Source organism: Sorex araneus, chromosome X, assembly GCF_027595985.1.
Source record: "Sorex araneus isolate mSorAra2 chromosome X, mSorAra2.pri, whole genome shotgun sequence".
NCBI classification, from domain to species: domain Eukaryota; kingdom Metazoa; phylum Chordata; class Mammalia; order Eulipotyphla; family Soricidae; genus Sorex; species Sorex araneus.
The window spans coordinates 79,524,519-79,629,116 of NC_073313.1; the positions used below are offsets into that span (position 1 = coordinate 79,524,519).

The window sequence follows — 104,598 nt, forward strand, 5'->3', positions numbered from 1 at the left end:
CATTTTTTAGGTCTAGTTTTGGTTTGGGGACCCCACTCAGCTGCGCTCAGGGGTTGCTTGTAGCTCTTCACTCAGTTATCACTCCTGGCAGTACTTGTGGGACCGTATGTGATGCTGGGATTGACCACGTACAAGGCAAGGTGCCCCCACCCACCACACACCGACACACTGTACTATTGCTCTGGTCCAAGATTTCATCTTAAAATAACTTATCAGCATTTTATTACTTCACAATGCATGCATTACTTAATAATTTCTGGTTAATGAATGACATATGCACATATGCACCAGTGGCCCCAAAAGGCTGTACTGTATAGCATAGGTGTGTAGTAGGCTACACCCTCTAGGTTTGTGTAATTACACTCTATGACATTCATGCAATTACAATTGCTTAATTATATATTTCTCAGAAATCCCTGACATTATACAGATTGTTGCCATATCATTATTATAAACAGTATTGCAAGGAACATAAAGGTGACTATGTCATTTCAAATTGGTTTCATTTTTACCAGTAAATAAAATATGTACCAGTAAATAAAATATGGGGGCCCTTTGAGCTAGGCCCCCAGCCCTAAAACATAAACTGTACAGACTGAAAGATGCACAATACCAGTGATTCTTCCAGTGTTCAATAGCACTAGAGTGCTTTCTTAATTTCAGTATTTTGATCCTTGAAGGGAGGGGGCCTGGAAATCTCTTGTTTGTAACCCCATCCACTACTCCCATGGTTCATAAATAATTAAAATAGAAAATCCATGTAGTATACTATAATCAAGTAATCCATAATTTTAAAATTATATAAGGAAAGTGCCTTAATTCTGAACTACAAAGAATATCAAGGTGTGATGGCCTGAGAGCTAGTATAGAGCTTTAAGGTGCTTGCACTCCCAACACCACATAACAATCCCCTGAACTTTATCGGGAATGAATGGCCCCTGAGCACAGAACAGGTGTAAGATATGAGCACCTCTGGTTGGGGTTCACCCCCTCTCCCCAAAATAGAAGAGTTGAATTCACAGTGCATTTGTTCAACATTTCTTTCCTTCTACCTATTGAATCAACATTTACTTTAAGGAAACGGTGATTGGAGCTGCAATCCAAATCCCCCTAAAACTCTGAGGAAAGAATGTTCACTCTGAGGGGAAAAATACCCCATGAAATTAGAATATTGTGCCCAGATCCAGAGATAGTATAGGGGTTTAAGGCCCTTACTTGCCTTGCATAACACAAATCAGGCTTGAATCACCAGCACCGTATATAGCTTCTCTTAACCCCCAGCATCACCAGGAGTGCTGGAGTAAACCTTAAGCCCTAGAACCCACATCCTGAACACCAAACACTGATCCCCACGCGTCCAAAAAGTATATTGCGTCCATTGTACTTAAAGTTGATGCCCAGGGGCTAGAGGGGTCTCTTAAGGGTGTGAGCTTAAGTTGGGTGGCCGGTTCTATTCTGAGCATAGGCTGAAAGCCTAGAACAACTTCCAGCTCAAGTATGGAGCCCCCAACCCCCCAAAACAAATTGTTTTCACTCTTGGGATAAATATTCAAAAGAAATAACTGGTGAATCATTTGATACTTCTATTTTTAATTTTTTTGAGGATTGCACACTACCAGAAAAACACAGAATTTGAAAAAGGGCCAGAGAGTTAGTACAGGTGGTAAGGCATTTGCCTTTCATGCAGCTACCCTAGTTCTAGCCCTAGCATCAAATATGATCACTCTGAGCACCACTAGATATCAGTCCTGAACAGAGAGCCTAAAATAACCCCTGAGCACTGCCAGGTGTATCCCTCAAATCTAAAAAATAATAATTTGAAAGATGCAGGACACTGAGTTTTAGAGTTACTTATTTGTCCTATGAAGCAACAAATCTTAAATAATTATGTTTGATTATAATAGTCCTAACCATATGATTACTAGAATTAAAGTTGATGTTCTACCTCTTGTTTCATTGTTTTAGCAATCAACGCATTCCGATATATATGTCACTGTCACTGTCATCCAGTTGCTTATCTATTTGCTTGACCGGGCACCAGTAACGTCTCCATTGTGAGACTTGTTGTTACTGTTTTTGGCATATTGAATACGCAATGGGTAGCTTGCCAGGCTCTGTCATGCGGGCCTCTCGTTCAACCCAGTAGCTTGCTGGGCTCTCCGAGAGGGACGGAGGAATGGAACCCGGGCCGGCTGCTTGCAAGGCAAATGCCCTACCCACAAATATTAGAAACATTTATGTCACACTTGAAATACAGAAGATGGAAAATAATTCATCATCATCATCATCATCATCATCATCCCGTTGATCGTCGAATTTCTCGAGTGGTCTCAGTAATGTCTCCATTTGTCCCAGCCCTGAGATTTTAGAAGCTTCTCTTTACTTGTCCTTTGCATAGGTGCTGCATTGGAGGCTTTTTCAGGGTCAGGAGAATGAGACCCATCATTGTTACTGGTTTTGGAATATGAATACGCCATGGGGAGTATGCGAGGCTCTCCCATGTGGGCAGGAAACTCTTGGTAGCTTGCCACATTCTCCCAGAGGGAGAACTAGGCTATAAGATGTCACAGGGCCGCTTTGCAGCCACACACTTCTGGGAGCTTGGTTTTATAGTCTCTTGATGTTGGCCATTGGTGGGATTACACGGTGCCAGTGGCAGTCTCTAGGTGAGACCGCCTAGCTACTGGAAAATGGGAAATCTGGGCAGAAGAGGCCCAGTTCCGATCCAAGCAGGCTTGGAGGTCTCAACTCCGGGTCCCACACACCTCGGTTCCTCTGCTGGTTCCTTCATGTGTGAGGCTCGTCTGAACGTGTGGAGAGGGGCCTTGAGCATGGCTGTGGCTAGGCTTCGTAGGTCTTTGGCCTCAGGAGCTCTGTTTGGGGCAGGGAGGGAAACTGAAGCCCACTCCATCAGAGGGGCCCCGGGGAAGACAGTCAGGCGCGGGGACAAGAGCCTCTAATTTCCAAGACAATATCGTTAAATATAGCACATATATAAACACTCTTGCCAAATTCTCAGACTTTTGTACATCAAGTGTAAATTTATATTATTCACAAAATTTTGGAAAATAGTTACCACATAGAATCGGAAGCTTTACACATTAGTAAAATTTTTAGTGATTTGATTGTTTGGGAAATGCCAACATCATGCTCATAAGGGGGGCGGGCAAGTTTATCTTGTCTTTCTTATTGTAGCCAACTGGGAGCTTAAATGAGTCCTTGACTTAACACCTTCTGATTAAGAGACAAGATATTCAACAATCTTTGTCCCTTATCTTGTGATCACTATCTTAAAAGGAAAAAAATCAAAACTTTCACCCTCTTAGCAGTGTATCACTAAGGGATATGGAAGGAGGATACTACTGGAGAAGGGAGCTCACAGAAAAAAACTAAGCCAGGAGGTTGGAGAGACAGTACAGCAGGTAAGGTCCTTGCCTTGAATGCAGCCAGCCTGGGTTTGATCTCTATTATCCCATATGGTCCTCCAAGCACCACCAGGAATGATTCCTGAGTGCAGATCCAGGAGTAACCCCATGATCACCAACAGGTGTGGTTCCAAAACAAAACAATAACAAAAAAAGAAAAACTAAGACAGACTATAACAAGACAGATCCTCATGCTAATTTCTCACTGATATATCCACTCATTTTGCTTTATTTTTGGTTTTTGGCTATCCCTGGCTATGGTCAGGGCTTACCTGTGTCTCTGCAATTGCTAGTGGGGCCTGAAGGACCTTATACAGTGCCAAGGATCAACGCACCCCCCTTTGAACACTTGCAAGGCAGTACCTTACCCATGGAACTATTTATCCCACATATTTTCCCCACATATTTATCTTCATCCACGGTTTCTGGCTCACAACTTCAGCAATAGTCCTGGGATTCCATTTTGAGAGTGTTAAAGGGATTTTTTGTTATTGTTAATGAAGTAACTTTTGAAAAACATTCAAGAATGAGAGCTGTTAGCCAGGAAAGCCAATATATGAATAGAGGATAGAACTCTTTTATCACACATCCAGGAGGCGGAGAGGGGGGAGATATGTTCAATTTCCATTGGCCAGTAAATTAATCAGTCACATCTATGTTATGAAACCACCATGAAAACTCAAGATGAGGCTTCAGAGAGCTTTGGAGTTAATGCACGGATGGGGGTTTGGGGGAAATATCATACCTAGAGAACATGGGAGCTCAACATCTCTTTTCCACACTTTGCCCTATGCATCCCTTCTATCTGGGTGCTTTTTTTTGCTTTTTGGGTCACACCCAGCGATGCTCAGGGGTTACTCCTGGTTTTGCACTCAGGAATTACTCCTGGCGGTGCTTGGGGGACCATATGGGATGCCGGGGATCGAACCCGGGTTGGTCGAGTGCAAGGCAAACACTCTACCCGCTGTGCTATCACTCCAGCCCCTCTGGGTGCTTTTTATTATCAATAATTGAGTGAGTGAAAGCTTTTCCTGTGTTACGTGTCTTTATAGCAAATTACTCAAACCTAAGTAGAGTGTTCTGGGAACCTCTGATTTATAGTCTCTGGATCAGGAACACAGACAATAATCTGAGCTTGCAAAGGACATCTGAAATCTGAGAGGGAAGTCATGTTAATCTCATATATAGCTCAGAATCATGGGCTTACCAGGTGCTTGTGATTGACATCAGAATTATGGTATACTGAGCCCTTAACCCTGTATAACCTGAACCTATTTCTGGATAGAGAGTATCAAGATTGAGTTGAAGTTTCAGATACTCGCTGCTGAGAATAGCTTATTGGTATCTGGAAGCCTCCTGTTGAAGGAAAATAACAAAATAATAGCTCAAAAGTCAGTCTTATTTGACAAGATTCTATACTTGGGATATTACACATTTGAAGTCAAGGTGTTGACTGACCTAGGTGATTTACTGGAGACTCGAAGAGAGAAACTGCTTCCAAGTTCATTCGGGTTATTGTCAGATTTAGTTTCTTTTAAATATTTGTTTCAATTTAAGCACCCTGATTTAGAGTACTGTTAATAGTTCCATTTCAGGCAGCCCCTATGAATCTTATCCTACAACCTACACACACCAATTATGACCCACCAAGAGGCTCAACAACCTGCAAACACCAATCTGGGCCCACTAGGACTCCTGATTCACCCAACATATCACCCAAACACTATCCTGGTCACCCATCTTCAGGCTATAATTAAAAAGACCCTGAAATAAATCTGTTGGATAACAGTGGGTTGTCCTTGCAGGGAGTTTAAGGTTTATTGAGCCATTCCCACAACAGTGCAACTGAGGCACACCCAATTCCATCAGGCACTAATAATTCTATATTGCTTTTCTCTTTCCTTTATGCATTTGTATGGTTTATTTAACAATGTCCTTTTTGTATAGACATAGGAATACAGTTGATGCTATGTTATGTAACATGGGAGTTGACTCTACAATAATATTTACTCCTGGACGTCCACATTTACTTGGCTTAAGCCTCAGTTGCCCTTAGTTCCTAGCACTCCAAGAGCAGGGTCCCGACAAGGGACTGATGGGCCCATGGCAAGCTGTGAGCTACCCTGACATTGAAATGGGTGAGGCCAAGAGCTATAATACTTAACTATAAGTTAAGAGCATGGTCATGGACAAACTCTATCAAGACCCAAAAAGTAGTAACTTAATAAGGACCCTGCTGGGGTTAGGAAAGGCTAACTTGGCCTGAGGACTGTGGTCTGGAATATATAGCGAGATATCCCCAGGAAGAGGTAACCTTTAAGCTTAATGTATCTCTTACTGTGTTCATACAAAATGACATTGCTAGAAATATAAGAAGCAAATTTACTATGACTGTTTAAATGGATTAATAGCTGAGGAAAGGAGAAAGCAATACACCCTGAATGGAATGCAGTCCTTGAGCGGATCTCCTAGTAATCTGGAGTGCTGAACCCTCAGATGAGATTTTTCCTTGAGTTAACCTTGTGAAGGAGAGGCCTTACATCTCTTTGTTGTTATGATAATGTTCAACCCCACCTTTGTTTCTCCACCTTTCATGATTTCTATATAACTATGCTGTAAGGGGTAAGAGGGAACAGAACTACTCTGGGACAAAACTCTGAAACTAGACTCTGGGAAGGAGATGCTGAGAGGGAGATGAAGACGAGACACTAGGATTAGATGTTGGGAACGAGAAAGTCAGGACTAGATGCTGAGGACAAGATGTTGACGACAAGGAGACTAGGATGATGATGGAACTCTGATGACCGGGATTACGACCAAAATGATGATTGAGCCATAAAGTGGGAGATGGAACCACACTGGGGAGGAGAGAGAAATAAACCAACAACTGACCAGCCTGGGGCCCAGTTCCTGTTTCTCCATTCCCCTCGCCGTCTGCTGCCACCGTGGTCTGGCCTGGGGAGACAGCTCTTGGCCACTGAACATTCTCATCCCTGTGTGGACCCATCACAACCCGCACTCTTTTCATTTTATTTGAAACTTACATACATCCCTGAGGTCTCAAGCCACTCTATACTTGGTTCGCTCTGTTTTGGAGTATACTTTTCATTTTCAAGTAAACTCTTGTTTTACTCTAAAAAATATTTTAATTGAATCACGAGATACACAGTTACCAGGTTGTTCATGATTGAGTTTCAGTAATATAAAGTTCCAACACCTTCACCAGTGTACATTTCCCATCACCAATGTCCCCAATTTCCCTCCCACCCCAGCCCTGTCAACCCCCCTTGCCTGTCTCTGTGGCAGGCACTCCTACTCCTTTTCCTCCTCCTTTCTTCTGTCTCTTTCTTTTTGGGCATTATAGTAATAGTTAGAAATGATCATTGTGGACAAGAACTGAGAGTTGATATAGGCAAATGGATTTGCTTTACCTTTTACTTCATGTGTCTCCCTTAATTATAATACTAAGAATCTGGGCAGACACTCCTCACCAGCAACACCACCATAGCCACCACCAGAATGTCTGGATCCCACACCACTGTCTCTAGGCTCTTACTTTCCACCCTACTTAGCAAACTAGGCTCATTTTTCCTTCTTAGTCTTCATAATTTTTATAATTTTGTATTTAAAGTTCTTATTATAGTTTATAAAAGATGGTTATAATATTGATAATGCTTATAGTTCTGATACACAAAAATCACACCACCTTCATCACTAGCAAGGTGCCCAAGACCACCACTATCCTTTTGTAAATTGTGATCTATCTCTTTCACCCCACCAATCCCTCACCCACTACTTGGTAATCTCAGTTTGAAAGACAAAGGTCAAGGATTTGTCATCATTTAATATTCTCTATTCATCTGTTTATTTCTCTATGTGTCACAGATGAGGAAGATAATCTGGTATTTGTCCTCCCTAGCTTATTTACCTTAACATGATATCTTCCAGTTCCATCTAAGTTGCTGCAAGACAGATCAGAAATTAGGTCTGCTGGATCAGTTACAAGAGTGGGAAGATAAATAATAACAACACAGAATCAGAGAACAATAAAACGAGTTTATTCAATAAAATATGGGGGGCATAAGAACAAAGATACTGGCACCTAAAAATGGGGGTTGAGGTTTATACATGCAGCAGGGGGTTCCACACAAAAGCATTAAAAAGCATTTTAAAAACTTAGTCACTACTAACAAAACTTTCTCCAGATAGTAAGATGCCACCATCTGAACAAACTGCAAATTTACATGGTAGTTTTCCAAAACTTCTCTGAGAAACCTGTTGATCTGGTCTACAATCTAAGAAAACCTTAAGATTTTATACTGGACAAATCTTTTTTCTCTGTGTTATTTAAAATTAGCTTGTGAATTGGAGCGGTGGTCTAACTTCTATATCTGTTTGCTGCTGACCTCAGGGAGTAGAGAAGATTCTAAGCGAAAGGCATGGGGAGGGGAATATCTAGAACGGAACACCAGCATCATCAGTTGTCTTCACATAATGTATCTGTTGGATGAAAGAAACAAGAGATTTTAGGAGCCAGGGACCAGGCATTAGCAATAGGAGGATGGTAGTTCAAGGTATAAGGAAAAGTACCAGCCATTTGAACCAAGAACAGATGTTTAATTTCCAACTGAACAATTTGGAACTCAAGTGTTGGTATTAGTTAATTAAGTGGTAGGTTCTATTCCTAATTTGTCCCAGGTAACTAATGACTGTTTCCAAATTATCAGCACAAAACACCACTATTCACCCAAGTGAATATGCACAAGTTTTCCCTTGATTGGCTGAGAGGAAGTTTAAAGTCCTGACTGATAAAACTATGGCTGCTAATTTTAACAGTCAACTAAGTTTAGCTTTCACTCTATGGCTTCCATGGGAATTTAAAAAAATTATTAGTGAGTCACCGTGAGGTACAGTTACAGACTTACAAACTTCCGTGTTGCGTTTCAGTCATACAATGGTCGAGTGCCCATCCCTCCACCAGTGCCCATTTTCCAACACCAATAGTCCCAGAATCCCTCCCACCACCCACACCCCATCTTTCCCTCATCCCACCCCGCCTCTGTGGCAGGGCATTCCCTTTTACTCTCTCTCTCCTTTTGGGTGTTGTGGTTTGCAGTAGAGGTTTGAAGTGGCCATCATGTTCGGTCAATAGTGTGTTTTGTGGCTTTAATTTCTTCCACTAGTGTTATGGCTAAATTCTAACCCTGCATGTTCTTGGTGCACCCAGTTATTCCTGCTCTGATTCCTGTCAGAATTCTGAATGAAAGAAACAAGACTGGTTCATCTCTTCCTGTACTAGTATGAGCAGGAAACAGAAACAGGATTTTCTTTATACAAAATTAATTTCAGAATGGGAAATGAAGAATTTAAAAGACCAGTTTGAGAATCATGTAAATAAGAGTGCAGGTTCCATGCCAACTAGGCTGGAGGCAAAGGAAAGCCTGGGTACCACACAGATAACAGAGTCCCATGCTTTAGGGATTGCCCATTTGCCTCTCTCATTTTATGTATAGCAAATGAATCTCCAATAGCAATTTCCACAGCAGGGATCAAAAATGTTGGCTTCGGCCAGAGCGATAGTACAGGGGGTAGGGCATTTGCCTTGTACATGTGCGACCTGGGTTTGATCCCTGGCATCCCATATGGTCCCCCGAGCACCTCCAGGAGTAATTCCTGTGTGCAGAGCCAGGAGTAACCCCTGAGTATTGCTGGGTGTGACCCAAAAAGCAAAAAAAGATGTTGGCTTAGAATTATGGGTAGCATTTGAGGGGTCATGTAGAGATTACTGGAATTGTGGTAGTGTCAACAAACCTGAATGCTATTGTGCTGAAAGAAAAATTATGGTTGATATATATGTAGTCAGCAAGGATTTTAGTCAGAAGGGTCATCAGAATGAATGGCAGAACTAGCTTATGTTGTCCTACTCTGTGTGAGTGACATTTTCAGGTTCATGTAATTGAAGTTGAGAAGGAATTTTAGGTATGTCATCCTTTCATGGAATAGCGAAAGTGGTTTGCTGTGTGTAGTTAAAAGTTTGGCTAAAAAATTTAAAGGAGTATGCAGAAAACAATGTGGACTTGTCAGTACTTCTGAGTTTCCATAGAAGCAGAGGGAGGTAGTTTAAATTTCATATAGTTGTAAACCATGGAACTCCAGCTATTAGTTTAGGCCCAAACTGCAGATGGTGTCAGTCTTGATGCAAAATTTAGTTTATTAGAAGAAAATATTAAAAGAAAATAATCTGAAAATGTAAGGTGGTCAGAGTTGCATACTAGTTGGTGAAATTAGCTAGTTGGTGAAATTTGCTAGTATAGGAATAAGACGGAGCAAGGGGTACAAAACTATCAATCAGAAGAGGCATAGGTGAGGTTAGGGTTTCAACTGACTCTTTAACAATGAAGAGAAATGGGTGTGAGCACTGAACTTGGAATGTGAATTAAAGTAGTAGTGCTATAAATGAAGATATAAAGAGATTTTCAATGGTCATAAATCTGACAGCTCCACCGAGAATTTCTTCATGGAGCTATCAGATTTATTTATTTTCATATTCACTTGCATTGGTGAAATTTACTTCAAGTAACAAATTCCAGGACAGAATCACTGATGCTTTGGAGAATAAGATAACAGACATGAAGGATCTCTGAAAAAAAACAAAAGTGGAATTGAGTTGTGGGGAAGGGGAAGAGAAAGCAAACATGGAAGATAAAGCATTTAAAATAAGCAATATTTGGACACAATACAGAGAAAATTTCCTGGAATTGGAGCAGGTTCATAGCAACATGCTAGTATAGAAGTAATACAATGACAAAAGAGCAAAGAGTCCTCCTACCTTTATAGAGATGTTCACCATTACTAATTAGTTTTCACCCGTGTGAACAGCAGTTTCAGGTCGCTGAGTGCCTTAGTGGTGTAAAATGCCTGCTCTACCGGAATATTCTTGGCAGTTGGAGCACTTGCAGATGCTGGCGGCACTTCTGGAGCTTGCTCGATGGGGTTCATCGGTTCCCCGGATCCTATTTGGAAAATATTTGAGGCAGTTGTCATTGTGAAAATAACACAAGTCGTGGTTCTTTCCACTTGGGATATAGAGGTTTAGTATTTCCCAAAGGTTTTTTCCCCCAGAAGTACCTAGCTCCCAGGTTATAAGACAGTTTTGTGAGAGGTGAAGGTTTGTTTTTGGCAGATGAGAATGAGCATACTCTAGGAGAATTTTTGGAGTGACTTCAAGGTAGGACAAATATAAGCCCAAAGGCACAGTTGGAGTCTGTGGAAAGAAAGGGGGATCCTCCTTATACACGGCTTCAAAGGGAGACAGGAATGGAGGAGCCCATGGTGAGATGCAGAGGCAAGGTAAAGATGCTGGACGATGATCAGACTATCCTTTTTGGTATCTCTTTTTGTGCTCAATGTAGGAAGCTGCTGTTTTTAGGTAGGGTGTCTTAGTTTAAGATTTCCTGAGGACAGTGGTGGTGTGCAGAGTGTTACTTTATTATTTAGTGATTGAGAAACTTGTTCGTGATTTGAGATAGAACAGTAAGCTCTGGTAAACCTGTTTTTTGCTCTTACAGACACTTTTGCTCTTGTAAAACTGATGTCTTTCAGATTGCTCCTCCTTGTTGTTAAAGACTCTGATGGTTCTATCCAATAATTTATTTTCAAGGGAGTTGTGGCCCTTTTAGAATTTCTTAAACTTCTTTTCTATTTTTTGCTTTTTGGGTCACACCTGGTGATGCACAGGGGTCACTCCTGACTCTACACTGAGGAATTACCCCTGGCGGTGCTCAGGGGATCATATGGGATGCTGGGGCTCGAACCTGGGTCGGCCGTGTACAAGGCAAATGCCCTACCCACTGTGCTATCACTCCAGCTCCTTCTTTTCTATTCTTGTGGGTTTTTTTTGTTGTTTTGTTATGTTTTTGCTTTTTGGGTCATACCTGGCGATGCACGGGGTCACTCCTGGCTCTGAACTCAGGAATTACTCCTGGCGGTGCTCAGGGGACCATATGGGATGCTGGGAATCGAACCTGGGTCGGCCTCGTGCAAGGCAAATGCCCTACCCGCTGTGCTATCACTCCAGCCCCTTCCTTGTTTTCTATTCTTGAGGGAAGTTTGGGCTCACCTAGTGGTGCTCTGGGGCTACTACAGCTCTGTGCTTAGGGGTCACTTCCAGTGGTACTCAGTGAACTATGAAGTGTTGGGAATCAAACCTGTGCCCTCCTGTATGCAAAACATGTGCTTAGCTCATTGTTTTCTCTTTCCTGTTCCTGGAATTTCTTTTTAATATGTTGGGTTGATTGGGAAATAAGATGCATGGCTAAAATGGGCCTCCCTTATTCTGAGCTTGAGTCTGTCACTGTCATCCCATTGCTCATCAATTTGCTCGAGCGGGCACCAGTAACGTCTCTGTCATGAGACTTGTTACTGTTTTTGGCATATCGAATATGCCACGGGGAGCTTGCCAGGCTCTGCCATGCGGGTGAGCTACTCTCAGTAGCTTGCTGGGCTCTCTGAGAAGGGTGGAAGAATTGAACCCGGGTCGGCCGCGTGCAAGGCAAACGCCCTACCACTGTGCTATTGCTCTAGCCCTTTCTCGATTCCGTGGGTGGTGATGCATGGCCATTCTTAGTTGGTGGAGTGATTTGTCTGGTTAATTCTGATAACGAACGAGACTCTGGCATGCTAACTAGTTACGTGACCCCTGAGCTTGAATTTAAATTGGTATATTTAGAAAGATTCTCAGAAAGACAGCTAAGATTTTTCACAGGGGGGAGGTTATTGGGGTGACCTTCCTTAACTCGTCATAATTGATGGATTTGGAGATTGTCAATTTTGTGCCCTAAAGAAAAGGACATTTAAGCATATAATAACAATGAGTATGATGGGATCATAGAGGAGGTAAGTTGAGTTGAAATCCCCCCAGGATCAATTTCAGGAACTGTGGGCTCATTTCTATATTATTTTTATCATAAACTTTATCCTTGTTGCAGGAGAGATAATGGGGTAAAGTGCTTACCTTGCAAATGGCTGACCCAGGTTTCACCCTTAGACCTTATATGGTCCCCCAAGCCCACGAGGACTAATCCATGACCACAGAGATGGGAGTAAGCCCTGAGCACAGCTGGCTGTGGCCCCCAAACAAAAACCACTTCATCCTCACATATCATGTATGCATACTTTAGAATATATGCAATGTCTTCCCACAGAGATATTATTGGAAACAAGGATTCTGTGGCTAGCTTTCCAAGGAAAGTCAGAGAGACCAGGTCTTTGAACCTTTGAGCAACATGAATGGGATTAGAGGAGAAAGAATCAAGTTTGGTTTCTATATGGGAGAGATCTGTAAGAGAGAAAAGAAACAGAAAAGGGAACGTGAGTGCACAGTAGATCGTCTACCCCAGCTACCACACAAAACAGACATAAGGTTTTAGCCAGGGTTGATAAGGTCTCTGAGGAAAGGGCTGCAGGCATGATGAAGGGAGATGAGGGAGCAGAGCCTCGTGGAGCAGAAGAGAGATTTAGGGGGTGCTGGGGAGAAGACTGTGAAGGGGGAAATGGACCAAGGGGGTCATTGGTGGGATCAAAGGAAGAAAAGGGGGGCTGGAATGCGGTTCAGAGGACGGCAAAGAATTAGAAAGCATCTGAGTTAAGAGAGATAAAATCATAACACAGCCTGCAAAGGTCAACATAACCGTGGAGATGGAAACAAATGCCCAAATAGAAGGGGCATTTTGAGAATTTTCTTTTCTTTAAAAGAAGATGAGTTGAATTAGGTTATTATAGTTGAAATGTTCAGATGACTCTTACTGGAGAGGTTGAAGAGGCTCAGACCCAGGATGACCCAAGAGAGAAATGAAACAGGGTTTTTGAGCAATAGCTAGTCCCGTGAATATGCAGAGGAGTCATCCAGGCTATAGTATTGACAAGGACAGGGGGCATAGAATGGGATGTGCAAGAACCATAGGGAAGAGAACAGAAGTAGACAGCAAGGAGGAGCCTGACAGGAGAGCTCTGAGGGTAGAATGGTCACTCTTGATGTATAGAACTTGGAGATTATAGTTGGATCTTCAGGTCCTTTGTGAATACATGGGAAGGATGATGATGCGATTTGAAGAAGGACATGGCATAATCTGATTTCCACCTGATTGCTGGAAATCAAGGTAGAAAATAGACATAAGGACAAAATGGGATGTAGGAAAATTAGGTGAGAGACATTTTTAATGGCGTGTAAGTGATTTGGCAGAGGAATATAGGAATCCAAGAGTGTTTACATTTAGGTGGAAATGAACAACTGAGTTAAATAAATTTAAGAAAATAATGAGCAACACTGCCCGAAACTCACAACTCTGATGAAAAATTCTAGTGAAATGGAAGAGGACAGAAGCCAGTGCTGTGTTAGATCCTCAAGAAGTGGGACTATGGGAACACTAGTGGAGGGGAAGTTGACACTGGTGCTGGTATTGGTGCTGAAATAGTATATGTCTAAAATGCATCTATCAATAACTTTGGAAATCACAGTTCTTTAATAAAAATGAAAAAATAAAAGCAAATTTCAAAGAAATGAAGTAAAGACAAGCATCCTTACCTCCAGGAACAATCTTGGCTGAGTTCTCAGCACTGTATTCCTCCTCAACTTCCTCCTTAATTGCCATCAGGGTCTTGTTTTGCTTTCTCTTAGCTGGATTCTTAGGAGGTCCCACATGTTTCCTCTTGTTTGGGTTCACAGTTAACTCTTCTTCATCAGTCCTCATTTTCTGAGAAAATAATCAATACGATCCCCATTTACAAAAAAACTCCACCAACCACAAGGTTTGAATAATCAATTTGCGTTTTAAACACAGATAAAGAGTTTCCATATGCCAGTTTGTTTTTGGAAGCACTGCACTGTAGCACTATCCTCCCGTTGCTGATCAATTTGCTGAGTGGGCACCAGTAACGTCTCCATTGTGAGACTTGTTGTTACTGTTCTTGGCATTTCAAATACACAACGTGGAGCTTGCCCGTCTCTTTCGTGTGGGCGGGATACTCTCGTTAGCTTGCCAGGCTCGGCGAGAGGGACAGAGGACTCGAACCCGGGTCGGCCACGGGCAAGGCAAATGCCCTACCTGCTGTGCTGTCGCTCAGTCCTGTTTTAGGAAAAGTAACCTAATTTTAGTCCAATTAAAAAAAATTCAGTGAAGATAGTTTTTATTGCTCAAAACTTGCTTAGAAAGATGGCAGGGTAGAGAAGGAAAGGAATACATACTCGAAAAAGAACACAAGTTTGAAAAGAGCAAGCAAGCAAACAGACATAGAGATAAGCAAGTGAGATATGTGTTTAAGGGGGAACACAGGCTTGAAGGAGCAAGTCTAACTTATATTTTTTAATAAAAGAGGAAACTATCAATCATACATGTTGTCACCCGGTGCTAACCACGAGTATAAAATTATCACCTGGGTGAATGGTCAGGCTTTTATCACCAAAGAGTGGATAAAAAATGTAATTATTTCCTTAGGTTTTTTTCAATTTCTGCTTTTGGCGACATGGGCTTGGTACTGCTCCTAGCAGTGCTGAGGGAAGCATGTGCTACCAGCAAGAAACCTAGGGTACCAGCACACAAAACATGTTATATTCCTTTGAGACATGCATACCCCAAGATAATTATATCTTGAAAGATGTATAAACTAATCTAATCAATCTGTGACATTTCCCCAATTCCATTAGGGAAACATTCTTCCCTTTATCTTTTTCCTAATAATAAATATTTTAACAATTAACTATGAGTCAAATAAGTTAAATTTTATGCAGTCGGTACATTTTTCTCTGTAGGATAATTTGCATTTATTTATTTAACCATTTTTATTGAGGTGCCTGGATTTACAATACTTATTATACTTTTCTTGCATACATCATTCCAACCTCACACTCGTTACAAGAGAGCCTATTTCCCTCTACTAGTGTTCCAAAGATCCCTCCCTACACTTTCCCAGGTAAGCTCAGTTCTACGACAAAACCTCTCCTTCATCCTTTGGTAAGGAGGCCAATCTAAAACTAATATTACAACTCCTGACAAGTACAATAAAGTAAAAGAAAATACACACCAAGATCTCTCCTGAATCTAGCTGCAAAATTCCTACACAAAATATTAGGGAAAAAAAGGGGCTGGAGAGATATTATAGGGGTTAAGGCCCAGCCCTTCTATATGACTGACCCAGATTTGATTCCAGGCACTGGATATGGTTGCCCAAGCACCCTTAGGAGTGACCTCTGAGAATAAAGCCATCAGTGACTTAGAACTAGATTCTAGAACTAGGAGTGGGATCTAAACACTGCCGGGTGTGACACCCCTCCCCCCCCCAAGAAACCACAAGTTTACACACTAAGATCTTATATTCTGGGGTATATTTAAGAAAGACAAGATTTGCTTAAAAGATGAGAAACAATGCAATGTACTGTATAAGCCAAAACAACACAAAAGGAGAAACTTTATGATCATCTTCATAGATGGAATAAAGTACACTTCTGATGAAAACCACCAGCAATTTAGAATAGAAGGCATCTTATTTGGGGGCAATGTTTGGGCCACACTGAGCAGTAGTCAGGAGCTTCTCCAAATCCTATTCAGAGTTCACTTCCGGTAGTGCTCAGGGGACCATGGGACCATATGTGGTGGCAGGGACTAAACTGGGGTTCCCACATGCAAGGCAAGTAAGTACCTTAACCCCTGTACTATCTCTCTCGTTTGAGGGCAACTTCATTAACCTGGTAAAACATATCTATAAAAATTATAGTAAGCATCACACATAATGACAAGGTATTAAATATCTTCTATACAAGTTTAGATAAAAATACAAGAATGTACAAGATTCATGAACCATTTACTGAAAACCTAAAGGTACTAAAAATATAGTAGCACCAGAAAAACATAATAGCTCGGAAATTTGACAAGGTTAAAGCAAAACTATCATTATTCACAGATAACATTGTTCTGTATAAAGAATATACAAAAATATAAACTCATGTGACAGCTAATTTTGTTAATCTGTTATATAGAAACCACTTTTCTATTTCTGTAGAGTAGCAACACAGAAAAAATCTAAAAAAAATTACAATAGTATGAAACACTTCAAATATCTAAAAGTAATAAAAATATTCTGGAACACAGCACAAAACTCTGAAAATATCACTAAGAAAAATGCAAAACCTTAGTAAATGGGTGATATTCTTTTTTTCAAAGACCGGAAAATATGTTATTAAAAACCATTGTTGGCTTGCTCTTCAAGTCCTTGTTCTCCCTTGAACAATTATCTCCCTTGTTTGCCTCTATGTTTCTTTACTTGCTTATTCCACTCTAGAGAAGCCTGTGTTCTCTCTTGAGCACGTACTTCTCTTTGTCTCTTCACATCTTTCTAAAATAAGTTTCAATAAAAACTATCTGACTTCACACAAAATAAAATCCATTGCCAGGGTTGTGACTCAGTGTTTAATCCCTGGGTTGGGTTCACAGCATCACAAAATAAAATTAAGTTTAAAAGCCCCCCTACCCCCACTGGATGGGTCTGTGGAAGAGCACTTGTCTGTCAGGTTGAGTCTATAAGTTTGGTCCCTACATGGTGAGTGCTCTCCCTACAACAGCACCACCCTTTGGGATGCCTAGTTCCACAACCAAGAGTGCAATCTCTATTCCACTGCCACCAATTTTGTGTTGTGGAACAGCAACCAAGTGTGCAGCACCAGAAGCACTGCAAGCAAAGCATATGAGCACCACAATCAAGTGTGGCAGAGCCCTCACACCCATCTGCACAACAAAGACCAAGAGGAAGAGGGAAGAAACAGTCATTACTGACAATTCTCCTAAAATTATGTCTAACAAATCTATTTATAATTTTTGGGTTTGCTGTACTATCTCTCCAGCATTACTCTCCGGCATATTAGAGTGTCAAAACTGGCAAACTAATAGTTAAAATACATTGAAATTCAAGGGTTTATAATAGCCAAGACAGTCTTTCGAAAAGACTATCTTGCTCCTAGTCAAAATATTGACGACTATGTACCACTGATGATCGGTATTTTGATATCACATCAGAAAGATTGAACCACCAAGTGCATCCAACAGTTTGTAAAATTGCTTTGTTAAATAGAAAATTCTGCCATATGGTTGAAAATTAATTTATTGGTGATTAAAAATCTTTATTTTTATTAAAAGAAAGTATTAAAATAAAGTAGGGTTTATTTAATGAAGATGCCAGATGGAGATAAATACAAATTGCATTGCCAGCATCAATGTTTAAGTTGCTTGCTTGTATGTGGCCAAGCCCGATTCGATCCCCAGCACTATATGGGCACTTCATGGAGTGGCCCTGAGCACTGAACTGGCACAGACCACCACTGAGTACGCCCCAACTTGTCCCCCATGCCCCCAAAATGGAATCAGAAAAATGTGTTTGACTTACATGCAGCAGCCCCCACCCACTTTGAGACCTTGTTCTCTGGTCCCCTGGGCCTCCAATAGACTCAAACCACACTAAATATTAATATTAATAATGATAATAATAATAACATTATTATTATCATTATTAATATCCCAATAAAACGTGGACCAAAGTCCTAAAAAAGCAATCCAGAGATGATTCAGCAAAACAACCAATCCTTATTTTAAAAGGTGCCCACTGCATTAGCTATCAGAGAAATGTAAGTTTAAGTTTTAGAAGAAATTACTGAACATCCACCAAGTGGCTGAAATGAAAATATGACCACATAGTGAGTGCCTGTGATTATGTGGTGCAACTGGAACTCTCCTATATTGCTGGATTTGGATTCCTACACAGAGGCCCAAGGACATAACTGAAAGTTTGGACAAAATTCCCTCAAGGCTGAGATAAGAAAATCACTGGAAATACAATTGAACAAGTAGGTTTCAGTTGAAAGAGAGTAATTCTGGTGATAGAGAAAATATGAACTAAGAGTTTCTTTTAGATACTGTTTGAACAACTTAGTCTAGTTTTTTCTAAGCAGTTTTGAGTGCCCTCCTTCTATATCAGGAGCAACACAGTTCTCCTGGTAAGATCCTTGGGGGACAGGTAGGTAAGTTACCCCTAAATTAAATAACAGGCCAAAGCAACAGGCCATCAACCTAGCTAGTGAAGAACATGGCATCTCCACATATAAGTTGCCTACTGGCACTACTTTGGTGATCACTTTGCTTTAAATACCTGTGCCTCTCCCATTAAGTTTGTCCTTTCTGCATTGATGTGTCTTTTATATGACAGGCACATAAAGCTCATAATATTACACTCAGTAAATTATTTTCCTTCTCACTGCTGCAAGGTACAAAATTTGGCTTTCATTTATTTTTATTTGGGGAGAAAACCCTAATTAGTGCTCAGGGACTACTCCTGTCTATTTGCTCAGGCGTCACTCCTGGAGTACTCAGGAGATATAAGGAAGTGCCTGGGATCAGACTGGGGCTGACAGCATGGATGGAAAGGGATTTTACCCCTATATTATCACATGCACCCCAGATATTAGTTTTTTTAGGTCTTTTTAGCTGAAGTTGCAAGATCCTGATTAACAATTTAGAATTTAAATAAAACTATAGAAAAGTAAGAAATGCTACAGCAAGCAAGCACCTTTTTTCCTTAGAAATATTAAATAATAACCAGGAGTTTTGGTTCTCAAACAAATATGCCTTCTCACAAACATCTAAAGTTGCTGTACTTTTTTTTTTTGCTTTTTGGGCCACACCCTGCAATGCTAAGGGGTTACTGCTGGCTCTGCATTCAGAAATCACTCTTTGCAGTGCTTGGGGGGAACATATGGGGTTGCTGGGGCTTGAAACCCGAGCAAGGCAAATGCAAGGCAAATGCCTACCTGCTGCATCATTTCTTCTTTGGCCCCCCAAATGTAATAAAATAATTAAATGAGATGGCAAATAAGCAACACTTTTCTTAGAAATATTAAATTAAGAATAACCAGTAGTTCTGGTTCTCCAGGTGCCAAAAAATGTGCCTTTTCACAAACCTCTAAAACTGCTGTGCTTTTAAAGTTAGGGCTGGCAGCAAATTATTTCTAATGGAGATGCAGAAATAATGGTTTGGGTTTCAAAAAAACAGTTCATTAAACTGTTTACTTTTGTGCATAGTTCATAAAACTATAGACTCTCACTATAAATCTTTGCTTTGTAAACAATTCTGAAGCTTGGAATGGTCTCCATCTTGGAGATTTTGGAGGCTCATGGGCATCTCAGCCAGAGATATTACTCTCATCGTCTTCCCCCATATTTTCCTTGAACATTATCTCTCCACCCCCTCGTATTTCTCTAAGAAAATTCCTCTAACGAAATCTCTTTTAATTCATAAAATACTTAAACTTAATAAACATAACCTAAACATAAGCTAATTCACCCCCCAGTTTTCTAGAAGGTTCTCTAAGTTTTCATGGTTCACAATATCATCTACTTAGTTACAAACAATTATATATACTCTATTCCATAGCTATTTATAAAATGGAAAAATTGACACCTAAATGGAAGGGTTAACAGAGCAGAATATTTAAAATTGTTATGGGGGGGGGAAAGACAGTACAGGAGGTTGCACCCTTCAGTTCAATCCACAGCGGATTCCCAGCAGATTTCGTAGCACGGAACCAGAAGCAGCCCCTGGGAAACACCAGATGTACTCCCCCACCAAAAAAAAAAAATTAAAAAAAATTAAATAAATAATAAATACAATGCGGCTGGAGAGACCCTGTAGGAGTTAAGGCGCTTGCCTTGCAAGCTGAAAACCCACCACTCAATTATCTGCTGTTTATATCCTCCACCCCCCGCACCGCCAACGCCACGAATAAGTCCCGAGCACTAGCATATGCGGTCCCGAAAGCCCAACGCCCAAACCAAACCGAATCAAAACGAGGCCGGGCTCTGGCTAGCGCAACGCGAAAGGACGCATCCAAGTTTCCTTCCTTACGTCCGTAAAAAATGTCCCCGCCGAAGCCATTTGTTTTTAAAACAAATGCAAAAAAATAAAATGACGCAACTAAATAAAAAGAAACCGACGCGGGGCCGACGGCTGCGGCGCGCGTCGCGAACTCCGTTTCGATCCGCTACACCACGCGCTCTCCGACACTTGGAGAAGCACCGGGAGGGTATCGGGGCTTCCCGCACACCACTTGCGAACCCCGGGCCCTTAAAAAAAAAAAGGAATCGAGGCTAGAAATCACTGCACCCCCGAATGGACGCCGAGCTTCCAAAGAACTGCCCCTCACCCCGGGCTCGGTCGAGCAGCCCCTTAAACACCTCGCCCAAAGGCCGAGCGATCAGAACCCCCGGGGAAAAAAAATGTTTACCAGACGGAGAAGGAGACGCGGCCCCGGAGAAAATCCTCGACCGTTCTCGACAGCGGCCCTGGGCGTCTGCGCTCCCAGATCCCCCAGGAAACGTGCCCCCTCGGGTGACTCCCCCTTCCGTGCAGACAAACCTCCCAGACACTCGTGCCGGCCCCACCCCCAAGCCCTCGGTGCTGCGCCACTCGCACCCCCCCCCCGCAAAACCCCCGGGGCGAAGGACAGCCCCCCTCCCCGCAAAGAAGGATCCGCGCCAAACCCTGCGCAAACGGCCCGGGGATCCGAACCCCGCTCGGCGCTGAGCGCGCTTCCCCGAGGCCGGGAACCCCCCACCCCGGGGCGGGGGTGCAGAGGAGCCGGGAAACGCCGGCCTCGGTCGGGCACCGAGCTGCGGCAACCGAACGCGTCTCCCCGCGCCCGGGGGTCCCCCCGAACTTTGCGCTCGCCGCTCCCGCCGCGAGAGGGAAACGCGCCCTCGAACTCGGAGCCCCCGCCCGGCTCGGGCCCCCCCACCCCGCCGCCAGGTCTCGGGGCGCAAGGGGGGAACCCCCGGAAGCGCAAAGGGTCCCCCCAGAGGGTCTCCGGGTTTCGGGGCGCGGAGCGAGAAGGCTCACCTGGCCGGGAGAGCGTGCGCAGCGCGGGGAGCCGAGCGGCGAGTTGTGGCGCCAAGCGGAGCAACTCGCAAAGTGCTCGCGGCCAGCGGCGTGCGCCACGCCCCCTGCGCCGAGAGTCGGGGGTGGCGCCCCCCGCGGGGCTCCCGCGCCCCCTCCGAGGGCTGCCCGCCAGCCTGCCCGCGGGCGTGCGGGAAAAGCTGCGCGCGCACGGCCCCGGAGCCGCCGCCGCGCCCGCTGCGAGCCCGCGAGCCCGCACTGCCCGGCGCTGCCCTGCGCTGCCCCGCCGGCCTCGGCCCCCTCGGCCACCCCGGTCATCCTGGCCACCCCGGCGGCTCTCACGGGCGCGCTCTGCCGGCCGATGCCTCCCCGCGGCCACGCTGGAGGCGTGGTCGTGTCGGTGATGGCGAGCCTGAAACTCCCGGCCCCGCGTCACAAATCACGGCGCGGACGCCAAGAATTTGAAACGGGGAGGGGGGAGGGCGGAGAGCATGTTTCACGTGGTCGGGGGGAGGAGGAGGCCTTGGGACGCGAGCGCCGCCCGAGTCGACCGGGCTCGGCACGTGATGGGCAGAAGAGGAAGCTCCGGATGGAAACGCGACGCTGCCTGGAAATGTTTCGGAGGAGGCCACGGCCGGCCGTGTTCAGAGATGACTCTTAGCTCAGTGCTCGGGGCTCACGCCCTCCAGCGGGCGCAGGGGAGCACGAGGGAGGCCGGGAATCGAACTTGGGTCCTCTTCGTGCAGGACAAGCCCCCTGCGCGCTGTACTATCTCTCCGGGCCCCCTGGCTTAGGCGCCACGCCCCCAAAATGTGAGAGCACAACGGAGGGGCCCAGCACCTGAACGCCCCGTGCCTGATCTCTCCCGCCAACTAGCATGCTTTTGAAATTCTGATGAGGAGCCCGGGAGCTCATGCACGGGGTGTTGAGGAGCTTGTCTTGAATGCTGCCATCGTCGGTCCCCCCAGATATCTCTGGGTACAGAGTTGTACGCTTCTCCAGCATCGCTGGGGTGGCCCGCAAAAATCCCCAGCACCGCGTCCCCGTGCCCTCGCATAGAGCCGCCGGCCGGGTTGGTAGAGAATCGGTGGGAGGGGCCCTGGTTCTCCTAAGCAAGGCTTGGGAATGACCCCACCCCCAATAAAATAAGTAAAAGTAAAACACTTCGAGTTGCCACCCCCAACCTCGTACCGCTCATACTAACTTGAGGCAAGCCCAGAGAAGGGTGCTTTCGGAGGAGCCTGCAAGCGGGGCAAAGAGTGACAATCGCTCGGAAAGTGCTGGCTGCGAAGGGCCAGTCTGCTCTGCTCCCTCCACTAGCTGGCAGGTCGCTGGTGCTTAGAGTTCCTGGTACTCTAACCTCATTAGCTGGTAGTTACTAACACTAAGGAAGTGCGGCAAGAACGGTGAGAAGGAGGAAGTTTAGTTAGTTTCTTTTATAGGCGACCCCCACCGGGGTTCTGATTACTCCCTTGGCTGCAAAGGAGAAGCCTGACGAGTCAGGGATGCGGCGATTTGAAACATCCTCAAGGCTCATTGTTCCTACTGCAAGTCCTCAAATCGCCTTACTCTAAGCTGTTCTCTCCTAAAATTGGTGAGATAAACAAGTTTGTTTGGGAGCCAGTGGTGCTCAGGCTCTGCGCTCGGGCATTATGACTGGTGGGCTCAGGGTGGGCTTTTATGTGGTGTTGTGGGATTGAATCCAGGTTGACTTGGTGCAAGGCAAGTGCCCTAATCACTCAATTGTACTTACGATTGCTTCTGCCCCCAGCTGAATAAATCCACCGCAGGAGTTCCTGGCTGTATGGAGTGAGAATATTCACTCCTTATTTGACCGTCCCTTATCCGCACCCCACCCCCCATCCACACACACAATCAAATGTCTACATCCTAAAGAGTGCTCTGAGGTCCTTTGGCATTTCTCAGAGGTGCCACAATGGGATCGAGTATAGAGTTGGTCGCGCAATTAGAATTTGGGGGGTGTTGTGATAAAAAGATGTGCAGTGGGAACTCAATTCTTGCCTTTGGTTCAACAGGTTTTATAATAAGTTGTTTCAAGTCACTGCTTCCAACTGAAACTCACTGTACTGTGATCTGGGACCATTATGTTTGATGGAATAAACACTTTTCAAGTTATAACAATTTTTTTGTTAATTTCAGTATTCTTAAAACGGTGATTTTTGACAGCATTTGCAGTGATCTCATTACTTTTATGTAGGAGTGAGTTTTCATAGGCCCTTTATCCACCAATCCACACCTGCACATTCATAGGTCCATTGAATTCCGCTGTGCACCCCATGGAACAGATGGTGCATTATACTGTTTCCCTTTTTTTCCTGGAAGAAAATAAATGCATGTGGCTGTTTGTGTGTTATGAAGAATGACCTGTGATGCAGACTTCAGGCACTGCTTCTGCATCCAACTGTTTTAGTGAAATTTAATAAGAACGAGGGGGTATATTCAGAGAATAATTCATTTTCATTTTGTGTGACAATGTGCACAAAATAGGTAGCTTAAAATAAATTACTCAAACCCAGTGGTTTCAAGAACACCTATCTGCTCTATTTGCTACTTACTATCTCATAATCCTGCTGCTCAGAACTCTGGAAGGTTTTGACTTGACCCTTAGCATCAAGAATTAGAAGTCTGAATACAGGATTTTAGCCACTCTGTGTTCTCCCCTGGAAGCTCCAGGGTGAAAAAGTGCTTCCGACTCTCTGTGAAGGCTGGGTGATTCCAATCAACTGCCAAGTGGGGTGGGACTGAGCTCCTTGATTTCTTCTGCCCATTATCTAGGACTTACCCTCCCGTCCAGAGGCCCCTGCAACCTCCTTCCCTTCTATGTTCAGCCAGCCAGGACCAAGCACGTTCTGCTTCACAACCAGTGCATCCTATCAGGCCTCCATCCAGAAAAAAGAGCTTAGAGAGGAAGCTGGGGGGGGGTGTTCCAGGAATCCGGCTATCAGGTAAAGGGATGGGCCGACGAAATACTACTGTAAGTTGCTTGCTTTGCATGTGGCAGACCCCGGTTCAATCTCTGAGTACTACTGGGGTGATCCTGAGGAGAGAGCCAAGAGTAAGTAAGCCCTGTGCACCTCTTTCTGTGGCCCCCAAACCATGAAATATAATTGTCAGCTGATTCTTCATCTTAGTGACACTTGCGAAAACACTTCTGTCCTGAGTATCATGGTGGGAATAGCACAGAGAGCAAAGGTGTGGGGATCACTCAGGATTCTTCCAAAGAATAGAGAGAAGATTGTAGCAGGAGTCACAACCAAGGGTTTGGGTCACTTTGTGCAAAGTATGGTGACCTCTGGTTGTGCTCCAGTAGAGTCTTGTATGATCATTTCCATTTGAATAATGAGGTGAAAGTCTCATGACTGAGAATCATAGACTCACAAAACCACTTATCAGTGTAGATGAGTCCTTCCTGAAGACGTGACTTTTCACTTTATATTGTTGTGGGTCCACTCCAATCAGTTCTGGGGGGTGCACAGTGCTGGGAATTGAAGCCAGTCCCCATGCAAGGCAAGTTATCTTCCTCTTGAGTACTTCTTATCCCTACGGTTGGATCTCTAATGAGTCAAGTCTGGGATTGGAGTCCAGCACCATTAGCCATAAAGGGAGTAAGGAAGAGCTTGTGTGGGGGAACAGGAGAGCCTGGAGGGTACCTCTCAAACCTTCCACATTCTCTGATTAAAGTCAGTGGAAACTACAGCAACCAAATACATTCAAGACACCCGTAACTTTTAACTTCATGAACATGGTTTGGGTCACCCAACGCGGATAGGAACAAGGAATGGGAAAATATGTGCGGAGGGAAAGAGAATTTGCAATGGGTAGTGGAAGAAGAGAACATGGAACCGTATGCAGAATCAAAGGGTAATCATTCTGAGTGTAGTGGATTTATTTCAATATAAATATATTTTCATACGTAGCAACTGAGTAGTTTGATCCTCTCATATGCTTAGCTGCTAGTGAATGAGGTTTGACTAAGTACACTTCAATTTTCAGTATTTGAGATCCAGGATATTAGAGTAGGGTGTGAATCAGCTAGCAGGTTGAGAAAGACCTATGGGAAATGTTGGACTTTGTGCTCTGTTTCGAATAAGGTAGGGTGTTTCTTGGTGGTAGGTTAGAGGGATGCATCATGTTCCAGCAGACTTATGACTTTGTCACTGTCTCTGTACAGAGAATAAGTATGAATGTGGGGATGAGAATGGGTACTACGTGGCAAGATACTACTTGCCCATGTGTCAACTTGGTTGGCCCCATGTACAGTAATCAACATTAGCTTTCTGGTAGGTGTCTGGTTATCATTGCCACAAGGAGATCTTTAAATATAGGATTGCAATTGAAGGCAAGAAGCATGTGGTCCACGTTAGTGGACATTAAATGTGCTTGTAAATGGTATTTATTTCCCTTCATTGTTTTGAGGGCAAAACCCCATAATTATAGTAAGTGGGATGTTTGCTCTGATCAACTATTGCTCCTAAGCTGTGCTTTTCCATGGCTGCCCCAGGCCAGTTACTGAGAGGACAGTAGAGGGGGCCACGATTAGGGTATGGTCAACTCTGTGACTGTGTCAAGACCTCCTTCAGCTGTCTGGGGTTCTTTTCATCCACACACATCTGCGTGTTTTCTCCTGTTGCCGTATGAAGGTTCTCACTGCCTGCTACTCGTCTCTTTCATTTTTAGGAATTCCATGATCAAGCATCATGGCAAGTCACTGGGAGTCAAGTTGGTCTGATCATCTTACCAGCTCCGCTGCTCAGTAGAACCATGTCTGCTTTTTGCTTTGGAAGAAAAGTTTTGTCAACTGTTCCTCACTCCATAGTATTTGTGTCTGGAATATTAGGCAGTCATAAGAAAAGCTTAAAATGGCAGAGAAATACCGCAAGAGCAAAGGCACTTGTTTTGCGCACAGCAGACTCTGTATCCCTAGAACAGAACCACATATGCTTTCCCATGCACCTCTAGGAGTGATCTCTGAGCAGGGGTCAAGGAGTAAGCCCTGAGCACTGCTATCAGGCATGGCCCCAAAACAACAAAACCAAAACAAATTTTATATTTTCTAAACTGTTTCACAGAATCCTTAGTTATGATTCTGGGACCAAATATTGCATCAACTACATACATAACTTTAGAAAAAAATCAGCTTTAAGTAAATAAAAGATCCAAAAGGAACCTGTGCAAATCTGTGGGCAAACTCGTTGAGACTGATTTTTTAATTGTGGGAGGGGAATTTTGGGCCACATCTGGCTGTGCTCAGGACTTATTCCTCATTCTGTGTTCAGATATCACTCCTGGTGTTGTTCAGGGGACCATATTCTCAGGGTGTCTAACCCAGCATGCCCGCTTGTAAGGCAAACACCTTCACCACTGTACTATTTCTTCTTTCCCCGGGGACTCTGCCTTTTGATCTCTGGAGCAGAGATACCTCTGTCGAAGTTGTTTTGATCCCATGGAAGAAGTTTGCAAGTGACCAAGGGTGAGTATATTCGCATTCATGTTGATTCCGCACCTTCACCTGGACTCTAAGAGGAGTAACAGATTCCAAGACAGTGTCCTGTTGGCTGACTGTCCTCGAGCACTGAGAGCTTTATCCCCCAACATGCCAGATTACTTGTGCCCCTGTACTTTCACCTGAGTTTCCTCACAAGTAGAGAGGTGCATCATTTCTGCTCCATGCACCTAGGGAAACTGGTGGGATCCAGCATTCTGGTTATGTGCATTGGATGGACCCAGTGGGCATCCAGAAATGTATGGATGAGCAATATGGGAAGGGAAGAAGTGTGGTTTTGCCCCTCAGTGTTTTATGATCACTTTATTCACAGGATTTCCTGTGAATCATACATTTGAGGAGAAAAGTAAAATTGAGTTTATGAGGGGCCTGGGGGCCATTCATACATTGGTGGAGGAAAGTGGGCACTTTGCTGGAGGTTGCAGTGTTGGGATAATATAGGTGTCAACAATATTGCAAAACACAGAACACCAGTGAAAAAGGGAAAATTACAATATAACTGAAATACGAAAATAAAGTCCAGATAGCTACCCCATAATTAAACCTCACCTTGGAGATGGGTTGAAATGGAAAAAACCTCCAAGGTGTAGGTTGATCCTCATTTGGAGGAATTTCCTCCCTTGAGATGTGTACGCTTAGCTTCAAGCAGACGGTCCACTGCCTGATGCAACTAGGTTTCAGAATTGCCCCCAGCCCCAGAGGAAGCATAGTAGTTGTGGGTTCAGATTTCCAGGAGTGGCCATCCATCCTCCTGTTAGTTTCCATGTACAGAAATTCTAAGTATCTTCCAAGGCGCAGAGCCTTAGCCTGTGGTCTCTTGATGTAGCAGGGATTCACGTACTGATCAAGGGGCTTTCCTCTTAGGAAGGAATGTAATTCCCTGCTGGGAGCTGTACCTGCTTCCTGGCTTTCCAAGAGTGGGCAGGCAATGAAGGATACCAAGTGAGGGTGGGCCCAGCTGCTCACTAGTAGACGACCTTGGGGCTAGAAGAATCTAATTGCTGCATGTCCTTAGCTGTTTTTCATGGAAACTACAACCTCAGAGGAAATACTGTGCTGGGGTAGCAGAAAGCAAGCAAGGCAGAGCAAACCTGGCATATTATCCTTGCTTACTGCGTTCGCCTGGGGGAGGGGGTGCAAGCAAGGCCAATACCTAGAAATACTGCAAACTTGCAGGCAGAAAGAAGTTGAATTGGTGGTCATTGGTCTCCTGTGCAAAACACACAAGGAGCAGAACTGCCCTATGGGTCAGGGGTTAGTTGAGGCTAGGAAATAAGGAAATTTAGTCCTCTCTAGCAGGAGCTCATGACAGGCAGAGAGAGTGGGTAGAAAAAATATTCTGGCTCTGGGTTTATGTGACAAACAAGAACCTAAGGGGGAGCAGTGAACCAGGTGAATAAAAATTTATGGAGTGTGGAGGTAGCTCTGAGTGTAAAGAATTTGGGGTTTAAGACAGACATGGATCTGAGATTGTTGCCCACCTTAGCTCATGACCTGGAATTATCCATTTAAGCTCTTTGGGTCTCTTGCTTCCTCTCAACGGAGATAGATAGAGCATCTGCTTCCTGGATTGTGAGGATTAAAATATATTTGTGGTTTAAAAAATATATTTGTGGTTTAATGACAGAACATCTGCCTTTCAAGTCTCAGGCCACTAGTTTGATCCCAGGGACAAGTTCGAGACCACTAGTTTGGTCCTAGGAACAAGTTTGAGGCTACTAGTTTGATCCCAGGGACTATCTCATGCCATGATAATTCCATGGCACTTCAACGATGAATATGTGAGCACCTCCAAGTATGTGTGAGTACATAGCAATAACATTAACAAATGGAAGGGAAGGGAAAGGAAATGAAGGGAAGGGCATGCAAATTCACTTAATATATACTAGAAATTTAAGTATAAGCACTCATTTCAGCATCAAAGACAAATACTGTTCTCATGAGGCTGCATATTTTTTGCTGGGAGATATGAACACTATTCTCATGATAGGTAGTGGAGGTAAGTTGGAATTTGTTAGGAAAGTGATTTGGTAGTGAGTGTTTGCTGATGAGTTACTTTCAAAGACGTGTGAAAAGACACTCCTGAAAATCATCTTCAAAGATCCAAACCAATATTACCTAAATTCAAAAGTGATCCCATTCAAATTTCAAAAGTACATAAAATTAATAAAATGAGAGTGAGCCGGTTTGTTCTAGCACCTCTGATGGGCATCTTAGGAATTAACAGCAAAAAATCCCTTAAAATTTGATATAGCCTGTTTAATCTTACTTGCTTAACTTGTCTAAGGACAAGTTACATCTTTTTTGAGGGGTTTTGGGTCACACCTGGCGATGCACAGGGGTTACTCCTGGCTCATGCACTCAGTAATTACTCCTGACGGTGCTCTGGGGACCATATGGGACGCTGGGAATTGAACCCGGGTCTGCCGCATGCAAGACAAACGCCCTACCCGCTGTGCTATTGCTCCAGCCCCCAAATTACATCTCTTATTTGAGATCTAAAAGTCTATCACCTATCACCTATCCTAAGTGTATTGTTCTTGATTATTTTGTATGCCTGCTTTTGTTTCAATACGTTTTAATTGTTGTGACTTTGTATTATCATTTGAAGTCAGGATATGTGAACCTCCATTTTTTTCTCTCTCATGGTAATTTTTATTACCTTGAGATAATTTATCTCAATAGGTCTCATTCCCCTGACCCTGAAAGAGCCTCCAATCATTGAGAAAGACAAATCCTTAAATATGCTAAAATCTCAGGGCTGAGTGTAATAGAGACGTTACTGGTGCCCGCTCGAGTAAATGGATGAACAACGGGATGACAGTGATACAGTGATACTTGGTAATAATTTATGGTGTTTTGGTTTCTCCACATTTTATGTTGTTTTAACCTAAGGTATTTTGAGAAAGACTGTATTAAATAATTTTATAAATTTCTTTAGGTAATGTGGAAAATTTAACAATATTAATTCTTGAAGGCAGTGAATAGAGAGTACTGTTCATTTCTCTTTGTCTACTATTTAATAGTCTTCGCAATGTGGGTAGGGGGCATAACTCCTTTGTTAAGTGTGCTCTTCGATATCCTTTTAGATGACATTGTAAATGGTATCATTTTATTAATTTGTCTTTCCTCGAAGTCATTTTTTACATGGAAATGCAATAGTATTTATATATTAATCTTGGATTCTACCATTTCATTGTGTTCATTTATAATCTCTAGTCATCTTTTTGGAATTTTTAGGGTTTTTCTATGTATCTGTTCATGTCATATTGAGAATATGGAGATTTCTTATTTTCAAATTTATATCTCATATGTACTTCTCTGCAGTATCTTGCCCACGCGCCTACCTGTCTTTCCCGGGGCCCCTCAGAGGGGATGGGCTCCAGCTTCCCTCCCCGCCCCGAGCAGAGCTCCCGGCGGCCGAAGACCTCCGGAATCTAGCCACAGCCATGCTCAAGGCCCCTCTCCACACATTCGGACTAGCCTCACGCATGAAGGTGCGGGCAGAGGAACCCAGGTGTGTGTAATCCCATCAATAGCCAACATCCAGAGACTTAAAAGCAAGCTCCCAGAAGCGACCGCGCGATATCTTATAACCTACTTCGCCCTCTGGGAGAAACTGGCAAGCTACTGAGAGTTTCCTGCCCACATGGGAGAGCCTCACAAGCTTCCCATGGTGTATTCATATGCCAAAGCCAGTAACAAGCTGGGTCTCATTCCCCTGACCCTGAAAGAGCCTCCAATGCGGCATCATTGGGAAGGCCGAGTAGAGAGAGGCTTCCAAAATCTCAGGGATAGAACGAATGGAGAGGTTACTGAGACCGCTCGAGCAACTCGACGATCAATGGGATAATGATGATGATGATGTACTTCTCATATATATTGCATGTACTTCTCATTTTCAAGTTTGTATCCCATATGTTCTTCCCTAACTGATATGCACAGAGCTTCCAAACTAAATTGAACAGTAGTGATAAGAGTGGGTATCAATCGCTATGTTCTTATTTGTGGAAAAGCTTTCAGTTTTCACCAGTTTGGAGGATATGATATGTGGGTTTCTATAATACGCACATATATATGCCCTTTATTTTTTTTGAAGTAAACATTTTATTTAGAGGTTTCTGAGGGAAGGAGGAAGGGATAAATGGGAGAGAGAATAGTAAGAATAACGCATTCAAGAGAGAATGCGGGCTTCTCCAAGGGTGGAGGAATCTCTACACACATCTTAGCACTGGACACGAAAGCATGAAAGTACACATCTCAAGAGGGGAGATGCGGGCGACACACGTGCTCAGGCACCGCATGTGCTTGGCCACGTGGGCACAAGCAGCACATGGGTTCGGACAGCATATTCTCTATATGCCCTTTATTATGCTAAGGTACATTCGTTAGTTTTCCATGTTATTCTTTTGAAAGGGAATGGATAATACCACCTGCTGCTTTGGTTTCTTCACCAATCCCAATCAAGAGTCAAATAAGGGTGTTCTACACTGCAGGCAATTATGTGAAAATCAACAAAAATTTAAGTTTATACTACCCAAGAAACTAAAACAGTGTGCCTACTACATCTAGGAAGATTCTTAATTTTTGTTAAAATTTCAGAAGCTTCCAGCATTCCAATTTAGGCAGGAGATTTAGTGTCCCAAAACTTTTGAGTCATCATGCCATGCCAGGAAAGATGAGCAGCTGAGGTTTACTTTTTCTGGAATAAAGGATTAAAAATGACTAGTCATATAAAATAAAAGGAAATACCAGCCACAACCATGATACTTTATGTTGAATCTGTCTCTAACATTAATTATTTTGATGAGTTAAATAACGTACCTCTAACATTAATTACCTCGATGAGTTAAGTAACATATCCACCTCCAGTATGGAAACAACAGTTTCACAGGTAGTTTTAAAGCATTAACCAAATTTTATTAATGAACCACACTTTAATAATTGAGCCAAACTTCCATTAGTTGAGAACTGTAACATAAAGGAGCTCTACTGATTTTTTAAGCTATAGGAAGGCAACTTGTTTAAACAAAGCATACAAGAAAGCTTCAGGAAAATATCACTACATATTAAAGCTGAGAGATGTGCCAGTTTACTACTACTTTATGCTATGGCACAATTACTTGTTTCTTCGTATTTCATTTCTTGCGGTGGTAGGCAATCATATCTTCAAGGTATATCTCAAGTTGTTTAACCAAGAAGATCTTCTTTAATCTGAAAAAAAAGACGCCTTTAATTAGTCTGAAGATTAAAGACTGAGGACTAACTAATGTATCCATGATATGTACTGCACACAGTTGATAAAAAATTAAGCCTTATCATCCAATGTGAATAGCAAAAGCACTCATGCGCTAAGTACTCAGAATGCGAACTGAGGGCTCAAAATCACCCCCAAAGTCTGGTGAGAATGGAAGGCTCATTGGATCTTCAAAAGGGATTTAGATTTGGGGGTCAGAGTGAAAGTACAGTAGATAGGGTATTTGTCTTTCACACAGTTGACCCGGTTTGATCCCTGGCACCCCATATGGTCCCCCAAGCCCACTATGAATGATCCCTGAGTATAGAGACAGGAATAAGCCCTGAGCATTGCCGGGTGTGACCAAAAAAGGACTTAGACTTGCATATATGGCTACACATAAGTCGCTGGAGTCGATATATGATGGTAAACCATGGTTTGAGGCTTCAGAAAAGCAACACACACACTGTAACTTCCATAAACAGACTCCCTCCTGTATTGGGCCATTATGCTTTAAAATAAAACAAAGACTTTTCCTTTGTACTTACTTTCTGGCCTCTCTGATGGTAAGAAGGACAAACTTCTTTTTGACTGAGAGAGGTCCACGCACATCTTCAAGCAGACTAAAGATTCGATCGTAGACTGAAGATACAAAGAAAAAGTATTTATTAAATATAAATATGGGAAGGAACGCCATCTCAGTTCATCTACCACCACAGCTAACATGCTTCATGGATAGGATGTTACAAGTGATTGAGTGCTAAAATCACAGAATTTTCACGTATCTAAATGAGAAATATTTTGCATACACAAACCAAGACAAAGAAAACATTTGAACAGGTCTATTAGGAACTTCAGACAAATGAAAGAGAAAACATCCTACATGACACTGAGCCTGAATTCAACTAAAAATGAGATCAAGGACAGGCTTGAAGTTCTAAAGGGAGCAGGAGAGAGACATTGTTTCACTACTTACTTTTCCCAAATCGCCGAACTTCTCGGATTAACTGGAATCTGATGCAGCAGTTAATTTTATGCGACATGTTAGCAAATGTTGCTGGGTCATTTTTCGCTGCATGAGAAGCCTGAGCTCTATCCTCTGATTCACTGTAAGTGCTGCTTGAACTCGCCTCCACTTCAGCTGCACTGCAGTTTGGGCTTTCATTATCATCATCCTTGATTACAATGGGCTCATCATCCTGTATGACTATTGGTTCATCATCTTGGATTTCAATTGGCTCATCATCTTGGATTTCAATCAACTCGTGCTCCTCCTTGGGTTCCTCTTCAACGGTAGTATCATCTTCGTTGGATTCCTCCTCAGCAGGAGTATCATCATCATCGGATCCCTCTTCATCATCATCATCATCATCATCATCATCATCATCATCATCATCATTATCATCATCATCATCTTTTTCAGTTTCCTCTTCAGAAGAAGTATCATCTTCTTCAGATTCCTCTTCAATAGTAGTATTGTCTTCATTGGATTCCTCTTCAGTAGGACCATCATCTTCTTCGAGTTCCGCTTCAGTAGGAGTATCATCCTCTTCGGTTTCCTCTTCAGTACGAACACCATCTTCTTCGGATTCCTTTTCAGTAGAAGCATCATTTCCTTCTGATTCCTCTTCAACAGGAGTATCGTCTTCTCCAGATTCCACTTCAATAGGAGAATCATCTTCGTCGGATTCCAGTTCAATAAGAGCTTCTTCGGGCTCATTTTCAATAGGAGCATTGGCTTCTTCGGGCTCATTTTCAATAGGAGCATTGGCTTCTTCGGGCTCATTTTCAATAGGAGCATTGGCTTCTTCGGCCTCATTTTCAATAGGAGCATTGGCTTCTTCGGGCTCATTTTCAATAGGAGCATTGGCTTCTTTGGGCTCATTTTCAATAGGAGCATCGGCTTCTTTGGGCTCATTTTCAATAGGAGCATTGGCTTCTTCAGGCTTATCTTCAACAGGAGCATTGGCTTCTTCAGGCACATCTTCCATAGGAGCACTTACTTCTTCGGGTTTTTCGTCAATGGGAGCACTGACTTCTTCGGGTTTTTCTTCAATGGGAGCACTGACTTCTTCGGGCTCATTTTGAATAGGAACTATGACTTCTTTGGGTTTCTCGTCAACAGGAACATACACTTCTTTGGGTGAACCATCATCTCCCTTCATATACTTATGTTTAGGTTCACCATATTCAAGTGAATCACTCTCAGGTGGATCTGTGCCACTATCCATTTTCCCTCCTATGAAGTTTCACGGTCGAATCAACTGCAAATCAAATGACAAGATTGATCGGTTAACTAAGTTAATTGTACCAAGTCCACAGGTAGGTGGCAGTGCTCTTCAGTGCTGAAGAAATTATTTCTACCAAAAAGCAGGAGTTATGTGCAAATATCACTTCCCACCACTAGGTGAACACAGTATCACACAATGAGCCACTCCTTTTCTCTTGAATTCAAGCAAATGTGGCTGGACAAAACAAGCAACAAGAAAACATTCACAAAGCTCTGTCACTATGATTTAATGTTGTCTTCATGCCCTATACAAGTAGAGAAGCGGAGGAAAGTCTCACTGGATGTCACACTGTCAGATTCACAGTGAATCACCAAAAGTCCCTGTCAGTGTATGATGATCCTCATCCTGTTTTCAGTCATAGAGAAGCAGATTTTATTTCCCTGCAAGTCTGGTACCTCTACTTCATTTATTCAAGCTCCTCTGTGCCGGGGACCTTGCCAGGCCTGGCAGAATAATCCCCACATCATTGGAGTTTATATTCCCTTGGGGAGACAGCAAGTGATCAGTCAGCATATGAAATCACAGATTTAATTTCAGTCAGGGAAGAAGTGAGCAAAGATGAGACAGGGACCAGGAGGGATCCCTGTGGGCCTTGTGGTTGGGCAGGATCTTCTGAGGTACATTTGAGCATAGCCGAGAGGTGCAAAAAGAGCACGTCCTGTGCAATTGCAGAAGATATGCAGGCTGTGGTTTGACAGGGGAATGGACTCTAGGTAAGAAGGAGCAAGGAAGAGAGACAAAGAGGACACCTGCGAGGCCAGTATAGCAGGATCTGATGGTTCAGAGTTTAGGGACTATACTGGGAGTACAGATTTTGTTGTGAGTGACTAGGAGAGATGATGAGAGATCTGCAGGATGGATAAAACATAGTATGACTGATTACCTATCTACATGATTGCTCACAGTAGGGTAGACAGTAGATTAGAAAATAAGAAGATGAAGAGCCAGGAAATTAAGACTGGAGAATAATTTTCATACTAGAAGCTATTGTAAATAGCTTGCTGAGAGATGATGGTAGCATATCTTTGAGGACAGGGAATAATCACAGGAGGCAGATTTGATATAGTTTATCAAAGTCCTGGCCTAACTATGGGATTAGAAGATAGCATTAAATACCGGTAGAGGAAATTCTGAGTGACAGGAAGTGTTTGGTATGAATTATTGAGCATCTTATGGTACCAGGGCTGTGCAGGTGTGAGGCAAGTGCTCATAAGAGTTCTGTGCAGTGAAATTTCCTGTTTCTGTTTCAGAAATCTTACAAGGGTAGCTGGAATCAGGTCATAGTGGCTGTGTTTACACTATGGTTGTTTGCAGACTCCTACTACTGGGCTATCTCCACCCCCATGCTCTCACATGTTTGGATAGTGGGTTGTTTCAGCTCTATGTATTTCACACCTCAGGGATGAGTGATGAAGTGAGATGTGGAGAACTAGGAGGAGAGTACTTTTGCAGGGGTAAGTCAGAAGTTTAAACAGGCAGTCAGCTGAACTGAAATATCTGCCATTTGAGTGTCTGGTAGAGTGTGTTGGATTTAGGTGTCTGGAATTGAAACACTCACTGAAGACAGCATGTCAGAATTTCTGTTTGAAAGTGAACCTCAGGAGCAAGTTGTGGTGTTGAGGCAGGAAGGCGAGAGCTACTGCAGTGAGCGTCAGTATTACTGCTTGAACACTGCATGGGATTATGTGGGGATGAGAGTATGTTGAGGAGAAAACATCTCCATCTCCAGATAGAGGTGCCTGCTATTTTTTTTTGCTTTTTGGGTCACACCCAGCGATGTTCAGGGGTTACTTCTGGCTTTGCACTCAGGAATTACTCCTGGCGGTGCTTGGGGGACCATATGGGATGCCGGGGATCGAACCCGGGTCGGCTGCGTGCAAGGCAAACGCCCTACCCGCTGTGCTATCGCTCTGGCCCCAGTGCCTGCTATTTTTAAAACTGAGAGAAAAGAGGAAAAATTTCATAAAATGGATAAAAATTCTAACAGATATCTGCACTCCTGTTAATAGTAGTACAAGTCACTATTGGCAAGGTGGCAAAACACCTCAAGTGTTCCCAGATAGATAAGTGAACACAGAAATTGTGTATAGACACAGTGAAGTACTGCTCAGCTATAATAAGAGATGAAAATCTTGTAGTTCACTGCAACGTGGATAGGACTGGATGGTATTATGTTGAGCAAAGGGAGTCAGAGGGAGGAGGAAAAGCATAGAATAGTTCACTCGTTTAGAACAGCATTCCTCAATCAGGGGCAAGAACCTCAGGAGCATCCAGGACATTCCAAGGAGACCACAGAAGAAAACTGCAGAAATGGGGTGTCACACCATGAGACTAAAGGGGAAAACCAATAGGACAGGGGGACAGAGAAATGAAACAGGGTCAAAGAAGGCTATGGTTGTAAAAGGATTGAGGAAGAGGGGTGTTAAGTATAAAGTTATGGACTGGAGTGCTAGCACAGCGGGTAGGGGGTTTGCCTTGCACAAGGCTGATCGGGTTCAATACCTTCGTCCCTCTTGGAGAAGCCGGCAGGCTACCGAGAGTATCCCGCCCGCACGGCAGAGCCTGACAAGCTCTCCGTGGCGTATTCGATATGCCAAAATACCACACTCCTGAACTACTATTATCACTATTATAAATATAGATTCTTAATGCTTTAAAATACCAGAGGCCTCTTTCAGCTTCTGGTGGCCGCTACCATTTGTGGCTTCTGGTGGCTACTTCTCTAGTCTTGGCTTAAGTCATCTCATTGACTTCCCTGTAGTCAAATCCTCTTTTGTCTATCAATAGGGCTTCTTGATTAGGTTCTATCTGAATAATCCAGATTAAACTCCCATATCAAGAACTTTAACACTTCTGAAACTGTCCCTCCTGCCATGTAATGGTCCCATTCCCTTGTTATGGAGATGTGGTGTAATAGATCCAAACTAAACCCTTTCATTTTATAAGCAGAGCAAGCAGCACTGAACAAGTGCAAGGATTCTGCAACCTGAAACTGATTTCTGTCTTCTGATGGAACCGGCTGAGCATTGAAGGTTATAAATCTTCTCCTGTTTCTGCCAGATTTATTCTCCCAGGGGAGCGGTAGAGCTCCCCACAAAGCTGATACTCCTGTGTTAAATTAATGGAAGGTGAGAAGCCTGTGGCAAAGTCACCAGGAAAGGGCCCCGATGGCTGGATTCCTGAGGCCAAGCCCCCTGCCCCCCCCACACACACAAAGAAAGCCTCCTTCCTAACTAGGTGCAGGGACATGGAATCAATCTGAGGGGAGTCACTGACCCCAAAGCACCACAGCCCAGTGACAGACCTGAGGAAGTCCCCTCCCCCCAACCTGACCCCTGCTTCCAGCAGCAAAAGTGTGGAGTCCAAGAAGAGCCTTTCCCCTTCCCCTCAACAGTGCCCCCATGCCGAATCCTTGAGCCCCGGAGCTCTACAGCCCTCTGCAGGTTTAGAGCCAGCATTCCTGGGCACCCCATCGTCTTTCCAGCGCCGAAGCCATCAACCTACCCTCAAGGATTACACTTGTGACTCACTTCTTGCAGCGCAAATCTGAGGCACAGCAGTGGTGGAAGGGGCTATCCACCCACTGTGGGGATATGACTCAGTGTTCCAGAAGGCAGCATACTGAGCCGCCTCCGCCTCGAGAAAGCCCCATCAGGGCCCAGGTGTCCACGAGACCACGCCCCCACACGCTGTCTGAAGAACCGGCTCCGTGCCCTGCCCAGCCCCCACATTCCCCGCAAGTCCCTGCGAGCTTGATGGCGCACCGCAGGCAGCGGGACTCGGTTGAACTCCGAGGTGTAGCTACCGAGCCTAGGTAGCTGAGGTGACTGATTCAACCTCAGCCAGTCACAGGACAAATTTCCTTTTCTCAGGGGGGAGTATGGACGTTCGGCAATAATGCAGCCAAGCACGGGTGAGACGCCTAGAGGAAGTGAAGTAGGTCCCACGAGGGGAGAGTGTGGCTGCGTGACTACAGGGTATGCACAGAACACCCACAAACGTGAAGCTGCAATGCGCACAAACAGCATTCTTTCTAGAAGCGCGCTCTAGGTGGAGGCTTTGGGAATGGCAGACAGCCAGAGGGGGGCGCCGCAAAACCTTGGAGGTTTCTAGGGACCCTACCCGCAACCCAGAGATTGCGAATACAGAGCAGGTGCTTGTGAGCTGGGGCTACGAGCCTCTGGTCTCATCCTTGTGCATCTCGGAATCCGAGCCTGCAAGCGGACGCACCACCTGCCATTCATGATCACAGAAGCCGATACCAGGCGGACTCCGTATCCACCGGCACCACACCTCCAGGAGGAGTGGTTTTCATGCTGGTCACCAAGCAGTACCGGGTGATCAAGGAAGGCAGAAGAGGACCCCTCCCACACCTCAATGAGTGAGTTCAAGGAGATTCTTTGACGTGTGACTCAGCTGCGTCAGTGTGGCAGTGATGGTGGCTGTATGCCATGCGTCCTGCCTTCGAAGACTCTTGTGTGCACTTTCTTTCTGCTCTCTAAGCCACCGAGACCCTGAGTAGGTGAGTGAACAAAAAGAGCATAGAAATGATGGCTAAACAGGTCGAAGTTCATTATAAACTTAGTGATGGCTGAGGGGTGGAATTATGTGCATAAGAAAACATTAACAGCTCTGTAAATCACCAAATCTCAAAAAAAGGTTTTAAAATTAAAGGAAAAAATTAAACTTTAAAAAAAGACAGTTAAAAATTTGGGGGGTAACACCCCTCTCCAAAACATACTGGGACCAGAGAGATAGCAGAGTAAGGCCCTTGTCTCCACTTAGCTGAACTGCTGAGCAAGGCAAGACTAAGTGCTGAGTACAGCTGGGTCTGCCCAGCCAAAAAACAAAAACAAGTCAAAACCTGGCATCATAAAACAGGAAATATAGCTCAACGCTCTGGAGTTCATGCTTTGCATGCAGGAGTCCTAGATGTGAAACCTGGCACTGCAGGGGCCCTAAAGCTTTACCATGAATGAGCCGAGTATTGAGCCAGGAATGGTGGGTTTGCACCCCAATAAAACAAAAGATAATAGAATAATAAAATAATCAAAACTGAATCATCACTACTGGGGAAGTGTCTCATGGGTAGAACACAAGCATCCTATTTGAGAACTAAGATGCAATCCCTGGTAGTGCAAAAAAAAAAAAGGAATAAAACATCTTTATGAAAACTACCTATCAAACAACCTGTTTGTTACACCATAATAAGCATAAGCAATATACTTTAACAGCATATGCCTACAGAACAAATAGATATCCTCAAATATATATAAAAGAAGAGAAGTACGGGAGGGTAATTGATTTAACCTTTAGGCCTGGGGAGACAACCAAAAGGATTCCATGCATGTGTGGCATAAGGAATCCCTGTTTTGATTCCCAGTCCCCAGGGTTCCCTTGCACCACCATGTGTAGTCCTGGGGGCCACCAGCATCACTGGCGAAACCCAAAACAAGTAACATAATATTTTATTGTGGAAGATTTGGGGGTAGGCTGGCCACCACAATTCGGCTTCAGAGGCTACTATTCAATGGGTGTCCTGGGGTTGTTCTTGGTCCAGTTCACATGCCGTGCCAGGATAAAAAATGGGTAGGCAGCATGTAAATTTAATGACTTAATTCCTGTGCTATCTCTCCTACTCCATTGTTGAAGAATTGAAAACATTTCTCCAAATTCCAAACCCTGAAAATTGTTAGCTATGCACAATAAGAATAGCAGAAACTCTAATAAATGTCATTTAAAATGAGGTGGTCTAATCGTGAACAGCTTTGTAAAGGTCTATCTCACAGTGATTCAATAAAAAGTAAAATATACATGGAGGGATAGAGAACAAAAATGGCATTAAAATGACATTTTAAAAGCTGATCTAATCATGAACAGCTTTGTAAGTGTCTATCTCACAGTGATTCAATAAAAAAGTAAAAAGGAGCATATAGGAATAAAGAATAAAAAGAAATAAAAATCAAAGGAAGCAGTCCTAGTACAAACTTTACATCACTAAGTTGTGGACCCTAGAAAAAATTGTCTCAATTCTTAGAATCATACAATTTCCCCAGCATGAATCAGGAAAAATCAGGTATCAGTTGTAAAGGAGAAAATTAAAATCACCCAAAACCACTTCAAACACCAAAGTCCTAGATGAGCTGTTTTCACAAGGAATTTCTTCTGAACCTTAAAAGATGACCTATTGCCTAATTTATTCAAAATACCCAAAAACTATAAAAGGGAATCCAAATACACTGAATTAGGCCAATGACAGTTATACCAAAATTAGACAAGAGTAAGGCAGATATTAGAAGCAAAGAGAAAACTATAGAGCCAAAGTCAAGAGTGAACATAAATACAATTTTAAAATATTCCCACAAAAAATATACATGAACTCAATTCAACAATACATTGAAAAGCTCATCATGACCAAACTGAATTAATCCCAGAGGTGTAAAAGATGGTTCAATATAAGAAAAATAATAAATGCAATTTTCACATTAACACAAAGATAAAAATCACATGATCATATGACTAGATGATAAGGTATCATTTGAGGGCCAGGGAGAAAACTCAAAAGGTTAAAGCACAAGCCTGGCATGAACAGAGACCTAGGAACCAAGGATTGACCTCTGGCACCACAGGATTCTCAGTACCATCCATCTTAGACCTGGTGGACCCAAAGATACGCGCTGGAGTCCACCTGGAATGAGAGAGCATTTGACAAGATTAGGCATTTTTTTCTTCCTTAAAAATTTTCACAGTATTTGGGAATAGTTACAAGATATATCTAAATAAGAGAATCCAGGGGGGCTGGAGCAATAGCACAGAGGGTAGGGCGTTTGCCTTGCATGTGGCCGACCCGGGTTCGATTCCCAGCATCCCATATGGTCCCCTGAGCACCTCCAGGAGTAATTCCTGAGTGCAGAGCCAGGAGTAACCCCTGTGCATTGCCGGGTGTGACCCAAAAAGCAAAAAAAAAGAGAATCCAAACATAAACAGTCTATAACTAGCATAACGCTCACAGATGGAAATTGGCAAGTTCTGACTCATAACTGAGGAAACCAAATCAAGGGTATGGTTTCACTGGACTGAAGGGGATGTTAACGGTACAATGGTGGGGACATGGTGTTATATCAAACATTATGAGGAGATGTGAATTTGTACCCCTTGAAATGTTTAGTCCTGGATATTTGTATACTTAAACAATATTAAATTAGAGATACATAGTCATAATACAAAATGCACTCAAAAGATTTTAAGACTTATTAAAATCAACTCAAGAGAGTATTGTGCCATACAGGCAGGAGGAGATGTGGAATGGGGGGATGGGGGAAGAGACTGGGGATTTTCGTGGTGGATAATGTGCACTGGTGAGGGGATGGGTGTTGGATGACTGTATGATCGAAACTCAAACATGAAAGCTTTGTTACAGTACCTCACGGTGAATCAAAAAAAGATTAATAAAAATTAAAAAAGTGAATGACAAAAACCTTATATAAATGAAGTTGTCCTAAATAAAAAGCATAGAGGAGCATGTGGGAACTGCATATACCATCTTGGCACAGTAAGGTCCCCAGATCTTCAGAGAGTGACACAGACAATAAAGCCGGGATTAGTGTCAGTTGTGGTAAGAAAAACTGAAAGAAGAAAAGAGAAAGAGGACAAAGAAACTGGGGCTGAGAGTGATACAATGGGTGCATGCCTGATGTATTCTAACGCCGACAAGGCATATGGTCTCCTGAGCCCTCCAGGAATGTTCCTGGAGCACAGAGCCTGGACTGAGATGCAGATGGCCTGGCAAAATGAAAGGAAAAGAAACAAAACAAAAAGAAAAGAAACATAGTGAAAAGAACAAGAAACCAGGAAAGGAAAGGAAAAGAGAAAAAAAAACATAGGGGAGACAAATAAAGGAAGCGGGCCAGGCTGGGCCCAAGGGGAAGAGATCCCAAAGATGGCGGAGGACCGGAGAGGGCTTGCACCCTGAATCCTCTCCTCAGAGTATTGCCCTGAGTAGGTGGACACCCGCAGAGCAGACTCTAAGATCTCCCGAGACAGCCCCTCCACGAAATAACTGGGCACGAGTGGGAGAGGCACAACCAGACTGAGGGCGATCAAGATGGGCTGGAGCCCGCGACTCTGGAGGAGCCTCCTTCCCCCGTTGCCCTGAAGCCTAGCGCCCTAAGCCACCCGCACACGCACGGAGTGACCACAGGCTGATGGTGGGCATTCTCAGGCTGACACCAGCCACCTTCCAGACTGAGAGTTTGGGGTGCGGGGCAACCAGAAGGGCCCACAACCCTTAAAGAATCTGCCCAGGGCCAGGAAGCGACCCGAGGAAGCCGTCCAACCGCCTTCCCCATTCAGGAACAGGGGCGGCGCCCCACAAAGGGACTCCTTCTTAGCACAACTCGCACCTCAAATCCTGACGCTGAGCCCAGAATCCTTGAAAGCCCTCCACAGAGCCACCACCCCAAGTTGCTCGGTCCTTTTCCCTGGCGCTAAAGCCCATGACCTACCTACTCGAGGAGCTCAGATGTGCCCGGGGTCGCGGCAGCGCTAGTCTGAGGCTCAGTGGCTGTAGAAGGCGCTAGACATGCCTCGAGGCTATAGACAGAGTCCCAGAAGGCAGTGCATGAAACTTGGTGGGAAATCTCAGCGGGTAGTGTGCGTGGGGGGGGAGGGGGGATATCCACAAGGCCACGCCCCCTCGCCGTCTAAAGAGCTGGCTTGCTGCCAGCCCCAGTCCCACCATCAGGTTCTAGCCAGCTGGATCCTGCAGAGCAGGCAGCAGGCCGTAGGAACCCCAAGGGACAACTCCGGTGCCTCCATAGTCTAGAGCAAATGAATTGCGGCAATTGGCTTCAGGGGGCCACGAAGCCTCTCTTTTCTTCAGAGGAGGGAACGTGGTGGCTCAGAGGAAATGGAAGGCCTTACGAGAAGGCGGGGCAAATCACAGGACACAAATACACGGATTTGTATGAAACGCAGGGAGCGGGAGGGGTACCCGACTGCAGGATACTCAAAGAACACCCATAAATGTGTGCCCTCACCAAAGAAACATTCTCGAAGCCCGCTCTTTAGGGAGTCTACTGGGAATGCTGACAGATAGAGGGGGAGCTGGAGAGAAGTCCAGCTTTTTAGAGACACCCCTAAATGGACCCCTGAATCTATACACACACAGCAGATATTGCCCAACCTGAGCTACATGCATGTCACCTGGTGAAAAAAGAGCAATGTGTGAGAATCCACCCAATAATGATAGAATATTATTATTGACAAGAATAGACTTTAAAAAAATAATAGCAATACAATATTGGGAACACTGAAAAGATATTTCTTTTTTTTTTCTTTTTGGGTCACAACCAGCGATGCTCAGGGGTTACTCCTGGTTTTGCACTCAGGAATTACTCCTGGCAGTGCTTGGGGGACCATATGGGATGCCGGGGATCGAACCCGGGTCGGCCGCATGCAAGGCAAACGCCCTACCCGCTGTGCTATCGCTCCGGGCCCTGAAAAGATATTTCTACATAAGAGAATCCAAACATGAACAGTCTGCAGCTAGCATCATACTCAAAGTTGGCAAATGTCAAGTTCTGACCTCATAACTGAGATTACCCAAACACGTAGAGGGAAGGTAATCAAGGATGTTGAGTTCCATTGGATTGAAGGGGAGAGGAAATGGTACTTTTGTGGAGACACGGTGTACATTTTGAGGAGGTATGACTATCATGCCCCTAAAATATACACGGTATTTTCAAAACCATGTTACTTCAGTAAAAATAGGAAAAGGTAAGGCTGGAGAGATAATATAGCAGTAACACTTGTTTTGCATGGTTTGACATACGCTTCTTCTCAGGCACCACATGTAACAGCTGATTTCTACCACGAAAGATTCCTGAGCAGAGTCCAGAATAAACACTGATAACAGCTTGTTTGAGCCAAAAAAAACAAAGCAAAAGAAGAGGGAGGGTTGGTGAAAACAAATAGTAAACATTACTCCCAGTAGACAGATTTCCAGAACAGATTGAATGTAATTTTAAAAGGAGTCAAAAAACAAACTGAGAAATGCTTAAATAATGCACATATCCTCATACTTACTTAAACAATATTAAATGAGAGGCCCATAGCCATAATGAAAAATGCATTAAAAAATTTAAGACTGACATAAACCAATTCATAGACGTGCAAGATAAATATAAAAGAAATATCTTAAATAGAAAGCATAGAGGAGCATACAGGAACCCTGTATTTCACAGGGCACAATAAGGTACTCAACTTCACAGGGAGTGACCCAGTATATACAGCCGGAAAGAGGGACATTTAAGAAGAGGGACAGTTAAGAAAAATCAAAATAAAAGAGGAGGTGAGAGAGTACAGTGGGTGGGGCACTGCCTTGCATGTCCGAATGAATTCTATCGCCAGCCCGACAAATGGTCTCCTGAGATCGCCAGAAGTGTTCCCTGGGCACAGAGCCTCCAGTAAGAGGTAGATTGGTGTGGTGAAATGAAACCGGATGAAAAGTAACGAAAAGGGGAAAAAAAGGAAAAGAAATGAAAGTAGGAAAGGAAAGAAAAAGAGAAGAAGCAGAGGTGAGACACAAAAAAAGCGGCCCCGACCATGCCCAGGGGGAAGAGACCCCAGATTGAGCAGAGACCCCAGACAAGTCTTGCTCCATGTATCCTCTCCTCAACGTGGTCTCGGACTCCGTACGTGGCCCACACGGCATTTCTGAATATGTGCACCCCCCGCTGAGCAGAATCTCAGATCTTCTGCGATAGAGCCCCGCAAGGCGTAACTGGGCACCCGTGGTCGAGATTCAAGCAGACTGAGGGTGACCACGATGGGCTGGAGCCCGCGACTCTGGAGCAGCCCCCTCGCCCTATGTTCCCCTGAAACCTAGCGCCCTAAGCCACCCGCACACACACGGAGTGACCACAGGCTGATGGTGGGCGTTCTCAGGCTGATACCAAGCCCCCACAAGAGGCAGCCACACTCTAGACTGAGAGTTTGGGGCGCGGGGCAACCAGAAGGGCCCACAACCCCAAAGAATCTGCCCAGGGCCAGGAAGCGACCCGAGGAAGCCGTCCAACCGCCTTCCCCACTCAGGAACAGGGGCGGCGCCCCACAAAGGGACTCCTTAACACAACTCGCACCTCAAGTCCTGACGCTGAGCCCAGAATCCTTGAAAGCCCTCCACAGAGCCACCACCCCAAGCTGCACGGTCCTTTTCCCTGGCGCTAAAGCCCATGACCTACCTACTCGAGGAGCACAGATGTGCCCGGGGGTCGCGGCAGCGCTAGTCTGAGGCTCAGTGGCTGTAGAAGGCGCTAGACATGCCCCAAGGCTATAGACAGAGTCCCAGAAGGCAGTGCGCAGCAACTTGGCGGGAAATCTCAGCAAGGGGCCTGGGTGTGCACGAGACCACGCCCCCCTATAGGAAGTCAATTCTCACGCATGCGCAGAGTATGAGCGTGCCTGACTGAAGGGTACTCAACGGCCACCACGACGGTGGAGTTGAGCCCTCACCCAGGCAAAAACTTCTAGAAGCCCTCTCTCTAGGGAGGCTTTGGGAATGGTGGACCACCAGATGGGGAGACCCAGAGTCTTTGGGCGACTTTTGGGAACCTTACCAGGACCCCAGAATCTGCGCGCACACAGCAGGTGCCGTCCAGCCTGGGCTGCAAGCATCTGGGCGCATCCTGGTGCATCTGGGGCTGCACCAACAAGTTGCCGTGCCACCTGCCATTCTCAATAGTGGGCGCATTTTCCAGGCAGATGTTACTGGCGCCCAAGGGCATTTGCAAGTGAGGAAATTATAAGTCATCTAAAATCACTGCAAATACTAAAGTCTTGAAACAGCTTCTTCACAAGGAAGTTCTACCAAACCTTTAACGGTAGCCTATTGCCTACTTGTTCCAGATGACCCTCAAAACTGAAAAAAGGGAATAATACCAAAAGCATTGTAAGAGGCCAATATGACACTAATTCCAAATTTAGACAAGCACAAGGCATATTAGAGACAACGAGGAAATTATATAGCAAAATGTAAATAACCAATGAACATAAATGCAATGATCCTAGAAAAGTCAAGTAAGGTGAGCCAACATGACCAAGTGAAATTCACCCCAGGGATGATAAAGATGGTTCAACAAAAGAAAATCAATAAATGTACCATTTCACATTAACTCAAAGATAAAACTCACATGATCCTAGCAATAGATAATGGAGAATACTTTTGAGGGTCTTGGAGAAAAGTCGAAAAGTTAAAGAACAAGCTTAGCAAACACAGGGACCTGGGTCTGATGTCTGGCACTGCAGGACTCCCGGGCAGCCATGTCTATCTTAGCCTGGATAGACCCCAGCTATGTAAATGAGTCTTCACAATCATGACAGAGCACTTTGCAAGGTCAGGCATTCATCTGTATTTTTTAAAATCTGCAATAGTTTGGAATAGTGACAAGACAGCTTGATATAAGAGAATCCAAACATGACCAGTCTATAGCTACTATATATTTCAGGGTTGTAAATTTCAAGTTCTGACCTCATAACTGAAGTTACCCAAGTGGGAGGATGAAAAAGAATCAAGGGTGGTTGAATCTATTGGGCCGAAGAGGAGGGATATTGGTACTTTGGTGAGGGCTTGGCTTATAGTTTACCTTTTGAAGAGGTGTTAACTTATACCTTTAAAACGTAACACCGTTACTGTCACCCCATTGCTCATCGATTTGCTTGAGCGGGCACCAGTAACGTCTCCATTATGAGACTTGTTGTTACTGATTTTGGCAAATCAAATACGCCATGAGTAGCTTGCCAGGCTCTGCTGTGCAGGCGAGAAACTCGGTAGCTTGCCGGGCTCTTTGAGAGGGACAGAGGAATCAAACCTGGGTTGGCCATGTGCAAGGCAAATGCCTTACCCACTGTGCTATCGCTCCAGCCCCTAGAGCCCAGTTATTATATGTAAGATTTTCCTTATTCATTTCTAAGAATTGGTTTATATGAGTGTTAGCATTTCTGGACAGATTTTGCACTATGGCTCTGAACCTCTAATTCAATATTGTTTATGTAAGAGAATACAGACTACGCATTTGAACATTTTTCAATATGTGATGTGACCTCTTTTAAAATTCATGTGCCCTGTATCAGGAATCATCTACTGTGATTTATGCTGTTAGTTTTCAAAATAATCCCTCACCCCTCTTCTTTCTTTTTGATTTTGGGACCACAGAAGCGGTGCCGAGGTAGTTTTTTCTGGCCTAGGTGCTCAAGGATTACTACTAACAGTGCTCATGAGATAAATATACTACAAAGGACAGAACCTGTGTTGAATGCATGCAAGACAAGTGCATGCAGCCGACCCGGGTTCAATTCCTAGCATCCCATATGGTACCCCCGAGCACCATCAGGAGTAATTCCTGAGTGCACGAGCCAGGAGTAACCCCTGTGCATCACCGAGTGTAACCCAAAAAGAAAAAAAAATGACGGGGCTCTAGTGTAAGGCATATTACTGGGGGTTCAAAGTATAAATTGAGGGCTGTGCACAGTGGGACACTGGCGGTGCGTGTTCTGTGACACCTGCCATTATCAAAGTTGGAAATCATGATGCCTCTATTTAAATAAAATAAACCTTTGAGGGCGGAGAGAAATAGTACTGGGGTGAAGGCACTTTCCTTGCATCTGGCATACCCTGGTTCTTTTTCCTACAACATATATGGTTCTATGAGCGCTACCCTCATCTTTCCCAGCAGAAAATGGGTGTCTGCAGGATCTGACTATTTTTTGTTCCCCAACAGCACATGTACTGTAACTCTAATCCCACTGTGATGAAGTTTGGAGGTGGGAACCCTTGCAAAGTAGGTGATGAGGGCTCCTCAAGTTTAAGGGAATATGCTCAGCACCCTTATAATCTCTTCTGGAAATTCCCACCAAAATCCAGAAAAAAAAACCCCCAGAGCAACACACCTTGAAAAGTGGGAAAGTACTTGTATATTATGCTAGCAGACCCAGTGAAGCTCTGTTCTAGAACTTACTTTGGTGTTATAGTGGTCAGCATAACTGCCTTCCAACTGCCAGAGGCAGCCGTTCCCTTTCCAAAGGAAGCTGACGTCAAGGAGGGGGATTGTCTGTGTCATTTTAGGGGCTTGGACCACTTAGATGCTCTGAATATAGGTTCAACAATAAAAACCCTGCATATGGTGGCCTCAAGTTTCAATGCAGTCAGGCTACTGCTCCCCTGTATGAAAACCTTTGGTGTCTGTTGCCTTTGCTTAGAAATAAAGTGGACCCAACTGAAATGTTGCCCCCCATGCCTGCTGCACAGAACAAGCACTGCTAGGCAGCAGTTGGCCACAGATTTCCTGTGGTCCAAGTTACTCTAGGTGCAGCGCTAGGAATTTCAACAGATCTTCCTGACAAAACCTAATCTGAGGGGCAGTCTTAGAAACCAGCCACACAATAAGATTTATTGTGCTATTGATTATCAAATTAAATATGACTTTAACCTCAAGTTTTCTATCTCCAGGACACAACTCAAATAGTCTTATACACAGTTGAAGTCTGTATCTTTAAACAACTTTTGAAAATAACACAATCTCGAGAAAGAGGACAAAGTTTCAGATTGTCTATTTTAACCTTAGCTTGAAGGCCAAATAGTCCATCGTGTTCTCTGTCTTATCTCCCTTTTCCCCCCTTTCACTGAAGACCAATTTTCCCTTGAAACAGGGACTCTTGTGCCAAAATGTTTTATACCTCCAGTCCCTTTTCACCATAAGTATATTTTATTTCCCTGTCATTCTCTTCATTTCTATACATAAGGCATTCAGAACTTTTATCCCGTACAATACCAAATTCCTAACTTCCAAAGTATAATCAGAATAAGATGGTGATATTTCACATTTTCAGCTGTTACTAGCCTTCAGGAGGGAGGCAGATTACTCTCCAGCTGCAAGGACATTAATGCAGGCAGTGAGAGGAATAGTGGAGTTATTCAGAGTCCAGTATTTTTTTTCTTTTTGGGACACACCCAGCGATGTACAGGGGTTACTCCTGGCTCATACACTCAGGAATTACTCCTGGCGGTGCTCAGGGGACCATAAGGGATGCTGAGAATCGAACCTGGGTCAGCCACATGCAAGGCAAACACCGTACCCGCTGTGCTATCGCTCCAGCCCCGAGAGACCAGTTTTAAGAGCTCTCAAATTCTAAGACACGAACAGACCAGGAAACATTAATGATTCAAAATAACAAAACTTGAGGGCTGGAGCGATAGCACAGGGGGTAGGGCGTTTGCCTTGCACGAGGCCGACCGGGGTTCGATTCCCAGCATCCCATATGGACCTTGAGCACTTCCAGGGGTAATTCCTGAGTTCATAGCCAGGAGTAACCCCTGAGCCGAATCGCCGGGTGTGATCCAAAAAACAAAACAAAACAACCCCCAAAAAGAAAAACCATATTTCAAGAATAACAAAAGCCCAATCTCAAACATAGGTACAAACTAATAAAACAAATTCATGCACAACTTCAAACAGAACAGAGCCAAATTCCAAACAGACATACAAGCAGTTCCTTCAAGTGCATATCAAAGGAGAGGCAGTAATTCAGGTGTCAGAAGGCCCACTTTAGGTTTTTCCCCTTAAAATAGTCCATTATTTACTTTTACTAAGTAGCCCTATAAATTTAGTTGAACAAAAATCTCAAAAATCAAGTATTACCTTAAATGTATTAGCATTTTCGTCTACTCCTTTGCCTCTCAACCAAGGTAAGCTGACATGAAAATCATTAGTAGGAATAACTTTTTCTCTTTTGGTTAGTCAAAAACCTTGAAACGCAAGGTCCAATTTCTCTTTTAAATAACATGAGATAATATGGCTAATTATACATTTGTAGGATAAAAGCTGTGCATTTAATTTTATGACCTTAGGGGCTCTATTTATTCATTATTAATTTATTTATATATTTATTGCTTTTTGGGTCACACCCAGCGATGTTCAGGGGCTACTCCTGACTCTGAACTCAGGAATTACTCTTGGTGGTGTGTAGAGGACCATATGGGATGCTGCGGTTGGTTGCGTGCAAGGCAAAGGCCCTACCTGCTGTATTATCACTCTGGCCTCTAGAGGCTGTATGTTTTAAACTTAGCCATTGCTCTTTGAATCTGTTTTACTCACTGCAATTAATTATAACCACAAGTTTTACTAGGCCAGTTTTCCTATTAATTCCATGCAGAAGCAAAACAAATGTATACCTTCAAACAGTATAAGCAGCTTTTAGTTTCTACTAAACTTTTACATGCCAATATAAAACAGCTAGATTTCCTATTAGAATCGGTTTAGGCCTGTAAGTTAAAACTTTGCAACGGTTTTATAGACACACCCAGCGATGTACAGGGGTTACTCCTTCTTTTTGGGACACACCCAGCGATGTACAGGGGTTACTCCTGGCTCATATCTCACTTCTTTGCTTAGCCCATTATTACCTTTTTCCTTAGCTTTGTAATAATTTTTAAATAGCTCAGGCTTTAAGACTCATGAGAATCTCAGGTGTTAAAACACTATCATAGATTAGAGATTTTTGTGCTATCCCTTAGCCATTTTGATCCATTTAATATTTCCCCAATAAAATTAGAGAGAGGACTTCTTGATGACCAGCTTAAGAACTTTTCAGCTAAATTGTGATCTAATAAATTTGAGTGAAATTTAAGAGAAAAAAAAAGCAATCAGATCACACTCTGCTGTGCTTATCCAGAAAGGACACATTCCACCCAACCTGAGAACAGCCAGATGAGGTCTATATTTGAACAATTTTACTTCTGATCCCAATCTGTCTTTAATGTTTCAGAGTTTCACGCAAATGAGGGGAAGGGCAGACTGGAAGGGAATCCCCCAATTTGTTACACAATAGGTTCCTATCCTGTGGCATGGGTTTCAGGTGAGGCCTACATGTGTTACACAAATCCAGGTAATAGACACTCCAGACAAGGAGGCAACTAAATGTCTCCAGGAGAGAAAAATGCCTCTACAAGGCTTATCAGTGGGCTGGAGCAATAGTACAGTGGGTAGGGTGTTTGCCTTGCACGTGGCCGACCTGGGTTCGATTCCCAGCATCCCGGTACCTCGAGCACAGCCAGGAATAATTCCTGAGTGCAAAGCCAGGAGTAACCCCTGTGCATAGCTGGGTGTGACACAAAAATCAAAAAAAAAATTAAGTAAAAGTCTTATCAGTAGGCAGGCAAGAGTTAACTTGCTAGCAGGGAGAGGTCCTTAACTGTCTAGCTGAGATCCACTATGTTTCTTTTTAGGGGAAGTTGTTAACCCCTGGATTCCTGAGGGGGGAAAGACATTGAGAAATTTGAGTCTGTTAATGAATCTAAGAGAATTGGTCAGGGTCTCCTAGCCCCCTCACTACAACCTGATACACAGCTCTAACAAGAGTTGGGGCTGGAGCAATAGTACAGCGGGTAGGGCGTTTGCCTTGCATGCAGCCGACCCGGGTTTGATTCCCAGCATCCCATATGGTCCTCTGAGAACCGCCAGGGGTGATTCCTGAGTGCAGAGCCAGGAGTAACCACTGTGCATTGCCAGGTGTGACCCATAAAGCCAAAAAAAGAGTTAAATCAAGTGTTCCTTCAGCGATTCAATCCACCCCACAGGAAGGCCACTCAGCCTCACACAAGGTCCAGAGTTTTTCTGGACTCACTATAACACGACAGTCACTTGAGAAATTCTTCTTAAAAGTTTTCGGCATGCAATCTAAGACTAGGTTGTTTCAATGGCTTCCTACCCCGAGTTTTCCTCTCTCAGCGGGAGCACACAAGACAGACAAGGGACCTGGGGGTGCATCCTCAAGAGAAGCCCTCTCACACACTGGTCAGGCCTTTGGTGGAGTTAGCGGAAGTGTCCCAGCATTGCAGCTTGTGGCTGGCATAAAATCCAACAGTGCCCTAGACCAAATGTCTCACCCACCATAGTCTCACAGACAGCCCCACTCACAAGCCCACTTTGTGGCCTTCAGGGGGCCCTTAAGTGTACCCAGTTGTGGAGTCACAGACTCAAACATGAAGCACATGTGAATCAGGCCACTCACTCATTCACACAAATAACTCAGAGGTTATACAATCCTACCTCAGCTTGGGGCGATTCCTGAATCCAGTGGGAATTCTCATAGAATTTCAGATCTCCCAAAGCTCTTCCTCCACCTTGCCCTTGGGAGGTCTCACAACCTGAATCATTTCCTCAGTGCATTCTCAGGCCCTAATATCTGGTTGACATGGCACCTCTGAGTATGTAGACTCCCACATAGAAAACGTTGAGCTCCTGCGGAGATGGCCCACCACCAAAGAACTGGGCATCAACAGAAGAGGCGCTGCTCAAACTGAGGGCAACCACAACAGCTGGGAGCCGCCACCCCCAGAGGAGCAGCTGCTCTCTGATGAAGCTGAGCCTCCAAAGTCCCGACACTTCTAGACCTCTGCCACAAAGCTTATGGCTGGCTTCTTCCCTCCTACCTGGGTGCCAGGGGCATAGAAGCAATCCGAGGGCGACCATGAATATCAGAAGAACTTCAGCCCAGGGGCAGGAACAGCATGAGGAAGGCCTCCCTCCACCTTCAACCTCCAGGCTGAGGTGCAGTGCCCTATGAAGTGCATCCTTCTCAACAGTCCCCTCACCCCAAGTCCTCAGGCTACCCTCTTCAGGCTTAGAGCCCATACCCAGGGTGGGCCATCCTCTTTCCTAGCGCTGAAACACTCAACCTACCCTCAAGGAATGCAGGCAAGCCTGGAGTCACTGTAATGCTAGCCTGAGGCAAAGCAGCTGTGGAAGTGGCTCTATACCTCCTGTGGAGATGAGCCATAATGTCCCAACAGGCAGTGTACTGAGTCCTGGGAAAGCCCAGTTAGGCCATGTGTCCATGAGATTACGCCTCCCCTCACTCTCTGAAGAGCTCCCCAAGGATCCCAACAATCTGGACGATGCAGCACAGGTTGTGAGCTTGGAGGAACTCTGAGAAGCAACTACTGAGCGTCCACAGCATAGGGATAAATCAACTAAGGCAACTGGACCTCCGCCGACAACAAAACCGTCCTCCTTTCTTCACAGAATGGAACATACTGGTCGCGTAAAAATGCAGTATGCAGGGCATGCAGGGCACACCAGAGTACTCAAATTCTTTCCCACGGCGGGGAGCATGAGGGATGCCTGACTGGAGGGTACTCATGGAACATCCACAAACGTAAAACGGCTCCTTGCCCACGGAGCCTTCCCCACGGAGCCTTATTGAACTTAATCTGTAGGAAGGCTGTGGGAATGGTGGACCAATACAGGGGTGCACTAAAGCCTTTGGGGGTTTCTAGTGGCTTCTATCCTACTCCAGATGTAGTGTGTGCATAGCAGCTCTCTAAAAATGTGCACAAAGATCCTCTGACATGGGGGCTGGAGAGATAGCACAGCGGGTAGGGCATTTGCCCTGCACGCGGCCGACCCGGGTTCAAATCCCAGCATCCCATATGGTCCCCTGAGCACCGCCAGGGGTGATTCCTGAGTGCTTGAGCCAGGAGTGACCCCTGTGCATCGCCGGGTGTGACCCAAAAAGCAAAAAAAAAAAAAAAAAAAAAAAGATCCTCTGACATGGCTCACCCGGACCACAGGATATGAGGGAGGCTGTGAACCATGTGCCCAGCCTTGGAAAGCTCTTGTGTGCACTTTTCTTTCTATTCTCTAAGCCATCAAGTCCTTGAGCAGGCGAGTGAATAAGGGTTCAAATAGAAATAATGGCTTAATGGTTGACAGTTCGGTGCTCATTTCAAATTTTCTGATGTCTGTGGGGGGTGGAATTATGTGAATGAGAAACCATTAGCAGCACTGCTAACCAACAAATGTAAATTAATATTTTTATTTTTATTTATCTATTTATTTATTTGCTTTTTTTGGATGGTCACACCCGGCAATGCACAGGAGTTATTCCTGGCTCTGCACTCAGGAATTACCCCTGGAGGTGCTCAGGGAACCATACGGGATGCTGGGAATCGAACCCTGGTCGACCGTGTGCAAGGCAAATGCCCAACCTGCTGTGCTATCACTCCAGCCCCGTAAATTAATATTTTTAATAAAAGAAAACTGTGTGATTTTTTGGGGGGCTATAACGACCCTCCCCCAAGTATTCATGGAATAAAAAGATGGAAGATGTAAGGCACATGCCTTCAAAGTAGCTGAACAGCTGGACAATGTAATATATGGTCTCCTAAGCACCATTAGGAGTTATTCCTGAGCCAGGAGTAGGCCCCAAGCACAGCTAGGTGTTCTACCACAAAAAATTAACATCAAAAACAACTGAAAATAAGCATCATAAGGACAGGAAATACACCTCAATGTTCTGGAGTGCATGTTACATAAGAGCCCTGGACTTGAAACCCAGCACTTCATGGTCCCCAATGCTTCCCTATCAGGGAATCCTGAGAACTTAGTGAGGAGTGGCCCCTGAACACTGCCAGCTGTACCTCCAATAAACAAATAATAATTAAGAAATTAAAAAGTAAAAGAAAAGAAACACTGAATCATTTGCTGGGCACATGCCACACTCACCAAACGAGATGGTGCTCTGGACAATACTTGGCTCCGGCTCAGGGATCACTCCTTGTGGTGCTCAGATGACGACATATGGCTCTGTGGATCAAACCAGGTTTGTACCAGATGAAAGCTAGCATCTTAATCCCTGTACCATCTCTTTGGACCTGTTTTTATACATTGGGCGGGGGTGTTATTGCCTTTCAATTGCTGGCAGGGAAGTTGGGTGAAATCAGGTGCTAAGGAGCTACCCCAGGCTTTTTATTCAGGAGTGGCTCCTGCAGTGATGAGGGGACCAGACTGAGTCAGAGATCAAATGGGAGCTAAGCGCAACAAAGCAAGCACCTTAACCCTTTTGATATCTACCTGGCAGGGTTTATTATGTTTTGTATCCAAAGCATTTTCCAGACACACCAAAGCCAGGTAGGTGTGAACGCCACAGGAAGAAGAGGAATGCAATGTGTGATCACCCAGGCAGATAGGTCTATGACCCTAGTCATCACAACAGCAACATGAAAACAACAGAGTCTGAGAAATAGTACAGTGGGTAAGATGCTTGCCTTGAATGGGAGCTAATCCAGGTTCAGTGGTCCTCTGACCCTGGCCATGCCCTGTGGAGAGATCCCTGACAAACAGGCAGGAGTAAGTTCTGAAGAAATCCGGCATGGCACAAAACCCAAAATGACAATATAGGAAAGAACCAGGGGATACATTTTTAAAACTTAAGAAATTCTGTCATCCAAAGGTACTAACAGGATAATTCAAAAAGAAACCAGATACTGGTTGAATGTCTTTATAATGCATTCATCAAAGTGGCCGAATCTGAGACTCCTACACATTGTTACGAGGATGATAATCTAATAAATATAGGTTAAAGGGTGAATAGATACACCAATAAAGACATATCCAAGTAGTCACTAGACCTAGACAAGTGGACCAAGTCATGAATCAGAGAAATAACAATTTAAGCCATAATTATAGACAATTAAACATCACCTCTATGGCTAAAATGAGAGAATTTATACCATGTTTTTGAAGACATGGTGGAACTGGCGCTCTAAGGCATTGCTGAAAAAAAGGATTAATGTGCTCTTTCCTCAATGCTTGAGTCACCTTCACCACAATCATGCACAGTGATAGTTTAACAAACTATGATGCCACTGCATGCCGTGTATTATTTTCATTGCATTTCCCATTTTCAAGAAGCAGAGAACTAGGAACATGGCTCAGTAGTAAATCATGAGGCTTTTTTTCATCCCTGGCACCACAAAAATGCTAAGTCTTGCACTCAAGCCCGAAAAGTCCTAAAGGGTTGAGCAGATGAACCTCCAAATATCACCCAAAGGGTCTAATTTAATAAACCCTCCCATCACCAGTTCTGTTTCAGACTGTAAAAATAGGACACAGAAACTACAAATCATTGACGGCAAATGTTTAAGACTATAAAGCAATGAGCCTTATTTGGTGATAGAAGGAAGAGATCAAGACTAAGAAATAACTTCAACAAAAAACTCACTATTATTGTTTGGAGTCCCCCCACTGAATGTAATCAAAGTAAAGAGAAAGTAAAGTGAAATTTATCAGCTACACACTCGGGGTGGGGTCTGGGGGTGGGGGGTGGGGGGAGGTTTACTGTGGCTCTTGGTGGTGGAATATGTGCACTGGTTAAGGGATGGGTGTTCGAGCATTGTATAACTGAGACTTAAGCCTGAAAGCTTTGTAACTTTCCACATGGTGATTCAATAAAATTTAAAAAAAAAGAAAGAAGTTCACTCTAGTATGAGCAGGTTAAAGAGCAGCCTCCATGTCCCCAGGTGAAATTGTGTGTGTACAAGATCTGAATACTTGGGGGAGGGTGCCACACTCAGCAATTCTTGGCTTAATTTTGGCTCTGCACTCAGTGAGCACTTCTGGCAAGGCTCAGGGTACTATATGAGATGCCAGGGATTGAATCCGTGTCGGCTGCATGGAAGACAAGCACCCCAACCACACTATTTTTCTGTTACCATGGATCTGAATTTTCTGTGTTCTCCAGCCACTCATATACTGCACCCCTAACTCAAATGTGATGGGATTTGCATCTGGAATACCTTTCAAAGTAACTAGGTCAGGAGGGCCTCCCTAATTTATGGAAATGGTATCAGAATCCTTGTAAGAGGCCAGAGCAGATGGCCAGAGTTGTAGCTTGGGAATAAAGCACACGTGCTTTGCCATGTTTGAAGTTCTGGGCTCTCTGCTGGCATGTCAATTATAAAAAAGCACAAACTTTAAAAAAATAATGAAAGATGAGGCTGGAGCGCTAGTAGCTAGTCAAATTCCACAATACTAGGCTACAGTAAGATAACTGCCTGTTTCTCTGAGATGGGACCTTGCCAGCACTCACTTTGTACTTACAGCCTTCAGAAACAAAAGAAATACGTTTCTGTTGTTCAGAAGCTTCCTGCTGCAGGGAGATTTCTTTCTGCCTTTGAGGCGATACTTTAAGGTGCTTGGAGGCTCACTCCTTAGGGTGCATGGGAGATCATGGGGAGTTAGGGAAAAAATAAGAGATCCCACAAGCAACATATCTGCTCAGCCTTTGACCCTTCCCCCAGTTTTTAATCTATTCTTTCTTTTTATAAACTTTTAAAATTGATTTATTTATGTGGCTCTTTAATAATTTTGCTGACTCGTTACAATTTCAAGAAAGTTCACTTTGTCCCATGTCCACATTGTTATCTGGGCCCAACCATTATTAGAAGAGCCATCCCACCTTATTAGAGGAGGCAAGAAGCACTTGGGGAGAATCCTTGAGGATTCCAGAACCTAAAGCTCATTTCCAAGCTGGCAAATTTCCATTTCAAACTGGCCAGGCTGAATATTCAAGCTACAAATCTCCTGTTCCTGTCAGTTCATTTTCCCAGGGGAACATTAGAGCCCCCCCCCCCACACACACACACTGAAAAAAGACTACAAAATAAGAGCATAAAGACCACTGACTGACTAAAGGACCTTGGGGGACCCTCAGGGTGGTGCTGAGAGTGTACAAGGGAAGGGTCGCCTCTAGAGGAATACCAGCACAGGGAACTTGATGTTTCATGCCAATATGATACAGTTCCCCAGCTCTGCAGGGAGTTACTCTGAGTACCAAGCCAGGAGTAGTGCTGGGCGAGGGGGGAAAAAGGCAAAAAAAAAAAAGAAAAAGAGAAAAATGAAGAAATAATAGAACTGAGACCAGAAGGGAGTAGAGTGGGTAGAATGTGTACTTTTCGTGCCCAATCCGGCCACCAATTATGTAATCCTGGAGTTTGACAGGAGTGATCTTTAAGCACAGAGCCATGCATAAGTCTGAAGACTATATTGTGTGGTTAAAAAAAAGGAAAGGAAAGGGGAAAGGAGAACAGAGAAAGGGAAAATGGAAAAGGAGAAAGGGGTCGGGGAAAAGAAAAAAAGGGGAAAGGGATAAGAGAAATAGGAATGGGAAAAAGGGGTAAGAAAAAAGGTGAAAAGGGAAAGATAAAGGAGGAAGGGGAAAAGATTAGGGGAAAGGAAAAGGGAAAGGAAAAAGGGGGGAAGGGAGAGAGGGAAAGGGGAAAGAAGAATGAGGAAGGGGTAAAGGGGGAAGGAGAAAGAGGTAAAGAGTCAGGGGGAAGGGAAAGGGGAAAGAGGAAGGTGGAAGGAGAAAGGGGAAAGAGGTAAGGGATAGGGGAGAGAGAGGGGGGGTGGAGGAAAGGGGTATGGGGAAAGGAGAAAGAAAGATGAAGGGGTAAAGTGAAAGGAGAACGGGGCTTGAGCTATGGGGAAAGGAAAGGTGAAAGGGAAGGCAAGGCAATGTGTCCCAGGACAGACCCCAAGTAGAGACCATTTCCCAGCACCGAGCCCCAGAGAGGCTGAATCTTGTCGCAGTGGGACCGTGATCAGGCTGACATGGCACCTTTGAAAAAGCAGCCCTCCAGACTGAGGACACTAGTTGCCATGGAAATGCCTCCCCCCGCACTACAGAACTGGGTAGAAATTGAAGAGGCGCTGCCCAGACAGAGGGCAACAGCCAGCAGCCAATACCCGCTCCTGGAGCCCCCCTCCTGCACGGAAGCTTCACCCCCAAAGCCATCTGCCCCTAACAGGGAGGCAACTCGCTGAAGGGCAGCTCCCCACCCGGCTGAAGCCATGTCCAAACCAGGAGCACAAAGCAAGCCCAGAAGAGGCATGAGCATCAAAGCACCCATCCCCCAGGAGAGGAGGCAGCAAAAGGAAGCCACTTCCCTCTGTCATCACCCCCCAGGCTGACGTGGAGGACCCCACGAAGGGCCTTCCCCTCAAAAAAACTCAACCTCCAAGTACGCAGGCTGAGCCCAGGTACTTATACAATCCTCTGCGAGCTTAGAATCGGCACCGCAAGTGTCCCATCCACGGTCCCAGCGCGGAAGACCTCAACCTAATATAAGGAGCTCAGGGGGCGACATGCTTCACAGGAGCACTTAACTGAAGTGCTAGGTCATGGAAAATGCTAGAAACACTGCACGGAAGTGAGCCACAATGCCCCAGCAGAAATGAACGTAGCCATGAAAAATCCTCTTGGGGGCCCAGAAACAGTGTCCGCGAGACCACACCCCCCTTGCCCCCGAAACGCTGGATCTGTGCCCCGCCCCCCGGACTCCCCCCAGTGCCCTAAAGCTGGACTAAGCGGCATAGCAGCATACACAGTGGGCCCGCAGGAAAACTGACGTATACCTACCGGGGGGTCCACACCTCGGGGCGAATGAACTGAAGCGGTTCAGCCTGCGTGGACCGCAAACTCTTCCCCCCTTTCCCTGCCCCGGGGGAAGATGGGGACCCCACGTGAACGCACCCACCACGACAACGCGAAGCGCCCCACACGACGCGAACCCTGACCCGCGGGGGGCAGGGGAGGGGCGCCTTACTGAAGCGTACTCACAGGACACCCACAGACGTGCAGCTGCGCCTCACCCGAGCAGCCTTCTAGAAGCGCGCTCTAGGGGAGGCAGTGGGAGTGGCCGACGGCCAGAGGGGGCGCCCCACAGTGTTCGGCGGTTGCTAGGGACCCCCCACCCCCACCCCACGCCAGAAGCTGCGCACGCACAGCAGGTGCTGATCGGGCTGCCCCCCTTCCCTGATATCTCGAATGTCCCGGGGCTCTGGGGGCTGGCGAGCCTGCACGCTTCCCCGCCACTTGCCGTTCTCGCTCGCGGGCCCCTTTTCCAGGCGGAATTCGCAAGCCGCTGGCGTCCGCTTAGAAGTGTCTCCCAGCGGAGCGGGTTTCCTTGCCGGTGGCCAGCTGCGTGAGATGATGGCACGTCCACCTCGTGATCAGGGAGCGCGGAGCAGGGGCCCTCCCCCTCCCCAGCGAGGGCCTGGAGAGCCTTTGACGTGGCTCACCGCGTCAGTGCCAATGAGGGTGGATGTGCTCCGTGTGCTGCGCCATCGACGGCACACATCTATGCAGTTTCCTCTCTCTCCTCTAAGCTACCAAGGCCCTGAGCGGGTGCGTGAACAAGGGAACGAACTGAACTGATGGCTTAATGGTCAAGGGTTGGGTGCTCAGATAGAACTCCCGATGGCTGTGTGGGTGGAATGCTGTGCATGAGAAATAACAGAATCTCCTTTTAAAGCAAAAAGGAATATTTAAAACCAAAAAAAATTAAATATACCAAATTTTGTGATTTTCTTCTAAGGCTTTTCCCCAAAATGTACAGGGACCAGACTGTTACTGTCAGCTAGCTGAACTACTGGGCAACAAATAGGATCTTCCCAGCACTTGCAAGAATAATTCCTGAGCACCAATCCAGGAGTAATCATTCATAACAGTTGGATGGGTCCCCCAACAAACGCCCCAATAAACAAAAACCAAAACCAAAAAGGGCATCTTAAAAGTAAGAGATAAAGCTCAATGTTCTGGAGTGTATTTTTCATGTACAGGACTCCTGAATTTGAACCCAGAACTACCTGGGCCCAGAAACCTCACCATGAGTGAGCCCCAGTCTTGAGCCAGTACTGCGTGGATTGCTTTCATTGCATTTCCCCTGGCCAAGAAGCAGAGGGCTTAGCAGTCAGGCCTTGATTCCCTCCTGGCAGCAATAATCATTGTGCTCAAGTCCAAAGAGCCCCAAATTTGCATAAAGAGGAACCATAAATCTTTTCCTAGAACGTTTACTCCATAACCATTCCTAGCGCCAATTCTTTTTCAGGCTATAAAATAAGGATACAGAGGGGGCTACATATCATCGGAACAGTAAAATTTGAACACAATAAAGCAATGAAACTTCTTGGTTGATAGAGGGAAGAGAGCAGCGTTAAGAAGTCAGCTCACTCTAGAATGTGAAGGTAAATGCCAGTGTTATGGAATTTGGAGGTGGAATCCCCTGCAAATTATTAGGTCTTTAGGGTCACAACAATTTTCAAGAATGGGAACAACACCCTTGTAAAAAGAGGTCAGAGAAGAAGGTCAGGGTTGTAGCTCACCAATACAACACATTTGCCTTGCCAATTTGAGGCTATGGTCTCTATGGTAGGACATCATTTTTTAAAAAAATGCATCAACTTTTAAAAATATTTAAGACGAGGCTGGATAGCTTAGGCTAATTTCAAGAAAGAGATTACGGTGAGTCACCTGCCTGCAATCTGAAGAGGTTTCTCAGGAGATGGGACCTTGATCACCAGTTTGTACTTGCAGCCCTCAGAAGCAAAGGAAACACATTTCTGTTCAGAAGCTGCCCTCTGAAACATCTGTTTTTTTCCTGATTGTAGATTATACTGTGAGATGCTTGGTGGCCTGTGCCTGGGAGAGGCATGGGAGACTGTGGGGTGCATGAGAAAAAAAAAAACCAGAGTTCCCACATGCAAAATATCAATTCAGTACTTTAAGCTCTGTACTTTACAGTTACCTTTTTTTTTTTGCTTTTTGGGTCACACCCAGCGATGCACAGGGGTCACTCCTGGCTCTGCCCTCAGGAATTACCCCTGGTGGTGCTCAGGGGACCATATGGGATGCTGGGAATCGAACCTGGGTCGGCTGCGTGCAAGACAAATGCCCTACCCACTGTGCTATCACTCCAGCCCCTTTACCGTTACCTTTTCTTTAGTTATGTAGCTCTTTATTTGTACATTTGTGATTGGTTAAAGCTTTAAAGAAAGCTCACTCTGTCCAAAAGATCCCAATAATCTCTGAGACTGAGCATTCATGGAAAAGTCACCTCAGCTCCTTCCCCAAAGCAAGAAGCACTCAAAAGAGAATCCAGACACATTTCGGAATCTGAAGGTGACATCAGCATTCTAGCTGGCCAGGCTGAGCATTCAAAGTACAACACTCCTGGATGTCTCAAGCAACCCAGCCCGGAAGCAGGAGCAAGGCCCTAAGATTCATACCTCTGCCGCCTCCTTCCCCTCCCTCCCTTAGGCTGAGTGCAGGGCACCACCAAGATATTTCACTTCCCACTAAGTCCTCTGCCTGAGCTCAGGCATCACAAAAACCCTCCGTAGGCTTGGAAGCAGCACCCAGGGGGACTCATCTTCATTCCCAGCGCTGAACATGTGCTTGTGTATCCCAGGACTGCATTGGCAAGGTGCTTTTCCACATGGAAGATGCTAGAAGAACGCTCGTGGGTGACCACAGTGTCGCAGGAGCAGTGCACACAGCAATGAAAAAGTTCCTTGGGGGTCCAGAGAGGGTGTCCGCAAGACCACGCCCCCTCCCCTGCCACTGAAACGCTGGCTCTGTGCCCCGCCCCCCTCCCCCCAGTCCCCTAAATCTGGATGGCACACACAGCAGCATACACAGTGGGGCCCACAGTGGGGATCCACACCTCGAGGCGAATGAACTGAAGCGGTTCAGGCTGCGTGGACCACAAACCCTTCCCCTCTTTTCCTGACCCGGCAGAAGATGAGGCCCCACGTGAACGCACCCACCACGACAACGCCAAGAGCCCCACACGACGCGAATTCTGACCCGGGGGGGGGGCAGGGGAGGGGCGCCTTACTGAAGCGTACTCACAGGACACCCACAGACGTGCAGCTGCGCCTCACCCGAGCAGCCTTCTAGAAGCGCGCTCTAGGGGAGGCAGTGGGAATGGCGGGACCCCCCCCCCCAGCTGCGCGCGCACAGCAGGTGCTGCTCAAGCTGCCTCCTCCCTCCGCGCAGAGCATGCTGAACTTCGTGGAGCTCTGGGGGCTGGCGAGCCTGCACGCGCCCCCCCCCCCCCACTTGCCGTTCTCGCTCACGGACCCCTTTCCCAGGCGGAATTCGCAAGTCGCTGGCACCTGATTGTGTGTTTCCCAGCGGAGCGGGTTTCCATGCAGGTGGCCAGCTGCGTGAGATGATGGCACGTCCACCTCGTGATCAGCTAGCGCGGAGCAGGGGCCCTCCCCCTCCCGGGCGAGCGCGTGAGAGCCTTTGGCGTGGCTCACCGCATCAGTGCCAATGAGGGTGGATGTGCTCCGTGTGCTGGGCCATCGACGGCACACATCTATGCAGTTTCCTCTCTCTCCTTTAAGCTACCAAGGCCCTGAGCGGGTGCGTGAACAAGGGAACGAACTGAACTGATGGCTTAATGGTCAAAGGTTGGGTGCCCAGTTCGAATTCCTGAGGCTGTGGACATGGAGTTTTGTGCATGAGCATAAGAGCATCAAACACCACCCAATCCTTTTAAAACGTCTTTAAAATAAAAGAATATTCAACGCAAATACACACATTTTAAATATCCAAATTTTTGTGATTTTCTTGTAAGACCTTCCCAAAATGTACAGGTACCACAGAATTACCTTCAACTACTTGATGTAATGGACAATAAATATGGTCTCCCCAGCACTTCCAAGAGTAATTCCTGAGCACCAAACCAGGAGTAAGCCCTTTTATCATGTGGGTGTGTCCCTCAACACCACCCCCATAAACAAAACAAGCCAAAAGAGGGCATCATAACAGTAGGAGATATAGCTCAATGTTCTAGAGTGCATGCTTCGAGTATAGGACACCTGGATTTGAAACCCAGCATTGTGTAGGCACAGAATCTTCACCATAAGTGATCCCCAGTACCATGACTAGCCCCTGAAAACTGTCAGCAGTTCCCCCAATAAAACAAGATATAAATGAAAAGAACAAAAATAATGGATCACATTTGCTAGGGATCTGTGTTATGTGTAGAGCCCACGCCACAATGAGGACTTGGGTGCAATCCTTGGTAGCATTAAAAAAATGAAAACCTTTATAAAAACTTATTAAAAATAAAATAACTTAATTTTTCACTAGAAATAAATAATACATTACAACAGCATTCTTCAACATACCTAATGAAATAGCATCTCACATATTTTCCTATCCATATATATTTATAAATATCGACTTGAATTATGAAGGAAGTAAAATTCACAATTAGGACTGGGGAAATAACCCAAAGGACTCTATGCATGCTTAGCATATGAAGTCAGGATTTAGATTCCCAGCCCCCATGACCTCCTATTAAACAACCCTAAGAGTTGGTCTACAGGCCACCAAGTCCCCTGGGAATATTTAAAATGGAATGACAAAATCTACCCTAATTGTGGGAGATTTGGAGGTGATTAGGGACTACACTACAGTTGCAGGAGTTTCTATTGGGTCTATATTTCCGGATTGTTCTCCTGTCCACATGCAATGGCAAGATCAAAAACAGATCAAAAACAGAGGGACAGCATGGAAGGCAAAAACGTTAATCCCTGCTGAATCTCTACTCCATGGTTGGAGATTATAAATACACCTCAGATTCCTAGCTTCAAGAACCATTGCATATATACAGTAAGAAAAGAAGAAAGAAAACCCTAATAAATAACATTTTTAAATAAAAGCAATACCACTAAGTTGTGAATCCTAGAAGTGATGCATCAATTCCTGGAATGATACAGTTTCCCAAGCATGAACCAGGATAAATCAGACATTAGTTACAAGCCAAGGACTAAAGCCATAACCTGTCAATGCAGGACCTTCTCTTTGATCTCTGATACATCAGGACTCCCAGGCACTGACCATCTTAGCCCTGATGGCCTAACCACAGATACAGAGTCCATCCCAAAATGAGATGCAGAGGGCTGGAGATGCTGCTTAGCAGATAAGGCCTTGATTCACCCGTGACATCACAAGAAAAAATGCTAACCATTGTGCTCAAGTCCACAGAGCATAAAATGTGCAAAAAGATAAACCCACAAACTTCTGAAGGCTTAACTTCATAACCACTCCCAGCATCAATTCTGTTTCAGGCTGTAAAACAAGGACACAAAAACTACAATGGAACAGTAAATGTTGAAAATAATAAAGTAATGAAACTCACTGGGTGATTGAGGGAAGAGATCAGTACTAATAAGTAAGGGAATCAGCACTCTTGTAAAAAGAGGCCAGAGAAGATGGCCAAGGTTGTCACTTGGGGATAGAACACATTTGCCTTGCCATGTGGAGGCTCTGGTCTGTATATAAAGTGTCAGTTTTTTTAAAAAAATGCACCAACTTGGGGCTGGAGAGATAGCACAGTGGGTAGGGTGTTTGCCTTGCACGCGGCCGACCCGGGTTCAAATCCCAGCATCCCATATGGTCCCCTGAGCACGGCCAGGGGTAATTCCTGAGTGCAGAGCCAGGAGTAACCCCTGTGCATCGCCAGGTGTGACCCAAAAAGCAAAAAAAATGCACCAACTTTACAAAATATCAAAGACGAGGTTGGGTAGCTAGTATTTGGTCTAATTAAAAAAAAAAACAGGTTATGATGAATCACCTGGCTGCAACCTGAAGAGCTTTCTCAGAAGATAGGACCCTGCTCACAAGTTTGCACTTGCAGCCCTCAGAAACAGAGTGAAAAACATATCTGCTGTTCAGAAGCTGCCTGTTGAAATATCTGTGTTTTCCTTTTGAGATTATACTGTGAGATGCTTTGGGGCCTGCTCCTTAGGGTGCATGAGAAACTGGGAAGTGCATGAAAAAAACACAGAGCTCCCACATGCAGAGCATCTACTCAACCCTTTGGGCTCTGTATATGGCTTTTCTTTTTATTTATTTATGTAGTCATTCATTCTTTTTTTGTGATTAAACTTTAAGAAAGCTCGCTCTGCTCAAGAGATTCAATGAACTCTGAGACTGCCCATTCGCTTTAGCTCCTTGCCCGAGGCAAAGGTAAGAAAGAAAGTCGGGAAGACGGGAAAACCTCACCAAGCCTGGGCCCAAAGGAAGCCATGCCCAGCAATCAGAAGACCTCCAGATAGGAATAAATGGAGAATTCTTTAAGATTCCAGAACCTGGAGGTGACATCGGCCTTCTCACTGGCCAGGTCAAGCATTCAAAGTCCAACTCTCCTCCTGTTCCTGCTAATTTATTCTGCCAGGGGGGCAGTAGTGTCATTCCTACTGGGATAAACAGACTCCTAGTGGGTAGTGTAACGAAGGACAATGTCCAGACTAATAGGAGTTGAGAAACTCCAAAGGTTGAGCCTTGAGGGGAACAAGAAAGGGCACCATGACAAGGAAGGTGGCTCCAGGGTAAACACAGGACAGCGTGTGGGGATAGCATGTTCCATCATTATACACATGGTCTCCCAGCTTCCCAAGGAGAACAGAGTGGAAAATAGTGCCAGATGAAGCAAGAAAGAACTAATGAACTAAAGGAGAATGTTAAGTGAAAAATCAACTGGAGCAAGAAATATTGAATAGTGCATACAGTGCTTGTCATACCGGCTGATCTGGGTTTGATCCCCGGAGCCTGACAGGAGTGATCTCTGAGAAAGACTGATGAATAAGGTCTGGGCAAAGACATCAAGTGTGGCAAAAATGAAAAGGAAAAGGGAAAAGAAAGCAAGGAAGAAGGGAAAATTTCCCCAAGGCTGGGCCGAAAGCAAGCCACCCAGCAAACAGAAGACCCTCCCCCAGAGAGTAGTCACACCCTTAATCATCTCAATGTATCATTAGGTGCTATATCTGACTGTGTAGACACCCCCCCAGGACAGATACTGTGATCCCTACGGGATGCCTCACTACTAAAGAACTGGGCTCCAGTGAAGAGGCATCGCCCAGACTGAGGGCAAGCACCATGGGTGGGGGCCAGCATCCCTACCCTGAGGAACATCTCACTCCAGTTGCCTACAGCTAAGCCTCCCAAACCCCCAGCACCTGAAGAGTGAGACCACAGACTACTGAGTGACTCAACAAGGCGCTGAATTAAAGCACCCCAGAAAGTGTCCTCCCTCTAAATCGGGGGCTACCCAAGAGGATCTCTAAAGCATCCCAGTCCGGAAGAAGGAGCAATCCTCTAGGAATCCATCCTTCTGCCTCCTTCTCCTCCTCCCACCACATTAGGCTGAGGTGTGGTGTCCCACCAAGATCTTTCCCCCTTAACAGCATCCCCCCTACTAATACTAGGTTGAACTCAAGCATCATAAAAGCTCTCTGCAGGCTTAGAACCAGCACCCTAGGGTGCCACATGTTCATTCCCAGCGCTGAACATGTGCAACTGAATCACAGAACTTATCTGAGGTACTTTATAGGTGCAAAAGGCTGGAAACATCCCGCGGAAAAGTGCCCCAGTGCCCCAGAAGCAGTGTAGGTGCAATGAGAAAGCTCCTTCGGGGGTCCAGAGAGAGTGTCCGCGAGACCACGCCCCCCTCGCCTCTAAAGCGCTGGCTCTGTGCCCCGCCCCCCCCCCAAATCACGGAATGCTGGATGGCGCAGCGTAGCAGCATACGCAGAGAGCCCACAGGAAAACTGACATATAACTACCAAGGGGTCCACACATCCGGGCAAATGAACTGAAGCGGGTCAGCCTAGGCGGAGCACAAAAATCTACTCCTCCTTTTCCTGAGCAGGCGTAAGTGAGAACGCGAAAAGCCCCATAAGACATGAACTCTGACCCACGGGCGGCAGCGGAGGGGCGCCTTACTGGACCTTACTCACAGAAAATCTACAAACCTAGACTATTTGAATATTACAATTATATTTAACACACACATTTTAAACACCGCGCTCTAGAAAAGGCTGTGGGAACAACGGACGGCCAGAGGGGGCGCCCCACAGTGTTCTGCGGTTGCTATTGACCCCCACCCCCACGCCAGAAGCTGCAGGCACATAGCCGGTGCTGCTCGGGCTGCACCCCTGCAACTGATCATCTGAACTTCCGGGAGCTTTAGGGGCTTGAGCCTCCAAATCTCCCCGCCACTTGCTATTCTCGCTAGCGGCCTCCCTTTCCAGGCGGAATACGCAAGCCTCTGGCGCCTGATTAAAAGGGTTTCCCAGCAAAGCGGATTTCCTTGCTGGTGGCCAGTGGTGTGGGATGATGGCACGTCCAGCGCGTGATCAGGGTGCGAGGAAGAGGGGCCCTGCCCCTCCCCAACCAGAGCATGGAGATCCTTAGACATGGCCCAGCCGCGGCAGTGCCAGTGAGGGTGGATGTGCTCCGTGTGCTGCGCCATTGGTGGCACTTCTATGCAGTTTCCTTTCTCTCCTCTAAGCTACCAAGACCCTGAGCGGGTGAGTGAACAAGGGCACGAATAGAAATGATAACTTAATGGTCAAAGGTTGGGTGCTCATTTCGTATTCGTGATGCCTGTGGGGGTGGAGTTTTATGCATGAGCAATAACAGCATCATCACCACCGAATCTCCATTTAAAACTTCTTTAGAATAAAGGAATATTTTTATCACACACTTTCAAATATAGAGAAATGTTGATTTTCCTGTAAGACCTTCCCTGAAATGCACAGGTACCAGAGAGTTACTTCTAACAAGTTGAATTTCTCTGCCAACTAATCTGGTCTCCCCAGCACTTCCAAGAGTAATTCCTGAGCACAAAACCAGGAGTAATCCCTTTTATCAGTTGGGTGTATCTCCCAATCCAGGCTTCCAGAATAAACTAAAAGGATCCAAAAAGGGCCTCATAAAAGTAAGAGATGTAGGTCAATGTTCTGGAGTGCATGCTTTTCAAACAGGAGTCCTGAATTTGAAACCTAGCATTGCATGGGCCCAGAATCCTCACCATGAGAGAACCTCAGTACTGAGCCAGGACTAGGCCCTGAGCAGTGCCAGCAGTCCCCCCCAATAAAACAAGATATAAAAATAAAAGAATACAAAACTAGATCATATTTGTTAGGGGTCTTTCATGGGTAGAACATATGCACCACTCATGAGGACTTGGGTACAATCACCGGTAGTGTAAAAAAAAATAAAAATCTTTATAAATTCTAACTAAAAACTAAAATAACATGATCATTTCACTTGAAATAAAAGATAAACTATAACAGCATTTTTGAATATACCTAACAAAATAGCATCTGACATATATACATATACATATATATTTATAAAAATTCTACTTGAATTACGGAGGGAAATTAAATTCACATTTATGGCTGGGAAATAACCTAAAGGACTCCATACATACTTGGGTTTTGATTCCCAGCACCCGTGACCTCTTCCGAAACAACTTTAAGTGTAGGTCTAGAGGCCACCAACTCCACCGGGTATGCCCAAAATTAAATAACAATATCCACTTTGATTGTGGAAAATTTGGGGGTTGGTTGAGAACAACAGTGCAATTACAGGAGCTACTGTTGTGTCTATATTTATGGATCCTTCTTCTGTCCACATGCAATGCCTAGATCAAAATCAGGTGGGCAACACAGAAGGCAAAAGCCTTAAATCCTTCTGTATCTCTACTGCTCCATTAGTGAAGATTATATATACACCTCCCCAGATTACAAGTTTTGACAAATCATTGGCTATGTGTAGTTTGAAATACAGACAGAAAACCCTAACACATGACATTAAAAATGGAAGGAAGCAATTCTAGTACAAACTTTCTACCACAAAGTTGTGAATCCTAGAGAGATGGATCAATTATTAGAATCATACACATCCCAAATGTGAATCAGGATAAATCAGACATCAGTGGCAAGCAAGGAAATTAAAACGACAGCAAGTAGGATGTGAAGATGATCTGGCAGCATCATCTCCCCACTGATTGCCAAGGTGGATTTTGCTGATCTGGCTAACTAGGCAGGTGTCCCCTTCCACCATCTCCATATTCTCCCTCTGGAGGCTGAGGGTTAAAAGAGGAACCAGTAGACACAGAACTTTTTTCAGTCATGCTATGTACAGACTCAAAAAGAAGCTCCCCGAACCACTGCATATCCGAAAGCCCTGGTAAAGCCGCTTTCACAGTAAGATTTACCAAATCTTTATTTTTTTTGGCTTTGCACTCAGGAATTACTCCTGGCGGTGCTTGGGGGACCATATGGGATGCCGGGGATCGAACCCGGGTCGGCCTCGTGCAAGGCAAACGCCCTACCTGCTGTGCTATCGCTCCGGCCACAGATTTACCAAATCTTTAAAGGACATACTCCAGACAACCCCAAAAACTGAAAAAAGAAAATAAATCCAAGAATACTGTATGAGAACAACACGACACTAATGTCAAACTTAAGAACAGAGAGATTATTGAAATAAAGATGAAATTATAGAGCAAAAAGTCAATATCAAGAATGAACATAAATGCAATGATCCTAAAATAAACTTTTTTGTGAACTGAGTTCAATAGTACATTGGAAAAGATCATGTATCATGGCTGAGTGGAGATCATCCCTAGAATGTAAAAGATGGTTCAAACAAAAGAATAGAGATGACTATACCACATCAACAGAAAATGAAAAATCACATGATCATATAATATATGATGAATAATTTGAGGCTGAAGGAGAAAAAGCAGCAGCCTTACATATATGGGTCTTCCTTGTGTTTGACCTCTGATAACATAGGACTTCCAGGCACTGACCATCTTACCCTTGATGTTCCCCAGCACTGGTACAGAATCCACCCGAAAATGAGAGAGGATTTGACTAAATTTGATATTCAGTTGCAGTAAAAATTACTGAAGAAGTTGGGAATAAAGAAAAGAGATCAAGTATCTGAACATGACCAGTCTAGAGTTACCTTCATATTCTTTTAAAATTTTTTTAATTGTTGCGATTTTTAGCACTGTAGCACTGTCATCCCATTGTTCATCGATTTGCTCGAGTGGACACCTGGTAGCTTGCCAGGCTCTCTGAGAGGGACGGAGAAATCGAACCCCAGTCGGGCGCATGCAAGACAAACGCCCTATCCACTGTGCTATATCTCCTATACATTTTATTTTCATAAAGTAGTTCACAATAATTCATTATAGATAACATTCAAACACCCACCCAAACAGCGAGCATCTTACCACCACAATAAGAGGGAAGTGCGTGAATGCTTTTGTATTTTATTCTGGATCCCTTTAAGCCTGTATATAAGAGAATGCAAGCAAATATGTTAAAAACCAGACACATGTGTGCTGCTTTAGGTACATCAGTGGGTTAGAGTATAAGAGATCGCACAGCCACGAATGCAGCTGTGGGCTCCAGGAAATACTGTGTCGCTCTCTTCCGGGACCTTCATTTTATAGTCTCTGGATCTTGGCCGTTGATGAGAATACATGGTGCCGGGGACAGTTTGTGGGTGTGACTGTCAAGCTACTGGAAAACTAGAGATCTGGGTGGAGGAGGCCAGTCCCAATCTGCAGCTACCATCATATTCAAAGGTGGAAAATGGCAAGTGATCACCTCATACTTGAGGTTACCCAAGTGGGAGGAAGGAGAGGATCAGGGGTGGTGGCTTGACGGGAATAAAAGAGGGGATTATTGGTACCTTTTGGGGGGCTTTGTGTTTTACTGTTCATTTAAGTGGGTGCAAGTTATATACACAGATTTTTTTATAAGATGTTAATTCTATGAAATAGGAAAAGGTTAGACCTTAGAGATAACAGAGCAAGTAAAGCACTTGACTTACATATGTCAAGCAGGTCCTATACCTGGCACCACATATGGCTCCTGAGCACGGCCAGGAATAATCCCTGTGAAAAGAGCACAGAATAAGACCTAGGCACAAGTAGTCTGTCCAGAAGATGTCCCAGGCATTGCTAATGCGTTTCAAAAAATACCAGGAAAGAAGACTGGGGAGATCATCTTGAAAAATAACAGCATAAATAACAATAGATGGATTCACAAAACAGGCTATTGAAATTTTAAAAGGGATGACATCACAGAGTAGGAAATGTTCACATACTTAGTCTGTATTCTCTTCTTTTAACTGAACAATATTAAATTAAGAGTTTCGTATTCACAATGCAAAATGCATTCAGAAAATTTTAAGCGCCAGGGCTGGAGCAACACAGTTCTGTGGGCAGGACATTTGTCTTGCATGCGAACAACCTGGGATAGATCCCCACCATCCCATATGAGCATCTCCAGAGGTAATTCCTGAGTGCAGATCCAAACTAATCCCCTGAGCATTGTTATTGTGATGTAATATCACCAAAAACTTAAAAAATAAAAAATATTAAAAGTCATCTAAATAAGTTCTTAGAAATGAATAAGGAAAATCACGTAAAAGTCATTGTCACTGTCACTGTCATCCCAATGCTCACCAATTTTCTTGAGCAGACACCAGTAATATCTCCATTGTGAGACTTGTTACTGTTTTTGGCATATCGAATACGGCACAGGGAGCTTGCCAGGCTTTGCCGGGCGGGTGAGATACTCTTGGTAGCTTGCCAGGCTCTCCGAGAGGAACGGAGGAATGGAACCTGGGTCGGCCGCGTGCAAGGCCCTACCCGCTGCACTATCGCTCCAGGCCCATATAAAAGTATAGGTGTATAGTAGAAACAACAGCACTGTTGTTTTTGTTGGGGAAACACTGTGGGGTACAATGGGACACAGTAAAGGATGTCGTGTTGAAATTTTTTTGCATGAAATCCCATCATTATCAAGATTATAAGCCCCGGTGCCTAGAATAAAATAAACATTTGGGGGGCAGAGTGATAGTACTGGGTGTAAAGGCACTTGACTTGCATCTGGCCAACTCTGATTTGATTCCCAGTATCACATATGGTCTCACAGCACCAAAAGGACTGATCCCTGAGCACAATGTTAGGAGTAACCCCCGCACACAAGTGCTCAATATGATCACAAAAGTGAAAAATAAAGGCCTAGCCCCAGTCTCTGGAAATTGAGGAGACCCAGAGTTGGGGCCCTACCTTTTATTCAGGATCGCCATTTCACACGCAGGTCAGGAAATAGGGCCATCGTTTCTTCACCTCTCCATAACTCATAGTAAACATACAAGTACATGCTGGTTGTTGGCACCTAACCATGAAATAGCAAGCAAAAAACAACTCTGAACCCAAAGGTAAAAATGGGACAGCAACAGAGAAACCCACCTGGCTTAGTGAGTGAGAGTACTAGGCCAGAAGACTTAAGCACTAAAAATGAGCTATATAAACTCTCTGATAAGAAATTTAGAGAAGAATTGTTGAGGATACAAAAAGAGCTCAGAGAAACAATAGAACATACCACCAATAAAACACAAGAAGATATGAGAGTAGAAATGAGGAAAATACGAACAGAAATGACAGATCTGAAAATACCTGGTAGATGTAATGAAAAATTGTTGACAAATTTGATCAGCACCAAGGTAAGTTGCAGAAAACCTCCAGAGAAAGGCAGAATGTGGAAAAAAATCTCAAAATAAATCAACAGACGACTAGAAAATTTTGGGATGAACTGAAGAAGAACCACTTTAGGTTCCCAGAAGGGCAAGAAGACAACCTGATGAAGAAGCAAGTCAACACTAGCATTGCTGAGATAATCCCAGAGACGGAGAATGAATGTGCCTGGATCCAGAGGCCCTAAGAGTAGCAGCTAATAGAAATGCAAAGAAAAATACTAAAATAAATTTCAAAAAGCAACTAAAGCTCAGAAAGGAAATACTTTAATTGAGGGAAGTAATGGAAGAGATGTGGTGTGTGTGTGTGTGTGTGTGTGTGTATGTATTATGTACAGATACAGTCTTTCATCCTCTCAAGGCCAAATACACATTCTTCTCCAAAGCTCAAGGGACATTATCCAAGACAGAGCACATTCAGGGACATAAAACATACCTTCACAAAATCAAGAGCATAGAAATCATATCAACTGTTTTCTCAGACCATGTTGTAATGAAAGTAGAAGTTTAACCACAAACAGAAAAGGAGAAACAACTCAAACATCTGGAAATTAAATAGCTTGTTTCTGAAATAACTGTGGGTAAGAGAGGAAGTCAAAGAGTATATTAAAATTCATGGAAAATAACCAGAATAAGGATACTACCTATCAGAATTTCTGGGATACAACAAAAGTGGTGTTAAAAAGAAAGTTCATTGCTAAGCAAGTATTCATCAGGAAAGAAAAAAGGACCAACAAAATAAGCCCAAAGCAGGCAGGAGAAAGAAAATAATAAAACAGTGCAGAAATTAATGAACAGAAATAAAACAAATTCCAAAAGATTGATGAAACCAAAAGCTGGTTCTTTGAAAAAATAAACAAGATCAATAAACTGCTAGCAAGTCTCACAAAGAGACAACGTGACTAATTTGAGACAGAAATGAAAGACACTACAAAAAACCAAAGAATCATCAGAGATCACTTTGAGAATCTTTATCCCATGCAATGAGAGCGCCTAAAAGGAATGAATAAGTTCCTGGACTTCTATAACCTCTCAAAGCTGAATCAGGATGATTTGCAATACCTGAAGAAACCAATCACTCTTGAGGAAATGGAAATGGTAATTGAAAGTCTTCCCCCAAACAAAAGCCCAGGCCCAGATGGATTAACTATTGAATTCTTTCAAACCTTTAAGGAGGACCTACTACCTATTCTTTTTGGGCTCTTCCAGGAAATTGAAGAAACAAAAATACTCCCAAACAGTTCTTTAAAACAAATATCACCCTGATACCAAAAGCAGACAGAGACACTGTAATAAATAGAATTACAGCCCTATATCCCCAAATAACATAAAAAACAAATATCCCGAACAAAGAACTATCAAAAAAATTCAACAATTCACCCAAATATCACACACCATGACCAAGTAGGATTTATCCTGGAGTTCAATGATGGTTTAGTATACACAAGTTAATTAACATAATTCATTATATCAAGAAAAGGAAAACCAAAAACCACATGATGTTATCACTAGACACAGAGAAAGCATTTGATAAAATCAAATTAATGATAAAATTTCTCAAAATATATGTACTGAAGGAAATTTCTTCAATGTAGCCAAAGACATTTAACAGAAGCCCACAGCAAACATTCTTAATGGGGAAACACGAACAGCCTTTCCTCTAAAATTAGACACAATACAAGGTTGCTCACTCTCGAACTTCTATTCAACATAGTCCTGCAAGTACTTGTATAGCTATTAGGCAGAAAACAAATATCAAGGGCATCTAGATTGGAAAGGAAGAAGTAAAGTTCTCACTTTTGGCAGATGACATAATACTAGACACAGAAAATCCTGAATACAAAAATGCTGCTACAAACAATATATTCATATGGTAATGTGGCTAACTACGAAACTAATACACAAAGTGCACTGTCTTCCTATATGCAAATAATTAAAGATAAGAAAGAGACATTTAAAAACAACCGATTCAGAAGTGTGCCTCAGAAAATCAAGTATCTAAAAATCAACTTAGCTTAAGAGGTGAAAGACCTATACAAACAGAATTACAAAACAATACGTGAAGCAATGGAAGAAGAGACAAGCAAATGGAAACAAGTCCTGTTTGTGAATTGGGAGGATTAGCATCTCAAAATGGCAACACTCCCCAAATAATTATACAGATTAAATGCAGTCTTCATAAGGATACCCATAACATACTTTATGGAAATTGATTAAACACTACTGAAATTCATATGGAACACCCCCCCCCATCCAAACTCCCTCCTTAAATAGCTATAGCAATCCTTGGGAAAAAGAAGATAGAAGGCATAGCTTTCCCCAACTTCAAACTTTACTAGAGCAGAAGTAATTAAAACAACATGGTATTGTAATGAAGAAAGACCCTTAGATCAATGATCTAATATATGATCTGTCAATCTTCAATAATGAAGCAAAGAAGTGAAGCAAAAAAGCCTTTTCAACAAGTGGTTCTGGGAAAATTGATCAGCTACATGCAATAATTAACTCAGCCCTCTTTCTCACATCATGCACAAAAGATAAATCAAAATGGATTCAAGAACTTGATATCAGACCTGAGTCCATAAGGGACACAGAGGAAAAGATAGGCAGAACTCTCCATGACATTGAATCTAAAGACATATTTGAGGATGAACAAAGAACAAGTGGAAGCAAATATAAACAAATGGTACTAAATTAAACTAAGAAGCTTCTGCATTTCAAAGGAAACAATGACCAGAATACAAAGTCAGCCCATCAAATGGGAAAAATATTTAACATCATCTGTAAAGTGTTAATATCCAAGATATATAAGACACTAGTAGAACTTTACAAGGAAAAATATGCAACTATATCCAAAAAATTCGGAGAGGATATGAACAGAAACTTCCTCAAAAAAGAAATACAAAAGGACAAAGGCACATGAAAAAGTGCTCTACATCACTAATTAATTATGAGAGATGTAAATCAAAACAACAATGAGATATCATCCCACGCCACAGAGACTGACACACATCAAAAAGAACAGCCAGTGCTGGTGTGGATTCAAAGGTAAAGGGACTCTCATTTACTGCTGGTGGGAATGCCAAGTGGTCCAGCCTTTGTATAAAACAATGGACAATCTTTAAAAACATAGATATTGAGCTTCTGTATGACCCAGCAATACCACTCCTGGGAATATACCATAGTGGCCAAAATATGCAATGCAGAAAAGCTAAATACAGTACTATGTTCATTGTGGCACTATTCACAATAAATAGCCAGAATATGAAAACCACCCAAGTTCCTGAGAAAGGATTCGTGAATAAAGAAACTATGGTACATCTCCACAATGGACCACTACTCAAGTGTTAGGGAAAAGCAAGTAAAACATAATAAACTTAAGGTCAGTTAGATAGCACAGGTATCTTAAGGTACTTACCCTGCTATGCACAGTACCAATTGGATCTATGACACCACCTGGTCCTAAGCAGTAACAGGAATAGTGCCATAGGATCTGATTGTGGTCCAGCCCGCCCCTGTCCCTCATATCTTGCTCCATTCAAAATGTAATCAAGCTGAAAAATACAAACACAGATTCAGAGAGATGGTGTAGGGTTTAAGACACTTGCCTTGCATTTAATACAGCCTTGACTGATCCCCAGTGCAACACATGATTCCCTGAGCAACACAAGCAGAGAAAACTGAGCAAGAGCTAAAAGTAGACCTGAAGACCACTGTGTGTGTACCCAAACCTTCCTATACCCGTATGTAAAGGCAGTTTGGAATAAACAGCTCGGGTAGATAATTTAATCTTACACTTATATCAGAGTCTTATATGAAAGTTGAGATAATGAGAAAGACAGAAATGATGGAAATAAAAGAAAAATACATAATAAATATAGGTAGAAATTAATAAAAACAGAACTTAAAAAGAGATAAAAACTACTGAACTGAAAGCAAGTATTTCTCCTTTGAAATAAAACAGTGACATAGAAATAACCCTGAATGAGATGGATGAAACAAAAGGTAATGCACAAATAATGCAAGGAATGAAAAAAGCAATACAAATACTTTTCTTATAAAGAGCTCCCACGGATATAGAACTTTTGAAAACTACATTAAATTTAAGAATGTTCTGAAAATGAAGATAATGCAAATATGGCTGTACGATGTCCCCTTTAATATACAAAACCACCAGATAAACCAAGAAGGGAAAAAAAAACCTTGCTCTTCACCTCATTCTATACATGAAGATCCAAGTGAAAAGTTAGGGTGATTAATTATAATAACAACATTTGGGAAGTAAAGACAGCTATGGACCCAAAACCAAAACAACAAAAATGCAGGAAAGGAAGGCAGGGATTTTTTTAAAGTAAGAAATTCTGCCATTGAGTGGCAGTTAAGACTATTCAAAAGACATCAGACACTTGTGGAAGGTCTTCATCATGACTAAGTTATTGATCCAAAACTCCTGCAGATTGATGCGAGGATGAGAAACCAATGAAATATAATTTACAAGGTGAGCAGTTACACCCAGAAAGTCTAGTCAAATATCATCTATACTTATAGATATGTGGACCAAGTAACAAATCAGAGAAATGCCAATTTAAGCCATAATTATATAACATTAAACACAAAAAATGGCCAATTTAAGCCATAATTATATAACATTAAACACAAAAAAATGGCTTAAGTGAGAGAACCTATACCATGTTTTTGTGGATAATGTGCAACTGACACTCTCATGCATTCCTCAAAAAAAGATGGCAACTTCTTCCTCAGTATCTGAGTTGCCTTCCTTCACCATGGTAATTCACTGTGACAATCTGACAACTAAAATGTCACTGTATGTCCTGGATTGATTTCATAGCATTTCCCATTGCCAAGAATCAGAGGGCTGGAGATATCTCTTAGTAGTAACACATGAGGCCTTGAATCACCCTTGGCACCAAGAGAAAAAAGTGCTAATCATTGCGCTTGAGACCATTGAACCTACATTGTGCAAAAAATTAAACCCAAAATGTTCTCTGTAAGTCTTAACTCCATAGCCATTCAAAGCACTAATTCTGTTTCAGGTTGAAATATAAGGTCACAGAAACTACAACCTATTGGAACAGCAAAATTTTATGACAATAATGCAATGAAACTTATTGGGTGATCGAAAGAAGAGATCAATGCTAAGGAGTAAGTTCACTCTAAAATGAGCAGGTAAAAGAACAGCCTCCATTACCCCTGATGAATTTGAGTATCTGATATATATAATATCTTATATATAATACCTAATATATATGGGGCTGGAGCGATAGACACCCAGAAAGTCTAGTCAAATATCATCTGACTAGACAGTGGGTAGGGCATTTGCCAGGTTTGATTTCTCTGCCCCTCTCAGAGAGCCCGGTAAGCTACTGAGAGTATCTCACCCGCACGGCAGAGCCTGGCAAGCAATCCATGGCGTAATTGATATGCCAAAAACAGTAACAAGTTTCACAATGGAGATGTTACTGGTGCCGCTCGAGCAAATCGATGAAGAACGGGTCGACAGTGCTACAGTGCATATTTATATGTGTATATATAATGTGTGTGTGTATATATATATATATATCTGCAACCCTATCCCAATGTATTTGCAGGTGGAATCCACTGTAAAATAAAATACTTAGGCCATGAGGATCACCCAATTTATTATTATTATTTTTTTTGCTTTTTGGGTCACACCCGGCGATGCATAGTGGTTACCCCTAGCTCATGCACTCAGGAATTACTCCTGGCGGTGCTCAGGGGACCATATAGGATGCTGGGAATCGAACCTGGGTCGGCCGTGTGCAAGGCCCTACCCGATGTACTATCGCTCCAGCACAGGATCGCCCAATTTTTAGAAATGAGATCAACACCCTTGTAAAAACAGGCCAGAGAAGATGGCCAGGGTTGTTACTAAGAAACAGAACACATTTGCCTTGCCATTTTTTGAGGCTGTGGTCTCTATTAGAAGGTCAATTTTTAGGGCTGGAGCGGTAGCACAGTGGGTAGGGCGTTTGCCTTGCATGTGGCCGACGTGGGTTCGATCCCCGGCATCCCATATGGTCCCCCAAGCACCGCCAGGGGTAATTCCTGAGTGCAAAGCCAAGAGTAACTCCTGAGTATCGCTGGGTGTGACCCAAAAAGCAAAAAAAAAAAAAAGGTCAATTTTTTAAAAAATGCACAAACTGTACAAAATATTAAAGATGAGCCTGAATAGCTAGTATAAAGCCTAATTTCATCAAAAAAAGGTTACATTGAGTCACCTGCCTGCAACCTCAAGGGTTTCTCAGAAGATGGGACCCTGCTCACTCAGCTTTCACTGCTGCCATCAGAAGCAAAGGAAACACATTTCTGTTGTTCAGAAGCTACCCACTGAAATATCTGTATTTTTCTTTTACAGATTATACTGCGAGATGCTTGGGGGCTTGCTCCTTAGTGGGCATGGAAGAATGTGGGGTGCATAAAAAATCCCCAGCGCTCTGATATGCAAAGTATCTTTTCAGACCATTGACCTCTATACTTTGCTTTCTTTTTATTCATCGGTGTTGCTCTTTATTCTTTTTTGTGTGTGTTTGTTAAAGCTTCAAGAAAGCTCACTCGGCCCATGAGATGTCAGTGATCTTCGAGACTGACCATTCATGCTAGAGCCACCTCGGCTCCTTACCCAAGGCAAGAAGTATTCAAAGGAGAATCGATGAAGATTCCAGAACCTTAAGTTGACATCTGCGTTCTGGCGGGACAGGCTGAACATTAAAAGTACAACTCTCCTCCTATCCCAGCTCATTCACTCTGCCAGGGGAGAAGTAATGCCACCGGAAAAAAAACCCTAGGGGGGTGTCAAAGGATCTCCAACGCACCCCAGTCCAGAGGAAGAAGCAAGCCCCTAGGAGTCCTTCTCTCTGTCGCTCCCCATCCTCCTACCCATTAGGCTGAGGTGTGGTGTCCTGCAAGGATCCTTCCCCTTCAGAGCATCCTCCAGTCCTCAGGCTGAGCTCAGGTATCACAAAAGCCCTCAGCAGGCTTAGAACCAGCACCGCAGGGGGCCACATCTTCATTGCTAGAGATGAACAGGTGTGACCTGTATCGCAGGAGCACTTATCTGAGGTGCTTTGTTGGTGGAAGAGGCTGGAACCATCCCGTGTGGGCGTGCCCCTGTACCCCAGAAGCAGTGTAGGTGCAATGAGAAAGCCCCTTGGGGGCCCAGAGACAGTGTCCGCGAGACCACGCCCCCCTCGCCTCTAAAGCGCTGGCTCTGTGCCCCGCCCCCCACATCCCAAATCACGGAATGCTGGATGGCGCAGCGTAGCAGCATACGCAGAGAGCCCGCAGGAAAACGGATCAGATGTATTACTACGGACGGGTTCACACCTCGGGGCAAATGAACTGAAGCTGTTAAGTCTAGATGGTCACTAAAATGCTTTTCCCCTTTTCCCGGCCCGCGGAACATGGGGACCTCGCGTGAACACACCCACCACGCACCACGACAACGCGAAGCGCCCCACACGACGCGAACCCTGACCCGCGGGGGGCAGGGGAGGGGCGCCTTACTGAAGCGTACTCACAGGACACCCACAGACGTGCAGCTGCGCCTCACCCGAGCAGCTTCTAGAAGCGCGCTCTAGGGGAGGCAGTGGGAGGGGCGGACGGCCAGAGGGGGCGCCCCACAGTGTTCTGCGGTTGCTAGGGACCCCCCCCCCCCACGCCAGGAGCTGCGCGCGCACAGCAAGTGCTTATCAGGCTGCACATTCCCCCCCATCCACCCACCCCGGCTTCTCCCGTCTGAGCATCTTGAACGTCCTGGACCATTAAGGGCTCCAGCCTGCACGCGGCCCCGCCACTTGCCGTTCTCGCTCGGGGGCCCCTTTTCCAGGCGGAATTCACAAGCCTCTGGCGCCTGATTAAAAGGGTTTCCCAGCAAAGCGGATTTCCTTGCTGGTGGCCAGTGGTGTGGGATGATGGCACGTCCAGCGCGTGATCAGGGTGCGAGGAAGAGGGGCCCTGCCCCTCCCCAACCAGAGCATGGAGATCCTTAGACATGGCCCAGCCGCGGCAGTGCCAGTGAGGGTGGATGTGCTCCGTGTGCTGCGCCATTGGTGGCACTTCTATGCAGTTTCCTTTCTCTCCTCTAAGCTACCAAGACCCTGAGCGGGTGAGTGAACAAGGGCACGAATAGAAATGATAACTTAATGGTCAAAGGTTGGGTGCTCATTTCGTATTCGTGATGCCTGTGGGGGTGGAGTTTTATGCATGAGCAATAACAGCATCATCACCACCGAATCTCCATTTAAAACTTCTTTAGAATAAAAGAATATTTTTAACACACACTTTCAAATATAGAGAAATTTTGATTTTTTTGTAAGACCTTCCCTGAAATGTACAGGTACCAGAGAGTTACTTCCAACAAGTTGAAGCTCTCTGCCAATTAATCTGGTCTCCCCAGCACCTCCAAGAGTAATTCTTGAGTACCAAACTAAGAGTAAACCCCCTCAACAGTTGCGTGTGTCCCCAACAAAAGCCCCCAAATGAAAACAAATCCAAAAAGGGCCTCATAAAAGTAAGAGATGTAGGTCAATGTTCTGGAGTGCATGCTTTTCAAACAGGAGTCCTGAATTTGAAACCTAGCACTTGCATGGGCCCAGAATCCTCACCCTGAGTGAACCTCAGTACTGAGCCAGGACTAGCTTCTGAACACTGCCAGCAGTTTCCCCCAGTAAAACAAAGTGTAAAAATAAAAGAATACAAAACTGGATCAGATTTGTTAGGGATCTGTTTCATGTGAAATTGGGTGTGATCCTAGGTATGGTACAAAAAGAAAAGAAAAGAAAACCTTTATAAAAAGGAACTAAAAATAAAACAACTTGTTCATTTCAATATAAATAAATGGTACACTATAACAGCATTCTTGAATATACCTAATTTTAAAAAACTCAGTTTTGGGGGTCATACAAGCCTCACACATGAAGGTTCCGGCAGAAGAACCCAGGTGTGTGGAAACCAGGACTGAAATCTTCAAGTCTGATCGGATCGGAACTGGACCTCCTCCACCCAGATCCCTCATTTTCCAGTAGCTTGGCCCCGATGCCATGCAATCCCATCATTGGCCAAGGTCCAGAGACTATAAAACAAAGCTCCTGGAAGCACACGGCCGCAGGACCTCTTATAGCCTAGTTCTTCCTCTTGGAGAAACTGGCAAGGTAGTGAGAGCATTCTGCCCACACGGCAGAGCCTGGAAAGCTCTCCATGGCATATTCTATATGCCACATGCAGTAACAATAATGGGTCTCATTCCCCTTACCCTGAAAGAGCCTCCAATGTGACACCACTGGGAAGAACAAGCAAAGAGAGGCTGCTAAAATCTCAGGGCTAAGACGATTTTAGACGTTACCGGTGCCCGCTCAAGCAAAGTGATGATCAAGGGGATGACAGTGACCCAAAAACTGAAAAAAGGGAACAAACTCAAGAATATTGCATGAGGCCAATATGACATTAATACCAAACTTAAGAACAGGCAGATTATAGAAATAAAGAGAAAATTAGAGAGCAAAAGGGCAATATCCAGAGTGAACATAAATGCAATTATCCTAAAAAATAAAACATTCAGTGGGCCGATTACAACATTATACTGAAAAGATCATGTATCCTGTCCAAATGGAGATCATCCCTGGGATTAAAAAGAAAGTTCAACAAAAGAATAATGATGAATATACTACTTAAACAGAAACAGAAAGCTAAAATTCACAGGATCATATAATACATTATGAATAATTTGAGGGCCAAGGAGAAAACTCAAAGTACTAAAGCAGCAGCCTTACATATACAGGTCCTTGTGTTTGGTCTCTGATAATGCAGGACTGCCAGGCACTGTCTATATTAGCCCTGATGTACCCCAGTATTGCTACAGAGTCCACCCCAAAATGAGAGAGCATTTGACAAAAATTGATATTAATTTTCAGTAAAAAATACTCAATAATTTGGGAACATAGAAAAGATATATCAACTAAGAGTCTCCACACATAACCAGTATACAGCAACAGTCATATTCAAAAGTGGAGAATAAAATGGCAAGTTCTGAAATCATACTTGAGGTTACACAAACGGGAAAAGGAAAAGGAATCAAGGATGGTGGGGTCCACTGAACTGAAAGGGAGGAGTTATTGGTACTTTGATGGGGGCCTGGTATTCTATGGTTCATTTAAGCAGGTGCAAAGTACACCTCTCAATACATATACAGTATTATCACTGTATCACTCTATCACTATCATCCCGTTGTTCATCGATTTGCTCGAGTGGGCGCCAATAATGTCTTCATTTGCCCCTGTCTCATTTTAGTGTAGCCCAATGGCATCTGCCAGCTATAGGTATATGAAGAGCATATTGTTGTTACTGTTTTTGGCATATCAAAATACATCAAGGGTAGTCTGTCAGGCTATGCCATGCGGGATACTCTCCATGACCATCCACTTATAAGCAAATTTCATGACTTCATCTTTCCTAACAGCTGTATTGTACTCCATTGTGTATATGTACCATCCTCAGTTGTTCCTCAGAAAGTCAAGTATCTAAAAACTGACTTAGCTTAAGAGATGAATGACCTACTATACAAAGAGAATTACAAAACTGTACCTGAAGCAATGCAAGAGGTCACGAGGAAATGGAAAAACATGCCCTGCTCATGGATTGGGAAGATTAACATCATAAAAATGGCAACACTCCTCAAATAATTGTACAGATTCAGTGCAGTCTTCATAAGGATATCCATGACATATTTTACATAAATTGATTAAATATTCCTGAAATCTGTATGGTACACACACACAGCACAAATAGCTAAAGTAGTCCTGGGGAAAAAGAAGATAGGAGGCATCACTTTACCTAACTTGAAACTTTACTACAAAGCAGAAGTTATTAAAATAGCACAGTCACTGGTTGAACTCCACAAGAAGAAAACTGCCAACCCAATCAAAAAATGGGATGATGAAATGAACAGAAATTTTCCCAAAGAAGAAATCCAAATGGCTCAGAGGCACATGAGAAAATGTTGAACATCACTAATCATCAGGGAGATGTAAATCAAAACAACAATGAGATATCATCTCACACCACAGAGACTGGCCCACATCCCAAAAAACAAAAACAACCTGTGTTGGCGTGGATGTGGGGAGAAAGGGACTCTTCTTCACTGCTAGTAGGAATGCCAACTGGTTCAGCCCTTTTGGAAAACAATATGGACGATTCTCAAAAAATTAGAAATTGAGCTTCCATTTTACCCAGCAATACCACTCTTGGGAATATATCCCGGAGAGGCAAAAAGGTATAGTAGAGATGGCATCTGCATTTCTATGTTCATTGCAGCAGTGTTTACAATAGCCAGAATCTGGAAAAAACCAGAGTGCCCAAAAACAGATGACTGGTTAAAGAAACTCTGGTACACATACACAATGGAATACTACGCAGCTGTTAGAAAGCATGAAGCCATGAAATTTGCATGTAAGTGGATCAACATGGAAAGTATGTTGAGTGAAATCAGTCAGAAAGAAAGAGACAGACATAGAAAGATTGCACTCATATGTGGAATATAATATAATTGAGAAGTGCACTTTTGCAGTGATGCAATTTCTGGCAGATATTTCTCTGGACTTAGTTACTAAAATACTAAAATACAGAAACCCAAAACCGTGAGGCCACTAGGTGCGGTCACTCGACCTCATACTTCTTCATTCTCAGCAATGGAAAACAAATTGTCAAATGCTTCCTTTTCAGCAGGTCTGACTTTAGGGGGGAGACTCTCCAAACAATAATAGTGAGTTTTGTTGACATATTGAATGCAATCAAAGTGAAAGTAAAGTGAAATTTATCAGTTACACAGGCAAGGGGGGGCTAGGGGTGTGGAGGTCTAGGGGTGTGGGGGGATGGGGTGGAGCTATACTGTGATTTTTGTTGGTGGAATATGTGCACTGGTGAAGGGATGGGTGTTCGAGCATTGTATAACTGAGACTTAAACCTGAAAACTTTGTAACTTTCCACATGGTGACTCAATAAAAAAATTTTAAAAAAGAAAAAAAATTAAAAAAATAATAAAATAGCATGGTACTGGAATAAAGACAGACCCTCATATCAATGGAATATATATGATCATTTAATATTTTATAACAAAACAAAAAGTATGAAATGAAGCAAGGAAAATCTCTTCCACAACTGCTATTAGGAAAACACCGGTCAACTACATGCAAAAAATTAACTCAGACCTCTTTCTCACATCATGCCTAAGACAAAACAAGATGGATTCAAGACTATGATATCTGACTCGAGCCCATAATGAACAGAGAGGAAAACATTGGTAGAACTCTCCTTGATATTGAATCTAAAGACATTTCTAATACCACTGACTAGGAATTGAAAGCAAACACAAGCAAATGAGACTAGATTAAACTAAGAAGCTGCTCTTCTTCAAAGGAAACCATGACCAGAATACAAAGTCAGCCCACAAAAAGGGAAAATTATTTACCCAACATTATCTGAAATGGTGTTAATATCCATGCTAAGCACTGGTAGAATTTTACAAGAAAAAAACATGCAACCGTATCAAAATGGGGGGGGAGAATATGAACAGAAAGTATCTCAAAGAAGAAATACAAATGGACAAAGAGAACATAAAAATGCTCTACATCATTAATTATCAGGGAGATGCAAATCAAAACAATGAGATATAATCTCATGCCACAGAGACTGGCACACACCAAAAAGAACAACCAGTGTTGGTGTGGATACAGAGATAAAGGGACTCTCATTTACTGCTGGTGGGAATGCCAACTGGTCCAGCCTTTCTGGAAAACAATATGAACATTCCTCATAAAATAGATATTTAGGGGCTGAAGCTATAGTAAAGCGGGTAGGGAATTTGCCTTACAGGCGGCCAACCTGGGTTCGATCTCAGCATCACATATGGTTACCCGAGCAATGCCAGGAGTAATTCCTGAGTGCAGAGCCAGGAGTAACCCCTGTGCATTGCCGGTGTGACCCAAAAGAAAAAAAATAGATATTTAGCTTCCATACGACTCAGCAATACTACTCCTGGGAATGTGTCAGAATGTGCAAAAACGCAATGTAGAAAAGCTATCTGCACTCCTAAGTTCATAGCGGCACTACTCACAGTAGCCAGAATATGGAAACAACCCAAGTGCCAGAGAGCAGACGACAGGCTAAAGAAACTGTGGTACATCTACACAATGGAACATTACTCAGCTGTTAGGGAAAATGGAGTTAAGTAATTTGTCATACCTGGATGGACATAGAAACAAGGATAGCAGGACTTGACCATAGTAGGAAGCTTGCTACAAAAGGGATGGGGTATGCTGTTAGGACAGAGAAGAAACCACTATGACAGTGATAGTTGAAATGATCATTCTGGACAAAAATTGAGTGCTGACAGGAGGTAAATGATATGCACATTACTCTTTTAACAACAGTATTGCAAACCACAGGGCCTGAACAGAAAATGGGGGGGGGGTAGAAAAATGAAAACTGTCTGCCATACAATACGTTGCAAGGGGCAGGGGGAGGCAGGCAGGAGGCAAACTGAGGACATTGGTTTCAGAAATGTGCACTGGTAAAGGCAGGAATGTTGGAACTTTGCATGAATGAATCTCAACAATGAACAACTTTGTATCTCTTACAGTGATTTAATAAAAAATAAATAAAAAGAAATGTTTTTGAACTCAGAGAAAAGTGAAAATTTGATGGAACTTACAGTCTCACTTTCACATGTGAAAAAGGAGTTAAAGCTAAAATTTAGTCATCTTTGTCTAATGTTATCATTGCAGATAAAATGTAATAAACAAGGACCAGTTAGATAGCAGAGGAGGCACTTGCACTGCTGTGCACAGTCCTCCTTTGAACCATGACACTATATGGTTCCCTAAGCACTGCCAGGAGCAACTCCTGAATAAAGAGCCTGGAGTAGTGCCATAGCATCTAATTGTCATCCAGCCCCCCGCCTCCCAAACGTTGCTCCGTTTAAAATGTAATAAAGCTTAAAATGCAAATACAGTTTCAGAGAGATGGTGCAGGGTTAAGATGCTTGCCCTGCAATTGGGACATCCTGGATTGATCTCCAGCACCACATATGATCCCCCGAGCACTTCAAGCAGTGAAAACTGAGCAAGAGTCAAAAGTAGCCAGGAACACCAATATGTCCCTAAACCTTCCCCTACCTGCAAGTTGGAGGAAGCATCTCGTGTAGATAATTTATCTTACCTGTATATGAAACTCTTGCATGAAAGGCAGGAGAATGAGAGAGAGAAATGATGGAAATAAAAGAAAAATACTAATAAATATAAGTAGAGATTAATGAAAGCATAACTGATAAAAAAAGCTACCATACTAAATGCAAATAGCTGTCCTTACAAACAACAGTGAAAGGGGTATGGTGCCATCAACAGGCCAATTTGTACGTTCGGGGCAAGTGCATCAGCAGTTTGATGGTACCTTCTTGATGAGGCTTCCTGACACCCCAAAATTGGCGCTAGGCCTTTGGCCATACCCCAAAAATTTGGGACCAATTTTACCAAGAAATTTAATGGCAAAAAGTTAGGTATGTAGGATCCGTGTCCACAAAACACCTCTGGCTCAGCTATACAAGCTCATTTATTGGCCTTATTTCAGAGACCCATAGATAAGTCTCGAAAGAGATCAAAAGCCACAGTTAATCTCAGACCCACACATGGCTGAACATATTGGGGTAAGTCAGAGAATAGAGGGCTGGCTTGGTGGCCCGCCCAAGCAGAGTCCCCAGCAGCTACTTGCTTCCACAATCCAAAATCACTGCCATACTCCCGACCTGACTCCACCGTCTCAGGACAGACCTCACCAAGGTACAATCTGTTGAAAATTCTGGTATGCGGGTTTTGTGACTAAAATCTCCAGGCTTTCACAGATTTGGGATGAGCTACCTCCCCCCACTTCCCAATACTCATGGAGCACTGGCAGTCACCCCCACGAACCAACTCCAGTGCCACCCTGTAAGCTCTACTCCCTGCCTTGCTTCAGAGACCCATAAATAAATCTCAAAAGAGATCAAAGCCGCAGACCCACACATGGCTGAACAGAACAGGGTAAATCGGATGGGGACGGGTTGGCCTGTGCTTGCCCAAGCAGAGCCCCTGGCAGCCACTTGCTTCCACAATTCAAAATTGCCACCATACCTATAGCCTGACTCCACCATCTCAGGATGGACATCATCAAGATATAATCTGCTGAAAATTTTGGTATGTGGGTTTTGTGACTGAAATCTCCAGACTTTCTTGGGATTGGGATGTTCTACCTCCCCCTACCTCCCTGCATTCCCAGAAGCCTCGGCAGTCAAATGCACACCCCAAATCTGCCACTCAATTGAAAAGCTACTCCAGCCTTATTATCCTGTTAAAAATACCGAATGCCCTGAACAAACACCATGACCTCTTAGCGCCTGTATTGCAAACCATAATGCATAAAAGGAAAAGGAGAGAGAGAGCAAGAAGGAAAGTACTTTCCATAGAGGGAGGCTGGGGGCAGGGGGTGGGTGGTTGGGGGATGATGGTGGGGAAACAGGTGACATTAGTGGTGGGAGGTGTGCAATGGTGGAGGGAGGGTGCTGAATCATTGTATGACTAAAACGCAATTATGAACAGCTTTGTAATGGTCTGTGTCACAGATATCCAATTAAAAATTTTTTTTAAAAAGTAATGTGGAGTTCATGCACAGCTCCATCAGCTTAATGAATGGCTGAATAGCTAGCAGTACTCCTACATTAAATAAAACAGTGACATAGACAACCCATGAGTTAGATTGATGAAGAAAAAAGTAATTTACAAATAATGCAATGAATGAAAAAGAGATATAAATACATTTCTAAAACAGAATTCCAAATTTTTTGAAAATTGCATTAAATTTTAAAATGTACTGAAAATAAAGATAATGCAACTACAGCTGTGTGAAAATTATATCCATTTTAATAAAAAATAACAACAGAAGAAAAATGAACCTTGATCTTCACCTTATCCCATACACAAAGATGAATAAAAGACGGATGTTCTATTATAATCACAACATTTGGGAAGCGATATTTATTCATTTGGGTGTGATTTCTTAGGTATCATGGATAAATATAGAGTATTAATGTTTTAGGTAAACACAATCAAAGTTTTAAAAACATAAATGCAAAGAACTAACATCACTTAAACAGACTGAATTAAGTGAAGAACTTCTGTACTCAGAGGAATAGCCCAGTGGGTTAGAACCCCTGACTTGGAACACACGATCTAGAGCTCTAAAGGGTGAGACTGGCAACTCTTCCCCCTTACATCCCTGGAACTCCAAACATTTCCCACAAACCCAAGTTCAAGTTGAGAGCACCACAGCAAGAGGAGGGGTGCAAGCAACCGTGACAAATAAATGTGTGAGCAGCCCACACAGATACATTTTGGGCCCAGTTATTACAATAGTGACATCAACAATAACGAGGCAGAGAAATAGTATACCAGGTAAGGCGCTTGTCTTGCACAGGGCTGATCAGGGTTCAGTGTTTTTCAGACCCCCTTTGTCCCAGACTGATCCCTGAAGTCGGAGTCAGGAATAATTAGTGAGCACAGACGTATGCAGTCCCAAAAATAAACAAGCAAGAACTCAGGAAAGGAAAGGGAGTACTTTCTTTTAAAGCAACAGATTCTGTCATCCAAAGATTCTGGTAACAACGCTAAAAGAAACCAGACACTGAAGGTCTTCATCATATGTTCACATGTCTAGGAAGCTGAATGTGAGACTCCTACACATTGATGAGATAAACAGAACCCAATAAAATATGGACTACAGAGTGAGCGGCTACACCCAAAAGGACATAGTCAAGTATCCTCTATACCTATAGATAGGTGGACTAAGTCATGGATCAGAGACATACCAATTTAAGCGATAATTTTATACCATTAACCATCATCAGAATGGCTAACCCAAGAGAATCTATACCATGTTTTTGTGGATAATGTGCAACTGGTGTTCTCATGCATTGCTCAAAAATGATGAGCAAATGGGCTCCTTTCTCAGTGCCTGAGTGGCCTTCACCATGGTCAAACACTGTGACAGTATGGCAAAATATAATGTCATTGCAGTCATGAATTTCTTTCATTGCATTTCCCATTGCCAAGAAGCAAAGGGCTAGAGATGTGGCTTAGCAGTAACACATGAGGCCTTGATTCACCCTTCGCAGCAGAAGAAAAAAGTGCTACTCATCGCACTTAAGTCCAAATAGCTTAAACTGTGCAAAAAGGCAAACCCAAAAACTTCTCCTGAAGGCTTAAATCCGTAACCACTCCCAGTACCAATTCTGTTTCATGCTGTAAAATAAGGACACAGAAACTACAAATCAATGCACCAGTAAATTTTGAAGAAAATAAATCATTGAACCTTATTGAGTGTCAGAGGGAAAAGAACAGCACTAAGAGGTAAATTCATTCTAGAATGAGCACGTAAAAGAACAGCCTCCATCCCTCCTGCTGAAATTGGGTATCTGCGATATATGTATATGTGTGTATATATATATATATGCATATATATCTGCAACCCTAATCCCCAAAAATTTAGGTCATGAGGGTCCGCCAAGATTTTCAGGAATGGGATCAGCACCCCTGTAAAAAGAGGCCAGAGAGGATGGCCAGGTTTGTAACTCAGGAAGAGAACACAATTTGCCTTGCTATGTTTGAGGCTCTGGCCTTATGTAGTATGCCATTTAAAAAAATTTCACTGTCACTGTCACTGTCATCCCATTGCTCATTGATTTGCTCGAGTGGGTACTCACACATTTAAAAAGTATTATAGGTGAGGCTGAATAGCTAGTATCTAATATAATTTCAGAAAAGAGGTCACGATGTCACCTGCCTGCAATCTGAAGAGGTTTCTCAGGAGATGGGACCCTGTCACTCAGCTTGCACTTGCAGCCCTCAGAAGCAAAGGGAACACATTTCTGTTGTGCAGAAGCTCCCTGCTGAAAAATCCATTTTTTTTCATTTTGAGATTACACTATGAGATGCTTGGGGGTCTGCTCCTTAGGGTGCATGGGAGATCCTGGGTGCATGAAAAAATAACTCAGAGCTTCCATATGCAAAGCATCTACTCAGCCTTTGAGCTCTTTATAAGGCATTTCTTTTTTATTTATTTATATAGCTCTTTATTCATTTTCTATGATTTGTTAAACTTCAAGAAGGTCACTCTGCCCAAGAGATCCCAATGTTCTCTGAGACTGACCAGTCATGAAAGAGCCACCTCAGCTCCTTACCCGAGGCAAGAAATGTTCAACAGAGAAGCCTTGAGGAGTCCAGAATCTGCAGATGGCATCTGCTTTCTGGCTGCCAGGCTGAGCATTCAAAGTACATCGTTCTACCTGTCCCTGCTAATTCTTCTGTCCAGGGGGCAGTAGTGCCATTCTCATGGAATAAAATAGACTCCTAGGGGGTATCGTAGCCAAGGCCAATGTTGGGACTAATAGGAGTGGAGCAACGCCAAGGTTAATGTCTTGAGGGTAACAAGAAAAGACTCCGTGACAGGAAAGTGGCTCCAGGGTAAACACAGGACAGCATATGGGGATGGCATGTTCTATCATTGCACCGCATGGTGTCCCATCTCTGCGGGGAGGAACTCTGAGAACCGAGCAGAAAATCATGCTGGATAGGGCAATGAAAAGCAAAAGAGTAAAAGGAGGAAGAGAAAGACAAAAAGAACTGGAGGAAGAAACATAGAATAGTGGAAACAGTGGATAGTGGATAGGGTGCTCACTACACTAGCAAATCCAGGTTCTATCCCAGAGAGTAGGGTCTCCTGGAGCCTGCCAGGAGTGATCTCTGAGTACAGATTCATGAATAAGCCCTGAGCATATACATCGAGTGTGGCAAAAATGAAAAGGAAAGGAAGGGGCGGGGCAGGGTGCAGGGGTGGGGGGGAAGAAAGGCAGGAAGAAGGGAAAAGCTCCCCAAGGCTGAACCCAAAGGAAAATCAGAAGACCCTAGAGAGGGGCTTGCACCCTGGATCACTCCTCAATGCATCCTCAGTCCCTGCATCTGACAGTGTAGACCCCTTCAAAGCAGATGCTGTGCTCCCCAGGAGATGCCCCCTCCCCCCACTAAAGAACTGGGCCCCAGTGAAAGAGGCCTTTTCCAGACTGAACCCAACCAACATGGCTGGAGCCTGCTTCGCTGGGGATTTGCCCCCCGCACAACCCTTTGCTAAAACTAAGCCTCCAGCACCTGAACAGAGAGGCCACAGACTAATGGCTGGCTCAACAAGGTGCTGAGGTCTAGCACCCCAGAAAGGATCCTCCCTCCAAATGGGGGCCAAGAACACAAAAGCAACCAGAGGGCCTTTAAAGACTTTTGAAGCACCCCAGTCCAGAGGAAGTAGCAAGCCCCTAGGACTCTTGCTTCCGCTTCCCCCACTCGCCTCACCCTTTTAGGCTGAGGTCCAACCCCCCAAGATCTTTCTCTTTAAGAGACCCCCAAGTCCTCAGGCTGAGCTTAAGTATCACAAAAGCCCTCTGCAGCTTAGAACCAGCACCCCAGGGTACCCCATCTTCATTCCCAACCCTGAACATGTGTGACCTACATCACAGGACCCCTTAAGTGAGGTTCTATGCTGGTGGAAGATGCCAGAAACACCCCACGGGGTAAGCACAGTGCCCCAAGTGCAGTGCACGTAGCAGTGAGAAAGCAGCCCCTTGGGTGTACAGAGACAGTGTCTGTGAGACCACGCCCCCCTCCCCTGAATCGGTGCCCCGCCTCCCCCCCCCCCGACTCCCCCAGTGCCCTAGAGCCGGACTGCTTAGCATAGCAGCATACGCAGCGGGCCCGCAGGAAAACTGACGTATACCTGCTGGGGGGTCCACACCTCGGGGCGAATAACTGAAGCGGTTCAGCCTGCGTGGACCACAAACTCTTGCCCCCTTTCCCTGCCCCGGCGGAAGATGGGGACCCCACGTGAACGCACCCACCACAACAACCATCAACGCGAAGCGCCCCACACGACGCGAACCCTGACCCGCGGGGGGGCAGGGGAGGGGCGCCTTACTGAAGCGTACTCACAGGACACCCACAGACGTGGAAGCTGCGCCTCACCCGAGCAGCCTTCTAGAAGCGCGCTCTAGGGGAGGCAGTGGGAGTGGCCGACGGCCAGAGGGGGCGCCCCACAGTGTCCGGCGGTTGCTAGGGACCCCCCCCCCCCGCCCCACGCCAGAAGCTGCGCGCGCACAGCAGGTGCTGATCGGGCTGCACACCCCCACCCCAGCATCTTGAACGTCGTGGAGCTTTAGGGGCTGGCGAGCCTGCACGCGGCCCCGCCACTTGCCGTTCTCGCTCGCGGGCCCCCTTTCCAGGCGGAATTCGGAAGCCGCTAGCGCCTGATTAAAAGGGTTTCCCAGCGGAGCCCGTGTTCTTGCCGTGGCCAGCTGCGTGAGATGATGGCACGTCCACCGCGTGATCAGGGAGGGCGGAAGAGGGGCCCTCCCCCACCCCCACGAGCGCATGGAGTTCCTTTGGCTTGGCTAACTGCGCCACAGGCGCTGTGGGTGTTTGTGCGCCGTGCGCACTGCCTTCGAAGGCTCTCCCGTGCACTTGCCGTTCTTCCCTCTAATGTACAAGACCCGGACAGGGTGACTGAACAAAGAGAGAATAGAAATGATGGCTTAATGGTCTAAGGTTGGGAGTTCATTTCGAGTCTGTGATGGCTGTATGGATGGAATTTTGTGCCGGAGAAATGAATAATAATTGCATTCTGGACCACCTAATCTCAATAAAAATGTCCTAAAATTTAAAAAATTTAAATCAAAGATATTTAAAATCAAGGATTTTTTGACATTTTTTAGTAGTGCCCTCCCCCAAATGTACAGGGACTAGAGAGCTAATAAACAGAAAAGGCATCTGTCTTCAACTAGCACAAGGAATTTGGTCTCCTGAGCACTGCCAAGAGTGATTCCTGAGAACTGAACCGGGAGTAAATTCTGAGCACCAAAAATCTAGACCGAGTTTTTCCCACAAGCACTACATATATATTCCCCCAGAGCAAGAGTCAAACATAGCCCTAATCTCCAATGGGTGTACCCCAAACCCCTCCCTACCCCCAAAATTTGAAGCTTAGTTTAAAAACAAATTTTAAAAATAATTTAACTGCAGCTGTGTGATAACAATGTCCATTTTAATAATTGTTAAAAAACAGATCACCACGGAGGAAAAAATTAATCTAGACTTCACTCCATACACAAATTTATAAAAGAAAACTTCAAGTGCTTTATTATAATCACAACATTTGGGAATAAATATTTATTTTTGGAGGGTGATTTCTTATGTATCATGCTTACATATAGAATTGATATTAATGTGTTAGGCAAACAGAGTCAGTATTTTAAAAACATTTAAAAAATCATTTTCTTTGCTAGAAACTTAACATTGATTATCCACCAATGCTAATATAAGAGTTTTAGATGAGAAGAGTGAGAGAGAAATGTTGCGAATATTGATTAAACAGACTGAATTAAATTAAGAACCCCTGGACTCAGAGGAATAACTCAGTGGGTTAGAACCCTGTCTTACAAGCACATGGTCTATAGTTCAATCCTCGGTAATGCCACATGCATAGAGCATGATCCTGGCAGCTTTAAAGGGTGAGCCTGGAAACACTTCACATTACATCCTTGGAGCCCCAAGCATTTTCCACACACAAAGGCCAAATTGGGAGCACCATAGCAAGGGGAGAGGTGACAGCAAGCTTCACATAAATGTGTGAGTAGCCTACACAGGTAGGTTTTGGCCCCAGTTATTGCAAGTGACCATCAACAACAACAAAGCCAGAAAAAAATACACCAGGTAAGGCACTTGCCTTGCATAGGTCTGATCCAGGTTTAATGGTATTCTGACCCACTTTGCCACAGGGCGACAAAGCTAAGAGTAATCAGTGAGCACAGCCAGGTGTGGTCTCAAAACTAAAACAGCAAGAATGTAGGAAAGGAGAGGGTACTTCTTTAAAAGGAAGAAATTCTGTCATCCAAAGGTATTAATAAAATAATGCAAAGGTATCAAAAGAATGTGTTAGACAGGTGGAGGGGTGGCAGGAGGGAAACTGGGACCATTGGTGGTGGGAAATGCACACTTGTGAAGGGAGGGGGGAATTGGAACTTTATATAACTGAATCCCAATCATGAACAACTTTGAAACTTAGTATATCACTGTGATTCGGGTTTTAAAAAGAAAGCAAAGGAGACCTGTCACTTGTTGATGGCTTTCATCAATCATTCATCTGACTAAGGGCTTGAATCTAACACTCCTACATATTGATGAAAGAATATTAACCCAATAAAATATGGACTATAGGGTAAGCAAGTATACTCAAAAGGGTATAACCACGTATTTGCTAGACCTATAGGTAGGTCGATCAAGTCATGAATCAGAGAAATGCCAATTTAAGCCATAATTATATACTATTAAACATCCTGAGAATGGCTAAAATGAAAGGACCAATACCATGGTTTTGAGGATAATGTGCAACTGACACTCTCATGCACGCTGAAAAAGAAGAGCAAGTGGACTTCTTAGTGCTTGAGTTGCCTTCACCACAATCATTTGCTGTGACAATGTGACATACTAGAGTGTCACTGCATGTCATGGATTGCTTTCATCGCATTTCCCATTACCAAGAAGCAAAGGGCTGGAGATGTGGCTTAGCAGTAAAAGATGAGGCCTTGATTCACCCCGGCACTACAAGAAAAAAAATGTGCGAATAAGCATTTCACTCAAGCCCAAACAACCCAAAAGGTGCATGCAGGCTGATGAATCCCAAATCTCATCTGGAGGTTGTAACTCAATAAACACTCCCAGCATCAATCCTGTTTCAGACTGTCAAATCGGGACCCCCCCCCCCCGCAACCACACAATCATCTGAACTGTAAACGTTTTAAACAATGAAGCCACGGGCCATTTTAGGCGATAGAGGAAAGAGATCAGCACTAAAAAGTCAGTTGGCTCCAGAAAGAGCCAGTAAAAGAGCAGCTTCCACTCCCCCTGCTAAATTGGGTGCCTGCAGGACCTGTATAATTTTGCGTTTCCCCACCCACTCATTTACTCTAACCCTAATCTCAATGTAACGGGATTTGAAGGTGGGATCCTTTGCTAAATAATTAGGTCATGAGGACTCCCCAAAGTTTAGCGGCAATCAGCACCCTTTTAAGAAAATATCAGAGGGGGCAGCCAGGGTTGTAGCTCATGAATGCAACACGCTTGCCTTGCCATGTGAGGCTCTGGGCTCTAATGCTAGCACATAATTAAAAGCAAAGCACAGACTTTATTAAATCACGACAGCCGAGGCTGGAGAGCTGTAGTTAGAGAAATTCCTCCATACTAGGCTACCTGCCTGCAACCTAAAAGAAATTATCTCCAGAGATGGGACCCTGCCAGCACCCAGCATACACTTGCAGCCTTCAGAATGAAGGCTCAGAGCGCGCTTGCTCTGCAGTGTGTGCGGATCTAGGTACTATCCCAGCACATCAGTTTTTAAAAGAGCATACACATTTTTAATTATGAAAGACTGGAGCTATAGCACAGCGGGTAGGGTGTTTGCCTTGCACGCGGCCGACCTGGGTTCGATTCCTCCGTCCCTCTCAAAGAGCCCAGCAAGCTACCGAGAATATCCCACCCGTATGGCAGAGCCTGGCAAACTCCCCGTGGCCTATTCAATATGCCAAAAACAGTAACAACAAGTCTCACAATGGAGACGTTACTGGGGCCCGCTCGAGCAAATCAATGAACAATGGGATGACAGTGCTACCGCGGGACGACATTTCTACAGTGCTATGAAAGACGAGACTGAAAAAAAAGAAAGATGAAGCTGGAGAGCTAGTAGTCTAATTCCACAATACAAAGCTACAGTTAAGTCACCCAGCTTGCAGTTGCAGTCTTTAGAAGTAAAGGAAATGCATTTCTGTTTCTCAGAAGCTGCCCACTACAGGGAGATCCTTTGCATCCTTTTGAGATTATAGCTAGAAGTATTTGGCGACCCCCAATACTGAGGATGCATGTAAGACCTTGAGGTATATGGAAAGCCCCCAGAGCTCCCACAGGCAAATCATCTATTCAGCCCTCTAAGCCTTCTTTATTTTATTTTATTTCATTTCATTACATATTTATTTATGTTACTCTTTCTTCGTTTTGGTGATTTGGTACAGCACCAAGAAAGCTCACCCTGCTCACGAGTCTCCAATGATCTGAGACTGACTATTCATGGAAAAGCCACTCCACTTCGTTAATTGAGGCAAGAAACACTGAAGAGAAAATTCCCAAGGGAATTTGAAAATGCTGAAAATTCTGAAGCTGACTTCTGCCTTTGTATCCACAATACAAATCTGTTCCTGTCCCTGCCATTTCATTTTCCCAGGGGAACGGTAAAGGAGCCCTATCCCGCCCTCTTAAAAAATTTAAAAGATGGGCTCCATTGAGACAGAGGGCAGGGCATTAGCTTTTCACACTGCCGACCCGGCTTCATTCCTCGGCATCCCATATAGTCCTCCAAGCACAGCCAAGAGTATTTACTAAGTGCAGAGCCAGGAGCAACCCCTGAGCATCGCAGGATGTAACTAAAAAAAGAAAAATGAAAAAAAATTCTTAAAAGACTTCTTGGGGGCTCAAGCGATAGTACAACAGATGGGGTTCTTGGCTTGCATGCAGTTGACCTGGTTCGATCGCCAAAATTAAAATGTAACAAAATAAATATATAAATTAAAATATATTTTATAAATATAAAACATTTTTATAAAGATTAAATTATATTTATAAGATAATGATATAAAATAAATATGTAATGAAATATAACAAGTCCCCTGACAACTGCCAGAAGTAATTCCTAAGTGCAGAGCCAGGTGTAACCCTTGAGTATCGCTGGGTGTGATCCGCAAAAACAACAAAATTAAAAATAGTTATAGCGGGTAGCCAATGTTAAGATAATGGAATAGAGAAATCCTCAGGTCGACCCCGCGAGGTTACCAAGGAGGACCACCTTGAAGGGACTCCCAGGTAGACACAGAAGAGCACGAGGGAACCCCATGCTCTATTCCAGCTGCACAGTCTCCCAGCCCTGCAGGGGATTACTCTGGGCACTGCGCAGCACCAGGAGTTGTGCCCAGTGAAGGAAAAAAAAAGATTAAAAAGGAAAATAGAACTGGGGCCAGAGAGATAGTACATCGACTAGGGCATTTGTCTTGTTGGCCGGGCCCGGTTCAATCCATAGCATGACATATGGTCTCTTTGAGACCACCTGGAATGATCCCCGAGCATAGAGCCACGAGTAAGCCAGAAGCACCACCAAGTAGGGCAACAGAAAAATGGAAATGAAAAAGAAGGAAAAGAGCAGACAGGAAGGAAGACCAAGCACCGTATGTCAGGGTCCAAGGGTCCATCCCCCAAGCAAGCAGGGGACCTCAGAGAAGGCACACACCCCGAATCCGCTCATCAGCGTGCCGTTGGGCGCCATTATGGGACTGACAAGGCACTTTGAGAGAGCGTCTCGCGCAAGGTGAACGTTACGACCGTTAAAACTGTTACGACCGTAACGACCATTATGATCTTTAAGAACAGTGCACGTGCCAGAACATGACCCGCACTAAAGAGTAGGCACCAATGGTATAACAGATAAGGTACTCCCAGACTAAGGGCTGTTACTACAACTGGAAGCCTGTACCTCCAGAGGAGCCACACCCCCTCCGTTGAAGCCGAACCTTCTAAACCATCTCCCCCTCCTTGCCTCCTGCTCACCAGTGACCACGGGCCAATGGTCAGCTCCCCGAGGGGCTGAGACCAAACCTCCCAGGAGTCTTCTCTCCAACTGGGAGCTAGAGATACAGAAGCAAAGTAAAGGGGCCACAGAACCCCCAAAACCCCAGTCTAGTGGCAGGAGCCTGCCCTGATGAAGCCGCGTCCTTCCACCTTTCCCCCACCCCAGTCCAGGCTGAAGTCAGACACCCCACGAATATCCTCCCCCTCAACAGCCTGTATACACCAAGTATTCTGGCTGAGCCCAGGTACCTCCAAACCCATCTACAGGCTTAGAGCCAGCAGCACAGGGCGACCCATCCTCTTTCCCTGACCTGAGCCCTCAACATACCGAACAGGAGCAAAGGTGTTACTCTCCAGGCGGTGGCACTTGTCTTAGCTGCCACAGAGGTAGCAGATGACCATTAGGACCAACCAGACCACACTCCCTCTAGTTTGAAGAGCAGGCTTTATGCCCCGCCCCGGCGCCACACTTCCCATGGGCCTTAGCGAGCTCTATAGTGCTGTGCTAACAGTGAGGGTCCTGTAGGATCCCTGAGATCTAGCCTCTGATTGGTTTACAGTAAAGAGGAACTAACCTGATATGATTTGACCTCAGTGGACCATGGAACTGTTCTTGTTTTCTGCCGGGGGGAAGCATTTCCATGGAAATGCATCCCGTACAGGAATGCCAGGTGACCCAAGATTTTTTTCCACATGTCCCAGGATGGCACATGTCACTTGCTTTATTTGTCACCAGTGGGGACTAGTTCTCAAGAGGAGCCTCAGGATCTCCCCACAGTGCACAGGGGTCTCATGCCGGAGATAGGGAGGGCAGCACCTTCCCAGTGCATTGGCCTAAGCCGATGTGGTAGCTCTTCCCCTGGCAGTGACGATCACTTCGTCCCCGTCCAGCAGGAACTTCCTGGTCTGGTTTATCCACCACCCAGGACGATGGCCTTCATGCCCCTCCAGGACAGCTCCAGCAAGGACCCAAAGTTCTCGGGCTTCGGCCCGCTGATAGTCCTGGAAACCAGCAGGTCCCCGGGCTTCAGGTTGCTGCGGTCGACCGTGGGTCAGCTGTTGCAGCACCGTCTAATATATGTGCTTAAAATTGGACCTGCAGATGATGGCAGGCTGGCTCATCTCTTGCCCTTTCATGGCGACAGAGAGGTTTATGTGGAAAATGTAAGGCTGGTCATGACTCAGATATGGAAGGGACCTAGGGTCCTGCTCCGGGTTGGAAATAGTGAAGGCCGTGAGTGCGTCCATGGGCACCACCCATGAGGAGATGGTGGTTTCAAAGCTCTCTTAACTAGGAAGGGGCCCAGAGGCACGTACTCCCACCTCTGGATGTCCCTGGCGCTTCAGTCTTTCATGAGGACCATCCAGAAGACATGGGAGGGTGGGGGTGCCTGAATGGAGAATATTCACAGAACACCTGCAATATGTGGAGTTGCACCTAGGGATACACAGCCCCCACCTGGAGAAGATACCCATGCTCAGAAGTGATAATATAGCTGGGTAGCATATTCTTGGTGATATGCTTGGTTCATTGAGTCTTTGTACTATATCCCTCCATTTTTTTCTAGCTCATAGAGTCTCATTTACTAGATCTGTGGTGAATCTTATGAGCTTTTCTTTGTAACTTCCTTTCTAAAAATTTGCTTATTTATATTTAAGACCCATGATTTACAAAATTACTGATAGCTGAGTTTTAGGCATACCATAATTTAACAACAACACCAATCCCTCCATCAGTTTAAGTTCCTGTTTTGATCTTTTGATATTCATTTTCTTTGAATATTTCTTTATTTTGATTACAATTTGCTTGAATTTTTACCTTTTGAGTATTTTCACTTGGATTGCCTTTAGACATCTGGGATTTTGACACTATATTCCTCCAAACTGGGAAATTCTTATCTATGACTTATTTAACTACTGTTTCTTCAGACACTGATGATTCTTATACTATTCCTCTTGAACTGAACTTATCCCATAATTTTCTGTATGCTGTCCATTTCTTTTCAGTTATTTTCACCTTCCATTGATATGTAGCATTTCCCTCCACCTCATCTTGGAGCACCTTGATATTTTCTTCTCTGCTCTTAGTCTGCTGCTCAGAGCTCCTACTGATATTTTAATATCACTTACTGCATTCTTCAATTCTTGTAGTTTTCTCATATCATTATGCATACTTTCTTGCACTTTGGTGATTATGTGTACCATAATTTCTTGGATCTCATTAAACATACTCACAGTTTTCACTAAAGTCATTGTCTGAGGATTTACTGAGCTGGTTGGTGTTGGTTGACACTTCTGTGTCATTGTTTTTGCTCATTGAGCTTGTTGGGCTTCTTTGTCTTCCCTATTGCTGTGCTGGCAGTCAATCTCTGTAGTTAGCCTACCTGGAATTTCTGAGGAATTAGTTCAGGAATTGATCTTTTTCCTTTCCTATTTTCACCCAGTGATAGGAAGCATAACTGTGAGTGCTGTGAAGCTTTATAAGGAGCTGTCATGTGGCCACATATGTGGCTTCACACATCACAAACTGTGTGGCTGGGTTCATTGAACTGTGAAGGTCAGATGTGAAGAGTGCTGGGCCGAGCTTCAAATGAGGGGAATCTGCCTGCCTCCATTCCAAAAAAGGCAGTGATTTTAGCCAGGTAATATGTCTACCTGGAGGAGTGGTGCAGCAAGCATAGGATCTATGTCCAGGGAAATGGTGGTAATTGGACATGGAGGCCCAAGTGATTCTTCATCTTAACAACACTTACAAAATTACTTTTTTGGGATATGAGGGTGGGAGTAGCACAGGGGGAAAAGGTGTTGGGATCACTAAGGATTTTTCCAAACAAGAGAGAGAAGGTTGTAGCAGAATTTAGTATCATGGGTTTGGGGCTACTTTTGCATGCAAAGTACAGTGATCGCAGGAGCTACTCTATTGCAGTCTTGTATGACTATTTCCATTTGAATAATGAGGCAAAGATCTCATGGCTGAGCATCAGAGAGGGGTCTTTCTTGAAGATGTTCTTCTCCATCTATGATATTTTGGAGTTTTAAAACATTTTATATTGTTATGGGGTCTACTTCAAGTAGTGATAGGGGACACACAGTGCTGGGGATTGAAGTCAGTTCTGGCATATGCAATGCAAGTGCTTTTCTTAACACTTTCCACTCCTAGTTTTAAATCTCTAACGAGTCAATATGGAGTTAGATTACAGAACCTTTAGCCATAATGTTAGTGAGGTGGGGCCTGTCAGGAAACAAGAGAGCCTGGAGGGCACCACCCAGAACTTCTATATCTTCTAATTAAAATCAGTGGAAACTACAATAACCTAATCCATTAAAGACAGCTCATTATTATCAACTTCACAAATATGGTTTGGATCACCCTCCTGGTGATGGAACCAAGGCCTGGGAAAGTGTATGCGGAGGAAAAAGAATTTGCAGTGGATAGTGGAAGAAGGGATGATGGAACAATATGCAGAATTCAAGAGTAATCATTATGAGTATGGCATGGGTGGTTCAGTAGTAGAATTCTCACTTGCCATTATGGGTGTGACGGCTTTATTTCCATAAGAGTATATTTTCACATATAGAAACAAACTAATTTTACCCTCTCATATATTTAGCTGCTAACAATATAAGATGATTCATTATATTCACTTTATTTTTCAGTATTAAAGATATGGGATATTAAAGAGGGTGAGATTCAGGATCGGGTGGTAGAAGACTGAACAGGACCTAATACACATAGGTAGCCAGAATGATTCCACAAGTCTTATGGTATTTGCCTTGCTATGGCTGACCCCTTTTGAGTCTTTGGTACTGCATAATGTTGGGCGCTTGAGCACAGCAGGTATGGCTACAAAACAGAACAATAAAAATAAATATACGAGCTTTGTATCTCCTTTAGTCAATAGATAAAAAAGCAGAGAGAGAGAAAGAGAGAGAGAGAGAGAGAGAGAGAGAGAAGTATAGCGCCTGCCAAAGAGGCAGGCAAGGGGTGGGTGGTGGAGGGATGGGTGTTTTAATACCATATGACTGAAATTCAATCATGAATGTCTTTGTAATGCTCTAAAAATAATTAAAAATAAAAAAATATTCATTATAAACCTGGACATTTGACTAATATTAAATGGAGCATATTTTTGCTATTGTCTATATTAAGTTAAGTATAGTTTTGGGAGATTTCTATGGGTACCACGATGACAGAAGTGAATCATGTAAATGCAAGAAGTCAACATTTACAGACATTTCCCTTTCCTAATATATTTTCCGCTGTGTGTGTCTCAGGTAGGTTTTTGAAGATCTAAAAGTTTGGTGGACAAGAACCAGCCACCACTTTGCATTGAATACAATTTGCTGCTTCCCTCAAAGTTATTTAGGAAAAGTTTTTAATTTTTCAGTGTGTTAAGACTTTTATTTGTTTGCATGAAACAAGAATTTTTGAGTGTAGAACTTGAAACCAGCGAACAGTGATCAAAACAAAGAAAAATAAGGACAACAAAAGGAGCCCAAATCAGGCAGAAGAAAAGAGATAATAAAACTTAAGGCAGAAATCAACGACATGGAAAAACAAAAGACAATCTGAAAGATCAATGAAACCAGAGCTGGTTCTTCGAGAAAGTAAACAAGATTGATAAACCATTAGCAAGACTCACAAAGAAAGAGAGAGAGAGAACCCTTATAAACAAAATCAGAAATAAAAGGGGGACATCACAACAGGAAAAAACCCGAATGCCCTAGAACGGATGACTGGTTGAGGAAACTTTGGTACATCTATACAATGGAATACTATGCAGCTGTTAGAAAAAAGGAGGTCACAAATTTTTTATTTAAGTGGATCAGCATGAAAAGTTTCATGCTAAGTGAAATGAGTCAGAAAGAGAGAGACAGACATAGAAAGATTGCATTCATCTATGACATATAGAATAACAGAGTGGGAGACTAACACCCAAGAATTGTAGAAACAACTACCAGGAGGTTGACTCCATGGCTAGGAGGCTGGCCTCACATTCTGGGGAATGGGCAACTCAGAGAAGGGATCACCAACTATAATGTAGTTGAAGGCCATGTGGGAGAAGGGAGTTGCGGGCTGAATGAGGGCTAGAGACTGAGCACAGTGGCCACTCAACACCTTTATTGCAAACCACAACAGCTAATTAGAGGGAGAGAACAGAAGGGAATACCCTGCCACAGTGACAGGGTGGGGTGGGGGGAGATGGGATTGGGGAGGATGGGAGGGATGCTGGGTTTACTGGTGGTGGAGTATGGGCACTGGTGAAGGGATGGGTTCCCGAACTTTGTATGGGGGAAGCATAAGCACAGATGTGTATAA

The 104,598-nt window shown here is 44.2% G+C and overlaps 2 protein-coding genes and 1 long non-coding RNA gene across 10 annotated transcripts; 1 reads left to right on the forward strand and 2 right to left on the reverse strand.

Moving 5' to 3' along the window:
- Positions 1 to 7,587: 7,587 nt before the first annotated feature.
- On the reverse strand, positions 7,588 to 14,122 carry LOC129399577 (uncharacterized). Its single transcript, XR_008627185.1, has 3 exons — positions 14,008 to 14,122; positions 10,255 to 10,438; positions 7,588 to 7,925 (listed from the first exon to the last, which is right to left on the reverse strand). It is a non-coding gene; the product is annotated as an uncharacterized LOC129399577 (long non-coding RNA).
- Positions 14,123 to 20,737: 6,615 nt separating this feature from the next.
- LOC129399744 (basic salivary proline-rich protein 4-like) lies at positions 20,738 to 21,757 on the forward strand. The gene has a single exon (XM_055121111.1). It carries the CDS (start codon positions 20,738 to 20,740, stop codon positions 21,755 to 21,757), a length of 1,020 nt encoding a protein of 339 aa, XP_054977086.1.
- Positions 21,758 to 31,785: 10,028 nt separating this feature from the next.
- Positions 31,786 to 93,947, reverse strand: LOC129400000 (glutamic acid-rich protein-like). Of its 8 annotated transcripts, none has more exons than XM_055122155.1 (5): positions 72,989 to 73,057; positions 71,743 to 71,806; positions 33,090 to 34,377; positions 32,662 to 32,755; positions 31,786 to 32,091 (listed from the first exon to the last, which is right to left on the reverse strand). In XM_055122155.1, exons 3-5 carry the CDS (start codon positions 34,342 to 34,344, stop codon positions 32,016 to 32,018), a joined length of 1,425 nt encoding a protein of 474 aa, XP_054978130.1. In that variant the 5' UTR covers positions 34,345 to 34,377; positions 71,743 to 71,806; positions 72,989 to 73,057; the 3' UTR covers positions 31,786 to 32,015. The 8 variants fall into 8 exon arrangements, with proteins under 8 accessions (XP_054978130.1, XP_054978128.1, XP_054978129.1 ...); XM_055122153.1 differs by lacking the exons at positions 71,743 to 71,806; positions 72,989 to 73,057 and adding exons at positions 54,966 to 55,046; positions 59,863 to 59,881; XM_055122154.1 differs by lacking the exons at positions 71,743 to 71,806; positions 72,989 to 73,057 and adding an exon at positions 93,811 to 93,947.
- Positions 93,948 to 104,598: the final 10,651 nt, after the last annotated feature.

Coding starts and splice junctions, on each gene's coding strand:
- LOC129400000 (XM_055122154.1), bottom strand. CDS start 34,344: ATGGATAGTGGCACAGATCCACCTGAGAGTGATTCACTTGAATATGGT. Junction 32,756..33,089: donor AGTTCGGCGATTTGGGAAAA/GTAAGTAGTGAA, acceptor TTGTATCTTCAG/TCTACGATCGAATCTTTAGT. Junction 32,092..32,661: donor ACCATCAGAGAGGCCAGAAA/GTAAGTACAAAG, acceptor CTTTTTTTTCAG/ATTAAAGAAGATCTTCTTGG.
- LOC129399744 (XM_055121111.1), top strand. CDS start 20,738: ATGTTTACCAGACGGAGAAGGAGACGCGGCCCCGGAGAAAATCCTCGA.